The sequence below is a fragment of the Ranitomeya imitator genome, chromosome 1 (assembly GCF_032444005.1).
Source record: "Ranitomeya imitator isolate aRanImi1 chromosome 1, aRanImi1.pri, whole genome shotgun sequence".
NCBI classification, from domain to species: domain Eukaryota; kingdom Metazoa; phylum Chordata; class Amphibia; order Anura; family Dendrobatidae; genus Ranitomeya; species Ranitomeya imitator.
Genome location: NC_091282.1, coordinates 703,201,925 through 703,323,820, shown reverse-complemented (window position 1 = coordinate 703,323,820; position 121,896 = coordinate 703,201,925). Strand labels below are relative to the sequence as shown.

Sequence of the window (121,896 nt, the reverse complement as noted above, 5' to 3'; positions counted from 1 at the left end):
GGGTTTCCGGGCACAGGTAGTTATGGGTTTCTGGGCACAGGTAGTTATCGGTTTCCGAGCACAGGTAGTCTGTGGGCACTTGTTTGTTGCAGCCACATCACTGTAATAACTTTCCTGCCTGTGCACTGCAGCGCGGATTCCGCCGCAGGTGATATGCCAGCAAGCCACTAGATGGCGCTCTAAGCTAACGCTGCCTGACTTCTACCCAGTCCCCGCTGACACTTGGGCGTGGATTTGTTCGCCGTTTCACTGTTATACCCTGCCGGGCCGCCGTAGCTGAAGGTAGGCGTGTGGTCTGCCAGTCATGGCGGAGTGCAGGGAAGCGGCACTGCGGTGTACCCGGGAGAAGCACGCCGCCGAGCGGCTGAGGGATGACCTCACACCCACGGAGACCTCTGTGGAGCAGGTAGGCGCTGTGCTGGGGGAGGTCAGCCATAGTCGCGGTGTTACAGGCTCCTGTGCAACTTTCTGCTGCTCCTCAGCCGCCCACACTTCTCATGTGCCCAGACGGCTGGTATCACGTCACTGACTGTGTGCGTAATAAATATATATATTCTCCACAACATTAAAATTGCAGCACCAAGAATGAAAACTTATGTTAATCCCAGGATGAATAGACATTGTAATATTATGCAAATAGTGAAAAATGGGAACAAAAGTTTCAAACCATCTCTATTTCTTCAGTATGGAGTATGAGGACACGAGCAGAAATCCCGCCACTTCCAGCCTTGGCTGATATCAATGATATTTTTGTCTGTTCTGCGCTCTGAATGCACTTCTGCAAATCATCAAGATCCGCTGCTGGCAGCACCTGTGTAAATACCAACCAATGTCGTCCCAGATGTGCTCGATAGGAGACGTGTCCGGAGATCCTGCAGGTCATGGTAGCACGCTTATTACACACTTAGGACGGCTTCACACTTGCGAGTTTTACGGACGTAAGAGCGTAGAAACTACGTCCGTAAAACTCGCAAAAAATACGGCACAATTATTCTCTATGCCCCTGCTCCTATCTGCCGTATTAAACTGATCCGTATTATACGGCTTTCTACGGCCGTAGAAAATCGCAGCATGCTGCGTTTGTCACCGTATTGCGCAAATAAAACGTCAATGAAAGTCTATGGAAGCCCCAAAAACACGGATTACACACGGACCAGCAGTGTGACTTGTGAGGAATACGCAGCGCTGTTAGAGAGAAAAGCCGGTAATTCAATTACCGGCTTTTGCTTTTTCCTTCCTAAACCCGACATGATATGAGACCTGGTTTACATACAGTAAACCATCTCATATCACCATTTTTTTTTTTTTTTTGCATATTCCACACTACTAATGTCAGTATTGTGTCTATGCAAAATTTGGCCATTCTAGCTACTAAAATAATGGGTTAAATGGCGGAAAAAATTGGCGTGGGCTCCCGCACAGTTTTCTCCGCCAGAGTAGTAAAGCCAGTGACTGAGGGCAGATATTAATAGCCTGGAGAGGGTCCATGGTTATTGGCCCCCCCCTGGCTAAAAACACCTGCCCCCAGCCTCCCCAGAAAAGGCACATCTGGAAGATACGCCTATTCTGGCACTTGGCCACTCTCTTCCCATTCCCGTGTAGCGGTGGGATATGGGGTAATGATGGGTCAATGCCACCTTGCTATTGTAAGGTGACATTAAGCCTAATAATGGAGAGGCGTCAATTATGACACCTATCCATTATTAATCCAATACTAGTAAAGGGTTAAAAAAAAAAACCACACACACACATTATTAAAAATTAATTTATTGAAAAAATCACAAAGGCTGTTGTATTAACCCCTTCCCGACCTTTGACGCATACGCTGCGTCATGAAAGTCGGTGCCATTCCGACCCATGACGCAGCATATGCGTCATGGAAAGATCGCGTCCCTGCAGATCGGGTGAAAGGGTTAACTCCCATTTCACCCGATCTGCAGGGACAGGGGGAGTCGTAGTTTAGCCCAGGGGGGGTGGCTTCACCCCCTCGTGGCTATGATCGCTCTGATTGGCTGTTGAAAGTGAAACTGCCAATCAGAGCGATTTGTAATATTTCACCTAAAAAAATGGTGAAATATTACAGTCCAGCCATGGGCGATGATGCAATATCATCGGCCATGGCTGGAAATACTAATGTGCACCCACCCCACCCCTCCGATCGCCCCCCCAGCCCCCCGATCTGTGGTCCGCTCCCCTCGGTCCTGTGCTCCGCTCCCCCGTCCTCCTGCCCGCTCCCCCCGTGCTCCAATCACACCCCCCGTGCTCCAAACAAACCCCCCCGCACTCCGATCCCACCCCCCGCACAGCGATTCCACCCCCCCGCACAGCGATTTTCCCCCCCCCCGTGCTCCGATCCACCCGCCCGCACAGCGATCCCCCACTCCGTGCTCCAATCCACCCCCCCGTGTTCCGATCCACCCCCCCGTGCTCCGACGCCCCCCCCCCCCCCCCGTGCCCTGATCTCCCCCCCCTTATACTTACCTGGCCTCCCGGGGACCGTCCGTCTTCTTTCCTGGGCGCCGCCATCTTCCAAAATGGCGGGCGCATGTGCAGTGCGCCCGCCGAATCTGCCGGCCGGCAGATTCGTTCCAGAGTGAATTTTGATCACTGAGATAGGTTATATCTCAGTGATCAAAATAAAAAAAAAAGTAAATGACCCCCCCCCCCCCTTTGTCACCCCCATAGGTAGGGACAATAAAAAAAATATATATATATTTTTTTCCACTGAGGTTGGGGTAAGAACTAGGGGTAGGGTTAGGGGTAGGGTTAGGGTTTCGGTATGTGCACATGTATTCTGGTCCTCTGCGGATTTTTCCGCTGCGGATTTGATAAATCCGCAGTGCTAAACCGCTGCGGAATTATGGCGGATTTACCGCGTTTTTTCTGCGCATTTCAATGCGGTTTTACAACAGCGATTTTCTATTTGAGCAGTTGTAAAACCGCTGCGGAATCCGCAGAAAGAAGTTACATGCTGCGGAATGTAAACCGCTGCGTTTCCGTGCAGTTTTTCTGCAGCATGTGTACAGCGATTTTTGTTTCCCATACGTTTGCATTGAACTGTAAACTCATGGGAAACTGCTGCGGATCCGCAGCGTTTTCCGCAGCGTGTGCACATACCTTTAGAATTAGGCTATGTGCACACGGTGCAGCAGAGTTCCATCAGGTTTACAGTACCATGTAAACATATGGAAAGCCAAATCCGCTGTGCCCATGGTGCGGAAAATACCGCGCGGGAACGCTGCGTTGTATTTTCCGCAGCATGTCAATTCTTTGTGCGGATTCCGCAGCGTTTTACACCTGTTCCTCAATAGGAATCCGCAGGTGAAATCCGGACAAAAAACACTGGAAATCCGCGGTAAATCCGCAGGTAAAACGCAGTGCCTTTTACCCGTGGATTTTTAAAAAATGGTGCTGAAAAATCTCATACGAATCCGCAACGTGGGCACATAGCCTTAGGGCTAGGGTTGGGTTGGAATTAGGGTTGTGGTTAGGGTTAGGGGTGTGTTGGGGTTACGGGTGTGTTGGGGTTAGGGTTGTGATTAGGGTTATGGCTACAGTTGGGATTAGAGTTAGGGGTGTGTTGGGGTTAGTGTTGGAGTTAGAATTGAGGGGTTTCCACTGTTTAGGCACATCAGGGGGTCTCCAAACGCAACATGGCGCCACCATTGATTCCAGCCAATCTTGTATTCAAAAAGTCAAATGGTGCTCCCTCACTTCCGAGCCCCGACGTGTGCCCAAACAGTGGTTTACCCCCACATATGGGGTACCAGCATACTCAGGACAAACTGCGCAACAATTACTGGGGTCCAATTTCTCCTGTTACCCTTGAGAAAATAAAAAATTGCTTGCTAAAACCTCATTTTTAAGGAAAGAAAAATGATTTTTTATTTTCACGGCTCTGCGTTGTAAACGTCTGTGAAGCACTTGGGGGTTCAAAGTGCTCACCACATATCTAGATAAGTTCCTTGGGGGGTCTAGTTTCCAAAATGGGGTCACTTGTGTGGGGTTTCTACTGTTTAGGCACACCAGGGGCTCTGCAAACGCAACGTGACGCCCGCAGACCATTCCATCAAAGTCTGCATTTCAAAAGTCACTACTTCCCTTCTGAGCCCCCACGTGTGCCCAAACAGTGGTTTACCTCCACACATGGGGTATCAGCGTACTCAGGAGAAACTGGACAACAACTTTTGGGGTCCAATTTCTCCTGTAACCCTTGGTAAAATAAAAATTCTGGGCTAAAAAATTATTTTTGAGGAAAGAAAACGTATTTATTATTTTCACGGCTCTGTGTTATAAACTTCTGTAAAGCACTTGGGGGTTGAAAGTGCTCACCACACATCTAGATTAGTTCCTTTGGGGGTCTAGTTTCCAAAATGGGGTCATTTGTGGGGGATCTCTAATGTTTAGGCACACAGGGTCTCTCCAAAGGCGACATGGTGTCCGCTAATGATTGGAGCTAATTTTCCATTTAAAAAGCCAAATGGCGTGCCTTCCCTTCTGAGCCCTGCCGTGCGCCCAAACAGTGGTTTACCCCCACATATGGGGTATCTGCGTACTCAGGACAAACTGGACAACAACATTTGTGGTCCAATTTCTCCTATTACCATTGACAAAATAGGAAATTCCAGGCTAAAAATTCATTTTTGAGAAAAGAAAAATTATTTTATATTTTCATGGCCCTGCATTATAAACTTCTGTGAAGCACCTGGGGGTTTAAAGTGCTCAGTATGCATCTAGATAAGTTCCTTGGGGGGTCTAGTTTCCAAAATGGGGTCACTTGTGGGGGAGCTCCATTGCATAGGCACACAGGGGCTCTCCAAATGCGACATGGTGTCCGCTAACAAATGGAGCTAATTTTCCATTCAAAAAGTCAAAAGGCGCGCCTTCCCTTCTGAGCCCTGCCGTGTGCCCAAACAGTGGTTTACCCCCACATATGAGGTATCGGCGTACTCGGGAGAAATTGCTCAACAAATTTTAGGATCCATTTTATCCTATTGCCCATGTGAAAATGAAAAAATTGAGGCGAAAAGAAATTTTTTGTGAAAAAAAAAAAAAGTACTTTTTCATTTTTACGGATCAATTTGTGAAGCGCCTGAGGGTTTAAAGTGCTCACTAGGCATCTAGATAAGTTCCTTGGGGGGGTCTAGTTTCCAAAATGGGGTCACTTGTGGGGGAGCTCCAATTTTTAGGCACACGGGGGCTCTCCAAACTTGACATGGTGTCCGCTAAAGAGTGCAGCCAATTTTTCATTCAAAAAGTCAAATGGCGCTCCTTCCCTTACAAGCCCTGCCGTGCGCCCAAACAGTGGTTTACCCCCACATATGAGGTATCAGCGTACTCAGGACAAATTGGACAACAACTTTCGTGGTTCAGTTTCTCCTTTTACCATTGGGAAAATACAAAAATTGTTGCTGAAAAATCATTTTTGTGACTAAAAAGTTAAATGTTCATTTTTTCCTTCCATGTTGCTTCTGCTGCTGTGAAGCACCTGAAGGGTTAATAAACTTCTGGAATGTGGTTTTGTGCACCTTGAGGAGTGCAGTTTTTAGAATGGTGTCACTTTTGGGTATTTTCAGCCATATAGACCCCTCAAACTGACTTCAAATGTGAGGTGGTCCCTAAAAAAAATGGTTTTGTAAATTTCGTTGTAAAAATGAGAAATCGCTGGTCAAATTTTAACCCTTATAACTTCCTAGCAAAAAAAAATTTTGTTTCCAAAATTGTGCTGATGTAAAGTAGACGTGTGGGAAATGTTATTTATTAACTATTTTGTGTCACATACCTCTCTGGTTTAACAGAATAAAAATTCAAAATGTGAAAATTGCGAAATTTTCAAAATTTTCGCCAAATTTCCGTTTTTATCACAAATAAACACAGAATTTGACCTAAATTTACCACTAACATGAAGCCCAATATGTCACGAAAAAACAATCTCAGAACCGCTAGGATCCATTGAAGCGTTCCTGAGTTATTACCTCATAAAGGGACACTGGTCAGAATTGCAAAAAACGGCAAGGTCTTTAAGGTCAAAATAGGCTGGGTCATGAAGGGGTTAATTTATTCTACTCTCAATCCACTCACTGAAGACCCTCGATCTGTAAATTAAAAAAAAAAAATAAACCAACAATATCCTTACCTTCCGAGGATCTGTAAGGTCCAACGATGTAGATCCATCTGAATGGGTTAAAATATTTTGCAGACACGAGCTCCGCTAATGCAGGATGCTCATTTCTGCAAAACCCCGGCGAATGAAGCTACATATAGGTCAATGACCTATATTTAGCTTCATTTGCGGTGAGGCGCCCTCTGCTGGCTGTTCCTAGATCGTGGGAACTTTCCTAGAAAGCTCCCTGGCTCGAGATCATAAGAGGGCTGGTTGTCCTCATATGAACTCGAGCCAGGGAGCTTTCTAGGAAAGTTCCCACGATCTAGGAACAGCCAGCAGAGGGCGTCTCACCACGTCATTGACCTATATTTAGCTTCATTCGCCGGTGTTTTGCAGAAATGAGCAGCCTGCATTAGCGGAGCTCGTGTCTGCAAAATATTTTAACCCCTTCAGATGGATCTACATCGTTGGACCTTACAGATCCTCGGAAGGTAAGGATATTGTTGGTTTATTTTTTTTTAATTTACAGATCGAGGGTCTTCAGTGAGTGGATTGAGAGTAGAATAAATTAATACAACAGCCTTTGTGATTTTTTTCAATAAATTAATTTTTAATAATGTGTGTTTTTTTTTTAACCCTTTACTAGTATTGGATTAATAATGGATAGGTGTCATAATTGACGCCTCTCCATTATTAATCTGGCTTAATGTCACCTTACAATAGCAAGGTGGCATTAACCCTTTATTACCCCATATCCCACCGCTACACGGGAATGGGAAGAGAGTGGCCAAGTGCCAGAATAGGCGCATCTTCCAGATGTGCCTTTTCTGGGGTGGCTGGGGGCAGATGTTTTTAGCCAGGGGGGGCCAATAACCGTGGACCCTCTCCAGGCTATTAATATCTGCCGTCAGTCATTGGCTTTACTACTCTGGCGGAGAAAATTGTGCGGGAGCCCACGCCAATTTTTTCCGCCATTTAACCTTTTATTTTACTAGCTAGAACGGCCAAATTTTGCATATACACACTACTGACATTAGTAGTGTGGAATATGCAAAAAAAATGGTGATATGAGATGGTTTACTGTATGTAAACCAGGTCTCATATCATGTCGGGTTTAGGAATGAGAAATCAAAAGCCGGTAATTGAATTACCGGCTTTCTGCTATCTCGCGCTGTATGAAGTAATAATATATATACATATATGTGTCTCCCTGATTTTTATATATATATATATATATATATATTTATTTGTTATATGTTTTTTTTTTTTTAACACATGGATCCCTTGTAGAGCCGTATGTCGGTTTTGCAAGCCTGCGATAAAAACACGCATTACGGCTGCCATACGGATTACATACGGAGGATGCCATGCGCAAAAAACGCTGAAACACCCTGCCTACGGAGGAGATACGGACCACTATTTTCGGGACTTTTCAGCGTATTACGGCCGTAATATACGGACCGTATTTTCATACGCTGAGTGTGAAGCCGGCCTTAGGGGATGTGCACACGTTGCGGATTTCCTGCGGATCCGCAGTGTTTTTTGGGGTGCAGAAACGCTGCAGATCTGCAAGTGATTTACAGTACAATGTAAATCAATGGTAAAAAAAACCCCGCTGTGCTAATGGTGCAGAAAATTCCGTGCGGAAACGCTGCGGATTAAAAGAAGTAGCATTTTACTTCTTTTTTTACAGATCTGCAGTGTTTTTGTACCCATTTCATTATAGAAATCCGCAGGGGTAAACAGCGCAGTAAATCCGCACAAAAAACGCAACAAATCTGCTGCGGAACTGCACAAAAACCGCGACAAATCCGCACCTGCGTTTTCTGCCAAGAGTTGCAGAACCCGCACCAGAAATTCCTAAGCCTAATCCGCAATGTGTGCACATAGCCTGACTGCTCACGAGTAACGTGATCCTGCATTGTTGAGTTGAAAAACTGTTTCTCGTAAAGGCGTTATCATGGCTTTAACCACGTGGTCTCCAGGCCAGTCTCTGGTTATGATTGCATCCAACATAAAAGTAGGAGTCATCACTGAAGACTGACCTTCAGCCTCCATTGCCGTCATCTGCCACCTGATGGCCTTTGACAGCAGTGATGTTAGGGCAATGGGACACTTATAGCTGGACGTCTATCTCTTAACACAATGTTCTGTAAAAACCTAATGTTTGTCGACACTGTGTGATGCATTAGCGTTTGTATATGATGTCAAATTTCACATGCGGTACGGAGTCCTATTCCTGGGATTGTGGTGTGACAATAAACATGCTATCAGGCTGCAGCGTCTCCAGACATGTCCTCCATTGAGCACATCTGTGACTTCATTGGTCGGAAATTGCACAGCAGCCGCCAGCAGCGGATCTTGATGATTTTTGCATTCAGCAGCAGAGCATTCCTCAGACAGCCATTAATAACCTTAGTGATAGCAGCCGAGGCTGTAAATATGGGGATTTATGTGTGATGCGCCCATACTACATACTAAAATAAATCAATGTTTTGCAAATTTTTACACTCTGCTATAAATATATATATATATAATTTTCTTGGCTTTCATGTATAGTTAAATTTGTCATTTCCATATCTTGCTGTAGGTGTAATAATCTCCCCTAAGAGTGCATTCATATGTATGTGCAAATCGGTCAGAGATGGGACTACAGTGCACAGTGCAGCGGCTCTCCTGACCTGAGTGTGTTGTCTTTATATATTTCTCTGAAGCTGTTACTCTCCTTTCGGGAGACCCATTGCCTGTCTGTGCATTGGGGTCCGATCTATGACTAATTCGTATGGACATCTGAATGCGCCCCAAGGGTGCAGGCAGATGGCCGTATAATTCGTTCGAGGATAGCATTGCAATCCTTGGACTGGCTGGTGGCTCTCCTGACCTGAGCTTGACAGCATGTATCTCTCTGCAGCGGTCAAGCTCAGGTCAGGAGAGCAGACAGCCAGTCTGAACATTGCGATGCGTTTCTTGTATGAGTTATACTTCCTTCTGTCTGAGGCTGCCGTCACACTAGCAGTCTTTGGTCAGTATTTTACATCAGTATTTGTAAGCCAAAACCAGGAGTGGGTGATAAATGCATAAGTGGTGCATATGTTTCTATTATACTTTTCCTCTATTTGTTCCACTCCTGGTTTTGGCTTACAAATACTGATGTAAAATACTGACCACATACTGCTAGTTTGACGGCAGCCTGAGCCCTATTAGTAAGAAATGCTCCGATGGTGTTCAGGATCGTATCCCATAATACTGGGTTATATCGCACGTGACGTCACAGCTCAGGCGATATGTTACCGGTGTCTTGCACTAACTGAAGTGTCACTGTAATGTGCTTGGCAACTGTATTATTGGTTTTTACACTTGTGATTGCATAACACTGCTTTCTGATATCCTTATTTCTTTTTAAAGTACCATTGTTTCCAGGGTGCTGTACACATGACGAGGGTTTACATACAAAACACATATAGTACAGTGGACAAACAGTAACCGGCTAGTACAGAGGGGGAAGAAGACAGTAGGTTGGGATGGTTGCAGCAGCTCTGGTAGTGGTGAGGTTGCAGCGGGGTTATTGCAGGCTGTAGACCAGGTATCTAAATCACACGGCCTCATATGCAGAAAAGACACTGAGGACATGTGAGATGAATTTTTTTTCTTTTTGCACACAGGGGACATTACTCCTGGATGGTACAGATGAATGACCTCGGGGAGACCAAAACATCCAACACCGCGGAGACACCATCACGTGTTTCTCAACGCAGTGATCCAGAACACTGCCCCCATCCCTTATGGGAAATGTGCAAATGCATGTAAAGTAAGCTGCGGAGACACCATCACGTGTTTCTCAACGCAAGCAATGAATAGCCAGGCCTTTCCCCAGGAAGGAACAACCACGGGAAGGGCAGCATCCAATAAAGGAAAACATCCAATAAAGGAAAACCACCTATGCCAAGCATGGTATCCATCCACAGACAGCTGTTTCGGGGTTTTTGCCCCTCATCAGTGTTTGAGGGGCAAAAACCTCGAAACAGCTGTCTGTGGATGGATACCATGCTTGGCATAGGTGGTTTTCCTTTATTGGATGTTTTCCTTTATTGGATGCTGGCCTTCCCGTGGTTGTTCCTTCCCGGGGAAAGGCCTGGCTATTCATTGCTTGCGTTGCGAAACACGTGATGGTGTCTCCGCAGCTTACTTTACATGCATTTGCATATTTCCCATAAGGGATGGGGGCAGTGTTCTGGATCACTGCGTTGAGAAACACGTGATGGTGTCTCCGTGGTGTTGGATGTTTTGGTCTCCCCGAGGTCATTCATCTGTACCTTCACAGCTTTTTACTAGGCACTGCTCCTAATAGCCAGTTTCCTACTCCACACTGATGAGGGGCAAAAACCCCGAAACAGCTGTCTGTGGATGGATACCATGCTTGGCATAGGTGGTTTTCCTTTATTGGATGTTTTCCTTTATTGGATGCTGGCTTTCCAGTGGTTGTTCCTTCCCGGGGAAAAGCCTGGCTATTCATTGCTTGCGTTGAGAAACACGTGATGGTGTCTCCGCCGCTTACTTTACATTACTCCTGGATGGGGCATTGCTACAAGGGGGACCAGGATGTGGGGACATAACTAAGTTGTTTGCCAGAATTACTACCTTATATACTCGAGTATAAGCCGAGGCACCTAATTTTCCCACGAAAAATTGGGTAAGCTTATTGACTCAAGTATAAGCCAGGTATGCATTGTCTCCTCATCCCTGTCCTGGTGTGTGGCTCCCTCCGTCCTGTCCTGGTATGTGTGGCTCCCCCTGTTGTACGCATGGCTCATGCTACCCCCCCCCCCCCGTCCTACTCGTCCTCCTTGCGCTGTTGCTGCATCTCCGTTGTCCCGGCGCGGCAAGCTCTCCTGTGCTGAGCGGTCACGTGGTACCGATCATTAAGGTAATGAATGTGCGCTCCACGCCTATGGGAGTGGAGATGCGCACATATTCTTTCTCTTAATGAGCGGTACCACGTGACCGCGCCAAAAGAGCTGCCGGGACGGAGATGTGAGGAGGGTGAGTATGATGTCTTCTGTTAACCGGCTCCTGCCGCTGCTCCCCCTCCCCCGCCGGCTTTCTGGACATTAAATCATGTATAAGCCGAGGGGGGCGTTTTCAGCACAAAAAAAATGTGCTGAAAATCTCGGCTTGTACATGATGCTAATTGTAAGAGAATATTGCTGTATGTGGCCAATTGAAGGAAGCAAAATTGTAAAAAAGGAAAGTTCAAAATAAAGCATTAAAAAAAAAACACTTTTCTCTGTCCCCCATGACGGCACCACGGAGAGAGAGGGGATCCGCCCACCAAGGACAGGAAAGCTACAGATAAAAAGGCGGTACCTCTCTCCCGCATCAGTTTGGTTTCCTGTCCTTGATGGGAGACATACCTCGTCGTGGGAATTTCGGGCCCAATCAGTCCGACTCAGACAGCGGGGGTCCCCCTGTCTCGGCTGGTGTGCTGTCCTGAGGCGCCACCGCTGGAGTTGGGGGCCTCTAGGGTGCGCGGGGAGAGGCGTCAAGGAGGAGCGCGGCCGCCTCTCTGGGTAAGAAAAAAATGCAGCAGCAGCATCCCACGGGGGTCCCTCTGTGGAGCAGGAGGTAACGCTAGTGCGGCCTCCCAGTGTTAGCCTGCATGGCTGGGACACCCGGGGGTTCCGGGAAGCAGCGCTGACGCGCGGAGCCATCTTGTGGGCGGTCCCGCCGGAAATCTGTTCTCGGCGGCACTGCGCATGCGCAGGAATTCGGGCGCGATCTGGCGCAATGCACGTCTGGGAAAACGTCTGTTACGTTTTAAACAGCGCAGATGTCGGGAACACAGCGGCCACTATATAGAGGAAGCAGCCCAAATCACAACTCTTCCTATGGAGCTCAACCAGCGTTCCCCTGCCACCATGAGCAACCTGGAGGGATCACCCCTATCCAGATCCACACCACACCCGCCGTCGCAGCAGCAGCAAAAACGGAGGCCTCCAAAAGGACACCAGGATACAACCGGTAAACGACGCTCAGGATCAATGCACAGCAAGGAGTCCAGCGCAGCGTCCGGTATAAAGAATAAACCTACACCAGATCCTCAGCCGGTACTTATGGGTCCTTCAGGTGGTGAGTGATCTTCGTGAATGTTAGGAATTAATACGGGGCCTATATTTGTCTCTTTTTCCTAGGGGAAGAAAAGTTCTTGTAAATCCAAGCATAAAGTATGTGCCCTCTGTAGAGAGGATCTCCCCCACACCGGGGAGAAGAGACTATGTAGCTTGTGCATCCAGCAGACAGTATGCGAAGCGCTTCCCGGGTTCGCCACTGTCCTCAGAACCCTGATAAAAAAAAACAGGTGGAAGATACCTTTAAAACCCTACGGGGGAAAAAACGGAGAAAGATCAGACACAGATCCCCTACACCAGAATCCAATGACTCAGCTAGTGAAGAAGGGGACTCAGAAACTTCTAGTTCTTCTTCCACCTCATCTTCATCGTCCACCGGTGGTCATAGCTGCTTTCCCTTAGAAGAAACTGATAGCCTTGTTAAAGCAGTCAGAAACACTATGGGGTTGACCGACCCTCATCCAAAAAAGTCAGTACAGGACATCATGTTTGAGGGTCTTGAGCAAAAGAGAAGAAGGGCCTTTCCACTTAACGAAAAAATCCAGGCCCTGATTAAAAAAGAGTGGAAAAAGCGCATAAGAAAAACTCTTCTCACACCAAAAAGGAAGTACCCCTTCGATGACTAATCCTGCTCTTTCTGGGATAAAGCTCCCAAGCTAGATGTCGCTATAGCCAAAGCGTCAAAAAAGTACGCCCTGCCATATGAGGACATGGGAGTCCTTAAGGATGCCATGGACAAAAAAGCAGATGCATTCCTAAAAAGCTCATGGGAGACAGCTGGGGTAGGATTAAAACCAGCAGTGGTCGCTGCATGCACATCACGTTCACTAATGGTCTGGCTTAACCAATTTGAAAGTGACATTTAAAAATAGATCATCTCGAGACTCCATTTTAAATACCTTACCAGTAATGTGGGGGGCTGCCGCTTTTCTAGCGGATGCGTCTGCAGACTCAGACTAGCAGCTAGATTGGAGGTTTTCTCTAACGCGGCCAGACGGGCTCTCTGGCTAAAGTGTTGGCCAGGGGACCTTCAAGCTGTGTACCATCCCCTGTGAAGGAGAATTTTTATTCGGGCCCACTCTAGATGACATCCTGGATAAGGCGGGGGATAAAAAGAAATCATTTCCCACCCTCGCTTACCCCTCCTACAGGAGGCCCTTTTGGAACAAGAGGTTTATCCATAGGAAGCAGGGGAAGAACCAGGATAGGTGGGAAGATAATAAAAATAAAAACAAGGGCTTCCTGTTTAACAAAAGCCCTACCGATAACAAAAAACCTGCCCAATGAACTTTTGCCCCAGGTCGGGGGAAGACTATCTTTGTTTTTCCCAGCCTGGGAAAAAATTACCAACAGTCTATGGATATTGCATATAGTCAAATCAGGACTGAAACTGCGTTTCCACAAAATTCCTCATCCCCCCCTACATGACAATGTCTTTCAGGTCATCGACAGAGGAACACCTCGCGCTAGAGCAGGAAATAAAGATGCTAGCAGACAAAGCTGTTCTTCTGGAAGTCCCCCCAAGAAAGAGGGAAAGGATTCTATTCCCCTCTCTTCCTGAAGAAAAAACCAGACGGGTCCTACAGGACTATTGTAAATCTGAAAAGCCTAAACAAGTACCTAAATGTACAGACTTTCAAGATGGAAACAGTAAAAACATCAATAAAAATGTTCTTCCCACTTTGTTTTATGGCAGTTCTAGACTTGAAGGACGCATATTACCATGTCCCTGTTCACAAAGACCATAAAAAATTCCTCAGAATTGAGGTCCACATCGGGGGGGTGTTAAGACATTTCCAATTTGCAGCCCTCCCATTCGGGCTAGCCATAGCTCCTCGCTTTTTTACCAAGCTGATGGCAAAAGTGATGGCTCACCTAAGGGAGACACCTTAATAGTGCCATATCTCAACGATCTCCTGGTAATCGGCAACTCCCAACAACATTGCGAGAGACAGCTAAAAGAGACTCTGCAGTCTCTAGAGAACCTGGGCTGGCTGGTGAACTTGACAAAGTCCAAGTTAATACCATGTCAAGTCCAGGAATATCTGGGCATCACATTGGATTCCGTCAGGCAGGATTGCCGCCTTCTTTGCGAGAAAGTGCAAAAAATGATCAGCTTAGTCTCCAGAATGAGGGATCTCCCCTCCATATCTCTGCATCAAGCAATGTCCCTCCTGGGGTCTATGACGGCTTGCATCCCTGCAGTTCAATGGGCTCAACTCCATTCGAGGGATCTTCAATGGCAAATTTTGTTAGAAGAAGTTTCTCAAGGAGGAAATTTAGTCACCAAACACAATACTCTCCCTCGATTGGTGGACATCATGGGACAATCTGTCATGTGGAAAACCCTGGGTAACCCCGGTCTCAAAAATAGTGACCACAGATGCAAGTCCCAGCGGATGGGGGGCCCACCTAGACGATCTCATAGCTCAGGGGGTCTGGTAAGACAGCTGAAAGGGTGTATCTTCCAACATGAAGGAACTTCTTGCAGTCAAGTTCGCCCTCTTAGAATTCATAAATCGCCTTCACTCCCAGCATGTTAGTCATGTCAGACAACAGAGTGGTGGTAGCATATCTGAATCACCAGGGGGGTACCTGTTCCCGTCCCCTAATGGAAGTGAAGAAATCAATCTTCCAGATAACAGAAAAAAACCTTCAGTCCCTGACAGGCCTTCACATAAAAGAAGTAGACAATCACAGAGCGGACTTCCTGTGTCGGTCCCGCCTCAAACAAGGGGAATGGGAACTAAATCGGGCTATATTCAACCAGATCTCGGAAAGATGGGGAGTACCTCATATAGACCTCTTTGCAAACTATCTGAACAAAAAGGTAGACACATTTTGCTCCATAACTCCTCTGGGGAACCCAGTAGCATTGGACGCATTCATGATTCCCCCCCTGGGATCACCAACTAGCTTATGCTTTTTCCCCACTAGTTCTAATTCCAGCAGTCCTAAGGAAAATTCGGGAAGACAGAGCTCGTGTAATACTGATAGCTCCATTTTGGTAAAAAAGACCATGGTTTGCATGGATGAGGAGGATGTCCGTCTCCATCCCCTGGGTATTCCGGATCGCCTCATCCAGGGACCAGTACAACGCCCACAGGTTGCAAATTTACACTTGACAGCCTGGAATTTGAAAGGGGGCTATTAGAACACAGAGGGTTTTCATCAGGGCTAATATCTACCCTACTACAATGTAGAAAACCTGTAACAACTAAACAATATGGGAAAATCTGGAAAAAATTCCTTTCATCCTCAGGCGTCACAATAAGAGAAGAAATTCCCCTAAATGCCATTCTGGAGTTCCTACAAAAGGGGTTAGAAAGGGGTCTGGCCACGAGCACCCTAAAAGTACTTATAGCAGCTTTGGGGGCACTGTTTAACTATGACTTGGCAGGGAACCGTTGGGTTTCTAGGTTTGTCAGAGTAGCAGGGAGGTCAAGACCTCTGACCTCGCACAGTACCCCTCAGTGGGATCTAAATCTAGTCCTTACGGCCCTGACTAAACCTCCCTTCGAACCCTTGGCAGATATCTCATTAACCCCTTCCCGACCTGTGACACAGCGTATGCGTCATGAAAGTCGGTGCCAATCCAACCTGTGACGCATATGCTGTGTCACAGAATGATCGCGTCCCTGCAGATCGGGTGAAAGGGTTAACTCCCATTTCACCCGATCTGCAGGGACAGGGGGAGTGGTAGTACAGCCCAGGGGGGGTGGCTTCACCCCCCCTTCCCCCGTGGCTACGATCGCTCTGATTGGCAGTTTCACTTTCAACAGCCAATCAGAGCGATTTGTAATATTTCACCTATTAAAACTGGTGAAATATTACAATCCAGCCATGGCCGATGCTGCAATATCATCGGCCATGGCTGGAAACACTGGTCTGCACCCCCCCACCGCCACCGATTGATTTTTTTTTCTCCCCCCCCCAGTCCTCCGATCAGTCCGGTACGCAGCTCCGCTCCCCTCCGTCCTCCTGTCCGCTCCCCCCGTGCTCTTGTCCGCTCACCCCCGTGCTCCGAACCACCCCCCCCCCCGTGCTGCCCGCCACCCCATCATACTTACCGAGCCTCCCGTGGTCTGTCCGTCTTCTTTCCTGGGCGCCGCCATCTTCCAAAATGGCGGGCGCATGCGCAGTGCGCTCGCCGAAACTGCCGGCCAGCAGATTCGTTTCAAGTGCATTTTGATCACTGTGACCTATCACAGTGATCAAAATAAAAATACTAAATGACCCCCCCCCCCTCCCCCTTTGTCACCCCCATAGGTAGGGACAATAATAAAATAAAGAAAAATTTTTTTTTTTTTCTTCCACTAAGGTTGGGGTAAGAACTAGGGTTAGGGTTAAGGTTTCAGTATGTGCACACGTATTCTGGTCCTCTGCGGATTTTTCCGCAGCGGTTTTACAACTACAGTTTACTATTGGAGCAGTTGTAAAACCGCTGCGGAATCCGCAGAAAGTGACATGCTGCGGAATGTAAACCCCTGCGTTTCCGTGCAGTTTTTCCGCAGCATGTGTACAGCGATTTTTGTTTCCCATAGGTTTACATTGAACTGTAAACTCATGGGAAACTGCTGCGGATCCGCAGCATTTTCCGCAGTGTGTGCACATACCTTTAGAATTAGGCTATGTGCACATGGTGCGGATTTGGCTGCGGATCCGCAGCGGATTGGCCGCTGCGGATTCGCAGCAGTGTTCCATCAGGTTTACAGTACCAAGTAAACTTATGGAAAACCAAATCCGCTGTGCCCATGGTGCAGAAAATACCGTGCGGAAACGCTGCGTTGTATTTTCCGCAGCATGTCAATTATTTGTGCAGATTCCGCAGCGTTTTACACCTGTTCCTCAATAGGAATCCGCAGGTGAAATCCGCACAAAAAACACTGGAAATCCGCGATAAATCCACAGGTAAAACGCAGTGCCTTTTACCTGCAGATTTTTCAAAAATGGTGCTGAAACATCTCACACGAATCCGCAACGTGGGCACATAGCCTTAGGGTTCGGGTTGGAATTAGGGTTGTGGTTAGGGTTATGGCTACAGTTGGGATTAGGGTTAGGGGTGTGTTGGGGTTAGTGTTGGAGGTAGAATTGAGGGGTTTCCACTGTTTAGGCACATCGGGGGTCTCCAAACGCAACATGGCGCCACCATTGATTCCAGCCAATCTTGTATTCAAAAAGTCAAATGGTGCTCCCTCATGTCCGAGCCCCGACGTGCGCCCAAAGAGTGGTTTACCCCCAAATATGGGGTACCAGCATACTCAGGAGAAACTGGACAACAACTTTTGGGGTCCAATTTCTCCTGTTACCCTTGGGAAAATAAAAAATTGCGGGCTAAAAATCATTTTTGAGAAAAGAAATTTTTTTTTTTTCATTTTCATGGCTCTGCGTAATAAACTTCTGTGAAGCACTTGGGGGTTCAAAGTGCTCACCACACATCTAGATTAGTTCCTTTGGGGGTCTAGTTTCCAAAATGGGGTCATTTGTGGGGGATCTCCAATGTTTAGGCACACAGGGGCTCTCCAAACGCGACATGGTGTCCGCTAATGATTGGAGCTAATTTTCCATTTAAAAAGCCAAATGGCGTGCCTTCCCTTCCGAGCCCTGCCGTGCGCCCAAACAGTGGTTTACCCCCACATATGGGGTATCAGCGTACTCAGGACAAACTGGACAACAAAATTTGTGGTCCAATTTCTCCTATTACCCTTGGCAAAATAGGAAATTCCAGGCTAAACAATAATTTTTGATGAAAGAAAAATTATTTTTTATTTTCATGGCTCTGCGTTATAAACTTCTGTGAAGCACCTGGGGGTTTAAAGTGCTCAATATGCATCTAGATAAGTTCCTTGGGGGGGTCTAGTTTCCAAAATGGGGTCACTTGTGGGGGAGCTCCAATGTTTAGGCACACGGGCTCTCCAAACGCGACATGGTGTCCGCTAACAATTGGAGCTAATTTTCCATTCAAAAAGTCAAATGGCGCGCCTTCCCTTCCGAGCCCTGCCGTGTGCCCAAACAGTGGTTTACCCCCACATATAAGGTATCGGCGTACTCGGGAGAAATTGCCCAACAAATTTTAGGATCCATTTTATCCTATTGCCCATGTGAAAATGAAAAAATTGAGGCTAAAAGAATTTTTTTGTGAAAAAATAAAGTACTTTTTCATTTTTACGGATCAATTTGTGAAGCACCTGAGGGTTTAAAGTGCTCACTGTGCATCTAGATAAGTTCCATGGGGCGTCTAGTTTCCAAAATGGGGTCACTTGTGGGGGGCTCTCCAAACGCAACATGGTGTCCGCTAAAGAGTGGAGCCAATTTTTCATTCAGAAAGTCAAATGGCGCTCCTTCCCTTCCAAGCCCTGCCGTGCGCCCAAATAGTGGTTTACCCCCACATATGAGGTATCAGCGTACTCAGAACAAATTGGACAACAACTTTCGTGGTTCAGTTTCTCCTTTACCATTGGGAAAATAAAAAAATTGTTGCTAAAAGATCATTTTTGTGACTAAAAAGTTAAATGTTCATTTTTTCCTTCCATGTTGCTTCTGCTGCTGTGAAGCACCTGAAGGGTTAATAAACTTCTGGAATGTGGTTTTGTGCACCTTGAGGGGTGCAGTTTTTAGAATGGTGTCACTTTTGGGTATTTTCAGCCATATAGACCCCTCAAACGTACTTCAAATGTGAGGTGGTCCCTAAAAAAAAAAATGGTTTTGTAAATTTTGTCGTAAAAATAAGAAATCGCTGGTCAAATTTTAACCCTTATAACTTCCTAGCAAAAAAAAAATTTTGTTTCCAAAATTGTAAAGTAGACATGTGGGAAATGTTATTTATTAACTATTTTGTGTCACATAACTCTCTGGTTTAACAGAATAAAAATTAAAAATGTGAAAATTGCGAAATTTTCGCCAAATTTCCGTTTTTATCACAAACGCAGAATTTATTGACCTAAATTTACCACTAACATGAAGCCCAATATGTCACGAAAAAACTATCTCCGAACCGCTGGGATCTGTTGAAGCGTTCCTTAGTTATTACCTCATAAAGGGACACTGGTCAGAATTGCAAAAAACGGCCAGGTCATTAACCCCTTTACCCCCAAGGGTGGTTTGCACGTTAATGACCAGGCCAATTTTTACAATTCTGACCACTGTCCCTTTATGAGGTTATAACTCCGAAACGCTTCAACGGATCCTGGTGATTCTGACACTGTTTTCTCGTGACATATTGTACTTCATGATAGTGGTAAAATTTCTTTGATAGTACCTGCGTTTATTTGTGAAAAAAACGGAAATTTGGCGAAAATTTTGAAAATTTCGCAATTTTCAAACTTTGAATTTTTATGCAATTAAATCACAGAGATATGTCACACAAAATACTTAATAAGTAACATTTCCCACATGTCTCCTTTACATCAGCATAATTTTGGAACCAATTTTTTTTTTTGTTAGGGAGTTATAAGGGTTAAAAGTTGACCAGCAATTTCTCATTTTTACAACACCATTTTTTTTTAGGGACCACGTCTCATTTGAAGTCATTTTGAGGGGTCTATATGATAGAAAATGCCCAAGTGTGACACCATTCTAAAAACTGCACCCCTCAAGGTGCTCAAAACCACATTCAAGAAGTTTATTAACCCTTCAGGTGTTTAATAGGAATTTTTGGAATGTTTAAATAAAAATGAACATTTAACTTTTTTACACACAAAATTTACTTCAGCTCCAATTTGTTTTATTTTACCAAGGGTAACAGGAGAAATTGGACCCAAAAAGTTGTTGTCCAATTTGTCCTGAGTACGCTGATACCCCATATGTGGCAGTAAACCACTGTTTGGGCGCATGGGAGAGCTCGGAAGGGAAGGAGCGCCGTTTGACTTTTCAATGCAAAATTGACAGAAATTGAGATGGGACGCCATGTTGCGTTTGGAGAGCCACTGATGTGCCTAAACATTGAAACCCCCCACAAGTGACACCATTTTGGAAAGTAGACCCCCTAAGGAACTTATCTGGATGTGTGGTGAGCACTTTGACCCACCAAGTGCTTCACAGAAGTTTATAATGCAGAACCGTAAAAATAAAAAATCATATTTTTTCACAAAAATTATATTTTTGCCCCCAATTTTTTATTTTTCCAAGGGTAAGAGAAGAAATTGGACCTCAAAAGTTGTTGTCCAATTTGTCCTGAGTACGCTGATACCCCATATGTGGCAGTAAACCACTGTTTGGGCGCATGGGAGAGCTCGGAAGGGAAGGAGCGCAGTTTGACTTTTCAATGCAAAATTGACAGAAATTGAGATGGGACGCCATGTTGCGTTTGGAGAGCCACTGATGTGCCTAAACATTGAAACCCCCCACAAGTGACACCATTTTGGAAAGTAGACCCCCTAAGGAACTTATCTAGAGGTGTGGTGAGCACTTTGACCCACCAAGTGCTTCACAGAAGTTTATAATGCAGAACCGTAAAAATAAAAAATCATATTTTTTTCACAAAAATTATATTTTTGCCCCCAATTTTTTATTTTTCCAAGGGTAAGAGAAGAAATTGGACCTCAAAAGTTGTTGTCCAATTTGTCCCGAGTACGCTGATACCCCATATGTGGCAGTAAACCACTGTTTGGGCGCATGGGAGAGCTCGGAAGGGAAGGAGCGCCGTTTGACTTTTCAATGCAAAATTGACAGGAATTGAGATGGGACGCCATGTTGCGTTTGGAGAGCCACTGATGTGCCTAAACATTGAAACCCCCCACAAGTGACACCATTTTGGAAAGTAGACCCCCTAAGGAACTTATCTGGATGTGTGGTGAGCACTTTGACCCACCAAGGGCTTCACAGAAGTTTATAATGCAGAGCCATAAAAATAAAACAAAATTTTTTTCCCACAAAAATTATTTTTTAGCCCCCAGTTTTGTATTTTCCCTAGGGTAACAGGAGAAATTGGACCCCAAAAGTTGTTGTCCAATTTGTCCTGAGTACGCTGATACCCCATATGTGGGGGGGAACCACCGTTTGGGCGCATGGGAGGGTTCGGAAGGGAAGGAGCGCCATTTGGAATGCAGACTTAGATGGAATGGTCTGCAGGCGTCACATTGCGTTTGCAGAGCCCCTAATGTACCTAAACAGTAGAAACCCCCCACAAGTGACACCATTTTGGAAAGTAGACCCCCTAAGGAACTCATCTTGATGTGTTGTGAGAGCTTTGAACCCCCAAGTATTTCACTACAGTTTATAACGCAGAGCCATGCAAATAAAAAATATTTTTTTTTCCACAAAAATTATATTTTAGCCCCCAGTTTTGTATTTTTCCAAGGTTAGCAGGAGAAATTGGACCCTAAATGTTGTTGTCCAATTTGTCCTGAGTACGCTGATACCCGATATGTGGGGGGGAACCACTGTTTGGGCGCATGGGAGGGCTCGGAAGGGAAGGAGCATCATTTGGAATGCAGACTTAGATGGATTGGTCTGCAGGCGTCACATTGCGTTTGCAGAGCCCCTAATGTACCTAAACAGTAGAAACCCCCCACAAGTGACCCCATATTGGAAACTAGACCCCTCAATGAACTTATCTAGATGTGTTGTGAGAACTTTGAACCCCCAAGTGTTTCACTACAGTTTATAACGCAGAGCCGTGAAAATAAAAAATCTTTTTGTTTTCCCACAAAAATTATTTTTTAGCCCCCAGTTTTGTATTTTCCCAAGGGTAACAGGAGAAATTGGTCCACAAAAGTTGTTGTCCAATTTGTCCTGAGTACGCTGATACCCCATATGTTGGGGTAAACCCCTGTTTGGGCACACAGGAGAGCTCGGAAGGGAAGGAGCACTGTTTTACTTTTTCAACGCAGAATTGGCTGGAATTGAGATCGGACGCCATGTCGTGTTTGGAGAGCCCCTGATGTGCCGAAACAGTGGAAACCCCCCAATTATAACTGAAACCCTAATCTAAACACACCCCTAACCCTAATTCCAACGGTAACCCTAACCACACCTCTAACCCTGACACACCCCTAACCCTAATCCCAACCCTATTCCCAACTGTAAATGTAATCTAAACCCTAACCCTAACTTTAGCCCCAACCCTAACTGTAGCCCCAACCCTAGCCCTAACCCTAGCCCTAACCCTAGCCCTAACCCTAGCCCTAACCCTAGCCCTAACCCTAGCCCTAACCCTAGCCCTAGCCCTAACCCTAGCCCTAACCCTAGCCCTAACCCTAGCCCTAACCCTAGCCCTAACCCTAGCCCTAACCCTAACCCTAATCCTAGCCCTAATGGGAAAATGGAAATAAATACATTTTTTTTTATTTTTCCCTAACTAAGGGGGTGATGAAGGGGGGTTTGATTTACTTTTATAGCGAGTTTTTTAGCGGATTTTTATGATTGGCAGCCGTCACACACTGAAAGACCCTTTTTATTGCAAAAAATATTTTTTGCAATACCACATTTTGAGAGCTATAATTTTTCCATATTTTGGTCCACAGAGTCATGTGAGGTCTTGTTTTTTGCGGGACGAGTTGACGTTTTTATTGAAAACATTTTTGGGCACGTGACATTTTTTTATCGCTTTTTATTCCGATTTTTGTGAGGAAGAATGACCAAAAGCCAGCTATTCATGAATTTCTATTGGGGGAGGCGTTTATACCGTTCTGCGTTTGGTAAAATTGATAAATCAGTTTTATTCTTCGGGTCAGTACGATTACAGCGATACCTCATTTATATCATTTTTTTATGGTTTGGTGCTTTTATACGATAAAAACTATTTTACAGAAAAAATAATTATTTTTGCATCGCTTTATTCTCAGGACTATAACTTTTTTATTTTTTTGCTGATGATGCTGTATGGCGGCTCTTTTTTTGCGGGACAATATGACGCTTTCAGCGGTACCATGGTTATTTATATCTGTCCTTTTGATCGCGTGTTATTCCACTTTTTGTTCGGCGGTATGATAATAAAGCGTTGTTTTTTGCCTCGTTTTTTTTTTTTTTTTCTTACGGTGTTTACTGAAGGGGTTAACTAGTGGGACAGTTTTATAGGTCGGGTCGTTACGGACGCGGCGATACTAAATATGTGTACTTTTATTGGTTTTTTTTTTTTTTTAGATGAAGAAATGTATTTATGGGAATAATATTTTTTTTTTTTTTTCATTATTTTGGAATATTTTTTTTTATTTTTTTTACACATTTGGAAAATTTTTTTTTTTACTTTTTTACTTTGTCCCAGGGGGGGACATCACAGATCAGTGATCTGACAGTTTGCACAGCACTCTGTCAGATCACTGATCTGACATGCAGCGCTGCAGCCTTCACAGTGCCTGCTCTGAGCAGGCTCTGTGAAGCCACCTCCCTCCCTGCAGGACCCGGATCCGCGGCCATCTTGGATCCGGGGCTCGAGCAGGGAGGGAGGTGAGGAGACCCTCGCAGCAACGCGATCACATCGCGTTGCTGCGGGGGGCTCAGGGAAGCCCGCAGGGAGCCCCCTCCCTGCGCGGTGCTTCCCTGCACCGCCGGCACATCGCGATCATCTTTGATCGCGGTGTGCCAGGGGTTAATGTGCCGGGGGCGGTCCGTGACCGCTCCTGGCACATAGTGCCGGATGTCAGCTGCGATAAGCAGCTGACACCCGGCCGCGATCGGCCGCGCTCCCCCCGTGAGCGCGGCCGATCGGCTATGACGTACTATCCCGTCCAGGGTCAGATAAGCCCAGGGCACCTCGACGGGATAGTACGTCTAAGGTCACAGAGGGGTTAAGGTCAAAATAGGCTGGGTCATGAAGGGGTTAAAAACCTTCTCTCTTAAAACTTTACTATTGGTCGCCCTTACCTCAGCACGTAGGGTTAGTGACATGCAAGCTTTATCTGTCAACCCTCCTTTCACTCAAATCCTGGACGACAGGATAGTCCTCAAAACTGATCCAGCCTACCTCCCAAAAGTAGCTTCCTGATTCCATAGAGCTCAAGAAATATCCCTTCCCTCCTTTTGCCCTAACCCCCAAAACGAGCAGGAAGAATCCCTACACACATTGGATGTTAGGATATGCTTGATACGCTACATGGAAGCCACTAGGGAGTGTAGGGAGGATAGATCTCTTTTTATCTGTTTCCAGGGTCCCCAAAAGGGGAAGAAATCATCAAAAAGCACCATAGGCTGATGGCATCTCTGATCCATCTTGCTATCGTACTCATCATGTGGGGTATGAATTCCGGTAGAAATCAGAGCACACTCAACGAAAGCCGTAGCGACCTCCTGGGCGGAGAGGGAAGGTGCTTCAATTGATCAGATATGTATGGTCTTCACCCTCAATATTCTTTAAGCACTATAGATTGGACCTTATCTCTTCCTCAGATCTCACCTTCGGGAAAAGGGTTCTGGAAGCGGTGGTCCCTCCCTAAATGTACAGTCTCTGCAATTCTCTCCGTGGTGCCGTCATGGGGGACAGAGAAAAATATAGTTACTTACCGATAACGGTATTTCTCTGAGCCCATGACGGCACCCGTACATTCCCTCCATTCACATAAGAGTGTGCACATTGATAGAATGTACCTATGCTAAACACCTAAGTAAATAGTCACGCGGTATCTCGGCTAAAGTCTTCAAGTAACGTTGATCTACATTCTGTTTTAACTTAAGCTCCCATCATGCTCTGTAAACAACTGATGCGGGAGAGAGGTACCGCCTTTTTATCTGTAGGTTTCCTGTCCTTGGTGGACGGATCCCTCTCTCTCCGTGGTGCCGTCATGGGCTCAGAGAAATACCGTTATCGGTAAGTAACTACAAATTTTTTTTTTAATTCTAAAACTTTTTTGGTACCTATTTATTTGATTTACGGTAAAGCATTAAAAATAGTTATGTATAAACTCGACAAGTAAACCACGTTTGTTATCACTACATCCATTACGACCCAAGCTCTAAAACTGCCATAACCCATACGATGAATGCCATGTAAAAAACTAAAATAAACAGTGCTAAAATGTAAAAAAAAAATACTTGGGGTATGTGCAGATGATCGCTGTGTACTTGTGCAGCGTCCAACCCACAGCGTCCAGATATTACAGCATAGTGTATGGGATTTCCACTATGCGTCCACAGACACCCGCAGGAACATACCCTTAGTGTTTCAGAGAGTGTACATATTTTGGAACATTCAGTCTTTGTTACATCATTTAAGACTCTTATGGTCTGTAGGATACTATCTATTCGTATTTATGCTCACCCGTTTGAGTATATGTCGGCACCCCACAATTAGGTAACCAGTACAGCCCAGCTCCATTCCCTGTTTGGAGGTGACCACACCAAATCGTTGGGAAATGCTTGGTGTCTGACCCCCGCTGATCTTATATTGGTGATCTATCCCAAGGATTCTGTTAATTTAAATCGTAGGGATTGTGGAGCCCCTTAAGATGCCCTTTTTACTTTTGGCATGTGATTTGCCGATCCACTTTACTGCAACAGCTATTTGTTTCTAATGTAAAAAAAATGAATGAAGGACAAGTTTGTATTTACATAGAATATAACGGATAACAGATTAGACACATAGGTATCGGCTTTCATACATTTGTGCACATATCCCTTTTGATTAAATTGTTAACAGGATGCAAAAAGCAGTCTGTGCCTCTCATTCTATTAAAAAAAAAATGCTTGTTTATTGTAGTCTATGGAAAATTTTTGTACCGTAATTGTTTTCATATGTTAGCATTTTTTTTTTATTTCCCAGAAACAAGTTGCATGATTTCCTACTGCTACTGACCCATATTTCATTTGAAATTTGAAAAAAATGCAAATTAATGCAACGTGTGTAGAAGGGGAAAAAAAGTTGACTTGCACTTGAATCCTCTTACACTGGTTTTAATATGAACTTTTTTTTTTGTTTACAAAATTAAAAACGTGAGCTTGTTTTTAAAAAGTACAAAAACCTGGTGTGAAAGGAGCCCAACTAAGTACTTATTGTATGTATTATTATTTGTGACTGATAATCAAGTTATTTGGCTGTTTGTGAGCTAATGGCGTTTCACAGCACATCACGGCGCATTAAGCATCCTGCAATACTCATCCTGATTTCTGGGGGACACAGATTTTGCCTTGAATCTGCAGCAAAATCCACATATGTTAGACCCTATTTATATGTCAGTGTTTATGTGCTTCTCTTGGTTTTGGCTTGAAGAGAAGGTGATGGTTTTTATTTTCTCAACATTACATTCCCTTCTCTTCTCATTGTGCAGTGCAGAATGTGGGTGTAGGGCATTTGGGGGAGACATTCCCAGCATTCATTCTGCTCACTCTGTTTGCCTGCTTCATGTACAATTTGTCCTTTTCTACATTTTTCCTCACGTAGTGCATATGCATTCAAAATTATCTGAGTTGATGTGATTTATATGGTCTTATAATGTAGAAATATAGCTGTAAGGTTAAAGCTAATCTGTCAGCAAACGTCTCAGTACAGCGTGTATATTTTAGATCTGATGTATTTACTTTAAAATTCCAAGTCTGAATCCCTGTATAAACTTGATAAGAGCATTTTATCAGTCCAACTATGATCCTTCTCAATCCAGCCAGAGTGACGGCTACAGCTTGTACTGAGCAGTGTGAGACCTCAGCAGGGAGGAGGTACACTGAGGAGCTGGCAATCCAGCTACGTGGTGGATGTTGTGCTTAACTCAAACGTCACTGATGTGCGGTGCAGATCCCGCATCATAAAACTGCAGCGATTTACAGTACAAGTAAATTTTTCAAAACTCCATTTTCGCATTGTGGGAAACAAATATGCATGAAATTAAAAGTACGATGTTGATTTCACATCTGCATGCTCATTCTTCTGTGGAGTTTCCTTGCCAATTTCACCCTATTCCACCCTTAGTACATAGTGTTTATGGATGAAATTGGTTCCTTTAAAAAAAAAAAAAAAAAAAAAAAAAGTAGCCTTGTTGTTCTGGATTCAGTCAGTACACTTACCTCATCAGGACGAATTGATCTATTAATGTATGCGTTTCATATTGTGAAGTCTGGAGGCAGATTAATTGTAAAATATAATATTGCCCCTTGCTATATTGCCATGAAACATTCCGTTATTATTATTATTTATTTATTTTTTACAGAAAAAAGTTGAGAGTTCAGTGGGTATCATCTTTGCTACTGTCAAACATCATCAAGAAAGCATTCAGTAAGTAACACAATTTATTACATTTTCTGATGGTCTAAAGTCCATTCTAGTTATGTAATTATTCCTTTACTTGTGGTTCACATTGAGGATTTTTTTTTTCTTAAATCCAAATCTTACTACTAGTAATAGTTTAACAATTTGAGGGGGAAAAAATAGGCAGATGATTCTCCCTTGTGCTATATATAGTCCAGCTCTCCCCGTGGCCTTATTTGCATTATTTTTATTACAGACCTATACGCTTTGTTACATGCAATGGTAAGGACATTGTAACTGTAAACACCACACATCTGTCCCCATGATTTGTCAATCTGTAGGAATTGTCTGCATCTTCCTAAAAGCAAAGAGTTTGTAGCAATTCTGCACAGGACATAGGGTTTGGTCTCCTGCCGATCAGTTTTTAGTAGGTGTCTGGGGAAAGGGCACAATGTAACCCTCAAACGGTAATTCCCAAAGTACATTGTGCCCCCTATGCCCAGTCCCTTCATGACCTATGGGGCTGCTGGAAATAGCCGAGCAATGCACTCGGCAGTCCCATGCTAAGTGAATGGAACAGATGCAGAGCAAGCGTATCTCCGCTCTCTTCTGGGGTTTCAGAGCTCCGGAAGACTGGGGATTCTAGCTGTCGGACCCCCATCAATCAGCAAGTTAAAAGTCTGTAACCCCCTGAAATGCAAATTAACTTATATAGAGGATTTGACTCTATAAAGTTTGGATCAGCATAGTGTTTTACAGGCCAAGAAATCCTACTTTTATTTTGTATGCAAATGAGGACCATTCTGTGTACTATTACAGCCAACAATTTGCATATTTAATTTTAGCACTCTCCCTGAACCTGGTTGCTTGCCTAGAATGAGCTTTGCCTAAATTGATCCACATTTGTGTGCACTGACACTGAAGGAACCTAGGGTCGTGCACGCCGTAAGTATGGACATGCTGTAATCCTGGACTCCTGCCTGCGGCCACCGCTCACTGCACTAATACACCTGGAAGTGTAGCGACCATGTGGCTTCAAAGAGGAGTCGGGGATTGGCGCGCACTGTGTGTGTCAGTGTGTAGGAACGTGTATTGGGCGCTTTCAATCAAGATCTGCTAAAGTGCTTGATATGCATATTGGAGGGTGTTGCAGGCAGACTCCATTAACCCCTTCATGACCCAGCCTATTTTGACCTTAAAGACCTTGCCGTTTTTTGCAATTCTGACCAGTGTCCCTTTATGAGGTAATAACTCAGGAACGCTTCAACGGATCCTAGCGGTTCTGAGATTGTTTTTTCGTGACATATTGGGCTTCATGTTAGTGGTAAATTTAGGTCAATAAATTCTGCGTTTATTTGTGATAAAAACGGAAATTTGGCGAAAATTTTGAAAATTTTGCAATTTTCACATTTTGAATTTTTATTCTGTTAAACCAGAGAGATATGTGACACAAAATAGTTAATAAATAACATTTCCCACATGTTTACTTTACATCAGCACAATTTTGGAAACAAAATTTTTTTTTGTTAGGAAGTTATAAGGGTTAAAATTTGACCAGCGATTTGTCATTTTTACAACGAAATTTACAAAACCATTTTTTTTAGGGACCACCTCACATTTGACGTCAGTTTGAGGGGTCTATATGGCTGAAAATACCCAAAAGTGACACCATTCTAAAAACTGCACCCCTCAAGGTACTCAAAACCACATTCAAGAAGTTTATTAACCCTTCAGGTGCTTCACAGCAGCAGAAGCAACATGGAAGGAAAAAATGAACATTTAACTTTTTAGTCACAAAAATTATCTTTTAGCAACAATTTTTTTATTTTTCCAATGGTAAAAGGAGAAACTGAACCACGAAAGTTGTTGTAATATTTGTCCTGAGTACGCTGATACCTCATATGTGGGGGTAAACCACTGTTTGGGCGCACGGCAGGGCTTGGAAGAGAAGGAGCGCCATTTGACTTTTTGAATCAAAAATTGGCTCCACTCTTTAGCGGACACCATGTCACGTTTGGAGAGCCCCCGTGTGCCTAAAAATTGGAGCTCCCCCACAAGTGACCCCATTTTGGAAACTAGACGCCCCAAGGAACTTATCTAGATGCATAGTGAGCACTTTGAACCCCCAGGTGCTTCACAAATTGAGCCGTAAAAATGAAAAAGTACTTTTTTTTCACAAAAAAATTATTTTAGCCTCAATTTTTTCATTTTCACATGGGCAACAGGATAAAATGGATCCTAAAATGTGTTGGGCAATTTCTCCTGAGTACGCCGATACCTCATATGTGGGGGTAAACCACTGTTTGGGCACTCGGCAGGGCTCGGAAGGGAAGGCGCGCCATTTGACTTTTTGAATGAAAAATTATTTCCATCGTTAGCGGACACCATGTCGCGTTTGGAGAGCTCCTGTGTGCCTAAACATTGGCGCTCCCCCACAAGTGACCCCATTTTGGAAACTAGACCCCCCAAGGAACTTATTTAGATGCCTAGTGAGCACTTTAAACCCTCAGGTGCTTCACAAATTGATCTGTAAAAATGAAAAAGTACTTTTTTTTCACAAAAAAATTCTTTTCGCCTCAATTTTTTCATTTTCACATGGGCAGTAGGATAAAATGGATCATAAAATTTGTTGGGCAATTTCTCCCGAGTACGCCGATATCTCATATGTGGGGGTAAACCACTGTTTGGGCACACGGCAGGGCTCGGAAGGGAAGGCGCGCCATTTGACTTTTTGAATGGAAAATTAGCTCCAATTGTTAGCGGACACCATGTCGCGTTTGGAGAGCCCCTGTGTGCCTATGCATTGGAGCTCCCCCACAAGTGACCCCATTTTGGAAACTAGACCCCCCAAGGAACTTATGTAGATGCATATTGAGCACTTTAAACCCCCAGGTGCTTCACGGAAGTTTATAACGCAGAGCCATGAAAATAAAAAATAATTTTTCTTTCCTCAAAAATGATTTTTTAGCCTGGAATTTCCTATTTTGCCAAGGATAATAGGAGAAATTGGACCCCAAATATTGTTGTCCAGTTTCTCCTGAGTACGCTGATACTCCATATGTGGGGGTAAACCACTGTTTGGGCACATGCCGAGGCTCGGAAGTGAAGTAGTGACGTTTTGAAATGCAGACTTTGATGGAATGCTCTGTGGGCGTCACGTTGCGTTTGCAGAGCCCCTGATGTGGCTTAACAGTAGAAACCCCCCACAAGTGACCCCATTTTGGAAACTAGACCCCGAAAGGAACTTATCTAGATGTGTTGTGAGCACTTTGAACCCCCAAGTGCTTCATAGAAGTTTATAATGCAGAGCCGTGAAAATAATAAATACGTTTTCTTTCCTCAAAAATAATTATTTAGCCCAGAATTTTTTAATTTTCCCAAGGGTAACAGGAGAAATTTGACCCCAATATTTGTTGCCCAGTTTCTCCTGAGTACGGTGATACCCCATATGTGGGGGTAAACTACTGTTTGGGCACATGCCGGGGCTCGGAATTGAAGTAGTGACGTTTTGAAATGCAGACTTTGATGGAATGGTCTGCGGGCGTCACATTGCGTTTGCAGAGCCCCTGGTGTGCCTAAACAGTAGAAACCCCCCACAAGTGACCCCATTTTAGAAACTAGACCCCCCAATGAACTTATCTAGATATGTGGTGAGCACTTTGAACCCCCAAGTGCTTCACAGACGTTTACAACGCAGAGCCGTGAAAATAAAAAATCATTTTTCTTTCCTCAAAAATGATGTTTTAGCAAGCATTTCTTTATTTTTACAAGGGTAACAGGAGAAATTGGACCCCAGTAATTGTTGCGCAGTTTGTCCTGAGTATGCTGGTACCCCATATGTGGGGGTAAACCACTGTTTGGGTGCACGTCGGGGCTCGGAAGTGAGGGAGCACCATTTGACTTTTTGAATACAAGATTGGCTGGAATTAATGGTGGCGCCATGTTGCGTTTGGAGACCCCCTGATGTGCCTAAACAGTGGAAACCCCTCAATTCTAACTCCAACACACCCCTAACCCTTATCCCAACTGTAGCCGTAACCCTAATCACAACCCTAACCCCAACACACCCGTAACCCCAACACACCCCTAACCCTAACCTAAGGCTATGTGCCAACGTTGCGGATTCGTATGAGATTTTTCAGCACCATTTTTGAAAAATCCGCGGGTAAAAGGCACTGCGTTTTACCTGCGGATTTACCGCGGATTGCCAGTGTTTTTTGTCCGGATTTCACCTGCGGATTCCTATTGAGGAACAGGTGTAAAACGCTGCGGAATCCGCACAAAGAATTGACATGCTGCGGAAAATACAACGCAGCGTTCCCGCGCGGTATTTTCCGCACCATGGGCACAGCGGATTTGGCTTTCCATATGTTTACATGGTACTGTAAACCTGATGGAACACTGCTGCGAATCCGCAGCGGCCAATCCGCACCGTGTGCACATAGCCTAATTCTAAAGGTATGTGCACACGCTGCGGAAACCGCTGCGGATCCGCAGCAGTTTCCCATGAGTTTACAGTTCAATGCAAACCTACTGGAAACAAAAATCGCTGTACACATGCTGCGGAAAAACTGCACGGAAACGCAGCGGTTTACATTCCGCAGCATGTCACTTCTTTCTGCGGATTCCGCAGCGGTTTTACAACTGCTCAAATAGAAAATTGCTGTTGTAAAACCGCATTGAAATGCGCAGAAAAAACATGGTAAATCCGCCATAAATCCGCAGCGGTTTAGCACTGCGGATTTATCAAATCCGCAGCGGAAAAATCCGCAGAGGACCAGAATACGTGTGCACATACCGAAACCCTAACCCTAACCCTACCCATAACCCTAACCCTACCCCTAACTCTACCCCTAACCCTACCCCTAACCCTACCCCTAACCCTACCCCTAACCCTACCCCTACCCCTAACCCTAGTTCTTACCCCAACCTTAGTGGAAAAAAAAAATATATTTTTTTTATTGTCCCTACCTATGGGGGTGACAAAGGGGGGGGGGGGGTCATTTACTTTTTTTTTTATTTTGATCACTGAGATATAACCTATCTCAGTGATCAAAATTCACTCTGGAACGAATCTGCCGGCCGGCAGATTCGGCGGGCGCACTGCACATGCGCCCGCCATTTTGGAAGATGGCGGCGCCCAGGAAAGAAGACGGACGGTCCCCGGGAGGCCAGGTAAGTATAAGGGGGGGGAGATCAGGGCACGGGGGGGCGTCGGAGCACGGGGGGGTGGACCGGAACACGGGGGGGGTGGATTGGGGCACGGAGAGGGGGATCGCTGTGCGGGCGGGTGGATCGGAGCACGGGGGGGGAATCGCTGTGCGGGGGGGGGGGAATCGCTGTGCGGGGGGGGGGGATCGGAGTGCGGGGGGGGTTTGATTGGAGCACGGGGGGTGTGATTGGAGCACGGAGGGAGCGGGCAGGCGGGCAGGAGGACGGGGGAGCGGAGCACAGGACCGAGGGGAGCAGACCGCAGATCGGGGGGCTGGGGGGGCGATCGGAGGAGTGGAGTGGGTGCAAATTAGTGTGTCCAGCCATGGCCGATGATATTGCAGCATCGGCCATGGCTGGATTGTAATATTTCACCATTTTTTTAGGTGAAATATTACAAATCGCTCTGATTGGCAGTTTCACTTTCAACAGCCAATCAGAGCGATCGTAGCCACGAGGGGGTGAAGCCACCCCCCTGGGCTAAACTACCACTCCCCCTGTCCCTGCAGATCGGGTGAAATGGGAGTTAACCCTTTCACCCGATCTGCAGGGACGCGATCTTTCCATGACGCATATGCTGCGTCATGGGTCGGAATGGCACCGACTTTCATGACGCAGCGTATGCGTCAAAGGTCGGGAAGGGGTTAAAGTTCTCACTTTTTTTTTTTTTTTAAATGCCACTGTCTGCAAGTAGTATAGTCTGCCCACGTCCTACAGAAAATTTCCACAATGTATAATGTTTGCGTAGTAATAATAAACAGGCAAATAATGGCAACTAAACAAATGCTTGTGTTGTGGGAGCCAGCCATCGCACTGGGCCTATAATCCTTTCTCTTTTGGTCAACACAATTTGGGTACATGTAAAACTATATACTGACGAGAGCATCTGAAACTTTATCTGCTATACAGTATGCTGCCTCCCAAAGCCGCACAGACTTGTTTTATGTCTCGCATCAGCAATATTTCATGTATGATGTTGTGCAGCTTCAGCGTAGGCTCTCTGTTCTGTAATAATTGCTTGGGAAGATGCGGAGTAGTTAGATCATCCTACGTTTCTATCTATAATGGCCAATTATTTAAAAAATCCCTTAAAGGGGTTTTCACATGATACTTTTTTTAAATTATCCTTCCACAGGATGAGTGTTAAATGTTTGATTACTGGGTGACTCGCCAGAAGTACCTGGTCTCAAACCCACCGTTTCCCCCGTCAATGCACAACATATCGAGTATTCAGTGATGCGTCAATCTCTCTGATACGGTCATTTGCATTGCTGTTTCCGTCCACCATGTAAATGTTGAATGCTGGAATTTGGGGATCGGGCTCCCCATTCTCACGACCATGGGGTCATGCAAACACTGTGATCATAAATGTTCTTGGATAACCCCCTTTAAACCTAAAATGCATGGCATATACAATAATGTAATAATGTAAGTTTAAAGGGTTTTACAGCTGATTAAATTTGTTAAAAAGACTGGAGCCAATTAAAAACTAACTTGGAAGAGGGTCTTTCCTAGTGCCAGTGATCCTATTCAGTAGTATCTATAATATAATGGTAGGAGTGTCACTTTGTCCAAAGCCTTTATAGCCTGCGCAGTCTGGACCCCACAGAGTTACGCATCCGGTGATGAGGATTGTGGCCCAGGAAATTGCGTTATGTGTAAGCACTGAAGGCATATTGTTATCTCCGGCACAACAACTTACCTATGAGGTATTGCCGCGGGCTCTCTTCAGGCCGGGACATGAATCCTCTGTCTGCAATGGCGCATGCGTATAGCGCGCTCGCCACCTAGGTGTAGAACGGGTTCAATAGCTAGCTAGGGTATGTTCACACTTGGCATTTTTTGCTGCATATTTCACACAAAGTACTTTGTGTGTAAAATATGCAGCATTTTCCAGTACCATCATTCATCAATAGATTTTTGAAAACTCATGCAAAACACGTATGAAGATACACTTTCTCCATAAGGCTGTGTGCACACTGTGCCTTTTTGATGCGTTTTTACCCGTGTGGAAATGGGCCAAAAACGCTATGGAATCCTTATGTAAGGTAATTCAATGACTATCCTGAAGTGTTGTGCACATGATGAGTAAATTTCCTTAACTATTTGCAGTGCATTTTTTTTTCTGCAGCATGTCAATTCTTTGTGCGTTTCTGCAGCGTTTTTCACCCATTGACTTCAATTGAGTCAGTCAAATCCGCAGCAAAAACACAGGTATAAAAATGTTTGTAAATTTGCTGAGTTTTTGTTTGCGTTTTTACCGGCTTCCTATGGTGTTTCCCATGCTGTCATCTGTGTGAGGCTATGTGCACACGTTGCAGATTTTGTTGCGGATCCGCAGCGGATCTGCAGCTGCGGGTCCTCAGCAGCTTTCCATGCGTTTACAGTACAATGTAAACCTATGGAAAACGCAAACCGCAGTGCACATACTGTTGAAAAACGCACGAAAACGCTGCGGGTTACATTCTGCAGCATGTCAATTCTTTGTGCGGATTCCGCGGCGGTTTACACCTGCTCCATAATAGGAATCCACAGGTGGAATCCGCACAAAAACCGCATAAAATCCACAGTAAATCTGCAGGTAAAAACACAGTGCCTTTTATCTGCGGATTTCTCAAATCCACTGCAGAAAAATCCGCAGAGCTCAAAACTACGTGTGCACATACCTTGACAGCGTGTGAAACACCGGTGCGCAGGTTCTTATCAGCGGTAACACTACTGCCGGTAAGGCCGGGTTCACATTAGCGTTCCTGTGCGCAGCGTATGATCTGCATACATCGTCATGCGTACATATCTTTAACATTGTTTAAGGGGCTCCTGGGGAGCCGTGGGGGTCACTCTCTACTATGGGTATGCATGGAGATTTTACTACAGTTTCGCTTGGCTTGTAATAGGGATTTTTTCCCATATACTAAATAACATTTGATTTACCAAGCCATCAAATTCTGTATTATATGATGACGATCGTGACTGTGCCCCTGTGGGATATATTTGACCTCCCACTTCCCTAGTTTATCCCCAGTTTTCCTTTACCTCCTGTTTTTTTGGATTTTTATTACTATGTACTGTATTACTCACTTCCTCCTTCGGCCTCACTCAATGGTCTTCTACAGCGACTCACAAAGATGGTCACACACTGGACCTCATCTTCACCCGCCTCTGCTCCCTATCTAACCTCTCTAACTCACCTCTTCCTCTCTCTGACCACAACCTTCTCACATTCTCTTCCCTCTCCACTCCATGTCTACAATCCCCACCCCACAAACTTTCACACCCTCGCAGAAATCTTAAACATCTTGACCTACATTCATTCTCTGAATCCTTCCTCCCTCTCACAGATATAAGTTCCTTACACAATGCGGATGATGCTGCCGCTCTATATAACACCACAATAGCTGCAGCTTTGGAATCTGCTGCCCCACTTACACATACCAAAGCTCGCAAAATCAACAGACAGCCCTGGCACACCAGCCTGACCAAAGAACTGAGGCGAACTTCCAGGGCTGCTGAGCGCAGATGGAAAAGATCCCACTCCAACGAGCATTTCATCGCATTCAAACAGTCCCTCACTACTTTCAAAACCACACTCGCCACAGCTAAACAAACCTACTTCTAATCTCTCATATCCTCCCTGTCTCACAACCCTAAACAGTTATTCAACACCTTCAATTCTCTCCTCCGTCCCCCAGCACCTCCTCCCTCCCCACTCATCTCAGCTGAAGACTTTGCCTCATTTTTCAAGCAGAAGATTGATAACATCAGAGACCGTTTTGGTCAACAACCCCCAGAGCCCTTCCTCCCAACTTCCCAGCCCTCCACATCCAAAACCAACTTCTCCACCATTACAGAAGACCGACTCTACTCTCAAGATCACATCTCACCACCTGTGCACTTGACCCGATCCCATCCCACTTCATCCCAAACCTCACCACAGTCTTCATCCCAACCCTAACCCATCTCTTCAACCTATCACTAACAACTGGTGTTTTCCCCTCAAGCTTTAAACATGCCTCCATCACACCTATCCTCAAAAAGCCCTCTCTTGACCCATCCTCTGTATCTAGCTATCGCCCTATATCACTTCTCCCCTATGCCTCCAAGCTACTGGAACAACACGTCTACCTTGAACTGTCCTCCCATCTCTCTTCTTACTCCCTCTTTGACCGCTTACAATCTGGCTTCCGGTCACACCACTCCACTGAAACTGCCCTTACTAAGGTCACCAATGACCTCTTAACCGCCAAGAGCAAGCGACACTACTCTGTCCTCCTCCTCCTCCTCCTCCTGGACCTGTCGGCTGCCTTTGACACAGTGGACCATTTCCTATTACAGACCCTCTTATCCCTTGGCATCACAGACTTGGCCCTATCCTGGATCTCATCATACCTAACAGACCGGACATTCAGCGTCTCCCACTCACACACCACCTCCTCACCTCGCCCCCTATCTGTCGGAGTCCCACAAGGTTCAGTCCTAGGGCCCCTGCTCTTCTCCATTTACACCTTTGGCCTGGGACAGCTCATAGAATCTCATGGCTTTCAGTATCATCTCTATGCTGATGACACACAGATCTACATCTCTGGACCAGATATCACCTCCCTACTAACCAGAATCCCTCAATGTATGTCCACTATTTCATCCTTCTTCTCCGCTAGATTTCTCAGACTTAACATGGACAAAACAGAATTCATCATCTTTCCCCCATCTCACGCGACCCCCCCCAACGAACCTATCCATTACAGTAAATGGCTGCCCACTCTCCCCAGTCCCACAAGCTTGCTGCCCCGGGGTAATTCTTGACGCTGATCTCTCCTTCAAACCACATATCCAAGCCCTTTCCACTTCCTGCCGACTTCAACTCAAAAATATTTCACAAATCCGTTCATTCCTCAACCAAGTATCTGCAAAAACCCTAGTCCATGCCCTCATCATCTCTCGCCTTGACTACTGCAACCTCCTGCTCTGTGGCCTCCCCTCGAACACTCTTGCACCTCTCTAATCTATTCTAAACTCTGCTGCCCGACTAATCCACCTGTCCCCCCGCTATTCCCCGGCCTCTCCCCTCTGTCAATCCCTTCACTGGCTCCCCATTGCCCAGAGACTCCAGTACAAAACCCTAACCATGACATACTAAGCCATCCACAACCGGTCTCCTGGTACTTACCTGCACGCAACCTCCGATGCTCACAAGATCTCCTTCTCTATTCCCCTCTTTTCTCCTCTTCCCACAATCGCATACAAGATTTCTCTCGCGCATCACCCCTACTCTGGAACTCTCTACCACAACACATCAGACTCTCACCTACCATTAAACCTTCAAAAAGAGCCTGAAGACCCACCTCTTCCGACAAGCCTATAACCTGCAGTAACCACCGATTGACCAAACCGCTGCATGACCAGCTCTACCCTCGCCTACTGTATTCTCACCCTCCCTTGTAGATTGTGAGCCTTCGCGGGCAGGGTCTTCTCTCCTCCTGTACCAGTTATGACTTGTATTGTTTAAGATTATTGTACTTGTTTTTATTATGTACACCCCTCCTTACATGTAAAGCGCCATGGAATAAATGGCGCTATAACAATAAATAATAATAATAAATTGAATTTATTTGTACACATGATTTGTTTCAATAAAATATACTTTTTATCACGATTGGTGGGACATTGTGTATACTCCATTTCTTTGTACCGTATATACTCGAGTATAAGCCGACCCGAGTATAAGCCGACCCCCCTAATTTTGCCACAAAAAACTGGGAAAACTTATTGACTCGAGTATAAGCCTAGGGTGGAAATGCAGCATTTACCGGTGAATTTCAAAAATAAAAATAGATCATTATTTCCCCATAGCTGTGCCATATAGTGCTCTGCACCGTTCATATTTCCCCATAGGTGTGAACCATATAGTGCTCTGCACCGTTCATTGTGCCCCCTAGCTGTGCCATATACGGTGCTCTGCACCGTTCATTGTGCCCCATAGATGTGCCATATACGGTGCTCTGCACCGTTCACTGTGCCCCATAGCTGTGCCATATACGGTGCTCTGCACCGTTCACTGTGCCCCATACATAGCTGTGCTGTGCCATATACGGTGCTCTGCACCGTTCACTGTGCCCCATAGCTGTGCTGTGCCATATACGGTGCTCTGCACCGTTCACTGTGCCCCATAGCTGTGCTGTGCCATATACGGTGCTCTGCACCGTTCACTGTGCCCCATAGCTGTGCTGTGCCATATACGGTGCTCTGCACCGTTCACTGTGCCCCATAGCTGTGCTGTGCCATATACGGTGCTCTGCACCGTTCACTGTGCCCCATAGATGTTCCACATAAATTTGTGCCGCCGCTGCCGCAATAAAGAAAAAAAAACACATACTCACCTCCCTTGATTGCAGCTCCCGGCGTCTCGTTCCGGCGCCTCCATCTTCCCGGCGTCTCTGCTCTGACTGATCAGGCAGAGGGCGCCGCGCACACTGTATGCGTCATCGCGCCCTCTGCCTGAACAGTCAGAGAGCAGAGACGCCGGGAAGATGGAGGCGCCGGCCGGGAAGATGGATCGGCGCCCGGCGGCTGGAACGAGGACAGGTGAATATAACATACTCACCTAGTCCTGGCGATCCTCGCGCTGTCCCCTCCTGTCTTCGGTGCCGCAGCTTCTTTCTCTATCAGCGGTCACCGGCACCGCTGATTAGAGAAATGAATAAGCGGCTCCGCCCCTATGGGAGGTGGAGCCGCTTATTCATTTCTGTAATGAGCGGTCCCACGTGACCGCTGAAGAGGGGAAGAAACTGCAGCGCCGAAGCCCGTGGGACGGCAGGGACAGCGCGAGGATCGCTGGGACTAGGTAAGTATACCCCAGCGCCCTCAGCCCCTCACCTGCCGACCCTGCCACTACCGTGACTCGAGTATAAGCCGAGGGGGGCACTTTCAGCCCAAAAATTTGGGCTGAAAATCTCGGCTTATACTCGAGTATATACGGTATATACTATTTCTGGGACAACAGTGACAGCAGGTGCCGCTGATGGGAGACAGTCTCATCACCCGGCGCCTGTGATGAGTTAAAAAAAACAAAATAAATTACATATAAAAATATTATACTCTCCTAATACCAAATCCGCCGATGCCCTTGTCTCCTAGAAAAAAAGTAAAAAAAAAAAAAAAAAACACCATATACTCACCAGTCCGTGTAATCTCGGGTGTCCACGACGATCTCTCATATAGAACAATCACATTGGGAGATGTGATTGCTCTACCCGGCCACCAGCGATATTCATTTACAATGTTCACTAAATGCTAAAACTGCTCTGCCATTATGATCCTCCAGGTTATTACAAGTTCATAGACACCAAACATGTCTAGGCTGTTTTATTTAACATATATACTTGAGTATAAGCCGAGATTTTCAGCCCACTTTTTTGGGCTGAAAGTCCCCCTCTCGGCTTATACTCGAGTCATACCCAGGGGTCGGCAGGGGAGGGGTAGTAGGGGGCTGTCTAATTATACTCACCTACTCCTGGCGCGGTCCCTGCAGGTCCCTGGCTTCCCCGGCGCCGGCAGCTTCTTCCTGTACTGAGTGGTCACATGGTACCACTCATTACAGTCATGAATATGCGGCCCCACCTCCACAGAGGTGGAGCCGCATATTCATGACTGTAATGAGTGGTAACGGTGACCGCTCAGTACAGGATGAAGCTGCGGCGTCGGGGAAGCAGGGACTGCACAGCGCCAGGAGCAGGTGAGTATAACGGGGAGGGGGAGCGCTGCGCTGCGCGATATTCACCTGCTCTCCATTCCGGGCGCCACTCTGTCTTCAGCAGTGACGCTCAGGTCAGAGGGCGCGGTGACGTGGTTATTCCGCGCCCTCTGCCTCAACGTCAGTGCAGAAGACGCTGAAGATGGAGTGGCGCCGAAACAAGGAGCAGGTGACTATTGAAAGTGTCGGGGGCCTGAGCGATGGAGAGGTATGTGATTTTTATTTTTATTTTTTTATCGCAGCAACAGCAAATGGGGCAAGTGTCTGTATGGAGCATCTATGGGGCCATAACGTTTGTGCAGCACTATATGGGGCCATAACGTTTGTGCAGCACTGTATGGGGCAAGTGTTTGAATGGAGCATCTATGGGGCCATAACGTTTGTGCAGCACTATATTGGGCCATAACGTTTGTGCAGCACTATATGGGGCAAGTGTCTGTATGGGGCAAGTGTCTGTATGGGGCAAGTGTCTGTATGGGGCATCTTATAGGGCCATAATCAAGGTTTGTGCAGCACTATATGGGGCAAATATCTTTATGGAGCATCTTATGGGGCCATAATCCGCATTTGTGCAGCATTATATTGGGCAGATGTGTCTATGGAGCATCTTATGGGGCTATTATTAACCTTTATGCAGGATTATATGGGGCATATTTTAATATGGAGCATCTTATGGGGCCATCGTAAACTTTATGGAGCATTATATGGGGCTCCTGATTCAATATGGATATTCAAAAACACTTAACCTACTGATGTCTCAATTAATTTTACTTTTATTGGTATCTATTTTTACTTTTGACATTTACCGGTAGCTGCTGCATTTCCCACCCTAGGCTTATACTCGAGTCATTAAGTTTTCCCAGATTTTAGATTACTACATTAAATACACAGGATTCGGCTGTCGCTGATTGTTCGCGGCCAGCCACGTAGTATATTGCACAGCCACGTAGTATATTGCACAGCCACGTAGTATATTGCACAGCCACGGAGTATATAGCACAGCCCACAGAGTATATAGCACAGCCCACGGAGTGTATAACAGCCCACGTAGCATGTAACACAGCTCACGTAGTATATAGCACAGGCCACGTAGTGTATAGCAAAGGCCACAAAGTATATTGCACAGCCCACGTAGTGACGTCACCGCTGTGCTCTGCTTTACGGCCGGCCGGCGCTGACACAGTCAGTGCAGGAAGCTGACGCCGGGGGACGTGACAGACACCGGAATGTGAGTATGTACTGTTTGTTTTTTTTAACTTTTACAATGGTAACCAGGGTAAAAATCGGGTTACTAAGTGCGGCCCTGCGCTTAGTATTCCGATATTTACCCTGGTTACCAGTGAACACATCGCTGGATCGGCGTCACACACGCCGATCCAGCGATGACAGCGGGGTGATCAGCGACCAAAAAAAGGTCCTGATCATTCCCAGCGACCAACGATCTCCCAGCAGGGGCCTGATCGTTGGTCACTGTCACGCATAACGATTTCGTTAACGATATTGTTGTTACTTCACAAAAAGCAACGATATCGTTAACGAAATCGTTGTGTGAAGGTACCTTAAGCCTAGAGCTAGGTGTCAATGACAGCTGCTGACACCAAGCCCTAATCCCATTACCCTGATGCTACTGCATCAGTATGAAAAAGGTGGTGTTGAGCCAAGAAATTACATCACAAAACTTTTTTTTGTTTTTTAAATATCTTTATTCAGCTCAAAAAAGCAATCATTGCTGTACAAAAACACACTTTTTTCGCTGCAGTATTTTTCCTGCCAAGAGATGCAGAAACCTTGCAGAAATTCAAGCAAATACACAACGTGCGCACATAGCTTTGTAATATATTATATTTCAAAAAACTGACCGTCACATCCAAACATAGACTAAGTGTGAACAGGTGCTGAACCTAGAGTAACCAACTCGTATATAGTCAAGTAAATAAGGCAGCACACTGCAGCGCTAAAACATGCAAACGTGAAACATGAAAATTGAACTGCATTACTGCACTAGAAATATGAAAAATTAGAGCGTTTAGCGCATAAAAATGGCCAATTTTATGTGTACCTGGTAGCCACTTTACGGCATCTCTCTTATACCAGGTCCTACACTTGCCTTTCCTCGCTGAGAATAAACGTCTCCATCTGAATGGGTACCTGTGAAACCTCTTCTTAGACTAAAATTCTTATATCGGCATATCTTAGTTACATGAACACTTAGTGGTGAATTGGTCGCAACTTTGCAGCTAAACAAATTTATCGATAACTTTTTAGATTCCAACAGTGTGGCTATTCACTGTGTCCCGTGTCTGTGCCCATTTCTGTTATCTTCCTTCTTTTTTTCTTTTTAGAATTGTCCTAGAGAGAGAGCTCCATTCACATTACCTGCGAAAAGGCTTACAGCAGCTATCGGAATCATATGAGGTACGGACAACCTAATAAAGGTAACCTCCAATGTAGCCTGCCTTCTCGTCTGTTCGACAGCTGCAACACATGCAGGGTTTGCCTGTCAAACCAAAATCGTCTTCCTGTTTCCAGACAGCTCTTTGGGGTGAGTGCAAAATGGAAGACTGGCTGGGATCAAGTGTCTAAGGAGTAGTTAATTGCACTATATCTGGCCATTACATCATTTGTATCCTGCATTTTCATCAGTTTATCCCTCATGCATGGTCTATGTTTAATTTGCAATCCACTTGGTGCCAGGGAGTATTAGACTAGCTAATATGATGTCTGCCATTCACCTAGAGGGATTCCTGCTCTAAATTCATTTTTTAGCCACATGCAACAATAACGTGAGGATGTTATACATCAGAGCTCAGTTATCTTATGTAAATTTGCTCTGGGCTGAAGTAAAAGACAATTTAGAAAGTTCACCATGATCTTTCTGTGTCTTCCTCTGCCTGCTTCCTCTCCCTGCTCCTCACTCCTTTTACCCCTCCTTCTCTCCATAGAGTGTAATACCCTGTGTTACATGACACCACAAGGGGCGTGATTTTCAGTTTGTCTGAGCAAGATGGACTTGAGCTGTTTTTTTCAGAGTGCATAACAAATTCAGGTGGATGGGGGAAGGGGAAGAAGAGGCTGATGAGAGGAGAGATACCGTATATACTCGAGTATAAGCCGACCCGAGTATAAGCTGACCCCCCTAATTTTGCCACAAAAAACTGGGAAAACTTATTGACTCGAGTATAAGCTTAGGGTGGAAATGCAGCAGCTACCGGTGAATGTCAAAAATAAAAATAGATCATTATTTCCCCATAGCTGTGCCATATAGTGCTCTGCACCGTTCATTATTGCCCCATAGCTGTGCCCCATATAGTGCTCTGCACCGTTCATAGTTCCCTATAGCTGTGCCATATGGTGCTCTGCACCGTTCATAGTTCCCTATAGCTGTGCCTCATATAGTGCTCTGCACCGTTCATAGTTCCCCATAGAAATCTGTGCCATTGCCGCTGCTGCTGCAGTAAAAAAAAAAAAAAGCCATACTCACCTCTTGATTGCAGCTCCCGGCGTCCGGTCCCGGCGTCTCCCCGCTCTGACTGATCAGGCAGAGGGCGCCGCCCACACTATATGCGTCATCACGCCCTCTGACCTGCACAGTCAGAGCGCAGAGACGCCGGGAAGATGGAGCGACGCCCGGCGGCTGGAACGCGGACAGGTGAATATTACATACTTACATGGTCCCGGCGTCCGGCTCCTTCCCCCGCACAGCTGTCTTCGGTGCCGCAGCTTCTTCCTCTATCAGCGGTCACCGTTACCGCTGATTAGAGAAATGAATAGGCGGCTCCACCCCTATGGGAGGTGGAGCCGCTTATTCATTTCTCTAATGAGCGGTCCCACGTGACCGCTGAAGAGGGTGAAGAAGCTGCAGCACAGAAGACCGTGGGACGGCAGGGAGCGCCAGGATCGCTGGGACTAGGTAAGTATGCCTCAGCGCCCTCTCCCCCTCACCCGCCGACCCTGCCACCCACCTTGACTCGAGTATAAGCCGAGAGGGGCACTTTCAGCCCAAAAATTTGGGCTGAAAATCTCGGCTTATACTCGAGTATATGCGGTAAGTTAATTTCTTGATCTTATAAAGTTTATTTTATTTTTCTGTACTATTGATTTATAGAAAGTTTGGTGACAGTACAGTTGCATTTTAATCTCTCCTTTTATAGAAGCCTCTCAACCAGCCAAAAAGTCTTCTACTTTGCACTTATGCTTAACATGAACCCCAAAACTGCTGTCTGCAAATGGATGTTCTTTCTTTTTGGAGAAGATTTTGGTTTGGCTTTATACCCTAAGTGATTTGGAAATATTTTTAAATGGTTAATATAGACTTCAAGAATTGCTACCATCCAATAGGCACTAGAGGCCCTGTTTTTGTCTGTCAGGAGGCTAACTCCCAGTGAGCTTTGCATGGACCATAAATCTCTGTGCCAGCTTGATGGTCTCCTGACGGGAATCTGTAAGCAGGTTTTTGCTATGTAATCTGAGGATGGCATGATGTAGGGATTAAAACGCTGAACTCAACGATGTGTCACGTCAGTTTGTGTGGTGTTTTACTTACTAAAGCATTAATCATCTAGTGATTATTTTTTTTAAACCGTCTTTATTGATCAATAAACAGAGAGTACCTAGAGATTATTATTGCTCAGACTAGTCGCACATGAACCCTAGTCCGACTTTGCACCTTCTGTGATTATGTTGCAATAATTTATGCCCAAAATGCATCTGTTTGCTAATGCGGAGGAACCTCTCTTATGGTTATCTGGGTTCCGTTATGTGTCACTCTTTAGAACTGAAGAAAAGTTCTGCATACTGCACTTATTCTTATGTTTTAAAAACGGAAACCAGAAGGAGACCATAATAATCAGTGGACCCCCCCCTCCTTTTTATTTTGTATCAGTTAAATTCATGCCCAAACCGGGCTCTTTTTACTAACTCTCTGATCCTTTAACCCCTCTCTGACCTTAGACGTACCATCCCGTCGAGGTGCCCTGGGCCTATCTGACCCTCGACGGGATAGTACGTCATAGCGATCGGCCGCGCTTACAGGGGGAGCGCGGCCGGGTGTCACTGCCTATCGCAGCTGACATCCGGCACAATGTGCCAGGAGCGGACTGCTCCCGCCACATTAACCCCCGGCACACCGCGATCAAACATGATCGCGGTGTGCCGGCGGTATAGGGAAGCGTCGCGCAGGGAGGGGGCTTTTTTAAAAAAATTTTTTCCAAATGTGTAGGAAAAAAAAACAAAACCTAAATAATGAAAAAGAAAATAATTAAAAAAGAAATATATATATATATATATATATATATATATATATATATATATATTTCCCATAAATACATTTCTTTATCTAAATAAAAAAAACAAACAATAAAAGTACACATATTTAGTATCGCCGCGTCCGTAACGACCCCACCTATAAAACTATATCACTAGTTAACCCCTTCAGTGACCACCGTAAAAAAAAAGAGGCACAACGCTTTATTCTCATACCACCAAACAAAAAGTGAAATAACACGCGATCAAAAAGACGGATATAAATAACCATGGTACCGCTGAAAACGTCATCTTGTCCCGCAAAAAACGAGCCGCCACACAGCATCATCAGCGAAAAAATAAAAAAGTTATAGTCCTCAGAATACAGCGATGTAAAAACAATTATTTTTTATACAAAATAGTTTTTATCGTATAAAAGCGCCAAAACATAAAAAATGATATAAATGAGGTATCGCTGTAATTGTACTGACCCGAAGAATAAAACTGCTTTATCAATTTTACCAAACGCGCAACGGTATAAACGCCCCACCAAAAGAAATTCATGAATAGCTGGTTTTTGGTCATTCTGCCTCACAAAAATCGGAATAAAAAGCGATCAAAAAGTGTCACGTGCCCGAAAATGATACCAATAAAAACGTCAACTCGCCCCGCAAAAAACAAGACCTCACATGACTCTGTGGACTCAAATATGGAAAAATTATAGCGCTCAAAACGTGGTAATGCAAAAAAATATTTTTTGCAATAAAAAGCGTCTTTCAGTGTGTGACGGCTGCCAATCATAAAAATCTGCTAAAAAACCCGCTATAAAAGTAAATCAAACCCCCCTTCATCACCCCCTTTGTTAGGGAAAAATAAAAAAAAATGTATTTATTTCCATTTTCCCGTTAGGGTTAGGGTTTGGATTACATTTACGGTTGGGAATAGGGTTGGGGTGTGTCTGGGTTAGGGGTGTGGTTAGGGTTACCGTTGGGATTAGGGTTAGGGGTGTGTTTGGATTAGGGTTTCAGTTATAATTAGGGGGTTTCCACTGTTTAGGCACATCAGGGGCTCTCCAAACGCGACATGGCGTCCGATCTCAATTCCAGCCAATTCTGCGTTGAAAAAGTGAAACAGTGCTCCTTCCCTTCCGAGCTCTCCCGTGTGCCCAAACAGGGGTTTACCCCAACATATGGGGTATCGGCGTACTCAGGACAAATTGTACAACAACTTTTGGGGTCCAATTTCTCCTGTTACCCTTGGAAAAATACAAACCTGGGGGCTAAAATATAATTTTTGTGGGAAAAAATTTTGGTTTTATTTTCACGGCTCTGCGTTATAAACTGTAGTGAAACACTTGGGGGTTCAAAGCTCTCAAAACACATCCAGATAAGTTCCTTAGGGGGTCTACTTTCCAAAATGGTGTCACTTGTGGGGGGTTTCAATGTTTAGGCACATCAGTGGCTCTCCAAACGCAACATGGCGTCCCGTCTCAATTCCTGTCAATTTTGCATTGAAAAGTCAAACGGCGCTCCTTCCCTTCCGAGCTCTCCCATGCGCCCAAACAGTGGTTAACCGCCACATATGGGGTATCAGCGTACTCAGGACAAATTGTACAACAACTTTTGGGGTCCATTTTCTCCTGTAACCCTTGGTAAAATAAAACAAATTGGAGCTGAAGTAAATTTTGTGTGTAAAAAAGTTAAATGTTCATTTTTATTTAAACATTCCAAAAATTCCTATTAAACACCTGAAGGGTTAATAAACTTCTTGAATGTGGTTTTGAGCACCTTGAGGGGTGCAGTTTTTAGAATGGTGTCACACTTGGGTATTTTCTATCATATAGACCCCTCAAAATGACTTCAAATGTGATGTGGTCCCTAAAAAAAAAATGGTGTTGTAAAAATGAGAAATTGCTGGTCAACATTTAACCCTTATAACTCCCTAACAAAAAAAATTTTGGTTCCAAAATTTTGCTGATGTAAAGTAGACATGTGGGAAATGTTACTTAAAGGGAACCTGTCACCCCGTTTTTTGAGATTGAGTTATAAATACTGTTAAATAGGGCCTGCGCTGTGTGTTCCTATAGTGTATGTAGTGTACCCCAATTCCCCATGTATGCCGAGAAATAACTTACCAAAGTCGCCGTTTTCGCCTGTCAATCAGGCTGGTCAGGTCGGGAGGGCGTGGTGACATCGGTGGTTCTTCCTCAGCTTTACGTTGGTGGCGTAGTGGTGAACAAGCAGCGCGCGATCTGCGCTGTAATCCCTTGCATCGGTGGGGGCGGCCATCTTCCTGGGGCCGCGCGTGCGCAGATCGAGTGCTCTGCTGCACGGGGCTTCAGGAAAATGGCCGCGGGATGCCGCGCGTGCACATTAGAGATCGCGGCGGCCATTTTCCCAAAGCCGAGATGCAAACTCGGCTTTGGGAAAATGGCCGCCGCGATCTCTAATGCGCACGCGCGGCATCCCGCGGCCATTTTCCTGAAGCCCCGTGCAGCAGAGCACTCGATCTGCGCACGCGCGGCCCCAGGAAGATGGCCGCCCCCACCGATGCAAGGGATTACAGCGCAGATCGCGCGCTGCTTGTTCACCACTACGCCACCAACGTAAAGCTGAGGAAGAACCAGCGATGTCACCACGCCCTCCCGACCTGACCAGCCTGATTGACAGGCGAAAACGGCGACTTTGGTAAGTTATTTCTCAGCATACATAGGGAATCGGGGTACACTACATACACTATAGGAACACACAGCGCAGGCCCTATTTAACAGTATTTATAGCTCAATCTCAAAAAACGGGGGTGACAGGTTCCCTTTAAGTATTTTGTGTGACATATCTCTGTGATTTAATTGCATAAAAATTCAAAGTTGGAAAATTGCCAAATTTCCATTTTTTCCACAAATAAACACAGGTAATATCAAAGAAATTTTACCACTATCATGAAGTACAATATGTCACGAGAAAACAATGTCAGAATCACCGGGATCCGTTGAAGCGTTCCAGAGTTATAACCTCATAAAGGGACTGTGGTCAGAATTGTAATAATTGGCCCGGTCATTAACGTGCAAACCACCCTTGGGGGTAAAGGGGTTAATGGAAAATGGATGTGTGACCAGAGCCTTACACGTAAATAATGTGTCACTTATTTATATGATTAAGCCCAGCTAATCTACATCACTTTTTTTTTTTTTTTTTTTTAATCCTCTTATTGTAGTGCCTAGATGCCAGCCGGCCCTGGCTGTGTTATTGGATTGTGCATAGTCTAACCTTATTAGATGAACCCATCCCTGAATCTGTAGCATCAAGGTGAGCGTTGGTTTTATTATCTTCCTAAATACAGGATCTGATCATTTTCTCTGGTTTTAGGGTCCTCTAGTTACGTTAAGTGTTCGACATTTTTGTTACAGAAGTGTATGATTCCTCTGACTGGAACTTGAAGATTGAAGCCAATTTTCAGCCTCCGAAAAAATTTTGTTAAAGTGTAGTCCATGATTCGGGCTCAAATCTACAGTTACCTTATGTGATTGACAACTTTTGAATCCTCACAGTACGTGTTGTCAGGATTCTCTGCGAGCGGAAGTACGCATGACCGCGAGTATGTGATCTGACTAGATGTGTCACTTGTATTAAGCGATGCTGCACACGTCTTTTCGGCATGTAGCCGTTGGTATGCAAATCGTAAACTTGCGGTCACTTATCAACCTGCTCTCTCCTGGTACCAGAGAATTCTGAGGACTCACAAGTCTGCAGTCACATAGTAACGGCAGACTTGAACCCCAAGCCTGGACAACCCATTTGACAAATCTGCGACATGTGAATATACTCTTTTAGAGATAACGTTTCATTGACATTTCATACTGGTTGTCTTTGGATACAGTCAGCAAGTTTGTTTGTTACAGAAGCACAGCCATCAAAGTTTTTATCTTTTTAGTATGTTGCAGTCATCCTGTAGCACTGTCTACTTACAATTGCTCATTTTGCTTTTCTGTCCAGCAAATTCTTCCATTCTCTAGTGTATGTAGAAACAGTTAGTCTCTTGTTCCTGAAAAATTGACCACCTGTTTTTACATAGAGCTTAGAAGGATTCAGCTAGTCAGTTGTTTATCACGTGCTGTCATAGCGCTAATGGAAAAGAGAAGAATTAGCTGGGTGGAAAGGTAAAATGAGCAATTGTAAGTACACAGTGCTATATAATATGATGATTGCAATTTATTAAGAGGATAAAAATTTGGATAGGAGTGCTGCTTTAAATCCGTAACCTCTTACCCGGGCTTCTAAATACAGTGCAATAGTTTTTTGTACTTCAGATTAGTATATAGTGCTGGGTGGAAAGACTCCACTGTGCACCTCTCAGCTGTGAAAACTGGCAAATTGTGAATGCATCTGAGGATTATAATACAGACTGTCATGTTATATCTGTGTATAAGTAGTTGAGACACTTTGTCAATACATCACATTACTTAAATCTTTAAACTGTTGAAAAGTAACTAAACCTTTTTTAAATTGAGTTATTGATCAGTCTTTGAAGCAAGATATGATAATGGAGTGTATCATAAAGATTTAAAACTTTTGCATTTTTTTCCCCAAGAAAGTGCTGTTTCAACTGCCTTTTCTTTATCGCCTCTCATTGGGGGACACAGGAACCATGGGTGTATGCTGCTGCCACTAGGAGGCTGACACTATGCAAATAAAAAAGTTAGCTTCTCCTCTGCAGTGTACACCCCACCAACTGGCATTAAACTCTTCAGTTTAGCTTAGTGTCAGTAGGAGGTGGACATGGGTCTTTCATTAGACCCTTTTCCAGGACGTCCCCCTGACAGCACATTAGTACATTGGAGGACGTCCTCCTCCTCCTTGCAGGGACAGGAAACACAACACGAGAGGTTAAAAGGTCCCACTCCACCCCCTTTTCCTCAGTGTTTTTCCTGTCCCTGCATGGAGGGACACACGAGAGAAGGAGCGCTATACTAGCGTGAAGACTCACCAGTCCGGAGGCTCGGGGGATCGTGCGGCTAACGCCAATATCCTTCCCCCGCTCCACTAAGCCCCAGGCAGAAACTTCCCGGTGGGGAGTCCCTCTGCCATAAAGACCAGTAGAGCGGATGAGCTCCTGGGTCGAACCGCTTCCTCCCGGTGGGGGGCTCTCGGTTCGGGCGCCAGGAGAAGAGGCGCCGCTAGAGGATCCAGCAGCGTGCGTTCCACTGTGTGGAACGCGGAAGTAGGACTAATAAGACAGGCGCGATACTTCCGGTGTCAGGCGCAGGTAAGGTGACGTCACATCCGGGGTTGGGGCCATCTCGGCGTGCGTTCCACCTGGTGGAACGCGGAAATGAGCAGGCTTAAGAGCGCAAAGAGGGGCTCTCGCAGATGTTTCCAGTGCTTCCTCTAGTGGTAAGAAGCGCTAGAGGGCATCCCTGGAGAAATTGGCTACAGGACACAGTAAGGTCCGTACGACCAGATTGCTGCAGACATGCCGGAGTCTAAGGGTGAGTGCAGCAGTCGCTGCTATATCCCTTTTTTACATCTGTTACCATAAGGATCACTTACTTATAGTGGCATTTCTCCACAGAAGATATGGAGAACAGGAATGAGGAAATGGGGGTAAGTGCGCAATGCGCAGAGTACTCAAATATACGCCTGCACATACTGAGCCATTCTTGTCCTTATTATTACATTTAGGATAAAGAGGCCAGTCAAGCTCCCCTCCCTCAGTCTAAAAAGTCTGGCAAGGTATTGACTAAATCTAAGAGGTGCTCTCTTTGTAACACAAAACTGTCAGAAACATACAAGAAGGATCTGTGCAGCTCTTGTATTAAGAAAATTGTCAGAGAAGAACAACCATCAATGTTGTCCGAAATGAGGAATATAATCCGGGAGGAGGTCCAGAATTCCTTAGCTTCAATGTCACAACGGGAAGTGTACAGTCCGGGCCCGGCTTGTAAAAGACCAAGGAAAGATCCAGAACAGGAGGTTCAGGATGGTTCGTCGGAGGCGGAATCAGAATATAGAGGTTCTGATCAAGAAGAAGGAGAACTGCCAGTAGAAGAACAAGAAGGGAAAAGGTACTACTTTCCAGTCGAAGAAACAGAAGAACTGGTCCAGGCGGTCAGACGTACTATGCAGGTGAAAGAAGACCCCCAGCCGAGGTCTAGACAAGATCAGATGTTCGGAGGGCTCACATATCAGGAACGGACGGTGTTCCCGGTGAGTGAACACATACGTAAGATGATCTCACAAGAATGGAAAGATGCGGAGCGAAGATTGGTGATGTCCAGAGAGTTTAAAAACCGTCTTCCGTTTGATTCAGAAGAGATCAAGACATGGGAAGAGATTCCGAAGGTAGATGTCCCTTTAGCCAAGGTGGCAAAGAAAACATCCATACCTTTCGAAGATTCATCTAGTCTTAAGGATGCAATGGATCGCAAGGCGGATATCCTTTTACGTCGAGCCTGGGAGACTTCAGCAGCTTTAATAAAAACTAACATCGCAGCTACTTCTGTAGCGAGATCCATGTTCCTGTGGATGGAACAGCTGGAAGAACATTTAATTAATAAGACTTCACGGGCGGATATAATTGCTTCTCTGCCTATCATTAAGTCAGCCACGGCCTTTATGGCAGATACATCAGCTGAATCTGTGAGATTTGCGGCTAGAAATAGCTCCTTGTCCAATGCAACACGAAGGGCTATTTGGCTTAGATCTTGGTCGGGGGATAATGCATCCAAAAATAAATTATGCGCCATTCCATTTTCAGGTTCCAGAATATTTGGTCAGGCTTTAGATGACATCCTAGAGTCAGCAGCTGATAGTAAAAGAGGGTTTCCCGAGGATAAACCCAAGAAGTTTCAGCCCTTTCGGAGGAGGCCTCTCCCCCCTCCCCCACCCCCCCGCAGATTTCCAGAGTATAGAGAACAATGGAGATCAGGTAGAGGATCCTTTAGGAGTTCCTACGCTCAGAATAGAAGGGGTAGGAATTCCTTGTTCGGTTCTGGCTATAGACCAAGGAAACAATGACGCCATAGGAATAGGCGGGAGATTAAGTTTCTTCCTCAAACAATGGAGTCAGATCTCAGACAACGATTATGTCCTCAAGATAATCTCAGAAGGTTACAGAATAGAGTTAATATCCCGCGTACCTCAAAGGTGTATCTTACCAACAATGTTAGCCAAAGATTCCCCTATGTTTCTAGACCTACAAAAACTGTTCGACTCCGGGGTTATAGTTCGGGTTCCTACTCCAGAAATAGGTGCAGGTCACTATTCCTCTCTTTTTTCTATTCCAAAACAGTCAGGGGAATCCCGTACAATAATAAATTTAAAACCTCTGAACGTTTTCGTCAAATACAAACGGTTCAGAATGGAGTCGATCAGGTCCATCATTCATCTTATAAACAAAGATTCGGTAATGTGCACTCTCGATCTGAAGAGTGCGTATTATCAGGTCCCGATACATCTCTCTTCTCAGGAGCTTCTGAGATTCTCGGTAAGTCTCTCGGACATGACCTGCCACTTCCAATTTCAATGCCTCCCTTTCGGTCTAGCATCCGCCCCAAGAATTTTCACCAAATTGGTAGCAGAGGTGGTGGCTTTCTTAAGAAACCAAGGAATAACAATAATTCCATACTTGGACGATTTTCTGGTTGTGGCACGATCAAGGGCCATTCTGCTACAACACAGAGATCGGGTCATAGCAGTATTAGAGGAAATAGGATGGGTGGTCAACAGGAAAAAGTCACATTTAAAGCCAGAATCCCAGAAGATATTTCTAGGAGTACTCTTGGATTCTACAACCAGGCAGTCCTTCTTACCAAGGGACAAACGAACCTCATTAAAAAAGATGATCTTAGAATTCCAAAGAAGTCCAGTGACGATAAGAGCAGCTATGAAAGTCTTGGGGAAGATGACAGCATGCATTCCGTGTGTCAGATGGGCTCAGGCTCACTCAAGGCCTTTACAAGAACAGATACTCATGGTATGGGATCGACGTCGTTCCACATTAGACAAGAGGCTAGAGCTATCAATAAAGACAAGAAGATCACTACGATGGTGGATCCAGGACTACAATCTAAAAAAGGGCATCCCTTGGATATCAACCCCTTGTGTGATAATCACCACAGATGCAAGTCAGTGGGGATGGGGAGCGCACCTGGAAGGAAAATTCTTTCAGGACAAGTGGCCCGAGGAGATCAGTCAGATGTCGTCAAATTACAGAGAATTATACGCAGTCTGGGAAGCTCTCAGAAGAAACCGTTCATGCCTAAAGGACAAACATGTAAAAATCCTATCCGACAATGTAACAGCGGTATCCTTTTTGAGGCATCAAGGAGGTTCCAAACACAAAGCGCTTCAAGGTCTAGCGCAGAGAATATTTGCCTGGGCAGAAGACGTTGTCTTATCTATAACAGCAGTGCATCTAGAAGGGTCACAGAACATACTAGCCGACTATCTAAGCAGAAAGAAAGTTTCTCCAACCGAATGGGAACTAAGTCAAGAAATGTTCCAAATTCTTTGCCACCGTTGGGGAACGCCCAGGATAGATTTATTCGCCACAAGGAAAAATTCAAAGGTTCCCAGATTTTATTCCCTCAACCCTCTAGACATGCCGGAAGCAGTCGACACCTTAAGTCAAGCATGGAGCGAACCTCTGTCTTACGCATTTCCACCAATAGCACTTATTCCAATAGTGCTCAGGAAGATTCAGGAAGACCAGGCAACAGTGCTGACAATTGTACCATTCTGGCCAAAGAGAAGTTGGTTCCCATTGTTGGGGGCCATGGCAACGGGAGACCCTATCATGCTCCCGTTATGGAAGGATATAATTCATCAAGGGCCTGTTTTACACCAAAACCCGGAGAGACTGCATCTATCAGCATGGATCCTGAGAGGGACATCTTGAAATCCAGAGGTCTTTCAGATGAAGTAATTACAACCATCCAGGCTAGTAGGAAGCCTGTCACCTCAGCCATCTACCACAAAATCTGGAAAAAATTTTGTATGGGAAGTGGCGGGTCAGCTGTGATTCCGGGGGTCTTGGATGTTCCTAGAGTTTTAAAATTCTTACAGGCAGGCTTTGACTTGGGGCTCAGGCCAGGTACAATTAAAGTCCAGATCTCGGCCCTTAGTACTTTTCTGGATTATCCATTAGCTTCCCACCCCTGGATAATCAGATTTGTGAGGGCTATCCAAAGATTACGGCCTACCTTGAGACAGCTAGCTCCCACATGGGACTTAAATTTAGTCCTTAGGGCTCTATGTAAAGATCCCTATTCTCTAGAGGAGGACATGCCTATTTCAGTTCGTACCTGGAAGACGGCCTTCCTAGTAGCGATTACAACAGCTAAACACGTAGGGGAAATTCAGGCTCTATCAATTAAGGATCCATATCTTCAAGTCAGAGAGGATCATATAATCCTAAAATTAGACCCAGCTTTTATCCCAAAAATAGCTTCAGCAAAAAATCGAGATCAGGAAATAATTTTACCTTCCTTTTGTGAGAACCCTTCTAATGAAAAAGAACAGGCTTTACACTCCCTGGATGTTAGGCAGGCAGTATTAAACTATCTAGAGGCCACTAGCTCCTGGAGGAAGGATTCTAATCTTTTTATCCTATTTGGAGGTAAGAATAAAGGTAAAAAAGCTTCCAAGGCGTCTATAGCTAGATGGATTACTACTATAATTTCAAAAGCCTACGCATCAGAAGGGATAGCGTGCCCAACAGGGATTAAAGCTCACTCTACTAGGGCTGTTTCAGCATCATGGGCTGAGCGAGCAGGAGCGTCACTAGATCAGATTTGCAAGGCAGCAACTTGGGCCAGAGTAAACACGTTCTGTAAGCACTATAAGCTAGACGTAGTAGCAGCTCAGCAGACGTCTTATGGGAGGAAAGTTCTCCAAGCAGTTGTCCCACCCTAAACGTAGTTTTCTTTGGTATTCTCCAATGTGCTGTCAGGGGGACGTCCTGGAAAATGGGTATTATTACCTACCGATAATTCGGTTTCCAGGAGTCCATCCTGACAGCACCGTTATTTCCCCCCCTATGCATGCCAGTTCATATGCTGTAATATGTTTGGTCAAATAAAGTTTCAAAAGTATATCTATCCATGGTGTGGTACTTGTCAAAACACTGAGGAAAAGGGGGTGGAGTGGGACCTTTTAACCTCTCGTGTTGTGCTTCCTGTCCCTGCAAGGAGGAGGAGGACGTCCTCCAATGTACTAATGTGCTGTCAGGATGGACTCCTGGAAACCGAATTATCGGTAGGTAATAATACCCATTATCTACCTCAATGTGCGTCGTTTCTTTTCAGGTTTTTTCCAGAGGGATACAGGGTGAGCAGTCACACACCTGTATTCCCACAATGCGGACTATGAGTACGGCGTGTACTGCCACCCTGTATCCTCATAGATCCCTCTCCAGGACCAAGATCCTAGCACAGAAGCGTGCTCAGAAGTCCGGTCCTGGCTCCGTCCCCCACCCACTCGCCTACCAGAGCCTGTCGGTTGGAGGAGACGAGGACGTCCATCACAGCTCCGTGGACGTCTCATTCCCCTCAGGTTAGTAACGGCGTGGGATGTTTAGGTGAGTATTTCCCCTCCATTCCCCCGGGATCTTTTCTCCAGATGTCCCCCGGTCCTCTCTCATGGCGTTTATTTTAGAGGGATCCCAGGGACAGCCGCAAGGGCAGTAACTCATTTTCCTCCTAAGCTCTCCTTCATTGGCGGCCGCAGTTCTCTCCCTGCAGCCGCACAGCCACTATGTCTCCCTTACAGAGTCACAGCCTAGCAGGCTGCCGCTTCCCCCTGCGGTCTCACTGCTCGGCGGCCACAATGCGTCCTGTGTCTGCACGGTGTCCTTGGCAGGATGCCGTGCCACTTACTTTCTGCGGCGCTCCGGCGCCGCGATTCTCCGGCGGCGCCGGCCTCTAATTTAGGTCCCGGCTTCTGCCGGGGCCTACTTCTGGCGCCGCGACCCCGCCACTTCCGCTTTCCCGAGCAGCCTTGGCAGGCTGCCGCTCTACTCAGTCCCTGTGGCGCACTGCTCCGGCGCCGCGGTTCCCTTCTCCGGCGGCGCCGGCCTCTAATTTAGGTCCCGGCTTAGGCCGGGGCCTACTACCGGTTTCTCGGCTCCTCACTTCCGGTTCTGCGGGCGGGCTTTTTCCCGCCCGACTTACTGTGCCCTGCGTCTGGCTCCGCCCCCTTCCTCCTGGGACACTCGTCTGGTGTGAGCACCGCTTTGTACCGGCAGCAGCACCAGCTCTCGCTAGCGCACCCACACTTCGCACGCATCTTCTGTGGGCACAGCTCTATCTGCGCTGAATACAGCTCCTCAGGGCACTCCATCGACAAGTGGGACATCTTCCAGGACCAGGTCCGTGAGTAGCTGCACTGCAGACTGACACCCCCCTCTGCCCACTGTCCCCTAACCCACTGGCATCTTCAGGGTCCCTCAAAATGTCTACCTCTAAAGGGGGCCGCTCTCGTCCCCCTACCTCTTCATCTTCTGCCTTAGTCACGTACTTTGCATGTTCGTCCTGTAACAGCAAACTTCCCCCAGGTCAGTCCTCCCCGCTGTGTCAGTCCTGCAGCAACCCGATTGTTCCCACCGCCCAGGATCCCCCGGCTGTTCCGCCCGAGAGTGATCCCCCCCCATCCCAGGCTGGGCCGCCTCTCTGTCACAATCGGTGGCCGATTTAACACGGGTATCTCAAACCCTAGTGTCCGCGCTGGATCGGTTACCTCTGCAGACCCCTGCAGTGGCCAGCGGGTCGCAGGAACCGCCGTCCGAGCCCTCCTTGATAAGCCACAAAAGGTCCAGACAGGAACGTCGGTCTGAGTCCTCTTCGCGCTCCATCTCGCCGCTCGGCCCTCCCCCGCGGTTGGTGTCCCACCGATCCTCCTCCCCTGAGTCAGGCGAGGCATTATCTGATGCGCCCTCGGAGGATATTTCGGAGCTGGATCCTAACCAAATCGCCACCATGAGTGAGACAGTCCAGAACCTCATTGGGGCAATAAACCAAACCTGTGGCATCAAGGATACCTCTACAGAACCCGCAGATCAGGCGGTTTCGTTTAGACGGGCCAAACCACCTTCTAAATTTTTCGCTCCTCATCCTGAATTCGAGGAAATCTTGTCCAGAGAGAGAGAGAACCCCACTAGGCGTTTTCAGAGGGGAAAACGCCTGGGTGTGCTATATCCTTTTTCTCCAGAACTTACCGCCATTTGGACGGTCTCTCCCTCGGTGGATCCACCTGTGTCCAGGCTGTCCACCAACACGGTGCTTCCTCTGTCCGGCGGAGCATCTCTGAAGGATTCTAACGATAGAGTTATAGAATCCTTCGCGAAATCTGCTTTTGAAGCAGCTTCAGCGGCTCTATGTCCAGCTTTTGCGTCCACTTGGGCTTCAAAATCCATCTCAAAATGGGCCAAGGATCTTCGGCGAGGTATCCTGGACGGGGCGCCTCCCGCGCAATTAGCGGAACTTGCCAACCAGATTTCCCACGCTGGTGAATATCTGGTTTCCGCCTCCCTGGATGTCGCGTCTTGTGCGGCTCAAGCTTCTAGCAATGCCGTTGCCATCCGCCGGACCGTTTGGCTCAAGGCCTGGCAGGCGGACTTGTCCTCCAAAAAGTCCCTCACTAGTCTGCCCTTTCAGGGCTCTCGTCTCTTTGGTTCCCAGCTGGACCAAATAATTAAGGACGCCACCGGGGGTACAAGTTCTCTTCTCCCCCAGGCTAAGCCTCGTCGCCCTCCTCCTAGACGACAGTTTCGTTCTTTTCGGCCTTTTCGTCGCTTTGCTGCGTCAAACTCCTTTTCCCAGCAGCAACAGAGGCCACAGGCACGTCAAGAGAAGAAGGCGGTGTCCTTTAGGCCCACTCCGTCCTGGCGTCCTCGCTTCTCCCAGGGTAGATCCTCCAGGCCCAGGACTGGAAGATCCACCTCGGCATGACTCTCGGCAAGACTCCAGCCCAACTCCCAGATTGGGCGGCCGTCTTCTCCTTTTCAGGGACGTCTGGATTTCCGCAGTAGAGGATGCATGGGTCAGGGAAGTTGTATCCTCGGGATACAAAATAGAGTTCGCTTCCTGACCTCGGGATCGTTTCTTCCAATCCCATCCTCCAAGAGATCCCGCTCTAGTTCAGGGCTTCTTCTCAGCCATCGCTTCTCTGCTCAAATCCGGGGTAATCGTTCCCGTCCCAGAAAAAGAACGCTTCACGGGTTTCTACTCGAATCTTTTTGTGGTACCGAAAAAAGACGGCAAGGTTCGCCCCATTCTGGACCTCAAATTGCTGAACAGGAGAGTTCGCCTGAGACACTTCAGAATGGAATCCCTTCGTTCAGTAATTGCTTCCATGGAGGCTCAGGAGTTTCTATGCTCAATAGATATCCAGGACGCCTACCTCCATGTCCCGATATTTCCCGGACATCACAGTTTCCTGCGCTTCGCAGTGCAACGAGATCATTTTCAGTTTGTCGCCCTGCCGTTCGGTCTCGCAACCGCGCCAAGGGTGTTCACGAAGATCATGGCGGCGCTGATGGCCATCTTGAGTCAGAGGCTTGGTCCTATTTCCATATCTCGACGACATCCTCATCAAGGCTCCGTCCTTTGCTCAGGCCCACGAAAGCCTGTCCATTGTTCTCGACACCTTAGCCCGTTTCGGGTGGCTGGTCAACCGGAAGAAGTCCTGCCTTATTCCTTCTCAGCGCATCATCTTTCTGGGCATGCTATTCGACACTCATCAGAGCAGAGTCTACCTTCCCAAAGACAAGAGATTCACTCTTTGTCGGGACATACGCTTGCTCCAGGGTCCTCGGCCTCCCTCCCTCCGATCGGCCATGAAGGTTCTGGGGAGGATGGTAGCTACATTGGAAGCGATTCCCTTCGCCCAATTCCATTCGCGACCCCTTCAGCAAGCCATTCTGTCTCAGTGGGACAGGTCGGTCTTCTCCCTGGATCGGCCGATCAGACTCTCCTTTCGGGTCAAGCGGTCTCTCAACTGGTGGCTGACGTCACCTCTCATCTCCCAGGGCAGGTCCTTCCTTCCGGTTCACTGGCAGGTGGTGACAACGGACGCCAGCCTGATCGGCTGGGGTGCGGTTTTTCGCCACCTGACGGTTCAGGGCCGTTGGTCGCCGCAGGAGTCATCTCTGCCAATCAACGTCCTCGAAATTCGGACCATCTTTCTGTCCCTCCGCCACTGGGAAAGGATCCTCAGGAGCCTTCCAGTCCGGATCCAGACGGACAACGCCACGGCTGTGGCATATGTCAACCATCAGGGGGGGACTCGGAGCTCCTTGGCCCTTGCCGAGGTATCCAAGATCCTCCTTTGGGCAGAGGCAACGGTTCCGGTGATATCCGCGGTGCATATCCCCGGCGTGGAAAACTGGGCCGCCGACTTCCTCAACCGCGAGGGCCTCGCGGCAGGGGAATGGTCCTTGCATCGGAGGTCTTCCATCAGATTTGTCTTCGATCGGGAACTCCGGATGTGGATCTCACGGTGTCTCGAATCAACAGGAAGGTTCCGCAGTTCGTCTCCAGGTCCCGCGATCCTCTCGCAGTGGGCGTCGATGCTCTGGCCATTCCTTGGTCACAGTTCGAGCTGCCCTACCTGTTCCCACCCCTTCCATTACTTCCCAAACTGTTGAAGAAGATCAAAGCGGAAGGGGTGCCGGTCATCCTGATCGCCCCGGATTGGCCCATGAGAGCTTGGTTCGCGGAGCTCGTCAACCTTCTCGCGGACGCTCCCTGGCGCCTTCCAGACAGGCCCGATCTGCTGTCCCAGGGTCCGATCTGCCACCCGAATTCTCGGTCGCTCAGTTTAACGGCATGGCTGTTGAGACCGCGGTTCTAAGAGCGTCCGGCCTTTCGGACCGGGTGATTCACACCATGATTCAGGCTCGGAAGCCTTCGTCTTCCAGGATCTACTACCGCACCTGGAAGGCCTACTTCCGTTGGTGCGAGTCCAACCGCGTTCCGCCTATGGTTTTTTCCCTGCCTTCTCTTTTGGCCTTCCTTCAGGCAGGACTGGATTTGGGCCTGGCTCTTAGTTCCCTGAAGGGTCAGGTCTCTGCGCTTTCCATCCTCTTTCAGAAGACCTTGGCCTCTCGGCCACAGGTTAAGACCTTTCAGGGGGTAGCCCACGCCGTCCCGCCGTACAGGGCCCCTGTGGAGGCATGGGACTTAAACCTGGTACTGGACGTTCTGAAGGTTTCTCCCTTTGAACCTCTTAGGGAGATTCCGCTATCAGTTTTATCGTGGAAGCTGGCCTTTCTTGTGGCCATCACGTCCATTCGCCGCGTTTCCGAGCTGGCGGCCCTGTCATGCCGTCCTCCGTTTTTGGTCATTCACCAGGACAAGGTGGTCTTCCGGCCCCCACCTTCTTTTCTTCCTAAGGTGGTTTCCACCTTCCACCTCAACAAGGACATCGTTCTACCTTCCTTTTGTCCAGCTCCGACTCATCCTCTGGAGCGATCGTTGAACAAGTTGGACCTTGTCAGGGCAGTGGGAACACATGGGCTACTTGCACAGTGAACAAGTCTGTATGATCATGTTCACACACCACCAAGAAACCTGAAGACACAAAAGAGAATAGTAAAACCAAAAACACTCAGTTTGAAAAAATGTTGCAGTAATCCGCAAGTGCTAGTAAAAGATGTTTTCAAACTGAGTGTTTTTGGTTTTACTATTCTCTTTTGTGTCTTCAGGTTTCTTGGTGGTGTGTGAACATGATCATACAGACTTGTTCACTGTGCAAGTAGCCCATGTGTTCCTGTTTCCATAATTGTTCTCTTGTGTCTACAAGACTGGGGAGTTCCACCACTCCTCTTGGGCTATCTGCACAAAAGCTGTTCTACCCTGTATGCACACATGGATTTTTCCTCTCTGAACCCTGTTCACACAGGTTATATACAGATGATCAGGTTTTTAAATACATCAGATAGGGATTGCATACATTAGTTAGGACTGCTCTGATAAGGGTATACCGTGAAGATTGGTAGAGCAGCTTAGTATACATTTTTTGCAAAAAACGTATCAACCAAATACCCTGTTTTTTACATCTTTTACTAGCACTTGCGGATTACTGCAACATTTTTTCAAACTGAGTGTTTTTGGTTTTACTATTCTCTTTTGTGTCTTGTCAGGGCAGTGAGGATCTATCTGGACAGAACGTCCACTTTCCGGAAGACTGATTCCTTTTTCGTCATTCCTGATGGCGCGCGCAGAGGCCAACCGGCTTCTAAAGCGACTATTGCTCGCTGGATCAGAATGGCAATTTTGGAGGCTTACCGGGTCAAGAACAGAGTGCCCCCTCCTGGGATTAAGGCTCACTCTACCCGGGCAGTCGGCGCCTCCTGGGCGGTGCACCACAGGGCTTCCGCCCTACAGCTTTGCAAAGCGGCAACTTGGTCTTCCATCCACACGTTCGCCAAATTCTACAAGGTCCATACCTACGCTTCGGCGGACGCCAGCCTAGGCAGAAGGATCTTGCAGGCGGCAGTGGTGAGTCCTCTGACCTGATGGAAGTCTGTTTTTGCCAACCGTGGGACTGCTTTGGGACGTCCCATGGTTCCTGTGTCCCCCAATGAGAGGCGATAAAGAAAACAGGATTTTTGGTTGCTTACCGTAAAATCTGTTTCTTGAAGCCTCCATTGGGGGACACAGCTCCCTCCCAATGTTTTTGTTATATGTTCTCTGACTGTTTTCACGTTTACAGTTCTCAAGTTTGTGGTTATGGTTTTTCAACCTTGTTCTTTCTCCTACTGCTTTCTCACTAACTGAAGAGTTTAATGCCAGTCGGTGGGGTGTACACTGCAGAGGAGGAGCTAACTTTTTTATTTGCATAGTGTCAGCCTCCTAGTGGCAGCAGCATACACCCATGGTTCCTGTGTCCCCCAATGGAGGCTTCAAGAAACAGATTTTACGGTAAGCAACCAAAAATCCTGTTATTCCTGCACTTAGGCCGGTTTCACATTAGCGTTTTGAGGAGCTGCGGAGGGCAGCGGACTTCCTCCATGAAGCCCTGCCCTCGGCCGCACCTCCGCCACTAGCACTGCCTACTTCTGCATGCGGCCTGCGTACCTATCTTTAACATTAGGTACGCGGGTCATGCTGCTGTATGCGGATGCTTCCGCATGCGTCGTTTTGACGATGCGTAGGACCCAGCTGGTAGCAATTTCTTTTTTTTCTCCGCATCGTCAAAACGATTAGCTGTATGCTAATGAGGTGCAATTTTGGGGGTGGGCACTGCTCTCACACTTCTCCTGCCTCTTCCTATTCGCTGCCTGCCTCTTGTCTCTGACAGGTCACTCCTGTTTCAGTGCCCTGAATAGGCAGAGAGCTGCAAGTGCAATGTCCTTCCAATGCACTTGCAGATCATTTGCATACCTTTCTTGTACAAATGCTTTTTGCAGGAATCTAACTACATATTTACTCAGCATTAAAGCACCTTTACATACATGTTATTCCTGTAGTTGCCGATGACCGGTTCTCTTTAAGGTTGCATGTGGAAGATATGAAGCTGTGCAGATGCTCCCGGGCTGCAGAAGCCAGAGCTTTTATATGCAAAGCTATAGGAATAACAGTTCTCATAGCAACTTGTCCCTGAACTATTTCTCTGCCTTGAATATCATGAAAAATAAGTTTATATAAGATTCATAACCTGGTTATTTTTAGTTGTCCAAGGGCATTTGTATAAAATAGCTTTCACCGCTGCACACAGTGATGTACAATGTATGAATCTGTAATCATTCTGATCAGTACGACCGGCGCACCACGTTCATTGCCGTGTGACACATGTATGACATCGTCCCTGGCCGACGAATCGGAAGAGGCCCTGGGGATGGCGGAAGCTAGGAGGAGCTTTTTGCTCAACTCTAGTGGTTTTCTTAACACTGACACCAGGCAGGCAAATTACCATATATACTCGTGTATAAGTCGAGGCAACTAATTTTGCCACAAAAAACTGGGAAAACGTATTGACTCGAGTATAAGCCGGGTATGCATTGTCCCCTCATCCCCGTCCTTTGTCTGCATGGCTCCCTATTCCTTATTCCTCATTCCTATCCTTGCATGAGTAGTCCCCATGAGAAAAGCATTAAAAAAAACATCCTACTTTGCTTTTCTGCGCGCCCTCGCAACATCTTGTTCCGGTGCCAGCAACTCCTGCAGCCGAGCGATCACGTGTCTCTGCTAATTAAGGGAATGAATATTCACTTCTCTCCATGCCTATGTGAGTGGAGAGAGGTGAATATTCAATACCTTAATGAGCGGGCACCCGTGGAAGCGGGTGGCTGCAGCTGTAACTGTAAGAGAAATTAATATTTGCCAATGCAGTGAATATTCATTTCTCTTTAGCAGCGGGCACAGGCTTTAGCCGCAGCAGTCAGCTCCTGCCTCTGTGACCTCTCCCTCACTGTCTTCTGGGACAATGACTCGTGTATAAGCCGAGGGGGGCGTTTTCAGCACAAATAAGTGCTGAAAAACTCGGCTTATACACGAGTATATACGGTATCTCATGGCGTGGGTTGTTGTGGTTCTGCTATTGTGGCAGAAATTTCAATGGGTATATTGTATATACACTGCTCAAAAAAAATAAAGGGAACACTAAAATACCACATCCTAGATATCTCTGAAATATTCCAGTTGCAAATTTTTATTCATTGCATAGTGGAATGTGTTCAGAACAATAAAACAACAATTATCAATGTAAATCAAAATGAATATCCTATGGAGGTCAGGATTTGGAATGCTGATCCAACTTCAGTGGAAATGCCTCATGACAAGTAAAAGATTCTCAGTATTGTGGGTGGCCTCCATGTGCCTGTATGACCTCCCTACTGTACAACGCCTGGGCATGCACCTGATGAGGTGGTGGATGGTCTCCTGAGGGATCTCCTCCCAGACCTGGACTAAAGCATCCGCCAACTCCTGGACAGTCTGTGGTGCAACGTGACGTTGGTGGATGGTGCAAGACATGATGTCACAGATGTGCTCAATCGGATTCAGGTCTGGGGTATGGGTGGGCCAGTCCATAGTTTCAATGACTCCATTAGGCAGGAACTGCTGACACACTCAAGCCACATGGGGTCTGGCATTGTCCTGCATTAGGAGGAACCCAGGGCCAACTGCACCAGCATATGGTCTCACAAGGGGTCTGAGGATCTCCTCTCTGTGCCTAATGGCAGTCAGGCTACCTCTGGCGAGCACATGGAGGGCTGTGCGGCCCTCCAAAGAAATGCCACCCCACACCATTACTGACCCACTGCCAAACCGGTCATGCTGAAGTATGTTGCAGGCAGCAGTGTATTCAATTTGTATATAATCCTATTCGCTGAGCTTTTTTTTTTTTTTTTTTACTTAATTATGGTCTTCATTCCACATGACTCTCATAAACCTCTAACTACCAATTTTATTTCTTTATTTTGTGCTATAGTGTTTGCCAGTTTCTAGCACGGTGCCAGGCTCCTACTGGTGGTTTTGGAGGTGGTCCCTGTCAGCAGCCTCATCTTGCTCCTACTTATGCAGCAGTCAATGCTCTATGTACCATTGGGACTGAAGAAGCCTACGATGTCATTAATAGGTATGTCTTGTTAAAAAGCTGTCAAGGATATCATGCAAGTGACCCAAAGATTTGCAGGAGTTGGGTCCAAACTTTTGAGGTAAGAAAATCACTGCACTCATCCAATTAAAAAAAAAAAAAAAAGTTGCTTAGGTGAATCTTTTATTAAAAATGGTGATGGAAACGAAGCGACAACTAGTGAGGCAATCTTTTTAACGTTTCGGTCACCCAGTGGCCTTGATCACAATAGTGCCTGTGTAGTGGTTCGTTTCTATGAGTAGTTATGTCGCTTTAGGATAACACAGGGGAACAATTTGAAAAAAAATTTCTGTTGAGTTAGGTTTTTGAGCTGATTTATACTAAAATTGGCATGCTGATTCCAAAAATGTAGTCAGTTTTTTTTCTAGCACGTCAAGTTTTTCCTCCACAACTTACCTGCCAGAGAAGCACAATTGCACTGATATCTGTAATAAGACTTGTTATCTGATTACAATTCGACTCATATAGAGCTACGTGGCAACTTGTAAGAGTAGTCACAACTTTGTCACGCCTATTTCTTACATATTTCATTTTTTGTTCATATTTGTACTGTTTAAAAAAAAAAAACACTTTTTAGGTACATTAGTTTACATAGTTTTGAGAAGACAAAAATCCTATAGTTCAAAAACTTGACGTGATAGAGAAAAACTGAGATCATTTCTGGATTCAGCATCCGAAAATTAATTAAGAACAGTTGTCTGACCTAACTCTTAAAAAATTGTGTTCCCCAGTGTAATCAATAGAAAGGCTGGCCAAAAGCATAACCCTGTGTATGCGTGTATAGCCAGTAATCCAAATAGAGGATATCCCAGATGGTGTGTATGCACCATCTACCCAAAGAGAGGGGGTGCCGTATGGCGTTGCACCCGCAGGGCTCGAGTAAATCTCAAAATATACAGTGGTACTGGCGCCATATGTGCACACTTGCCCAGAGGAATTACGGATACTTAGGTTTGCATTGGTAGCGCAGTGTGAGCCGCATTCCTGGTCCTAGATGCTAGCGTTGGTGGCAAAGTGGGGAAAGCCGACACGATCTGTGTCTTGGCAAACGAAGCAGCTGCAATGGGACCATTGTCTCCTTTCACTTGCACCGTCAAAAAACTCTTCAAATTGTCGAGTGCTAGCTTCTCGTTCTCCTTGGGTCCAAACCCCCTCCCCCATCTCAATTAAATTGCTATTTCTCGATCGCTTCATTGGGGGACACAGGAAACCATGGGTGTATGCTGCTGCCACTAGGAGGCTGACACCATGCACAAAAAAAGTTAGCTCTTCCTCTGCAGTGTACACCCCACTGATTGGCACTAGATCCATATCAACCTTGGTTTTGATCATTTTCTTGTAACGTGTCTTCTTTTTTAGATGGATCTTCTCCTTTACCTCTGGAGGGATACAGTGTGAACAGTCACACTGTACTCCCGCTTAGAGACCGAGTACGGCGTGTACTGCCACCCCGTATTATCATATCTCTAGCCAGCAAGACCCCAACGCATGAAGAAGGTTTAGGTGATCCAATCACTAGTCCTGGCCCCCGTTTCCTACCCACTCGCCCACTGGAGCCTGTCAGTTTCAGGTGTCACGGACGTCCCACAAGAGTCTCGGCATCTAACGAAGGTCTCTTTTTCAGGATAGAACGGTACATCTCCTCTCTTCTTAAATCAGGTTTCCGGTCCAGAGGTGACAGGAGAAGACTTTGGTAAAGAGGAAGATGATGAAGATGTTAAGGAAAAAGATAAAGCGGAAATGAAAACAGGGATGATGGATGGAAGGAAGGAAGGACAAGATCTTTCTGCCCCTAAATAGGGTTCTTGAATTGGGTATGGAGGCAGGGCGTTATCCCTAGAGCTTTATTCTGGGAATAGACCGTTTTTTGGTGTATATAGGGCCTGTTTAACTCTTAATTCTAGCTACATTGGGGGTGCAGGGTTACCTTACAGGTAACTTCTGGGCTTCCAAGCTACTATCCTATCTCGGCAGCCGCCTTTTCTAAATCTAAGCCCTGGCTTCAGCGGTGGTTAGCTCCACCCCTCTTCCAAACATTTTCGGCGGGCTCTTCTCCCACCCGTCATTGGCTTCACTTCTGTTTTTGGCGTTTAGCTCCACCTCCCGGCAACTTCGGGCGGGTTTCTTCTCCTGCCCATCGCTATCACGCCCCCTCCTCTTAGTTCCTGCGGTTAGCTCTGTGTCACGCCCCTTCTTTTTCCTCAGTGGTGCGTATTCTGCGCACACTTTTCCTCTGTGGGTCCTCCTTTTCCTCTATGTGTCGCCATTTGCCAGCATCTGGACCCAGAACCTGGCACCATCTCTGCAGGGAACTTGGAATCTCTTCTTGCAGCATGGAAGTAGTCTTCAGGGCCTTCAGATTACTGTTTTACAGCCTGGAAGCAGACTTCAGGACCTGCATCTTACTGAGAGTAGCTCTACTCTGCAGACTGACACTCTCCTCAGCATATATCTTTCTGTCCCCTAACCTTCTTGCATTAGTTAGTGGGTCTTCTGTTTATCATGCCTAATCCTAATGGAGAGCGCTTTCACCCTTCTGCCTCTTCTTCTTCTTCTCTTATCAGGCACTTTGTCTGCTCTTCCTGTGCCTGCTACCCAGGAGTCCCCTACTGCTCCCTGTGATAGTGGTCCTTCTACATCAGTGTAGGCCTCCTCTCTGTCGCAGTCTGTGACAGACCTCACCAAGGTGTTGCAGACACTGGTGTCCATTATTGACTGCCTGTCCTTTCCTTTGCAGTCGCCAGTGGATTGCACGACTTACCGGCTGTGCCTACCAACAGGGGCCGTAAGATATGTAGGCAGGAGCGTCGTTCTAGATCTTCCTCTTGCTCCGTCTCTCCCAGCTGACGACTACTTCCCGATCCTCCTCTCCGGAATCAGCCAAGGCGGTTTCTGATGTACTGTCCGAGGATTACTCGGACCTGGAACCTGACTGGGCCTTTAATGTGAGAGACGTGGTCCAGAGACTCACTGTGGTGGTGAACCAGACCTTTAACATTAAGGACACCACTACAGAACCTCCAGTACAGGCAGTTTTGCTTAGACGGTCAAGACCAGCCCCTAAGGTCTTTGCCTCTCATAGGGAATTTGAGTAGGTACTTTCCAGGGAACGAGACAACTCGACCAGACTCTTCCAAAGAGGGAAACGCCTCGGCATCCTATATCCCTTCGGCCCCGAGTTCATTGTGAACTGGACAGCTTCTCTGACTGTGGACCCTCCAGTTTCCAGACTGTCCACCAGTAAGATCCTTCCTCTTACGGATGGAGCATCCCTCAAGGACACCAATGACAGGCTCATAGAGTTCTTTGCAAGGTCAGTCTTCGAAGTGGCTGCTTCAACATTATGCCTTGCCTTTGCCACCACCTGGGTGGCAAGGTCCATAGCTGCATGGGCTAAGCGTCTCCCTCAGGGCATTCTTTCTGGAACCCGACCGGAGGAATTGGCCAACCTCACGGACCAAATTTCTCATGCAGTGAAGTACATGGTATCCGCCTCTCTTGAACGCTGCTTCATGTGCTGCTCAGACGTCCAGCAATATAGTGGCCATCCGAAGGACCATTTGGCTTAACCCCTTCAAGACGCAGCCCTTTTTCGTTTTTGCGTTTTCATTTTTCGCTCCCCTCCTTCCCAGAGCCATAACTTTTTTACATTTATGTCAATATGGTCAAGGGAGGGCTTATTTTTTTTGGGACGACTTGTACTTTTGAAAGACACCATTGGTTTTACCATGTCTTGTACTAGAAAATGGGAAAAAAAATTCCAACTGTGGTGAAATTGCAAAAAAAAGTGCAATCTCACACTTGTTTTTTGTTTGGCTTTTTTGCTATGTTCACTAAATGCTAAAACTAACCTGCCGATATGATTCTCCACATCGTTACAAGTTCATAGACACCAAACATGTCTAGGTTATTTTTTTTATCTAAGTAATGAAAAAAAATTCCAAATTTTGCTAAAAAAAAAAAAATTGCTCCATTTTCCAATACCAGTAGCGTTTCCATTTTTCGGGATCTCGGGTCGGGTGAGGGCTTACTTTATGCATGCCGAGCTGACGTGTTTAATGATACCACTTTTGTGCAGATACGTTCTTTTGATTGCCCGTTATTGCATTTTAATACAATGTTGCGGCGACCTAAAAAAGGGACTCTTGCGTTTTGAATTTTTTTTCTCACTACACCGTTTAGCGATCAGGTTAATCCTTTTTTTTTTTTAATTGATCAGGCGATTCTGAACGCGGCGATACCAAATATGTGTATGTTTGATTTTTTTTTTAATTGTTTTATTTTGAATGGGGCGAAAGGGGGGTGATTTAAACTTTTATATATTTTTTAATTTTATTATCTTTTTTAAAACACTTTTTTTTAACTTTTGTCATGCTTCAATAGCCTCCATGGGAGGCTAGAAGCTGGCACAAATTAATCGGCTCAGCTACATAGGAGCGATGATCAGATCGCTCCTATGCAGCTGAATTACAGGCTTGCTATGAGCGCCGACCACCGGGTGGCGCTCACAGCAAGCCGGCATCAACAACCATAGAGGTCTCAAGGAGACCTCTGGTTGTTATGCCGACGCATCGCTGACCCCCGATCACATGATGGGGATCGGCGATGCGTGCATTTCCGGCCCAATGGCCGGAAGCGGTAGGTAAATGCTGCTGTCAGAATTTGACAGCGCCATTTAACTAGTTAATAGTGGCGGGTGGATCGCGATTCCACCTGCCGCTATTGCGCGCACATGTCAGCTGTACAAAACAGCTGACATGTCGCGACTTTGATGTGGGCTCAGAGCTGGAGCCCACATCAAAGGGAGAGACACGACATGCACAGTACTAGTAAGGCGCATGTCATGAAGGGGTTAAAGTGTGGCAGGCAGACTTAAATTCAAAAAAGTCCCTTACCAACTTGCCTTTCCAAGGTTCCCGTCTTTTTGGCTCCAAGCTGGACCAAATTATTAAGGAGGCCACCGTAGGGACGAGCTCTCTCCTTCCTCAGGCCAAACCTCGCTGTCCTCTTTTTGAAACATGAGTTTCGGTCCTTATGGCCCTTTCATCGTTTCTCTTCAGTTGAAGTTTTCTCCCACCAAGCGAGAGGCCACAGGCTCGCCAGGATAAGAGTTTCCTTTAAACTCTTCCCCTCTGGGCATTCCCATAATGCACACTGTAGTTCCTCCAGGACCAGTCCTGGCAGCTTTCCCCCCATCCTCCCTGTACCTCGATGACACTTTCACCAAGACTTCGTTCTTTTACCGAGCTCAGAAAAGCCTGTCCATCGTTCTCAAATCCCTGTCTCCAGGGGTGCCGGTCACTCTAATAGCATCGGATTGGCCCAGGAGGTCTTGGTTTGCAGAAGTAGTCAATTTTTCTCTTTGACGCCCCCTGGAGGCTCCCAGACAGACCGGATCTTCTGTCCTAAGGACCGGTCTGCCACCAGAATTCTCAGTTTCTAAAGGACCAGGTGTCAGTGCTTCTCATCCTTTTTTGCAGAAGGATTTTTTCCTCTTGTTTTTCAGGTCAGAACTTTTCTCCCAGGGGTGTGGCACGCCCCCCCCCCCCCCCTTCGTAAGACAGACTCATTCCCCAGAGGTGTGCACAGAGGCCTTTCGGCCTCTAGGACAACAATTGCTCTCTGGATCCGCATGACAATTTTGGAGGCATACCGGGTCAGAACAGAGCGCCTTCTCTTAGGTTTAAGACACACTCTACCCGGGCAGTGGGTGCCTCCTGGGCAGTACACCATAGGGCCTCTGCCCTGCATCTCTGCAATGCGGCAACCGGTCCTCCATCCACATATCTGACGAATTTTACAGGGTCCATACCTATGAATCGGCGGATGCCAGCCTAGGGAGAAGGATTTTGTAGGAGGCAATGGATAGATCTCGACCTGACCGGAATTTCTGCTGTTCCCTCCTCATGCACTGCTTTGGGACGTCCCATACTTTCCTGTGTCCCCCAATGAAGCGATGGAGAAAACAGGATTTTTTATTAACTTAAAATCTGTTTCTCTGAGCCTTCGTTGGGGCACACAGCATCCTCCTATGTTTAGCAGCTCTGGTTACTGTTATGTTGTTACAATTTGAGTTGTATGTTTTGTTTCTTTTTTACATGTTGCTTTCTCACTAACTGATTAACCTAGTGCCGGTCTGTGGGGTGTACACTGCTGAGGAGGAGCTAACTTTTTTTGTGCATAGTGGCAGCAGCATACACCCATGGTTTCCAGAGTCCCCAAATGAAGTAATAGAGAAACAGATTTTATGGTGAGCAACAAAAAAATCCTGTTTTTTTGCCGCTTTAAGGTAGATTTCATACATCTGTGTTTCACAGTCCTAGTTCAGACCACAATGCACGGCCCTGCCGTGGTTCTCCTGCTATGAACCCAACAGCCTCAAAAGCATATTTGGCACTTTTGCGTTTGGGTCAGGAGACCCATGACTGGTTCATACATCATGGTCTGTTCTCATACCGCAAAATACAGATGCATGAACGGCCATACACCATATGCCACAAGGGGATGGAGGGTTACCGGATAAGGCTGAGAATTCCTGGAGTCCATATGGATGTGCAGTACCCTGCCACAGCCACTGCCAGAAGACGGCCAGTTACGCAAGTGAGCATTTTTCTGGACAGCCGACGAACACCGGTAACAGCTGATTGGCGGGGTGCCAGGTGTTGGACCCTGATCAGACATTGATGACCTATCCTGAGGATTGGTCATCAACACTAAAGTAGCAGACAACCTCTGTAAGTAATGAATGTGAATTTTGCATCAAATTCACAGCTTATTTGTGGCAAGATGCACTGCAGAATTTTAGGGCTAGGCTGAACTTACCGTACTGTTCTGATCACCCAGTAATGTTTTCTTTGTAAGGAATCATCGGGGGTTGAATGGAGCATGATAAAGATTGTGAGACTGTCTCTTTATGAGACCGAGGACTGCACTGTAACCGTAAGTCTTCTGGATTGTTAGCATTTTCTTCTAGAAATGTTTTTTTTTTTTTTACAGGGAAAAACTTTTGGAATTTTTGTACTTTTTAAAACAACCAAATGGTTCATTCAACATGCACGTGGGCGGAGAAGTGGATGTCAGGTAAGATATGATTCCGTACCTTTTTTTTTTTACATATTGTTTTAATCTAGAGCAGAGGTCCCCAACCTTTCTGACCTTGAGAGCCACATCATCTATGAAAGAGGGTCGTGAGCCAAATTCAGCTCTGAGAGAGGGTCGCGAGCCACAACCAGCTCCTTCCCCACTCACAGTAGTGACATTTAGAGCCTCCATTAACGGTATACTGACAACCACACTGAAATCACACCAAGGCAGTATGCCAAACTCCACGGTTTCCTATCTCACCCCCATTCACATCTACTCTTCTGTACAAGGTTACACATGAAAGTCACCATTTAGAGATCTGCTCTTAATAGTTATTTACACCTGGCGTTAATGCAACAAGCTGTTAGGCAGCCGCGAGCCACACTTCACGAGCTCGCGAGCCACAGGTTGGGGACCCCTGATCTAGAGCATGCGCAATAGAGCATGCGCAATAGTATTCTTTCCTTTTGTGTACTCGGGTCTTCATTCTTAACTGCTTCAGGATTGCCCATAGATTGTAAAGGTATGGACGATCTGTGTTCCACTACGTGGTGACATTTCAGAATGTCACTTCAGAGTAGAGCACTTACACTTGATAGTGAAGCTGCAGGAGTGAGGAGCCTGCTGTCAGACACAGCCAGACTTCCCATACAGAAGGCAAAGACAGTTTACCTTCTCTGCTTTCTCTGTCACTGTATGCACAGCGCTGAAGAAGCACTGCATACACAGTAATAGCATTAATGACCCTTACCGATTATATAAAAAAGTAATTTTTATAGAAATTGGAGCTCGTTTTTAAGGGAATCTGTCAGCAGGTTTTACGATTTAATCTGCAAGCTTAACCCCTTTACCCCCAAGGGTGGTTTGCACGTCAATGACCAGGCCAATTTTTACAATTCTGACCACTGTCCCTTTATGAGGTTATAACTCTGGAACGCTTCAACGGATCCTGGTGATTCTGACATTGTTTTCTCGTGACATATTGTACTTCATGATAGTGGTAAAATTTCTTTGATAGTACCTGCATTTATTTGTGAAAAAAATGGAAATTTGGCGAAAATTTAGAAAATTTCGCAATTTTCAAACTTTGAATTTTTATGCAATTAAATCACAGAGATATGTCACACAAAATACTTAATAAGTAACATTTCCCACATGTCTCCTTTACATCAGCATAATTTTTTTTTGTTAGGGAGTTATAAGGGTTAAAAGTTGACCAGCAATTTCTCATTTTTACAACACCATTTTTTTTTAGGGACCACATCTCATTTGAAGTCATTTTGAGGGGTCTATATGATAGAAAATACCCAAGTGTGACACTATTCTAAAAACTACACCCCTCAAGGTGCTCAAAACCACATTCAAGAAGTTTATTAACCCTTCAGGTGTTTAATAGGAATTTTTGGAATGTTTAAATAAAAATGAACATTTAACTTTTTTACACACAAAATTTACTTCAGCTCCAATTTGTTTTATTTTACCAAGGGTAACAGGAGAAAATGGACCCCAAAAGTTGTTGTCCAATTTGTCCCGAGTACGCTGATACCCCATATGTGGCAGTAAACCACTGTTTGGGCACATGGGAGAGCTCGGAAGGGAAGGAGCGCCGTTTGACTTTTCAATGCAAAATTGACAGAAATTGAGATGGGACGCCATGTTGCGTTTGGAGAGCCACTGATGTGTCTAAACATTGAAACCCCCCACAAGTGACACCATTTTGGAAAGTAGACCCCCTAAGGAACTTATCTGGATGTGTGGTGAGCACTTTGACCCACCAAGTGCTTCACAGAAGTTTATAATGCAGAACCGTAAAAATAAAAAATCATATTTTTTCACAAAAATTATATTTTTGCCCCCAATTTTTTATTTTTCCAAGGGTAAGAGAAGAAATTGGACATCAAAAGTTGTTGTCCAATTTGTCCTGAGTATGCTGATACCCCATATGTGGCAGTAAACCACTGTTTGGGCGCATGGGAGAGCTCGGAAGGGAAGGAGCGCCGTTTGACTTTTCAATGCAAAATTGACAGGAATTGAGATGGGACGCCATGTTGCGTTTGGAGAGCCACTGATGTGCCTAAACATTGAAACCCCCCACAAGTGACACCATTTTGGAAAGTAGACCCCCTAAGGAACTTATCTGGATGTGTGGTGAGCACTTTGACCCACCAAGGGCTTCACAGAAGTTTATAATGCAGAGCCATAAAAATAAAACAAAATTTTTTTTCCCACAAAAATTATTTTTTAACCCCCAGTTTTGTATTTTCCCTAGGGTAACAGGAGAAATTGGACCCCAAAAGTTGTTGTCCAATTTGTCCTGAGTACGCTGATACCCCATATGTGGGGGAAGAACCACCGTTTGGGCACATGGGAGGGCTTGGAAGGGAAGGAGCGCCATTTGGAATGCAGACTTAGATGAAATGGTCTGCAGGCGTCACATTGCGTTTGCAGAGCCCCTAATGTACCTAAACAGTAGAAACCCCCCCACAAGTGACACCATTTTGGAAAGTAGACCCCCTAAGGAACTCATCTTGATGTGTTGTGAGAGCTTTGAACCCCCAAGTATTTCACTACAGTTTATAACGCAGAGCCGTGCAAATAAAAAATTTTTTTTTTTATCTACAAAAATTATATTTTAGCCCCCAGTTTTGTATTTTTCCAAGGTTAGCAGGAGAAATTGGACCCTAAATGTTTTTGTCCAATTTGTCCTGAGTACGCTGATACCCGATATGTGGGGGGGAACCACCGTTTGGGCGCATGGGAGGGCTCGGAAGGGAAGGAGCATCATTTGGAATGCAGACTTAGATGGATTGGTCTGCAGGCGTCACATTGCGTTTGCAGAGCCCCTAATGTACCTAAACAGTAGAAACCCCCCACAAGTGACCCCATATTGGAAACTAGACCCCTCAATGAACTTATCTAGATTTGTTGTGAGAACTTTGAACCCCCAAGTGTTTCACTACAGTTTATAACGCAGAGCCGTGAAAATAAAAAATCTTTTTGTTTTCCCACAGAAATTATTTTTTAGCCCCCAGTTTTGTATTTTCCTAAGGGTAACAGGAGAAATTGGACCACAAAAGTTGTTGTCCTATTTGTCCTGAGTACGCTGATACCCCATATGTTGGGGTAAACCCCTGTTTGGGCACACGGGAGAGCTCGGAAGGGAAGGAGCACTGTTTCACTTTTTCAACGCAGAATTGGCTGGAATTGAGATCGGACGCCATGTCGTGTTTGGAGAGCCCCTGATGTGCCGAAACAGTGGAAACCCCCCAATTATAACTGAAACCCTAATCTAAACACACCCCTAACCCTAATTCCAACGGTAACCCTAACCACACCTCTAACCCTGACACACCTCTAACCCTAATCCCAACCCTATTCCCAACCGTAAATGTAATCTAAACCCTAACCGTAACTTTAGCCCCAACCCTAACTGTAGCCCCAACCCTAACCCTAGCCCTAACCCTATTCCCAACTGTAAATGTAATCTAAACCCTAACCCTAGCTTTAGCCCCAACCCTAACTTGTAGCCCCAACCCTAACCCTAGCCCTAACCCTAGCCCTAACCCTAGCCCTAATGGGAAAATGGAAATAAATACATTTTTTTTTTATTTTTCCCTAACTAAGAGGGTGATGAGGGGGGGGTTTGATTTACTTTTATAGCGGGTTTTTTAGCGGATTTTTATGATTGGCAGCCGTCACACACTGAAAGACGCTTTTTATTGCAAAAAATATTTTTTGCAATACCACATTTTGAGAGCTATAATTTTTCCATATTTTGGTCCACAGAGTCATGTGCGGTCTTGTTTTTTGCGGGACGAGTTGACGTTTTTATTGAAAACATTTTCAGGCACGTGACATTTTTTGATCGCTTTTTATTCCGATTTTTGTGAGGAAGAATGACCAAAAACCAGCTATTCATGAATTTCTAATGGGGGAGGCGTTTATACCGTTCCGCGTTTGGTAAAATTGATAAAGCAGTTTTATTCTTCGGGTCAGTACGATTACAGCGATATCTCATTTATATCATTTTTTTTTATGTTTTGGCGCTTTTATACGATAAAAACTATTTTACAGAAAAAATAATTATTTTTGCATCGCTTTATTCTCAGGACTATAACTTTTTTATTTTTTTGCTGATGATGCTGTATGGCGGCTCGTTTTTTGTGGGACAAGATGACGTTTGCAGCGGTACCATGGTTATTTATAACTTACCATGGTTATTTATAACTGTCTTTTTGATCGCGTGTTATTCCACTTTTTGTTCGGCGGTATGATAATAAAGCGTGGTTTTTTGCCTCGTTTTTTTTTTTTTTTTCTTACGGTGTTTTCTGAAGGGGTTAACTAGTGGGACAGTTTTATAGGTCGGGTTGTTACGGACGCGGCGATACTAAATATGTGCCACGCAATCCAGCTAAACTATGTACGTTATGCATTGTTAGCAAGTGGCCAATTGGGTGTGGGGGCGGGGTTATACACAGCTCAGCATTCTGAGCACTGCTACATCTACAGCAGAGAAACAGGGATTCTATCAAAACTGCACCAAGCAGCCCAGTAAGTGACACATCCCTGGAAAAAAAGTCTGCTGCTGTCAGATTACATAGCAAAAACTTGCTGATAGATTCCTTTTAAGATGTATTTTTGTAGTCATAAAAACAGTGTAAAACTGACACAAGTTTCCTTTATTTTTCGCACTGATAGCAAAAAAAGAGTGAAAATAACAAATGAAACCTCATGAAAAATACAAACAAATAATGTTATTCAAATGTGGATAAATTTTACAGTTCTCTAAACTGCATTTAGAAAGAAGGAAAAAAAAATCCAATTAACTTAAATGTGTAACAGTGGTGGAGGTAGGGCTGAAGGAGCAATTGGCCAGTCCTGAACTGGTAAAGCGGCGAGATGTTTTTTTTCGTCATCAGCTGCTGAATAAGCAGTGGTAGAAGTTAAGACTTCACACTCTCGCCAGTGGTGGTTGTAGCCAAGACGCCTATATCGCACAGATGTATACGATAAGAGAAGCTGCGTGGCTCTGTGATTGACACTTATATCACCATACACTGCTTATTCGTTCATTGCAATTCAGACAATGTCAGGAGCCAATACAGCATTAAAGGAGGATACAGCAGTGTGAACCCAGCCTAAGGCAGGCTCCATTGCACAAGTAGTGAGTAAATACCTTTTAATTGTTGAAGCCATTCCTAATCTGTGCAGCGCTGCATGATCTCAACATCTATATATAATATTAATTAATTATTTAATATTATATAAACTATATAATTGTCTAAAGGTACCTTCACACTGAACAACATTACAACGATAGTGATCCGTGACGTTGCAGCGTCCTGGATAGCGATCTCGTTGTGTTTGACACGCAGCAGCGATCTGGATCCCGCTGTGACATCGCTGGTCGGAGCTAGAAGGCCAGAACTTTATTTCGTCGCTGGATCACCGGCTGACATCGCTGGATCGGCGTGTGTGACGCCGACCCAGAGAGGTGTTCACTGGTAACCAGGGTAAATATCGGGTTACTAAGCGCAGGGCCGCGCTCAGTAACCCGATGTTTACCCTGGTTAACATTGTAAATGTAAAAAAAAAACTACATGCTTACATTCCGGTGTCTGTCACGTCCCTCGCCGTCAGCTTCCCGCACTGACTGTGAGCGCCGTCCGTAAAGCACAGCGGTGACGTCACCGCTGTACTCTGCTTTACGGCCGGCGCTTACACAGTGCAGGGAAGCTGACGGCGAGGGACGTGACAGACACCGGAATGTAAGTATGTACCGTAGTTTCTTTTTTTTTACATTTACAATGGTAACTAGGGTAAACATCGGGTTCCTAAGCGCGGCCCTGCGCTTAGTAACCCGATGTTTTCCCTGGTTACCCGGGGACTTCGGCATCGTTGGTCGCTGGAGAGCTGTCTGTGTGATAGCTCCCCAGCGACCACACAAGGACTTTCCAACGATCACGGCCAGGTCGTATCGCTGGTCGTGATCGTTGGAAAGTTGCTGAGTGTGACGGTACCCTAAGGGTTACTTCTGTCTGTCTCTCACGGATATTCATTGGTCGCGGCCTCTGTCTGTCATGGAATCCAAGTCGCTGATTGGTCGTGGGCGTTTTGCCATGACCAATCAGCGACGGCCACAGTCCGGCGGCAATATGGCCGCTCTTTCCTCCCCGTAGTCAGTTACCGCTTTATACTCCCCTCCAGTCATCCAGTCAGCCCTCACACAGGGTTAATGCCAGCGTTACCGGAGCGCGGTGTAACACACTCCGGTTACGCAGCTATTAACCCTGTGTGACCAACTCTTTACTATTGATGCTGCGTATGCAGCATCAATAGTAAAAAGATCTAATGTTACAAATAATAATAATAATTTTTTAAAAAAAGGTTATTCTCATCCTCCGACATGGCGTCCTGTCCTCGGCAGTGCAAGCGGCAGGTTCCGGTGCTAAGGATGCTATGTGAGAAGGACCTGCCATGACGTCACGGTCATGTGACCGCGACGTCATCACAGATCCTGCGCTCATACCAACCCTGGGACTGGAAGCTGCCGCGTGCACTGCACACAGGCGACAGGACTACAAGGGGCCCTCGGAGGGTGAGTATATGTTTATTTTTTATTTTTAACCTGTTACATACGTGACTGGGCAATATACTACGTAGCTGGGCAGTATACTACGTGACTGGGCAATATACTACGTGACTGGGCAATATACTACGTGACTGGGCAATATACTACGTAGCTGGGCAATATACTACGTAGCTGGGCAATATACTACGTGACTGGGCTATATACTACGTGGCTGGGCAATATACTACGTGGCTGGGCAATATACTACGTGGCTGGGCAATATACTACGTGGCTGGGCAATATACTACGTGGACATACAGTGGGGCAAAAAAGTATTTAGTCAGTCAGCAATAGTGCAAGTTCCACCACTTAAAAAGATGAGAGGCGTCTGTAATTTACATCATAGTTAGACCTCAACTATGGGAAACAAACTGAGAAAAAAAAATCCAGAAAATCACATTGTCTGTTTTTTTAACATTTTATTTGCATATTATGGTGGAAAATAAGTATTTGGTCAGAAACAAAATTTCATCTCAATACTTTGTAATATATCCTTTGTTGGCAATGACAGAGGTCAAACGTTTTCTGTAAGTCTTCACAAGGTTGCCACACACTGTTGTTGGTATGTTGGCCCATTCCTCCATGCAGATCTCCTCTAGAGCAGTGATGTTTTTGGCTTTTCGCTTGGCAACACGGACTTTCAACTAACTCCAAAGGTTTTCTATAGGGTTGAGATCTGGAGACTGGCTAGGCCACTCCAGGACCTTGAAATGCTTCTTACGAAGCCACTCCTTCGTTGCCCTGGCGGTGTGCTTTGGATCATTGTCATGTTGAAAGACCCAGCCACGTTTCATCTTCAATGCCCTTGCTGATGGAAGGAGGTTTGCACTCAAAATCTCACGATACATGGCCCCATTCATTCTTTCATGTACCCGAATCAGTTGTCCTGGCCCCTTTGCAGAGAAACAGCCCCAAAGCATGATGTTTCCACCACCATGCTTTGCAGTAGGTATGGTGTTTGATGGATGCAACTCAGTATTCTTTTTCCTCCAAACACGACAAGTTGTGTTTCTACCAAACAGTTCCAGTTTGGTTTCATCAGACCATAGGACATTCTCCCAAAACTCCTCTGGATCATCCAAATGCTCTCTAGCAAACTTCAGACGGCGCGGACATGTACTGGCTTAAGCAGTGGGACACGTCTGGCACTGCAGGATCTGAGTCCATGGTGGCGTAGTGTGTTACTTATGGTAGGCCTTGTTACATTGGTCCCAGCTCTCTGCAGTTCATTCACTAGGTCCCCCCGCGTGGTTCTGGGATTTTTGCTCACCGTTCTTGTGATCATTCTGACCCCACGGGGTGGGATTTTGCGTGGAGCCCCAGATCGAGGGAGATTATCAGTGGTCTTGTATGTCTTCCATTTTCTAATTATTGCTCCCACTGTTGATTTCTTCACTCCAAGCTGGTTGGCTATTGCAGATTCAGTCTTCCCAGCCTGGTGCAGGGCTACAATTTTTTTTCTGGTGTCCTTTGACAGCTCTTTGGTCTTCACCATAGTGGAGTTTGGAGTCAGACTGTTTGAGGGTGTGCACAGGTGTCTTTTTATACTGATAACAAGTTTAAACAGGTGCCATTACTACAGGTAATGAGTGGAGGAAAGAGGAGACTCTTAAAGAAGAAGTTACAGGTCTGTGAGAGCCAGAAATCTGGATTGTTTGTTTCTGACCAAATACTTATTTTCCACCATAATATGCAAAAAAAATGATAAAAAAACAGACAATGTAATTTTCTGGATTTTTTTTTCTCAGTTTGTCTCCCATAGTTGAGGTCTACCTGTGATGTAAATTACAGACGCCTCTCATCTTTTTAAGTGGTGGAACTTGCACTATTGCTGACTGACTAAATACTTTTTTGCCCCACTGTACATATTCTAGAATACCCGATGCGTTAGAATTGGGCCACCATCTAGTGTATAATATACTTTTTGAAGTGATAGAAAATAAATTCTGTATAGCTATCCCATTGGCCCCCTGGATGCTACCAGTACATGATTCGTTTACACAGCTTTTCCATATTGTTACCTTTTTTATTTTTAAATGATAAAATGGCAAATAAGAAATTACATGTTTTCTCTAAGGCTTCTTTCACACTCCCGTCTTCCAAATCTGCACAGGATCCGTCAAGACGTTGAAATGACGGATCCTGTGCAGATTGTGGAAAACGTGTGCACTGGGCCCGTCTTTCTGACGGACCCGCCGAGCCTATGTCCACCTGTTGTGTATGCGTCTTTGCAGCGGTTTTCCACTGTGAAAACGCATACACAACACAAACCAGGTTAAAAAAAAAACCCACAGTATTCTCACCTACAGGTGTCCCGCGCAGTGATGCTCCCGGCAGCCAGCATTCCTAGTAATACATTGCGAAATCTCGCAGTCTCGCGAGACCGCGACTTCTCACGAGATTTCACAATGTATTACTAGGAATGCTAGCTGCCGGGAGCATCGGTGACGCTATGTGGGACCGCCGGTAGGTGAGAATATTGCGAGGTTTTTTTTATTTTAAATTATTTTTCACATTATATCTTGTTACTATTGATGCTGCATAGACAGCATCAATAGTAAAAAGCGAAAGAGAGTGAGGGAGAGAGAATTTCCCTGATGGGAAATTCTTCCACGCATGCTCAGTTTGAAAAGTCAGGACCCGTCGCTGGATTCCTGCTGTTCAGTCAGCGACGCATCCTGCGTCCATAGGCTTCCATTGTGGCCAGTGACTGGCAGCGCAGGATGCGTCGCTGACCGATTTTCCGAAGTGCAGAAAAAACGTTCCTCTAAACGTTTTCTCTGCCCGACGGACCGTTTTGTTTTTTTTACATAGGATCCAGTGCACGACGGATGAAACGGATGGCCATCTGTCACAATCCGTTGCTAATACATGTCTATGGGAAAATGCAGGATCCTGCAAAAATCGACAGATTGTGACGGAAGTGTGAAAGAGGCCTAAGGGATAAAATAAGCATAAATTCTTTTTTTCTTTCTTTCTTTCTTTGTAATAATGGCAGTAATATTAACTGGTTTTTTTTTTTTTTTTTTCTTTAGAAGTGCTTATTGTGCCGCCTCTGTAGCGTCCCTCACAAATATCGTCACCCCCAATCTATTTGATGGCACCGCTGAATGGATTGCAAGGTTTGAAAACATCCTACGTAATAACCTGCATTTCCTTCTTGGCTTTTTTTTTTTGCAAGATATAGATTCAGTATGTACATGACATTAATGAAAAGATTACTGTATATACTCGAGCATAAGCCGAGAATTTCAGCCCATTTTTTTTTTTTTTTAGGCCGAAATTCCCCCTCTCGGCTTATACTCGAGTCATACCCAGGGGTCGGCAGGGGAGCGGAGCTGTGTTATACTCACCTGCTTCTGGCGCGGTCCCTGGTTCCCGGACGCCGGCAGCTTCTTCCTGTATTGAGCGGTCACATGGTACCGCTCATTACAGTAATGAATATGGACCCCACTCCACTCCCATAGGGGTGGAGCCGCATATTCATTACTATAATGAGCGGTACCATGTGACCGCTCAATACAGGAAGAAGCTGCCGGAGAACAAGGGACTGCACCACGCCAGGAGCAGGTGAGTGCGCGATATTCACCTGCTCCCCGTTCCACCGACGGCCGCCGCTGCATCTTCCCCGTCCTCTGCAGTGACGCTCCGGTCAGAGGTCGCGGTGACGCGATTAATGTGCGCACCGCCCTCTGCCTGAGCGTCAGTGCAGAGGACGCGGAAGACATAGCAGCGGCCGTCTGTGGAACGCGGACCGGTGAATATAGCAAGTGCCGGGGGCCTGAGAGGCGAGTATGTGATTTTTTTATTTTTTTTTTATCGCAGCAACAGCATATGGGGCAAATGTCTGTATGGAGCATCTTATGGGGCTATGTGCAGCATTATATGGGGCAATTATCTGTATGGAGCATCTTATGGGGCCATGTGCAGCATTATATGGGGCAAATATCTGTATGGTGCCATGTGCATCATTATATGGGGCAAATATCTGTATGGGGCCATGTGCCGCATTATATGGGGGCAAATATCTGTATGGTGCCATGTGCAGCATTATATGGAGCAAATATCTTTATGGAGCACCTTATGGGGCTATGTGCAGCATTATTTGGGGCAATTATCTGTATGGAGCATCTTATGGGGCCATGTGCAGCATTATATGGGGCAAATATCTGTATGGTGCCATGTGCATCATTATATGGGGCAAATATCTGTATGGGGCCATGTGCCGCATTATATGGGGGCAAATATCTGTATGGTGCCATGTGCAGCATTATATGGAGCAAATATCTTTATGGAGCACCTTGTGGGGCTATGTGCAGCATTATATGGGGCAAATATCTCTATGGGGCCATGTGCAGCATTATATGGGGCAAATGTCTGTATGGAGCATCTTAAGGGGCCATTATTACCCTTTATGCAGGATTATATGGGGCGTATTTTAATATGGAGCATCTTATGGGCCCATCATAAACTGTATGGAGCATTATATGGGGCTCCTGATTCAATATGAATATTCAAAAACACTTAACCTACTGATGTATCAGTTAATTTTACTTTTATTGGTATCTATTTTTACTTTTGACATTTACCGGTAGCTGCTGCATTTTCCACCCTAGGTTTACACTCGAGTCATTAAGTTTTCCCAGTTTTTTGTGGCAAAATTAGGGGTCTCGGCTTATACTCGGGTCGGCTTATACTCGAGTATATACGGTACTTTAAGGTGTTAACACGATTAGTAATAACCATGCAGTTAGTGGATAATTTACCGTATTTTTCAGGTTATAAGCACTCTCATCCCCCCCCCCCCCCTCGCCCAAATTTGGGGGGAAAATGGGGGTGCGTCTTATAATGCGGATATACCTTACCGGCCGCGGTGGAGCAGGGTACAAGGGTCGCTGCTGGAGGAGGCAAGTGTCGAGCGTTGCTTCAGGCCACAGGCTGGGATGAGGGGGTGTTCGGATGTGCGGCGCACCACTGCAGGTGTTCGGTGCTGCAGGGGCTCTGCTGACATTTTGTGAAAGCCCAGAGCCCCCGCAGTTACATGGTTTCCTATACGGTGGACTCCAGGAAGATGGCTGCCGGGGGCTGCACAGATGGAGATCTCGGCACCAAGATCTCAGGAGATGAGATCTCAGCGCTGATCTTGGTGCTGAGATCTCCACCCCGCCCCCGGCAGCCATCTTCCTAGAGCCCACAGCATAGGGGCTCTGGGCTTTCGCAAAATGTCAAGAGCCCCCGCAGCACTGAACACCCGCAGTGGCGCACCGCACATCGGAACACCCCCCTCATCCCAGCCTGCAGCAACGCTCCACTCTTGCCTCCTCCAGCACCGACCCTGCTTCACCGCAGCCACCGCCCCCGATAAGCAATATGACGCATGAATTATAAGAAACACCACCATTTTATTAAAATAAAAATAAAAAATTTCCTATTTTTCACCTCAAAATTTGGGGTATGTCTTATAATCCGATGTGTTTTATAATCTGCAAAATACGGTGAGTGAATAAGATTATTGCTTTAGCTGATTGTAAATCTGCTATTTTTTTTTTAACTATTTTGTCTTTATATGTTTACTGGACATTTTGTGCTTTTTCTTGCTGCAGATGCCAGTTTTGGGAAGGCGGCATCGGTGGGGTCCCGGGAATGGAAGCACATGGAGGCTATACTTTTTGTGGTTTGGCTGCTCTGGTCATTTTGAAGCGAGTCCCCCTGTTGGATATGAAAAGTTTGTTGGTAAGTGTTGTATTAAGGCCCCTTCACACTAAGCGACGCTGCAGCGATACCGACAACGATCCGGATCGCTGCAGCGTCGCTGTTTGGTCGCTGGAGAGCTGTCACACAGACCGCTCTCCAGCGACCAACGATGCCGGTAACCAGGGTAAACATCGGGTAACTAAGCGCAGGGCCGCGCTTAGTAACCCGATGTTTACCCTGGTTACCATGCTAAAAGTAAAAAAAAACAAACACTAGATACTTACCTACCGCTGTCTGTCCTCCAGCGCTGCGCTCTGCTTCTCTGCACTCCTCCTGTACTGGCTGTGAGCCGGAAAGCAGAGCGGTGACGTCACCGCTCTGCTTTCCGGCTCACAGACAGTACAGGAGGAGTGCAGAGCACAGCGCTGGAGGACAGACGGCTGTAGGTAAGTATGTAGTGTTTGTTTTTTTTTACTTTTAGCATGGTAACCAGGGTAAACATCGGGTTACTAAGCGCGGCCCTGCGCTTAGTTACCCGATGTTTACCCTGGTTACCAGTGAAGACATCGCTGGATCGGTGTCACACACGCCGATCCAGCGATGTCTCCAGGGAGTCCAGCGACGAAATAAAGTTCTGGACTTTATTCAGCGACCAACGATCTCCCAGCAGGGGCCTGATCGTTGGTCGCTGTCACACATAACGATATCGTTAACGATATCGTTGCTACGTCACAAATAGCAACGATATCGTTAACAATATCGTTATGTGTGAAGGTACCTTTAGTTTTTAATGGTCCTTTGATTGTTACAGGAAGCAGCAGAAATCGTATAGTTTTCTTAGCTGTGTGTGCAACCTGATCACACAGGATTTATTGTCTAAAACTGCTGCCCTTAACAAAAACTCAGATGTTTGGACATCAAGATTTTTCATGTACGAGTAAAACGGACCTATGGGTGCGTGATCAGATATTTTTTTCACTGACCCATAGACTTGCATTGCCAATTTTGATCCAACCCATAAATCAAAATATGCCATGGCTCTGATATTTACCACTGACCTCTCGGTTTGAGGGGAAAAAATGGATGTGTGCAGCCCCATAGGTATGAGTGCTATCCATGAAAATTGCAAACCAAATGGGACGAGTGAACAAGCCCTGCCGTTGGGATGGGTATTCTGAATGGAGATTTTTTTTTTTTTTTTAGTATTGAGTAGAATTACTCCTCTAGTAGAGCCTGGTAGTCCCCATACCAATGATTCAAAAGGATTTGTCTGATATAGAAAAAATAGGCTATTTTTGTACCATATATTTGTAATATCTAGTGAAATCCTTCAGATTAGCATAAATTAAGGGTGGGTTGGCTTGTTCATACTTTAATGTAACCTCATAGACTGACATGAAAGTTGATTTGGGTTATTAGTAACTGTCTTAAAGGTTTTCTGCTGTGACCGGCATAGATCAGGGCATCGTTTTTGACAGCATTCATAAAGTATTCATGCAATCTAATTGTATTGACTTGAGGGGATGGTGCTGTGATCATTTACTCCACACCGAGACTTGTCGGTATTTATAGGTTCTGTTTGTGACCCGGGGCTGTGTCTGCTCTATTATACACCCTGCAATTATGCTTTACTTAATGGAACTTAGTCATATTACATTTATGAGGTGGATGCATTATTTAGCACGTGTATGATGTATTGAAACAAATTATCTACAATGGAAGTTTTTGGAAAATCAAATTGCCTTTCTTTTATGTTAAGCGATGGGTCACATTCAGACAAATGAGATTTGAAGGTGGATTCCAAGGCCGCTGCAACAAGCTGGTGGACGGCTGCTACTCCTTTTGGCAAGCTGGCTTATTGCCGCTCATCCATAGGACATTACATGCTAAAGGTAACAACACATTTCCATTCAAGGATACCCATATATTTACAGGTTCTACAGTCTTTAGTTGGCAAATATGCCCTAGCAGATGGCCCCTTTTCCATCATGCTCTTGGTGCTAGAAGCAACACCAATGGTAAATATTTCAAATTGCTTGTTAACTACTTCCTGACAACCGCCATACAGTGCAACGTAATGTTTTTCATTTTCGCATCCCCATGTTTTACATTTTTGTGAAGAACCTGTGGGTTTATAATAGTCAATACACACCTAGATGAATTCCTTGAGTTGCATGGTTTCTGAAGTAGGGTCACTAGGGGGGGGGGTATCTGCTGTCTGCCCCTTCCAGGGCACTGCAGATGTGACATGGCGACAGCAATCTATTAGGCTATGCTCACTACTTTTGTAAGGCCACAGTCACACTAGCAGTATTTGGTCAGTATTTCTCATCAGTATCTGTAAGCCAAAACCAGGAGTGGGTGATAAATGCAGAAGGGATGCATATGTTTCTATTATACAATTCCTCTGATACTGATAATGTGACACTGGCTTTACAATAAAATTTTCACTGCAGAGTCAAATAATGCTTCTTTAAATTGAATTTCTCCATTGTCTGAGTCCACAGATGTAGCAGTAGCTATAGGGATTTAAAACATAACTTTTGATGTGCTAATTAAAAGGAAAATTAAAACGCACAAGACGCACAAGACACACAAAACATACAACAAACCCCCCCATATATAGAGGGTCAGGTATCTTATGCTAAAATAACTGGTTAACAGCCAGCGAGGCATAAAAACGAAACCTTGCCTCTTATCTGTGTGCAACAATAGGAATAGTAGAAAACAGGTGAGAAATATGCACCATAAGGGTAAGTTCACACAGGGCGGTTTTGCTGCTTTTTTTTCTGCAGCAAAATCTGATTTCTTGGCAGGAAAGAAGCTGCGGCAGAAACGCAGTTTTTGTTGCGTTTTTTTTGTTGTGTTTTTGGGCTAGCTTGTGTCTCTGTGCATAGTGCCCCCATGACTTTTCTGCAGAAAATACGCTGCAAATAATGATACCTGTGTTTTTGCTGCATTTAACACCTATTCAAGCCAATGGGTGAAACGCTGCAAAAATCCTGAAAAAAGTGACATGCTCTGATGACATAAAAAACCAATGTGTGTGCATGAGATTTCTGAAATCTCATAGGCTTTGCTGGTACTGCCCAGTGTGAACGTACCCTAAGAATAGCTATCAAACAACCCACAAATAGTATCAGGAAGGCTTTGTACCCCCCTACACATTTACACATATTGTTTGAGTGGTATAATTTAAGCCCTCAGCTCACAAAAATCACCTCCTCAAAAGTGTAACATTTGTGAACGAGAGCAAGTACCCTATATACTAAATACACAATAGTGGTGTGCAGCTACTATACAAACAAGGTGAGTATCGTGTTCCATTATGAATGTTTATATATCAAATCAATGGTAGATAATGGAACTTTCTCACCCAAGGTTTGATTGAAGTCCAGCTCAAAAAAATATTACCCCTTTACAGAGCCCATCAGGACGCAGAGGCAGATTTATGTCTCTATTAGGCTGGTTTCACATTAGCGTTCGGCTGGGCTGCGGATGACTGCGTACTTCTTCCCTTAAGCTCTGCCTACTCCACATGCATCCTGCGTACCTATCTTTAACATTCGCAGCCCAGCCGAACGCTATTGTGAAACCAGGCTTATGAATCCATTCTAAAGGACAATATGGGGGATATTAATGGGACAGAAGACCATCCCAAACGCCCTTCTTCCCTCACTGGGATTCATCAGGGGATCCAGTAGTCTGGTAGGGAAGAGTGTAGCCTCACCTCTTGTACAAGACCTAGTTCCCGGGCTCTTTTAACCCCTTAATGACCGCCAATACGTCTTTTAACTGACCTGAGATATAAGAATAGCATCCCCATTCAGGTGACAATCCAACAGCTTTCGGCTGTACACTATAGCTGACAAGTTGCTGTACCAGCCACAATCAGTGTTGGCACCGTCCAAATCTGTTTAACACCTTAGATGCTGCCATCGATAATGACTACATCATATAAATGTTTAACAGAGCGTGGGGGCTTCCTCTTTATCCCCCATGTGCACCCTGAGATCTTGATTGTGTGGTCCTGATGTTTGTCATTGCAATTCACAGCCAAATAGTGGCCTTAAAGTCTGCCGGCTACAGCGGCCTGTTCAGAAGTTGGCAACATTTAAGTGGTAAAAATAAATTTTCCCATTCCTGTCATGCCACTTTGCATTCATTCTTTAAAGGGAACCGGTCAGCTGTTTTGGCCGATTATAAGATACAGCCGTCACCTTTCAGGGCTTATCTACATCATTCTGTAATGCTGTAGATAAGCCCCCGATCAGACCTGAAAGATAAGAAAAATAAGTTATATTATACTCACCCAGGGGCGATCCAGTCCGATGGGTGTTGCAGGTTCGGCGCCTCCTATCTTCTTGCGATTCCGCCCTCCTGCTTGCTTCATTACTCCCCGGCATCGCCCTCTTGTGCAGGGGTACTTATCTGCCCTGTTGAGGGCAGAGCAAAGTACTGCAGTGCGCAGGCGCCGGGCCTCTCTGACCTTTCCCTGCGCACTGCAGTACTTTGCTCTGCCCTCAATAGGGCAGATAAGTACCCCTGCACAAGAGGGCGATGCTGGGGAGCAATGAAGCAAGCAGGAGGGCGGCGTTCATAAGATGGGATGCGCCGGACCTGCTACACCCATCGGACCAGACTGCCGTGTTATGTGCCAGTGTGAGCGAGGCCTAAAAAATGTTTTTGTAAATTTTATTAAATATTTACATTTATTAATTTTTTATTTATTAGCATTTGCTGCTCAATTTTTAACCCTTGTAACATACTAAGACAGTTTGAAAAATGATGCTGATGTAAAGTGACATTGTAAATTTATTTTGTTTAGAATTTTTATGCACATAAAAATCAAATACGAACATTTCAAATTTTTTTTATTTTTTGCTAAATATCTGTCATTTTCATAATCTCGAATCTCATTGAACCAAATTTACCACCTTTACAAAGTACAAAATGTCATGAAAAAACTTTGAATTACTAGGACTGGAAGAAGCAAAGTTAGGCTACTTTCACACTAGCATTAACTGCAATCCACCGCAATGCGTCGTTTTGCAGAAAAAACGCATCCTGCAAAAGTGCTTGCAGGATGCGTTTTTTCCCCATAGACTTGTATTGATGACGCATTGCGACAGATTGCCACACGTCGCATCCGTCGTGCGACGGATGCGTCGTGCTTCTGCGGACCGTCGGGAGCAAAAAACGCTACATGTAACGTTTTTTGCTCCTGACGGACCGCTTTTTCTGACCGCGCATGCGCGGCCGGAACTCCGCCCCCACCTCCCCGCACCTTACAATGGGGCAGCGGATGCGCCGGAGAAATGCATCCGCTGCCTCCGTTGTGCAATGCGTTAAACGCTAGCATCGGAATCTCTCCCCGACGCATTGCGACGGGGAGATTCCGACGCTAGTGTGAAAGTAGCCTTACAAGTGACACAAAAAATGGGGCAATGTCAGGAAGGTCAAAACTGGCTTCTGTGATAATGGGTTAAAGTCAATTTACATGGCTTCACAAAGTCCTTCAGAAAGAGGAGTGAACCCTCCTGTCCGTTTACCCTAAAATGATCATACCTTTGCATCTGCGGGGACTTGAGCATTTTTTTCTGAGCACACGGAAGATGCTCGATTAGAACACGAGCGTGCTCGGATAACACCTGATGGTCGCTCATCACTATTAATGACTAACAAAGGGGACACTATTTACTGACTGGAAAGAAGGGGTTTTACATACACTTTGTAACACCATATATAATTGTCTTGCAGGAGATCCTGCTCTCAGCCTCACTAACTGGATGTTTGACCAGAAAGCTCTGCAAGAATACATCCTGTTGTGCTGTCAGTGTCCTACTGGAGGCTTACTTGATAAACCCGGCAAGTAAGTGCTGCTGGTACCAAGGTTTTGGTTTTTTTTTTAAGACAAATATTTAAAAGGTTGTTCTAAAGTTTCATTCTTGGGTGCGCGAAGCTCCCCTGCCTTCCTGTCAACGGTTTGGACCAGCAGCATGGTTGTGCAGTCTCTGATCCTACAGCAACACTAAGGCTAGGTTCACATTGAGTTAATGGGTTAACGCTAACGGACTGCGTTGCACGGCGAAAATGTCGCAATTAACGCCGTGCAACGGGTCTGTTAGCGCACCCATTGACAGCAATGTGATTTGTGCCTGTAGCGCATCGCTAGCGCATGCCATTTTCGGCACGCGCTAGCGATGTGCCGTTCTTTTGTGACGGACCTCCGACGCTGCTTGCAGCGTCCGAGGTCCGTCCATCGCTAGCGCAGATCGGGGATCTGCGCTAGCGGGGACAGCGAACGCGGACCCAAAATAAACATTGCTTTAGCGCAATCCACTAGTGCTATGCGCTTAACGGATTGCCCTAACGCAATGTGAACCTAGCCTAAAGCTGGTCGGATTGAGCACTCGTTAAAAATCCCTTCATTCTTGAGTACAGAGAGGATTTTTAATAAGATTCGAATTCCAAAGTTGCTTGTTTTTAACCATTTCTGCTGAAGTAACCCCTTTAATATCAATTTATGTTGTCCTATGTAAGGGCTGAATATTACAGGCATAATAAATGTTTTACATTGTGTCTGTCAGTGCGGAGGCAATATTTGGAGAACCATCTACCCAAGTTTGTATATTCGCCCATGTTTGCGTGGATTTCCTCCCACACTCCAAAGACATACAGATAGGGAATATAGGTTGTGAGCCACATGGCACTATGTAAGGGAGTCAAATATACTGATTGGTGTGTATGGTGCACCCTTGGTGTAGTCAACAATGCTCAATGCACCTTTGCAATCACAAGTGCAAAACTAATGGGAAAAGCAGTGCACCGAGTCTCTGGGACACAGCAAGGATGCACTGAGCATCTAAGTAGCATGTTTGATTAAACTCCTTTCTGGAGAAACTAAACCTTTTTAAATTGTGTGTTTTTTTGTTAGCTTTACAAGAGATATGGCTCCTATGTGCTTAGTTTATACTGTCAGGCTGACTTAAAGGGAATCTGCCAGTAGCAACATGATGCAGGGGTGGAGACCCTGATTCTAGCAGTGTGCCACTTACTTGGCTGCTTGGTGCAGTTTTGATAGAATCCCTGTTTTCTCTGCTGTAGATGTAGCAGTGCTCAGAATGCTGAGCTGTGTATAGACCTGCCTACACACTGGCAGCTTTCTGTGTACTGTCAGCAAGCTGCCAATTGGTGGAGGAGGCGGGGCTACAACGATTAGCCTCATTGTATCAGCAGGACTAGATGTCACGTGCAGGCCAATCAGTATTTTATTAAAACTACAGCAAGTGATACATGTATGGACAGAGAGCCTAATTCCAGCAACCACGCTGCGCTCAGACTAAATGGCAAAATCCAGCTGATAAGATTCCCTTTAAATACTGTACAACTTCCTCTGAATAAACTCACTTTCAGCTTGTGTACTCTAATGGCAGCCTTGTGTTGTGGCAACACACAATATTGTATTAAACGCCAAATGTACACGAATTTATTTCCATATGTTATAGTAACACATTAAGTGTTTTTTCTTTTCGTATTTGTAGATCAAGAGACTTTTATCACACGTGCTACTGTCTGAGTGGACTGTCCATAGCGCAGCATTTTGGTAGTGGGGAAATGCTCCATGAAAATATTCTAGGAATACCAGAGAACTCTTTGGTAAGTGAGAACTTTGTTGTTTGTTAGAATAGATGTAATGGAAATGTAATATTGTATCCTTTATCTGTTCCAAACACACAAGCTCTTAGAATTGTGGATGAGCTTTTATCAAATTTCATCTAGGTCTGCGGCTCATTGATATACCGGTACTTTAAATCCAGCACATGTCACTCTCTGCCACAAATTCCTCAGTCTGTTCAAGCAAACCCAGATTATGTGATTATTGGTTGGATAGTGGTTAGATACATTTTGCCACTTATTCTCACACATGCACTTTTTTTCAATATTGCCTTTTAGTTTCTTCTTATACACAGCTTATCAATAACTTGATGGCACATTCTCCTCATGAATCCATGACTCATGTCATTCTTATTTTGACAAGTGGCAGAATGCTATCTTTATACTCCTCATTCATGTTTTTTTTCTTTAGATTTAATCATTGTATGTTTTTTTTTTTGTTGTTTTTGTAACAGAAACCTACGCATCCGGTGTATAACATCGCTCCTGATAAGGTGGGCCGGGCAGTCATGCATTTTATGCAGAAAGAGATTCCAGATGTGAAAGATTTCAAGACAAAATAGAATAACTATTGAAGGACACACTTCCCAGTCCAGTCCTTTGCCATACGATGCTGCATATGCTTTAAGATGCAATCTGGAGGAAGCCATTGTTTACCCTATAAGGTCTGTGTGGTGTTTAATGGCATACTGAGGCATTTTAACTGCATCGCCCAGAGAGGAACAGTCATTTGATGGAGAAGTGAGCACATGGCAGATACATGGTAATCTTACAAGAGACTATTTATTTTTTTTTCTATTAATCTGTATTAAACGTTAGCCATTCTCAATCGCCATCAATCGTTGTTTCTGCCCTTTTGACTACTTCTGCAATGGATGGTGGGGACTGCAGAACTTTTCTTCGAGTGTTTCCATACAAAAACAAACAGCAAATACCCTATAAAACTAGCAATACTGATAAGAGAATATATTTATCTGGTCATCATGAGGAGCAACGTTTCCTGGTTATGACCCTCCTATTGGCTGTACTTTAACCCCTTAGCGACCGCCGATACGCCTTTTAACGGCGGCCGCTAAGGGTACTTAAACCACAGCGCCGTTAATTAACGGCGCTGTGGAAAAAGTGTATAACGCCCCCCAGAGGCCGAATTTCTCCGGGGTCTCGGCTGCCGGGGGTAGCCGAGACCCCAGAGAACATGATTCGGGGTTTTTTTTACCCACCCCGCATTTGCGATCGCCGGTAATTAACCGTTTACCGGCGATCGCAAAAAAAACAAAAAACGCGATTTGCGTTGTGTTTCTCTCCCCTCTAATGTGATCGGACATTAGAGGGGAGAGAAATAGGGTCCCCCGAGCCCCCCACGGTACCTAATGTACCGGTGAAGGTGCCCCCCCGGTCCCCGACCCTCCTCCTTCCGTTGCGGGCTCTAAAATGGCGGGCGCAAGTGCAGATGCGCCCACCAAAACCTAGCTTCCCCCGGTGTATTGGGGTCGGTTTTTACCGACCCCTGGAGCGATCGCAATCCAGGGGGTCTTTACAGACCCCCGGGGTTGCGATCGCTGCAAATAGTTTGTGGGAAAAAAAAATCGCAATCTAGAACTAAACCGCCGCACAGCTGTTCCTTACACATGGGCGATGTTAGCGGTGCATGTATCACTTATCTTGGATCCAACCGCCAGGTAGAGGTGCACGCAGGAGATAAGTCAAACCACTGGTACTGTGTAGAAAGAAGCGGCAACACTCACCGGTCCTGTGTGGTCTGAGTCTTTATTTAGAAGATTACAACCATCGTATCTTCACGGCGTCGGGATACAAACGAAGGGGGAGGTGAGCAGGATGTGACGACGGCCGTTTCGCGCCGACGATAGCGCTTCCACGGGTCTAAGGTGCAGGAGCATGACGCGGGTTCATAAAGGCAGGTGAGGGGAAAACCCCTCCCCCCTCCTCCACATCCCCGCCCCTCTACTTCCCGCACCCTCAGACAAGGTAATCATATGTGATAGGTGAGACTAAAAGGAACCGGGATTAACCCGGATCATTAACACCATAGCTCCCGATTAAAAACAAACAATACAAAACAAAACAAGACCCCAAACGGCCATACAGGCATGAAGACAGAAGGTAACAATACATATACCCTCCTCCCATTCACATACAATGAGTCACCCGCATAATCTCAAGCACGTATATAACCGATGGGACAATATCGTTACCCCACCGCAAAGAGTTAATGCGTTTAATCGTATGCACGTAAATACGAGCGTGTGCGGATGTCATACGCAGCAAAACCAGGCGAGTCTGAATACATAAGGAACTGCAGATTATTACAAAAAGACAGCCATGTCAATTCTGTCATTCAGGCCTGCCGGACCAACCGCGCGCGTGCGCATGATCCACTGTGCCTCTTTCCTAAGTAGAAGTTTATGCACATCGCCCCCCTGTACTGGAGCAACCACCCTCTCAATGCCTGCAAAAGTAAGGACGTCCGGGTCCCCTCGATGGATAACCCTGATATGTTCAATTAACCTTGGTGCACCTATGCCAGTTCGAATTGACCTATAATGCTCTCTAAACAGAGTACACAAATGCCTAATAGTTTTACCGATGTAAAATCTCTTACAGGGACAGAACACCACATACACCACGTAATCGGTCTTACACGATATAAACTGCTGGACGGTATGTCTCACAGGCCCTATATCTAAAGATCGTCCAGTTACATGTTGCTTACACGAAAGGCAGTGACCACAACGGAAATTTCCTTTCGGAACGCACCGTTCTAACCAATTTGAACCGGGGTTAGACACACGATTCCGCACCAGTACGTCCCTGATCCGTGTGCTTCGTCTATTGGAAATTAGCGGCCCTTTAGCCACTTTGTCCGCCAGGTCTCTATCTCCTGCCAACACATGCCAATGCCTTCTGATCGAAGCCCGGATTTCACGGTCCATGGGACCAAACCGAAAACAAAAGGAAAACCGCTGACCCCCAGAGGCTCCACCACTGCCCGACCCCGACCGTCCGTGTCCATCCACCCGCTCCACTGCCCTCCGCAACACACTGTCCGGGTAGCCCCTAGCCCTAAATCTATCACATAACTCTCTAGACTGCCTCTCAAACCCTAACTGTGTATTATTAATCCTCCTCGTCCGGAGGAGTTGACTATAGGGTAATGAGCGTCTGGTGTGCACGGGGTGGTAACTACCAAAATGTAGGACAGAGTTGGTGGCAGTGGGTTTTCGATGGACTGACGTGCAAATATCCCCGTCTTGAATCCTCACTGCTACATCCAGGAACTCCAGACTCTCTCCTCCAAAAACGGAGGTAAAGGACATCCCCATAGTATTAAAATTCAAATAATCCACAAATGAATGAAAGCTATCCTCTGTCCCGTCCCATATCAGGAATACATCGTCCACGAATCGAATGAAAACTTTGATATGTTTAAGGAATGGGTTGTTGGCAGAATACACGTAAGTATCTTCAAAAGCTGCCAAAAACAGATTGGCGAAAGTACATGCAGCCGGGGTCCCCATGGCAGTCCCAGTGGTCTGGACATACCAGGTATCCAAAAACATGAAGGCATTATGAGTTAGAATGAACCTTAACCCATTGCACACGAAGTCGATGAAAGTCGGACTCTTATCGGTGGTGTCCAACACCCGCCTGATAGTGTCCACTCCCAAAGACTGAGGGATCCTGGTATATAAACTGACCACGTCAATGGACGCCAGGGAGAACCCCGGCTGCCATGTAAAGCCCTGGATCTGTTTCAGAAAGGAGCTCGTATCCCTGATATAGGAGGGGACAGAACGGAGCAAAGGTCTGAGAAGCCAGTCTACATAACGGGACAGTGGCTCTGTCAAGGAACCCACCCCCGATACGATGGGCCTACCCGGGGGCTGGGAAATGGACTTGTGTACTTTGGGTAGATAGTACCAATGGGGTCTTACCGGGAATTCTGGGAGTAATTTCTCCGCTTTATTCTGCGTAATGACCCCTAATTCGACCGACTCCCTTAAAAAGGAGCGTAGCTCCTCCTTATACCTATTGGTCGGGTCCCCAGGCAACTCCCTGTATGTACATATGTCCGACAGCTGACGTTTAGCCTCCGATAAATACGGCTCCCTGGGTAACAATACCACCTTACCGCCTTTATCGGCTGGTCTCACGATGACATCATTCCAACCAGCCAATTCCCTTAAGGCTGTCCTCTCTGCATCAGTAAGATTATTAGGGGCCCGCTTATACACCAAAGCCTCCATATCTCTTAAAACCAAAGATTCAAATACATCGATTAGATTTCCAGGGGACGTAATGGGCATGAAGGAGGAAGGGACTCCCCCTGTGAATGGGGTCACCCGATTAGACACATCTACCTCAGTATTAATACCGTCGTCTTCAAGGCTCAATAACAAAGTTGCGTCTTCACGCATATTAGCGAGCGTATCATCAGACGAACCTGCCATAAACCCCAAAGGTCCTACGGCACAAGGTCTTTCCCCCTCCAAACAAACCGTGCTAGTAGAGCCAGATATAAAAGCTTTGTGGAGATGAATCTTTCTTATAGCTTTAAACATATCCACCTGGAATTCAGTAAAGTCAAAGTCATCAGGGATACAGAAATTAAGACCCTTAGATAATAACGACAGTTGCGCGGGTTCTAAAACACGCTCGGTTAAATTTAAGACACAAGGAAGTAGAGGGGCGGGGATGTGGAGGAGGGGGGAGGGGTTTTCCCCTCACCTGCCTTTATGAACCCGCGTCATGCTCCTGCACCTTAGACCCGTGGAAGCGCTATCGTCGGCGCGAAACGGCCGTCGTCACATCCTGCTCACCTCCCCCTTCGTTTGTATCCCGACGCCGTGAAGATACGATGGTTGTAATCTTCTAAATAAAGACTCAGACCACACAGGACCGGTGAGTGTTGCCGCTTCTTTCTACACAGTACCTGTGAAAAAAAAAAATATGCTTTGCATTTCTCTCCCCTCTGATGTGATCGCACATCAGAAGGGAGAGAAATAGAGCCCCCGAGCCCCCCACCATACCGCCTGCACATCAGTGCTCCTGTCCCCGGTCCTCAGTCCGTGGTCCCCGGTCCTCAGCCCATGGCTCCTGGCCCCCCTTCTTCTTCTCTGCTGGAAGAAAATGGCGGGCGCCTGCGCAGTGCGCCTGCCATGATCTGCCAGCAGAGACCCAGCAACCTATTAGAATTTTCTCATTGGCTGCTGGGTTTTGATTACTGTAATATGTCCAATTACAGTGATCAAAACCCCTAATATTTGATAAACATGGCAGCACTTGGGCTGTACCTTTCTCTTCTCTCCTTGTAGTTGTTCTAGGAGAGAAGAGAGAGAGACTACAGTTCAAGTGCTGCCCTGTCAGTTACAAAAAACATAATATCTGCCTCCGCCAGCATCCAATTTACCCACCCCCGTTCTCCGTAATCCCTGCATCATCAGCAGAGGATTATTAAAAAAAAAAAAAAAGAAAAAAAAAAAAAATTGTAATTTTTTTTAAAAAATTTTTTTTAGGGTTAGGGGAGGAATTAGATAAAATGGCCCGCAGAACTTTTAGCGCGGAGCAAGCTTACTGCTTTGCTCCGGCAGCTCCGGCAACGAAACAGATTCTGCCCCTGAAGTTGAGCAGTTTTCAGACAGTGATGACGACTCTTCCTCCACGGGATCCCCCAGCCCGGTGGTAGCGGAGTCGGTCGTCACTGCTGAAGCTTCAGAGGCAGGACCAAGTACCACAGTCCCCCCACCGCTGTGGTATAATGACACCTCATTTTCCCCTCAAATTCCCCCTTTTTCTGCAGTCCCTGGAATTAAAGTAGATGTCGCCAATTTTACCCCCATTGATTTTTTTGAAATTTTCATTAGCCCCGAAGTCCTGCAATTAATCGTCCACCAAACAAATCTATATGCCCGGCAATATATTTCCCAAAAACCCACTGCCTTTCATTCCCGTTCCTGGATCCCCACAAATGTCCCTGAAATAAAAAAATTCTTAGGCCTCACCCTGAATATGGGTATAGTAAAAAAAACCCACTCTCCGCTCTTACTGGGCAACAAAAGCTGTCCACTGCACCCCTGTATTTGCAGCCATCATGTCCCGAGCCCGTTATGAAGCCCTGATGAGATTCCTCCACTTCAGTGACAATTCCCAAGCTCTCCCAAGAACTGACCCCGACTACGATCGGCTAAATAAATTAAGACCCCTAATTTCCCTCCTAAAAACTTCCTTTCTAAATTCCTATACCCCAGAGCAAAATATGGCAGTCGACGAGTCCTTGATGAGCTACAAGGGCCGTCTGTTATTCCGCCAATTTATTCCCTCCAAGAGAGCCAAATACGGCGTAAAATTATATAAAGCTTGCGAGAGCTCATCAGGGTACACGTCCACCTTCCTAATTTATGAAGGTAGGGACCGCCAAATAAACCCCCCAAACTGCCCCCAGACAATTGGTATCCCAGGCAAAATTGTCTGGGAGCTAATGACGCCCTTTCTCAATCAAGGGTACCACGTGTATACCGATAACTATTACACGAGTATCCCCCTATACAAATCCCTCCATGCTGCAAATACAGGGGCCTGTGGGACAGTGAGGAAAAACAGAGTGGGGTTTCCGTCACAGTTGGTGTCCAGACGTTTGGAGAGGGGGGCGTCATTTTCACTTGCAAGCGACCAACTTCTTGCAGTGAAGTGGAAAGACAGGAAGGACGTCTATATGCTTTCCACACTGCATACGGACACCACTGTGACGGTCAGAGAGAGGGGTGCCACCAGGGACAAAGAAAAACCAGTCTGCGTCACACACTATAACAGACATATGGGTGGCGTAGACCTGTCAGACCAGGTTCTGCAACCATACCTGGTCAAGAGGAAGACCAGGGCGTGGTATAAAAAGGTGGGAATCTATCTAATTCAGACTGCCACCTACAACAGCTTTGTCCTATATAAAAAATCTCAAGGACCGCTAACTTTCCTGCACTTTCAGGAAAAAGTAGTAGCGAGCCTCATATTTGAGTCCATGGCTCCGGGGGAAGCCTTCGACTCTGAGGATTCCCGGAGACTGTCAGAACGCCATTTTCCTCACCCTGTCCCTGTCACTCCCACCCAAAGGTATCCTCAAAAAAGGTGCCGAGTTTGCAGAAAGCATGGCAGGCGGAGTGATTCCCGATTCTATTGCCCCACATGCCCATCCCAACCAGGCCTTTGTATCTCCCCCTGTTTTGAGACCTACCACACCACCTACAATTATTAGTTTGCTTTTTTTCAATAATTTTTATTTTCTGCTTAGTGGCCCCAGTAGTACAATTTGGAACAATTGATAAATAATATTTTAATTAGTAGATCCCATTTTACCCCATTTCACAATTAATTCCAGAACTTGATCAATCCCATACCAAACTACTATCCCAACAAATTCTCGTCCACGTACCCACGTCTGTACGCTCTAGAGTGTGGGCCCCACAAATGTTCTTGCAAAGTCAGGTCATCTGAAAATTCTACGACTCAATCAATCCCATACCAAACTACTATTCCAACAAATTCTCGTCCACGTACCTATGTCAATAAGCGTAAGAATGTGGACCCCAGAAATGATCTTGAAAAGTGAAATCATCTGAAAATGAATTCTAGGACTTGATTACTCACAAACATTTTTGACCATTTATCTAACTTTGACTGCTTTATGACTCTTGCTACACAAAACTTTGGCTTCCATTTATATTACTTATATTTATGTTGATGATACGGGCATGATCATTTTATTGTAGGATTTCTAAAAAAAATTAGGAAGTTCCGTACTTATACACTATGGGCTTTACTTTATGGTTCTTGCCGAACCTCTGGTACCAGACAATACTTTCTATCGAGAACTGGTTGTTTTGTGCATATAGCGGTTCTGACCTTGGCGGGTGGGAGCTTGCTATGGTGTACCACGTCTATTGGCACATTCGTCTCTCATATAGGGATTGATGGAGCTAAAAGGACGTTGTACGACCAGTCTCTGAAAGTGTCTGCCATTCTAGCCCTGATGGTGTTCTTTCATCTTTGGAACAAACTCCGCTTTGCCACATAGTTGGCTGCATTTTCCTACACATTTTGCCCTTCATTCCAGTACAGTTTATTCTTCCTGCTACAATATACGCAAATGCGGGACAACTGTTTTGTTAGCAAGACCAATTTTATAGTCAGCCATTGTGTTTTAGGAGCATGCCTCCCTCTGTGAGTAATAATTCCTGCAAGGATTTTCTTTTTTGCTCAATGTCTCTAGAAGCTTTGAATGGGTCCTGGATCTTCAATTTCAAATAAAGCCAAATTTGTCACATTGTGCCCCTTTCTGTCCAAGCCCTGCCATTTGTCCAAACAGAACTTTTTGACTACATATGGGATATCGCTGCGCTCATAATAAAGTGGGTAACGAATTGTGGGGTCCACTTTTTGATGTTATTTCTGAAAAAGTGAGACATTCAGGTCTAAAACAAGATTCTCGTGGAAAAAAATGAATTTTTTCAATATGACGACCTAATGTTATCAAACTCTGTGTCATACATGTGGGTTCAAATTGCTCAATATACCCCTGATTAAAATCTTTGAGGGGTGTAGTTTCCAAAACGGGGTCAGTTGTGGGGGGTTTCTGCTGTTAGGCACATCTACAAACCCAAAATGGCGTCCGCTCTCACAATTAAGAGATTAAAAATTCAAACGGCGCTCCTTCCCTTCCAAGCTCCGCAGTGCTCCCAAACAGAGGTTTACCCCCACATACGAGGTATCGACATACTCAGGACAAATTGCACAACAACTTTTGGGGGCCAATTTGTCTTGCTACCCTTGGGAAAATAAAAAATTGGGGGTGAAAAGATCATTTTTGTGAAAAAAAAAAAGATTTTTAATTTTTTCGGCTCTACGTTATAAACTTGTGTGAAGCACTTGGGTGTTCAAAGTGTTGACCACACACCTAGATAAGTTCCTTAGGGGGTCTAGTTTCCAAAATGGTGTCACTTGTGGGGGGTTTCCACTGTTTAGGCACATCAGCGGCTCTCCAAACGCGACATGGTGTCCGATCTCAATTCCAGAGAATTCTATGTTGAAAAAGTCAAATGGCACTCCTTCCCTTCTGAGCTCTACTGTGCACCCAAACAGAGGTTTACCCCCACATACGGGGTATCGACATACTCAGGACAAATTGCACAACAACTTTTGGGGTCCAATTTGTCTTGCTACCCTTGGGAAAATAAAAAATTGGGGGTGAAAAGATCATTTTTGTGAAAAAAAAAATGATTTTTAATTTTTTCGGCTCTACGTTATAAACTTGTGTGAAGCACTTGGGTGTTCAAAGTGTTGACCACACACCTAGATAAGTTCCTTAGGGGGTCTAGTTTCCAAAATGGTGTCACTTGTGGGGGGGTTTCCACTGTTTAGGCACATCAGCGGCTCTCCAAACGCGACATGGTGTCCGATCTCAATTCCAGGGAATTCTATGTTGAAAAAGCCAAATGGCGCTCCTTCCCTTCTGAGCTCTACTGTGCACCCAAACAGTGGTCCTTCCCCACATATGGGGTATCGGCATTCTCCGGACAAATTGCACAACAAATTATGTGGTTCATTTTCTTTTTTTACACTTGTGAAAATAAAAAAAATTGGTTCTGAAGTAAAATGTTTGTGAAAAAAAGTAAAATGTTCATTTTTTCCTTCCACATTGCTTCAGTTCCTGTGCAGCAACTGAAGGGTTAATAAACTTCTTGAATGTGGTTTTGCGCACCTTGAGGGGTGCAGTTTTTAGAATGGTGTCAATTTTGGGCATTTTCTGCCACATAGACCCCTCAAACTGACTTCAAATGTGAGGTGGTCCCTAAAAAAAATGGTTTTGTAAATTTTGCTGTAAAAATAAAAAATTGCTGGTCAAATTTTAACCCTTATAACTCCCTAATAAAAAAAAAAATTTTATTCCAAAATTGTGCTGATGTAAAGTAGACATACGGGAAATGTTATTTATTGACCATTTTGTGTGACATATCTCTTTGATGTAAGGGAATAAAAATTCAAATTTTGAAAATTGCTAAATTTTCAAAATTTTCGCCATATTTCCGTTTTTTTAATAAATAATCGCAAGTAATATCGAAGAAATGTTACCACTAACATGAAGTACAATATGTCACGAAAAAACAATCTCAGAATCAGCGGGATCCGTTGAAGCGTTCCAGAGTTATAACCTCATAAAGTGACAGTGGTCAGAATTGCAAAAATCGGCTTGGTCATTAAATACCAAATTGGCTCTGTCACTAAGGGGTTAAGCAACTCTCACAAGCACTGAGAAAATTTGGGATCTGGGGCGGTTGCACGCTCTTGGTCTGACAGTGCCTGAATCTGAACGGGGCCTTTTTTTTTCTTGCTTAAATAAATGCAATTGGGGTTAAATTAATCTTTCCAATTTTGCTATAGGGTGTATTAGGCCACATTCAGTATTTGATCAGTACAGGCATGCTCCTCCACCATCTGTCATTTGCATGGACAGAAGAGCTGTGCAGGCTGAGGAAAACTGCATTAACAAGCAGGAGAACCTGTCCTACCTATATAATAAGTGCTACAAAATCATGTCTCCACCCCATCTGATAAAGATAATGTGGCCAACCCCAGTAACTTACGGGGCAGTGTAATAAAGCAGTTCTAGGAGGCAACGGTGCAAAATTGTTAATGAAACCCAATTGCACACACTACTTTTCCAATTCTATGCATTTAAATAAGAATAAAAATAGTCTCCAAAGGCGGACAACCCATTTCAGACATTCTGCTTTCAAGATATATGGTGAGCACAGCAGCTAAATTCACGGTGATCATAAAACCTAGAAAATGCATTTTATTTTTGTTAACCTGTTACTATTGCTATGAAGATATGTTCGTCTGTGTCTACAGTATGTGCACAGGATGATCTGTTACTGTAGCATTAATATGACTCATTGGTCATTTACAGCAGTCTTTTTTTAGCCTTCAATACTCCACTGAATATATAGCCAAAATATGGAATCGCCAGGTCGAAGATCATTATTGTCATTTGCACTTATACAGCCGTGTCCACTCTTAACGCAAAAGGTAACAGGCTTTGTAAGATGAAGATTTGCTCTTTGGTTAGGACTCAAGGCAATAACTCAGGCCATAAAAAATGCAGCCATTATACCATCGTCTGAATACAGTTTTTCTTCAAAACTGGACACTAATCTTGTGCAAATAAAAAAAGGGGGTGGAGGAAGGACATGGTTGCAGCATATGTGGAGTTACAGATAGTAGTGCAAGTATCTGTAATTCTGTATGTTGCATTTCTACTATCCATGCTAAAAAAAAAAAAAAGAAAAGTCCAAAGATGTTCTCTACAGCTGCAGAACAGAGCTATATTAAGGAAAAAACCTCCAGGATCATACAGATTTCCTTTGAAATGTACTGCTGGTTTTGTCTATTTAATCTGAGAGCAACATAATATTGCGTAAGTGAGCCTGATTGCAAGGATGTCGCTTACTGGGCTGTGTAGTACTTTAACCCCTTTCTGACCTCGGACAGAAAAGTACGTCCGAGGTCGGAACCCCAGCTTTGATGCGGGATCTGGCGGTGAGCCCGCATCAAAGCCGGGACATGTCAGCTGTTTTGTACAGCTGACATGTGCCCGCAATAGCAGCGGGTGGAATCGCTATCCACCTGACGCTATTAACTAGTTAAATGGCGCTGTTAAATGCTGACAGCGGCATTTAACTAGTGCTTCTGGCCATCGGGCCGGAAATGAGCGCATCGCTGACCACCATCACGTAATCGGGGGTCAGCGACGCGTTGGCATGACAACCAGAGTTTTATTGAAGACCTCTATGGTTGTTTATGCAGGATTGCTGTGAGCACCACCCAGTGGTCGGTGCTCATAGCAATGCACCAGTTCAGCTACATAGGAGCGATCCATGCATCGCTCCTATGTAGCAGAGCCGATCGAGTAGTGCCAGCTTCTAGCCTTCCATGGAGGCTATTAAAGCATGACAAAAGTAGAAAAAAAAGTTTAAAAAATATGAAAAATAGGGATTTTTGTGTACTCGCCGTAAAATCCTTTTCACCGATCCAAACTCAGGACGATGGGTGTTATGCTGCTGCCACTAGGAGGACACTAAGTGAATATAGAAAGATTAACTCCTCTGCAGTATACACCCTCCTGCTGGCTCAAAGTGAACCAGTTCTGTAAAAAAGCAGTAGGAGCTTAAAAACTATTAACAAGAATAAATTGTCACAATCAAAAAACAAGTCATTAGACTTAACAGGGTGAGTGCTGTGTCCCCCAATGATTGGCTCGGAGAAAAGGATTTTACGGTGAGTACCCAAAAATCCCTATTTCTCCTACTGTTATTAACACCTTTCTGACCTCGGACGGGATAGTACGTCCGAGGTCAGAAGCCCCGCTTTGATGCAGGGCTCCGCGGTGACAGTGCAGAGGAAAGCACAGCGCCGGAGGACAGACAGCTGAAGGTAAGTATGTAGTGTTTGTTTTTTTAACGTTTACGCTGGTAACCAGGGTAAACATCGGGTTACTAAGCGCGGCCCTGCGCTTAGTAACCCGATGTTTACCCTGGTTACCGGGGACCTCAGGATCGTTGGTCGCTGGAGAGCTGTCTGTGTGACAGCTCTCCAGCGACCAAACAGCGACGCTGCAGCGATCGACATCGTTGTCGGTATCGCTGCAGCGTCGCTTAGTGTGACGGTACCTTAAGAACTCTCCTTTAGCAAGGCATGCCGCCTCAGGCTGGAGGTCAGCTTCCTGAATGGCTGTGGACAAGACCTCAGCCCAATGAACCATAGCTTTAGCCACCCAGGTCGCTGCAAAGGATGAAAAGAGTGCAGCGCCAGAGGCCTCAAAGACTGACCGAGGCGGTGAGGGTCATTCCATATCAAGTGATCCAAATATGAATATTTTTTTTACCTTACGTCTTTAGTTTTTTTTTTTTTTGGTTTTTATGAAGTACAACTTTAATTACAAATTAAAAGTTTAGAATTTTTTTCTTCATCCGTTAATTTTTTACAGATTTTTAAAGTTTTGAGAAAGCGCGGATTTTGGCCTGGTATGGCTTTACATTTATCATATCTCGGGCTAGAATTAAGATATAGAGGTGGGAGAGGCATCATTTTTCTCAGAACGGTACCAGCTTTCATTTGATATGTCACAAGACTGTTTCTTTATATTTTGTTTTGGAGAAATCAAATTAAAACTTTTGATGCGCAATTCTGAAAAAAACGTATGTGTGTTACGCGTGTCCTTGTTTATATTTGTACAGGGACTCAACTTGGGATCTATCAAATTTGTATTTTTTTTAAGCCTTGAATCATCTGATTTTATGTTTGTGAGTTTCTTCCTTTTTTTTTCTTTTCAAATTACAACTTATTGCATTCAACATTTATAAGTAACAATAAAGAAACACAAAAAACAAATCCGGAAGTGCCAGAATAAATCCATCTTAATCATCATAACAACTTGCTCAGCATTTTAAACCTGAATTCTTTGAACAAGCCAAAAGAAAAAAGGTGATCATATCCTCAAGTGTGATTTTCTAAATACAGTCTGATCGTAATTATATGTTAAAAACAAAATTAAAAGAACCAATATTTCTACTACCTATTTATACATGGAACAATTTTTTTCTACTATATCACTAAACATGTCATTTCTGAAGTGTTTAAGAAGAATAGTCCAGTAGTTAAATCCTCGTTCTATAATATATGAGCTAATCAAACAATTAATAGTAGGTTTTTACACTGGCCTTTTATCATCAATGTGTCCCTTCTAGTGGGTGAAATGTAATGTCCAGAAGCGCTCACTAGCAATGGCCGTTTACTTCTGTGTCAGAGTATGTGCGGCCGGTCATGGTGCTCGGCTCCACCTGAGTTATATCTGATTTTTGTAACTTTTACAATGTCTGATTTTCTTGGATACACAAAGGACGGCGCTGGACCAGAAAGTGCCGAAAAGTCACTTCTATGTCTTCATTTTCACAATCTTTGGAGAGTCAAGTAGCTGCCAGCGCCGATCATATTCACAGGTCACATCACCAGTTGTCATCTATTGCCGAGCTTGTGCCGCATTCTACCACTTCATGGTCGTCACTGTCTTTATTTCCACTACATGGAATGACAGTCCGGTATTGCTGAGTCCCTGTGATGGGTTCTGCTTCCTGTAACTGATGTTATAACAAACTCTCCTCCTCCTCCTCTTCGTAGTCCTGGTTTGTACAATACATGAACTGGATGTTAAGAATATTTTTCTCCCTCCATTTGAGGAGTTGCCTGGGTGATAAGATTTGGTGTGAATACGGTCTGTGGAGGCCCGAGCTGCCAGCCGGTCATCTGCTCTGCAGTCACAGTCTACCCCTGGTCATTCTCAGCCCTAACGGTACCATCACATTTAGCGACGCTGCAGCGATATAGACAACGAGCCGATCGCTGCAGCGTCGCTGTTTAGGTCGATAGGAGACGTCAAACACAGGAACTCCAGAACGATGCAGGAGCGATCCAGTGACATACTTATCGTTCTCGCTGGTTGTTCGCTCCATGAAGAAACATTACAGGCATCGTTGCTTTTGCTGTCAAACATGACGAATCACGCCGACCTGACGACTAAATTAAGTTGAAAAACACCAAAAAAGGACACATTCAAGAAAAAACACCAAAAACAGGCAAAGATGCTTACCTGTCTAAACAGGCCTCAATACAAATGCACAAGCAGGGTGCAGCGGACCCAAACAAAATAGCAAATGCACAGGTGCGATACCTAATGAAACAGCCAGCCTTCAATAAGGGTTTGGCCGTGTGGTACACCAATGCACTAAGATAAAATACTCTGTATGTGGCGTGTTCACACAAGGAATACAAAGCGTCTGGCTGCAGCCTATTAATGACGCCATATGGCGGGCTGCCCAGTGCTAAAATGCATCCTGTGTGAACAGAGGCCACAGTGTACAGAACAATTCGGGCCCAGCTGCACCCTGCAAAAAATATACGTGCAAAAAAACATATAAATATATGTAAGGTCTTAGTTGATATTAGGGCCATAATATGGAAGCTGGCAACCCACGCCAAGGGTCCTTACGTATTGCCAGTCCTACTCTAACATGAAAAACACCAAAAAAGGACACATTCAAGAAAAAACACCAAAAACAGGCAAAGATGCTTACCTGTCTAAACAGGCCTCAATACAAATGCACAAGCAGGGTGCAGCGGACCCAAACAAAATAGCAAATGCACAGGTGCGATACCTAATGAAACAGCCAGCCTTCAATAAGGGTTTGGCCGTGTGGTACACCAATGCACTAAGATAAAATACTCTGTATGTGGCGTGTTCACACAAGGAATACAAAGCGTCTGGCTGCAGCCTATTAATGACGCCATATGGCGGGCTGCCCAGTGCTAAAATGCATCCTGTGTGAACAGAGGCCACAGTGTACAGAACAATTCGGGCCCAGCTGCACCCTGCAAAAAATATACGTGCAAAAAAACATATAAATATATGTAAGGTCTTAGTTGATATTAGGGCCATAATATGGAAGCTGGCAAACCTGTTTAGACAGGTAAGCATCTTTGCCTGTTTTTGGTGTTTTTTCTTGAATGTGTCCTTTTTTGGTGTTTTTCATGTTAGAGTAGGACTGGCAATACGTAAGGACCCTTGGCGTGGGTTGCCAGCTTCCATATTATGGCCCTAATATCAACTAAGACCTTACATATATTTATATGTTTTTTTGCACGTATATTTTTTGCAGGGTGCAGCTGGGCCCGAATTGTTCTGTACACTGTGGCCTCTGTTCACACAGGATGCATTTTAGCACTGGGCAGCCCGCCATATGGCGTCATTAATAGGCTGCAGCCAGACGCTTTGTATTCCTTGTGTGAACACGCCACATACAGAGTATTTTATCTTAGTGCATTGGTGTACCACACGGCCAAACCCTTATTGAAGGCTGGCTGTTTCATTAGGTATCGCACCTGTGCATTTGCTATTTTGTTTGGGTCCGCTGCACCCTGCTTGTGCATTTGTATTGAGGCCTGTTTAGACAGGTAAGCATCTTTGCCTGTTTTTGGTGTTTTTTCTTGAATGTGTCCTTTTTTGGTGTTTTTCATGTTAGAGTAGGACTGGCAATACGTAAGGACCCTTGGCGTGGGTTGCCAGCTTCCATATTATGGCCCTAATATCAACTAAGACCTTACATATATTTATATGTTTTTTTGCACGTATATTTTTTGCAGGGTGCAGCTGGGCCCGAATTGTTCTGTACACTGTGGCCTCTGTTCACACAGGATGCATTTTAGCACTGGGCAGCCCGCCATATGGCGTCATTAATAGGCTGCAGCCAGACGCTTTGTATTCCTTGTGTGAACACGCCACATACAGAGTATTTTATCTTAGTGCATTGGTGTACCACACGGCCAAACCCTTATTGAAGGCTGGCTGTTTCATTAGGTATCGCACCTGTGCATTTGCTATTTTGTTTGGGTCCGCTGCACCCTGCTTGTGCATTTGTATTGAGGCCTGTTTAGACAGGTAAGCATCTTTGCCTGTTTTTGGTGTTTTGACTAAATTAAGTTCCAGACTTTCAGCAACGACCAGCGATGTCACAGCAGGATCCTGATCGCTGCTGCATGTCAAACACAACGAGATCGCTATCCAGGACGCTGCAACGTCACAGATCGCTGTCGTTCTCATTGTAAAGTTGCTCAGTGTGAAGGTACCTTAACACAGCTTCTCCTCTGTCCTCTCCTGCTTCTAAGTGGTAACATAATAAAATAATACAGTAATATCTAGCAATCATGGATTATTTGGTAAATATGGACCCCACACTGTTAGACCACAGGCTGAACAGATCTGAAATCAAGATTTTTGAACTGACACTGTAATAGTTTTATTTTTTAAAATATGATCCCATCACGATCCCATCTTGTATTTTGGTACAGATGTGGATAGGAGCATAGCAGGAACATGTGCAATTTTTGAAATTTTTAAATTAAACGTTTTTTTTTTTTCGGAAATGCATTTTAAAGTTTTGCGCTTGCGTTCGCATAGGTAAAATATTATCAAAGATACTCTTGTGACATATCTGGTGAATGCCTGTACAATTCTGAGTAGAATAGTGTTTATTTTGTTTCTCCATATCTTTTCTAGCCTGAGTTATGGGGAGAAATGTAAAGGCAGGCAACAATGAAATTCACACTTTTTCCGAACTTTGAAAATCAATAAAAAAATTAAAAAAAATCTAGAATTTTTTCTTCACATTTTGCATTCTCTGACACACTGTTACCAAATAACAAAATCTCAAAAGAATTAAAAATATAGTGGTAAAAATCATTGGTTCACTTGACATGGAATGACCCGTGAGTAGGATTTTTACTGCGGCGCCATTGGACAAGGATAAGAGTTTTAGATGCAAGCCGCGATATGGGAGGATCCACGGGGGGAGTGGGGGACTGTAACCAATCTTTTCTTAAATCAGGAGCAAAGGGATATTTAGACTCCATGGGCTTCTGCCCTGTGAAGCATTTGTCTGGTCGGTCCCTATGTCTCTCAACAATGTCCTTAAAGGGAACCTGTCACCTGAATTTGGCAGGATCGGTTTTCAGTCATATGGGTGGAGTTTTCGGGTGTTTGATTTACCCTTTCCTTACCCGCTGGACAGAGAATGAACTTCAATCCAATATTGCGGCCAGCAGGTAAGGAAAGGGTAAATCAAACACCCGAAAACTCCGCCCATATGACCGAAAACCTGTCCCGCCAAATTCAGGTGACAGGTTCCCTTTAAACTCGGGGTGGTTGGCAAACACCCTGTGAAGGGCGTTTAGTCCTCTTAACCCCTTCATGACCCAGCCTATTTTGACCTTAATGACCTGGCCGTTTTTTGCAATTCTGACCAGTGTCCCTTTATGAGGTAATAACTCAGGAACGCTTCAACGGATCCTAGCGGTTCTGAGATTGTTTTTTCGTGACATATTGGGCTTCATGTTAGTGGTAAATTTAGGTCAATAAATTCTGCGTTTATTTGTGATAAAAACGGAAATTTGGCGAAAATTTTGAAAATTTCGCCATTTTCACATTTTGAATTTTTATTCTGTTAAACCAGAGAGTTATGTGACACAAAATAGTTAATAAATAACATTTCCCACATGTCTACTTTACACCAGCACAATTTTGGAAACAAAATTTTTTTTTGCTAGGAAGTTATAAGAGTTAAAATTTGACCAGCGATTTCTCATTTTTACAACAAAATTTACAAAACCATTTTTTTTAGGGACCACCTCACATTTGAAGTCAGTTTGAGGGGTCTATATGGCTGAAAATACCCAAAAGTGACACCATTCTAAAAAATGCACCCCTCAAGGTGCTCAAAACCACATTCAAGAAGTTTTTTAACCCTTCAGGTGCTTCACAGCAGCAGAAGCAACATGGAAGGAAAAAATGAACATTTAACTTTTTAGTCACAAAAATTATCTTTTAGCAACATTTTTTTTATTTTCCCAATGGTACAAGGAGAAACTGAACCACGAAAGTTGTTGTCCAATTTGTCCTGAGTACGCTGATACCTCATATGTGGGGGTAAACCACTGTTTGGGCGCACGGCAGGGCTTGGAAGGGAAGGAGCACCATTTGACTTTTTGAATGAAAAATTGGCTCCACTCTTTAGCGGACACCATGTCACGTTTGGAGAGCCCCCGTGTGCCTAAAAATTGGAGCTCCCCCACAAGTGACCCCATTTTGGAAACTAGACCCCCCCAAGGAACTTATCTACATGCATATTGAGCACTTTAAACCCTCAGGTGCTTCACAAATTGATCTGTAAAAATGAAAAAGTACTTTTTTTTTCACAAAAAAATTCTTTTCGCCTCAGTTTTTCATTTTCACATGGGCAATAGGATAAAATGAATCCTAAAATTTGTTGGGCAATTTCTCCCGAGTACGCCGATACCTCATATGTGGGGGTAAACCACTGTTTGGGCACACGGCAGGGCTCGGAAGGGAAGGCGCGCCATTTGACTTTTTGAATGGAAAATTAGCTCCAATTGTTAGCGGACACCATGTCGCGTTTAGAGAGCCCCTGTGTGCCTATGCATTGGAGCTCCCCCACAAGTGACCCCATTTTGGAAACTAGACCCCCCAAGGAACTTATCTAGATGCATATTGAGCACTTTAAACCCCCAGGTGCTTCACAGAAGTTTATAATGCAGAGCCATGAAAATAAAAAATAATTTTTCTTTCCTCAAAAATGATTTTTAGCCTGGAATTTCCTATTTTGCCAAGGGTAATAGGAGAAATTGGACCGCAAATGTTGTTGTCCAGTTTGTCCTGAGTACGCTGATACCCCATATGTGGGGGTAAACCACTGTTTGGGCGCACGGCAGGGCTCGGAAGGGAAGGCACGCCAATTGGCTTTTTAAATGGAAAATTAGCTCCAATCATTAGCGGACACCATGTCACGTTTGGAGAGCCCCTGTGTGCCTAAACATTGGAGATCCCCCAGAAATGACCCCATTTTGGAAACTAGACCCCCAAAGGAACTAATCTAGATGTGTGGTGAGGACTTTGAACTTCCAAGTGCTTCACAGAAGTTTATAACGCAGAGCCATGAAAATAAAATAAAAATTTTATTTTCTCTAAAATGATGTTTTAGCAAGCAATTTTTTATTTTCTCAAGGGTAACAGGAGAAATTGGACCCCAGTAATTGTTGCCCAGTTTGTCCTGAGTACGCTGATACCCCATATGTGGGGGTAAACCACTGTTTGGGCACATGTCGGGGCTCGGAAGTCAAGTAGTGACGTTTTGAAATGCAGACTTTGATGGAATGGTCTGCGGGCGTCACGTTGCGTTTGCAGAGCCCCTGGTGTGCCTAAACAGTAGAAACCCCCCACAAGTGACCCCATTTTGGAAACTAGACCCCCCAAGGAACTTATCTAGATATGTGGTGAGCACTTTGAACCCCCAAGTGCTTCACAGACGTTTACAACGCAGAGCCGTGAAAATAAAAAAATCATTTTACTTTCCTCAAAAATGATGTTTTAGCAAGCAATTTTTTATTTTCTCAAGGGTAACAGGAGAAATTGGACCCCAGTAATTGTTGCCCAGTTTGTCCTGAGTACACTGATACCCCATATGTGGGGGTAAACCACTGTTTGGGCACACGTCGGGGCTCGGAAGGGAAGGAGCACCATTTGACTTTTTGAATAAAAGATTGGCTGGAATCAATGGTGGCGCCATGTTGCGTTTGGAGACCCCCTGATGTGCCTAAACAGTGGAAACCCCTCAATTCTAACGCCAACACACCCCTAACCCTTATCCCAACTGTAGCCGTAACCCTAACCACAACCCTAACCGCAACACACCCCTAACCACAACCCTAACCCCAACACACCCCTAACCCTAACCACAACCCTAATTCCAACCCAACCCTAACCCTAAGGCTATGTACCCACGTTGCGGATTCGTGTGAGATTTTTCCGCACCATTTTTGAAAAATCCGCGGGTAAAAGGCACTGCGTTTTACCTGCGGATTTACTGCGGATTTCACCTGCGGATTCCTATTGAGGAATAGGTGTAAAACGCTGTGGAATCCGCACAAAGAATTGACATGCTGCGGAAAATACAACGCAGCATTTCCGTGCGGTATTTTCCGCACCATGGGCACAGCGGATTTGGTTTTCCATAGGTTTACATGGTACTGTAAACCTGATGGAACACTGCTGCGGATCCGCAGCGGCCAATCCGCTGCGGATCCGCAGCCAAATCCGCACCGTGTGCACATAGCCTAATTCTAAAGGTATGTGCACACGCTTCGGAAAACGCTGCGGATCCGCAGCAGTTTCCCATGAGTTTACATTTCAATGTAAACCTATGGGAAACAAAAATCGCTGTACACATGCTGCGGAAAAACTGCACGGAAACGCAGCGGTTTACATTCCGCAGCATGTCACTTCTTTCTGCGGATTCCACAGCGGTTTTACAACTGCTCCAATAGAAAATCGCAGTTGTAAAACCGCAGTGAAATGCGCAGAAAAACCGCGGTAAATCTGCCATAAATCCGCAGCGGTTTAGCACTGCGGATTTTTCAAATCCGCTGCGGAAAAATCCGCAGAGGACCAGAATACGTGTGCACATACCGAAACCCTAACCCTACCCCTAACCCTACCCCTAACCCTAACCCTAACCCTAGTTCTAACTCCAACCTTAGTGAAAAAAAAAAAAATTCTTTATTTTATTATTGTCCCTATCTATGGGGGACAAATGGGGGGGGTCATTTACTGTTTTTTTATTTTGACCACTGTGATAGATTATATCACAGTGATCAAAATTCACATTGGAACGAATCTGCCGGCTGGCAGATTCGGCGGGCGCACTGCGCATGCGCCCGCCATTTTGGAACTTGGCGGCGCTCGGGGAAGAAGACGGACGGGACCCCGCCAGGATCGGTAAGTATAAGGGGGGGAGATCAGGGCACGGGGGGGGGGAGATCAGGGCACGGGGGGGCGTCGGAGCACGGGGGGGAGGGATCGGAGCATGGGGGAGAGTGATCGGTGTGCGGGCGGGTGGATCGGTGTGCAGGGGGGGTGGATCGATGTGCAGGGGGGGTGGTTCGGAGCACGGGGGGGGATCGGAGTGCGGGGGGGTTTGATTGAAGCACGGGGGGTGTGATTGGAGCACGGGGGGAGCGGGCAGGAGGACGGGGGAGCGGAGCACAGGACGGAGGGGAGCGGGCCACAGATCGGGGGGCTGGGGGGGCGATCGGTGGGGTGGGGGCACATTAGTATTTCCAGCCATGGCCGATGATATTGCAGCATCGGCCATGGCTGGATTGTAATATTTCACCATTTTTTTAGGTGAAATATTACAAATCGCTCTGATTGGCAGTTTCACTTTCAACAGCCAATCAGAGCGATCGTAGCCACGAGGGGGTGAAGCCACCCCCCCTGGGCTAAACTACCACTCCCCCTGTCCCTGCAGATCGGGTGAAATGGGAGTTAACCCTTTCACCCGGCCTGCAGGGACGCGATCTTTCTGTGACACAGCATATGCGTCACAGGTCGGATTGGCACCGACTTTCATGACGCATACGCTGTGTCACAGGTCGGGAAGGGGTTAAAGGACACGGCGTGATATGGGATAGATACGGGTTCCTCATCCACCCTCAGAGCCTTGTTGACTGACTCAATGACGGAATCAACTGTCTCCTGATCATTTAGCAGATTCATATTCTGAATCATGTTCGCTATCAACCCCTGGAGAGGGGGAGCGAGAAGCCGAACTCACGGAGACCGAAGCACGAGGTGGTTTTGGGGACGTGCCATGTGTCCTTTTTCTAGAAGCATGAGCACCTTTTGATAAAGTACGACCCCTGCTGAATGAGTTTTGACTGACGGAAGGGTTTTTCGCAACCAACAAACTGACAACCTGACTAAAGGAAGGGTCCCGGTGAGAGTCTATCGCCTTGGCCAGAGAAGCCATAGACCGTGACAGGGAAGTAGCCCATTCAGGGGGTCTGGGCTCGCTAGGGTCGGTAGCAGTGGGGGGTGGCTCCTGGGCAGTTATCGGGTCAATACGCAGAACGCAGTATTGTGGCCTCTGGGCAAAGACAGCTTGCAAGTGGTACAAGAGGCAAAAAACAGTATGTGTCTTTTTGGATGCTTTAGATCAGTATTTCCCAAACTCCAGTCCTCCCGGGACCCCAACAAGATTTCCTTAGTATTGCACAGGTGATGGAAGTATCAGGAGTTCTCTCAATTGTGCAGCACTATGCAAATCCTGAAAACATGAACTGTTGGGGTCCGTGAGGACTGGAGTTTGGGAAATACAGCTTTAGATTGAGACATAGTGTACCCCATTTCTGTGCCAGAGAGAGGGAGGATGTACGTGCAAAGGAGGGTTAAGCTAAGATTCTGCAGCTTACCCAGGTCCTGTGTCTTAGTCCCCAGGGAGGTGCCGCTGTCTGTGCCCACGCAACGCTTCTGTCAGCGCTGCTGCTGCTGTGTCCAGGCTCCCAGAAAAAAAAAAACGCTGCCTGCGCTGCCGGATGTGTAGAAGATGGCCACCGAGATAAGGAAGGCGCTTCTCGTTTAGCACGAGAAGCGCCAGAACACACAGGCGGTGCCACCCCCGGTAGGTGGGGTCTAAAAATGCGGCCTATCCCAGCTAGAAGCCGGGGACTAAATTTCTGGGCCCGAGGGAAGTGCAGGCCGTGACGTCCGCCGCCGCCTATCCCGGCTAGAAGCCGGGGACTGAATTTTCGGGCCGGGTGAGAATGCGGACCACGATCTTACACTGCCGCGCCCGCCGAACCTACCTGGAGAATGGGATCGGAACCCTGGCGACTTCTGGGGCAGGGAAAAAAAAAAAGCTGAAGCTGTGTACAAGGGAGACTGCCACCGGACACTGGGAGACCTTCCCCTCCCCGGGACCAGGACCCACGCCCAGATGGAGCCTCTTTAACCAGCTGAAGTCTTACTCACGGATGTAGCAGAGCCGGATCTGCAGGCTGGTCCTAGGGTTCACTCTCAATCCACCATCCTAATAGGTACGGGGGTGGACAGTCTTTCTGCCTCCTTCCATCATCCGCTTTAATCAGTGGTGATGCAGTGGGGGCTGCACGAACGCCATAGTGGGGGCCTCTGTATTGGGCAGAATGTCTGGCTACAGGCCTGGCTCCAGGAGAGGATACATAGAGGCGACACTTCATGTGCTTGCCCGTTGCTGGTGTGGGGAGATCTGGACCGTGAAGTTACAGTCGCCCCTGAAGTGAGCTCAGGTATGGCATCCCACGTCGCAGGGGAAGCGACACTCCGCGTTCTCGCCGGTTGACGATTCGGGGGAGATCGGAACCTTGAAAGGATCCGTCACCCCCTTCACTCCGTTAAATAAAAATTTACAGAAAAGTAAAAATCAAATATAAATGTTGGGGTCTGAAAACTAGGCCCAAGTGCCTCCTACAGACATTAAGCAAGAACTGGTTCACTTTGAGACAGCAGGAGGGTGTATACTGCAGAGGAGGATTTAATCTTTCTATATTCACTTAGTGTCCTTCTAATGGTAGCAGCATAACACCCATGGTCCTGTGTCCCCCAATGAGGCGTAGGAGAAATAAGTTTGTCACCTCCCTTTCAAAGCAATTCAAAGCAAAATTTAAAAACAAAAAATCAAACCAACACATATTTGGTATCGCCGCGTTAAGACTTGCCCGATCTATAAAAAAAAAAAAAGGATTAACCTGATTGCTTAACGGCGTAGTGAGAAAAAAATTAGAAATGCCAGAATTACATTTTTTTTGGTCAGCGACATTGCATTAAAATGCAATAACGGGCGATCAAAAGAACGTATCTGCACCAAAAGTATCATTAAAAACATCATCTCGGTACGCAAAATAAGCCCTCACCCAACCCGTGATCACGAAAAATGAAGACGCTATGGCTATCAGAAAATTGCGCAATTGTTTTTTTTTTTCACCACTTAGCAAACATGTCTAGGTTATTTTTTATCTGTCTATGAACTCAATGACCTGGAGAATCATAACGGCAGGTCACTTTTAGCATTTAGTTAACCTAGCAAAAAAGCCAAACAAAAGACAAGTGTGGGATTGCACTTTTTTTTGCAGTTTCACCACACTTGGAATTTTTTTTTTTTCCATTTTCTAGTACATGACATGCAAAACCCAATGATGTCGCTCAAAAGTACAATTTGTCCTGCAAAAAAACAGGATTTTTGGTTGCTTACCGTAAAATCTGTTTCTTGAAGCCTCCATTGGGGGACACAGGAACCATGGGGTGTATGCTGCTGCCACTAGGAGGCTGACACTATGCAAATAAAAAAGTTAGCTCCTCCTCTGCAGTGTACACCCCACCAACTGGCATTATACTCTTCAGTTCGTGAGAAAGCAGTAAGAGAAAAGAACAAGGTTGAAAAACCATAACCACAAACTTGAGAACTGTAAACGTGAGAACAGTCATACAACAGATAACAACAGAAACATTGGGAGGGAGCTGTGTCCCCCAATGGAGGCTTCAAGAAACAGATTTTACGGTAAGCAACCAAAAATCCTGTTTTCTTTATCGCCTCTCATTGGGGGACACAGGAACCATGGGACGTCCCAAAGCAGTCCCTAGGGCGGGAAAAAACAGACTTCCATCAGGTCAGAGGACTCACCACTGCTGCCTGCAGGATCCTTCTGCCTAGGCCGGCGTCCGCCGAAGCGTAGGTATGGACCTTGTAAAATTTGGCGAACGTGTGGATGGAAGACCAAGTTGCCGCTTTGCAAAGCTGTACGGCGGAAGCCCTGTGGTGCACCGCCCAGGAGGCGCCGACTGCCCGGGTAGAGTGAGCCTTAATCTCAGGAGGGGGCACTCTGTTCTTGACCCGGTAAGCCTTCAAAATTGCCATTCTGATCCAGCGAGCAATAGTCGCTTTAGAAGCCGGTTGGCCTCTGCGCGTGCCATCAGGAATGACGAAAAAAAGAATCCGTCTTCCGGAAAGTGGACGTTCTGTCCAGATAGATCCTCACTGCCCTGACGAGGTCCAGCTTGTTCAACGATCGCTCCAGAGGATGAGTCGGAGCTGGACAAAAGGAAGGTAGAACGATGTCCTCGTTGAGGTGGAAGGTGGAAACCACCTTAGGAAGAAAAGAAGGTGGAGGCCGGAAGACCACCTTGTCCTGGTGAATGACCAAAAACGGAGGATGGCAAGACAGGGCCGCCAACTCGGAAACGCGGCGAATAGATGTGATGGCCACAAGAAAGGTCACCTTCCAAGATAAAACAGATAGAGGAATCTCCCTAAGAGGTTCAAAGGGGGAAACCCTCAGAACCTCCAGTACCAGGTTTAAGTCCCATGAGTCCACAGGGGCCCTGTACGGCGGGACAGCGTGGGCTACTCCTTGAAAAAAGGTCTTAAACTGTGGCCGAGAGGCCAAGTTCTTCTGAAAGAGGATGGCAAGTGCCCTTTAGGGAGCTAAGAGCCAGGCCCGAATCCAGTCCTGCCTGAAGGAAGGCCAAAAGAGAAGGCAGGGAAAAAACCATAGGCGGAACGCGGTTGGATTTGCACCAACGGAAGTAAGCCTTCCAGGTACGGTAGTAGATCCTGGAAGACGAAGGCTTCCGAGCCTGAATCATGGTGTGAATCACCCGGTCCGAAAGGCCGGACGCTCTTAGAACCGCGGTCTCAACAGCCACGCCGTTAAACTGAGCGACCGAGAATTCGGGTGGCAGATCGGACCCTGGGACAGCAGATCGGGCCTGTCTGGAAGGCGCCAGGGAGCGTCCGCGAGAAGGTTGACGAGCTCCGCGAACCAAGCTCTCCTGGGCCAATCCGGGGCGATCAGGATGACCGGCACCCCTTCCGCTTTGATCTTCAACAGTTTGGGAAGTAATGGAAGGGGTGGGAACAGGTAGGGCAGCTCGAACTGTGACCAAGGAATGGCCAGAGCATCGACGCCCACTGCGAGAGGATCGCGGGACCTGGAGACGAACTCCGGAACCTTCCTGTTGATTCGAGACGCCGTGAGATCCACGTCCGGAGTCCCCCATCGAAGACAAATCTGATGGAAGACCTCCGGATGCAAGGACCATTCCCCTGCCGCGAGGCCCTCGCGGCTGAGGAAGTTGGCAGCCCAGTTGTCCACGCCGGGGATATGCACCGCGGACATCACCGGAACCGTTGCCTCTGCCCAGAGGAGGATCTTGGATACCTCGGCAAGGGCCAAGGAGCTCCGGGTCTCCCCCTGATGGTTGACATATGCCACAGCCGTGGCGTTGTCCGTCTGGATCCGGACTGGAAGGCCCGAGGATCCTTTCCCAGTGGCGGAGGGACAGAAAGATGGCCCGAATTTCAAGGACATTGATTGGCAGAGATGACTCCTGCGACGACCAACGGCCCTGAACAGTCAGGTGGCGAAAAACCGCACCCCAGCCGATCAGGCTGGCGTCCGTTGTCACCACCTGCCAGTGAACTGGAAGGAAGGACCTGCCCTGGGAGATGAGAGGTGACGTCAGCCACCAGTTGAGGGACCGCTTGACCCGAGAAGAGAGTCTGATCGGCCGATCCAGGGAGAAGACAGACCTGTCCCACTGAGACAGAATGGCTTGCTGAAGGGGTCGCGAATGAAATTGGGCGAAGGGAATCGCTTCCAATGTAGCTACCATCCTCCCCAGAACCTTCATGGCCGATCGGAGGGAGGGAGGCCGAGGACCCTGGAGCAAGCGTATGTCCCGACAAAGAGTGGATCTCTTGTCTTTGGGAAGGAAGACTCTGGTCTGACGAGTGTCGAAAAGCATGCCCAGAAAGATGATGCGCTGAGAAGGAATAAGGCAGGACTTCTTCCCGTTGACCAGCCACCCGAAACGGGCTAAGGTGTCGAGAACAATGGACAGGCTTTCGTGAGCCTGAGCAAAGGACGGAGCCTTGATGAGGATGTCGTCGAGGTATGGAAATAGGACCAAGCCTCTGACTCTCAAGATGGCCATCAGCACCGCCATGATCTTCGTGAACACCCTTGGCGCGGTTGCGAGACCGAACGGCAGGGCGACAAACTGAAAATGATCTCGTTGCACTGCAAAGCGCAGGAAACGGTGATGTCCGCGAAATATCGCGACATGGAGGTAGGCGTCGTAGATATCTATTGAGCATAGAAATTCCTGAGCCTCCATGGAAGCAATTACTGAACGAAGGGATTCCATCCTGAAGTGTCTCAGGCGAACTCTCCTGTTCAGCAATTTGAGGTCCAGAATGGGTCGAACCTTGCCGTCTTTTTTCGGTACCACAAAAAGGTTCGAGTAGAAACCCGTGAACCGTTCCTTTTCTGGGACGGGAACGATTACCCCGGATTTGAGCAGAGAAGCGATGGCTGCGAAGAAGCCCGGAACTAGAGCGGGATCTCTTGGAGGACGGGATTAGAAGAAACGATCCCGGGGTCGGGACGCGAACTCTATCTTGTATCCCGAGGATACAACTTCCCTGACCCAAGCGTCCTCTACTGCAGAAATCCAGACGTCCCTGAAAAGGAGAAGACGGCCGCCCAATCTGGGAGTTGGGCTGGAGTCCTGCCGAGAGTCATGCGGAGGTGGATCTTCCAGTCCTAGGCCTGGAGGATCTACCCTGGGAGTAGCGAGGACGCCAGAACGGAGTGGGCCTGAAGGACACCGCCTTCTTCTCTTGACGAGCCTGTGGCCTCTGTTGCTGCTGGGAAAAGGAGTTTGACGCAGCGAAGCGACGAAAAGAGCGAAACTGCCGTCTAGGAGGGCGACGAGGCTTAGCCTGGGGGAGAAGAGAACTTGTACCCCCGGTGGCGTCCTTAATGATTTGGTCCAACTGGGACCCAAAGAGACGAGAGCCCTGGAAGGGCAGACTAGTGAGGGACTTTTTGGAAGACAAGTCCGCCTGCCAGGCCTTGAGCCAAACGGTCCGGCAGATGGCAATGGCATTGCTGGAAGCCAGAGCCGCACAAGACGCGACATCCAGGGAGGCGGAGACCAGGTAATCGCCAGCGTGGGAAATCTGGTTGGCAAGTTCCGCTAATTGCGCGGGAGGCGCCCCGTCCAGGATACCTCGCCGTAGATCCTTGGCCCATTTAGAGATGGATTTTGAGGCCCAAGTGGAAGCAAAAGCTGGACATAGAGCCGCTGAAGCCGCTTCAAAAGCAGATTTCGCGAAGGATTCTATAACTATCGTTAGAATCCTTCAGAGATGCTCCGCCGGACAGTGGAAGCACCGTGTTGGTGGACAGCCTGGAAACAGGGGGATCCACCGAGGGAGAGACCGTCCAATTGGCGGTAAGTGCTGGTGAAAAAGGATATAAGACCCCCAGACGTTTTCCCCTCTGAAAACGTCTGGTCGGATTCTCTCTCTCTCTGGACAAGATTTCCTCGAATTCGGGATGAGGAGCGAAAAATTTAGAAGGTGGTTTGGCCCGTCTAAACGAAACCGCCTGATCTGCGGGTTCTGTAGAGGGATCCTTGATGCCACAGGTTTGGTTTATTGCCCCAATGAGGTTCTGGACCGTCTCACTCATGGTGGCGATTTGGTTAGGATCCAGCTCCGAAATATCCTCCGAGGGCGCATCAGATAATGCCTCGCCTGACTCAGGGGAGGAGGATCGGTGGGACACCAACCGCGGTGGAGGGCCGTGCGGCGAGATGGAACGAGAAGAGGACTCAGACCGACGTTCCTGTCTGGACCTTTTGTGGCTTATCAAGGAGGGTTCGGGTGGCGGTTCCTGCGACCCGCTGGCCACGGCAGGGGTCTGCAGGGGTAACCGATCCAGCCCGGACACCAGGGTTTGAGACACCCGTGTTAAATCGGCCACCGATTGTGACAGAGAGGAGGCCCAGCCTGGGATGGGGGTATCACTCTCAGGCGGAGCAGCCGGGGGATCCTGGGCGGTGGGAATAATCGGGTTGAAGCAGGACTGACAGTGGGGAGGACTGACCTGAGGGAAGTTTGCTGTTACAGGACGAACATGCAAAGTACGTGACTAAGGCAGAAGATGAAGTAGGGGGGGCGAGAGCGGCCCCCTTTAGAAGACATTTTGAGAGGTCCCTGAAGATGCCAGTGGGTTAGGGGACAGTGGCGCAGAGAGGGGTGTCAGTCTGCAGTGCAGCTACTCACGTACCCGGTCCTGGAAGATGTCCCACTAGACGGTGGATAAC

General features: G+C 46.0%; 1 protein-coding gene across 1 annotated transcript; it reads left to right on the top strand.

The window, feature by feature from the left end:
• Window positions 1–250: 250 nt before the first annotated feature.
• Window positions 251–93,051, top strand: FNTB (farnesyltransferase, CAAX box, subunit beta). The gene is made up of 12 exons (XM_069731735.1): window positions 251–406; window positions 27,303–27,367; window positions 42,641–42,713; window positions 48,753–48,844; window positions 64,967–65,113; window positions 72,128–72,211; window positions 81,881–81,967; window positions 84,449–84,578; window positions 86,299–86,431; window positions 90,300–90,411; window positions 92,084–92,198; window positions 92,672–93,051. The coding sequence occupies exons 1-12, from the start codon at window positions 305–307 to the stop codon at window positions 92,777–92,779; spliced, it is 1,248 nt and encodes a 415-aa protein (XP_069587836.1). The 5' UTR covers window positions 251–304; the 3' UTR covers window positions 92,780–93,051.
• The last annotated feature ends 28,845 nt before the right edge of the window (window positions 93,052–121,896 follow it).

Bases quoted from the DNA above. Each gene is read 5' to 3' on its own strand.
- FNTB (XM_069731735.1), top strand. From the start codon at position 305: ATGGCGGAGTGCAGGGAAGCGGCACTGCGGTGTACCCGGGAGAAGCAC. The intron at 27,368-42,640 runs GTAAGTAACACA...TTTTCTTTTTAG, and splicing joins CATCATCAAGAAAGCATTCA to AATTGTCCTAGAGAGAGAGC. The intron at 65,114-72,127 runs GTATGTCTTGTT...TTTTTTTTACAG, and splicing joins GCCTACGATGTCATTAATAG to GGAAAAACTTTTGGAATTTT.